Source organism: Macaca fascicularis, chromosome 1 (genome assembly GCF_037993035.2).
Source record: "Macaca fascicularis isolate 582-1 chromosome 1, T2T-MFA8v1.1".
NCBI lineage: Eukaryota > Metazoa > Chordata > Mammalia > Primates > Cercopithecidae > Macaca > Macaca fascicularis.
The window spans coordinates 79,679,520-79,805,666 of NC_088375.1; the positions used below are offsets into that span (position 1 = coordinate 79,679,520).

The 126,147-nt window shown below is 40.5% G+C and overlaps 1 protein-coding gene and 2 long non-coding RNA genes across 7 annotated transcripts; 2 read left to right on the plus strand and 1 right to left on the minus strand.

Annotated features, from left to right (window-relative positions):
* Nucleotides 1–23,943: 23,943 nt before the first annotated feature.
* Nucleotides 23,944–65,609, minus strand: DUSP10 (dual specificity phosphatase 10). Of its 5 annotated transcripts, none has more exons than XM_005540903.5 (4): nt 65,501–65,609; nt 62,459–63,312; nt 29,201–29,572; nt 23,944–26,087 (listed from the first exon to the last, which is right to left on the minus strand). In XM_005540903.5, the coding sequence occupies exons 2-4, from the start codon at nt 63,267–63,269 to the stop codon at nt 25,822–25,824; spliced, it is 1,449 nt and encodes a 482-aa protein (XP_005540960.1). In that variant the 5' UTR covers nt 63,270–63,312; nt 65,501–65,609; the 3' UTR covers nt 23,944–25,821. The 5 variants fall into 5 exon arrangements, 4 of the variants coding, with proteins under 4 accessions (XP_005540960.1, XP_073882905.1, XP_073882918.1 ...); XM_074026804.1 differs by lacking the exon at nt 65,501–65,609 and adding an exon at nt 64,484–64,969; XR_012428737.1 differs by having other exon boundaries at nt 24,824–26,087; nt 62,016–63,312.
* Nucleotides 65,610–67,012: 1,403 nt separating this feature from the next.
* On the plus strand, nt 67,013–70,106 carry LOC135970188 (uncharacterized). The gene is made up of 2 exons (XR_010585737.2): nt 67,013–67,150; nt 69,954–70,106. It is a non-coding gene; the product is annotated as an uncharacterized lncRNA (long non-coding RNA).
* Nucleotides 70,107–76,541: 6,435 nt separating this feature from the next.
* On the plus strand, nt 76,542–87,811 carry LOC102141624 (uncharacterized). The gene is made up of 3 exons (XR_010585740.2): nt 76,542–76,639; nt 82,268–82,322; nt 82,991–87,811. It is a non-coding gene; the product is annotated as an uncharacterized lncRNA (long non-coding RNA).
* The last annotated feature ends 38,336 nt before the right edge of the window (nt 87,812–126,147 follow it).

Consider the following 126,147-nt stretch of genomic DNA (forward strand, 5'->3'; position numbering starts at 1 on the left):
ATCAAGGGATTATTAAATAGGTAAGAATGGACTCCAAATGATAAAATAATTGACAACCATCCTTCCACTTCCTTGGTAAGATGTTTCTGGTATTACCTCTTATGTCTGATGCACACTTAAGTGGGAGGTAGGATGGATAGGAGACTCCGAAAAACAAAAGTAAAATCACGTTCGCCATCTTTTTCCTTTTCAGAGTAAGAATACCTAAAAACATTAAAATAAACTCAGGATCTAATTTGATGCTGAGTATGACTCAACCAAATATCCCTCCAGGGACACAGACAACTTAGTACATTTCTTTCTGATGGCTTTATTAACTCCACCTTTTGCCAATAAATGTAAGTCCATTTGAGGACAGTGGGCTCTAATTGCTCCAGGAAACATGGCTGAGGCTCTTTACTCTAACTCATCCCCCGCACAGAATCCACAAGGCCGCTCCAGCTTGAAACAAAGACTTCTCTCTGAGACAGGGCTATTGCCCTTGAAAGCCATGTTGACTGAAGTCCTGTGGGTTCATAGATGCTATGTGCACTTTTCACATTTCTATTGTATGAGGGAGACAGAGGGAGATACATTTAAAAAACAAGAAAATTAAATGTAGTAATATAAAATGAATAGTACCCTGAGTCTAATTCATAATTCATTAATACCAGTGTTACATCTCTGAGATCATCTGTCTCTGATGATCTCAGATCATCATCTGAGAATATTTCTAAAAGAACTTTAGTGGATTCTGTGACTTTTCTCCAGGACATCAGTGAAAAATATTTAGGGATTCTTCATGTTATCTGGCAGAATACTTGAAGGCCTTAGAGTCTGCATATTCTCTGACTATACCTCTTTTGAGGAAATAAGTTTTGAAATTTTAGTTTTGAAACCAGTTTTGTGAAGGTAACTCCCTGTAATTATGTTCAAATACATCTCTTAATCCTTTAAATAATGTTGCCATAGACAAGCAGTTCTCAAAATGAACCAAGGAATCTAGGGGTCTCTGAGACCATTTAAGAGTCCATATGTACGAATTCTTTTTCTAGTAACACCAAGACACTATATGCTTTTTCTACTGTATTGACATTTGCACTGATAGTACAAAATCAATGACAAGTAAAATTGTTGGTGATTTAGCACAAATTAAGGCACTAATACCAACTGTATTACAGGATAAATATCCCTTATCCAAAATATGAAGAACCAAAAGTTTCAGATTTCAACTTTGTTTTGGATTTTGTACTATTTGCATCATATTGGTTCAGCATTCCTAATCTAAAAATACAAAATGCTCCATTGAGCATTTTCTTTGAGTGTAATATTGGGGCTCAAAAAGTTTCAGATTTTGGAGCATTTTGTATTTTGGGTTTTGGAATTTGGGATATTCAACACATAGTAGTTGTTGTTTTATTCTTGCTGCACCTTCCCAGATAAGAAAAAAGTACCCGTTTCACCTAAAAATAACCTTGATGAATCAGTAAAGACTATTAATCTTATCAAATCTCAACCTTTGAGTATGCATCTTTAACATCTATGTAACAAATTGGGAAGTAAACATAAAGCAATGCTGCTATACACCAAAGTATTCTGATTGCTTCAAGGAAGAGCACTTGGAGATCATTTTAGTTGCAAGCTAAACTAGCCACTCATTTCATGGATCATTTTATTTATTTTAATGATTGTCAGACAAACTGTGGTTAGTTAAGCTTTGGTATTTGTCAGACATTTTCTCAGAAATAAAGTGATTCTATCAGTTCAATAACGCAACTGACAGTATTTGTTGTCAGTGGTGAAATTTGAGATTTCAAGTGAAAATTAGAATTTTGAAAAAATCTTATTTTGGCATATAGCTTTTTATAGTGACATTTACTTTGACAATTTCCCAATATTTAAAGCTATTTCTGATGAGATTAGCGCTAATGTTGGTGAATGTAATTTGTAATATTGTATAATTGTATAATGAAATACGTCAATATTTGCAAGGGCTGCATAAGACAATGTAACATCTAGAATTTTGACCCCATGACCTTTGACTTTTGGCTTCTGGTGCCATGGTTTTGATATTTTACATGACAAAAGAGTTGGCAGATATAATTAAGGTTACTAATCAGTTGATTTTAAGATAGAGAGATTACCCTGGATTATCTAGGTGGATTCAAACTGCGAAAGTACTTAACAGGAGAGAGAGGCAACGGAAGAGAAAGCCAGAGAAATATGAAGCATGATGAGGACTCAGCTTGCTTTAGCTGGCATGAAGACAGAGGATGCCACGTGAAAAGCACAGGAAGGAAATGAATTCTGCCAACATCCTTAACTTGAGAGTAGATTCTTCCCCAGAGCCTCCAATAAGCAATATAGCACTCCTGACACATTGATGTTTGCCTTTTGAGGCCTAAGCAGAGAACTTAATTCATTTATGGTATGTCCAGACATTTGACACATGGAATTTGGGGAAAATGTGTGTTGTTTTAAACCCCTAAGTTGTTGGAAATTTGTTGCAGCAGCAATAGAAAACTAATACATTCAGTGAACCAATAGTTTCCAAATGGCCAACTCATGATCTAACAAAATCATGCATGATTAAATGGACAAACTAAACTAATGGATTTTAATGTCACTAATTATGAAAGTTTCACAATACAGTTTCAGAATCCAGTTTGCAGCTTACCTTTAAGAAATTGTCACTTATGTAAGTTGAGTATAGTATCAAAGAAGAATGTTTACACTTTCTTTTAAAGGCCATTAAAATGTTTCTTCCTTTTGCAGCTACAGCCATCTTTCATTTGTCATTATTAATGCATTTAGCCTTCAAATCTATTTGTCTATGTTAATATGGCTGCACCAGCTTTCCTTTGGTTAGTGTTTGTATCTTCGCTCATCCTTTTACTTTCAAGCTTCCTAAATTCTTTCATTTTAGGTGTGACTTATAAGTAATACACATTTGGATTTTCTTTTCTCTATCTACAGTGTCAACTTTTGTTTGGAATATTTAGTCTATTTACATTTTGCATACAGTATAATATATTTGACTTTAAATCTAGTATGTTGCCATTTGTTTTCTATACATCCAATCTGTTCTATTTTCCTTTTTCCTTTCTTTCCTTTTCATTTTTCAATCAATCAAGTGTATTAAAAAATGGACTCTTTTTCCCTCTATTTACATATTAGATGTATTTTTTACTTAAAATTATAACATGCACACATTAAAATTTAGTTTAAATTAGTACTTTCACTTCATTCCACATAATGCTGAGACTGAGAACATTTTAATTATGCTTCTCCGAACATATATGCTAATGTTGTTGTATGATACATGTGTGTAAGCTCATATGCTATTATCATTATTCATATAGATATTTGTTTAGATTTACCCACATATTTATATTTTTATATATACATTTTTTCTTTTGTACTTTATTTTTTTCCCACTTCTTCAAGATTTCACTGAGATAATTTTTCATCTGCCTGAAAAACAACTTTTAAGTTTCCTTTAGGAAGAGTCTGATGATTAATTCTAACAGTTTTGATTACATTTAAAATGTCTTTATTTCACCTTCATTATTGAAAGCTATTTTCACTTTGTATAGAATTTTATATTGGTAGTGATTTTCTGTCAGCTTTTTTAAGTTGTTGGACTTCTGGTTTTTATTATTTCTGTTAAAAAATTAGTTGTTAGTGTTACTGGTCCTTTGGTTTTCATTATTTCTGTTAAAAAATCAACTGTCCATCTTATTCCTGCTCTTTTGAATGTAATTGTCTTTTTTGCCTCTGACAACTTAAAATTTTCTCTTCATCTTTACTTAAATATGATAAGTTTAGATGTGATTTCCTTTTTAAGTATTCTTCTTTGGATTCATAATGCTTTGTAAATCTATAGATTGAGACTTTATATCATTTTTAGAAAAATATCTAGGCAAATATTGCTTCTATCCTGTTCTGTTTCTCTCCTCTTTGAACTCTAATTACACGTAAATAAGAGCAAGTTCTGAATTATATGGATTTCCTCATATGTAGTTCATGTTATCCATAAGTATTTTTCATCTTTTTGGTTTTTAATTATTTATTCTAGAAATGTTCTTACAATTCATCTTCAAGCTCCCTAATTCTCTCTACAGCTATGTCTGTCTAATCTGTTAAATCCATCCATTGAGTCCTTAATTTCAATTACTATATTTTATCAGTGTTAGAATTTCCCTCTTGGTTCCTTTTTAAAGTTTCTTGTTCTCTTCTAAAATTCTCAGATTATCATGTCTTATGCATTAATTGAAGATACAAAGTCCAAGTCTGAAAGTCTATTCTCTAGACCACCTGTGAATCTCTTCCTATTTTCTGTCATTTTCTTGTTTTCTAGTCATGTTGTTTTCTTGTGTCCTAATTTATACATGGTTATACATGATCACATACACACCTGTACACACATAGGCATGCACATTGTATCTCTCTCTTTCTCTCATAAACACACACACACACACACACACACACACACATTTGTAGAGATAATTTGAAGCTCTGGATGATATATCTCTCATCTAGGCTGGTGCTAGGAGCATGCTGAATCCCAGACTCATCTTAATCTAATAAGTAATTGAGATTCTTAAACACTGAGTTTTAATCTCCATGTTGGTTTGTATATTCATTATACAACTTGAGTCCAAGGCTACCATCTCTTGGGACAGTAACCAAAAGCCTGGATGATTTACCAGTATCCTTCTCTCCTTGAGGGCTTCTGCAGGCCAGTGTTTTCCCTAGTCCTTTCAGACTTCCAGAAGCTTTGCTCAAGTTTACTGCTTCTCAATGGACTCTTCCACAATTGGACAATGCATTAGACGGAAAGCATCCCAAAATGCCAAGCTTATCTCTCTGAGTTTCCTTTTCCTGAATTTTGTCTTCATAATTAATTCTGAATTATGGCAGTAATCTGGTGTTTTCAAACATTTGTTGTTTACATTTTGTCCATATGTGCTGATTATTTTCAGTATGAAAATTAGTTCAATTTACTAGTCTTCCAAGTAGCTTTTAAGGTTTTTTAATTTTCCCGGTATTTTGTAGTTTGTCTGTGATGTGTATAAGAATCAATTTGTTTTTATTTATCCTGCTTGATACTCATTGTTCTTTTTGAATCTGCATCCAATATCTCCTTTCAATTCTTGAACTCTCTGCCATTGTCTTTTTGAACATTGGCTGTCCCCATTGTCTCCAATCTCCTTCTCTGGAATTTTTACTAGACATTTGTTGGAGCCTCTCCTGTCTTCTATATCTTTCAACTTCTCCTCCAAATTATTCATTTACTTATTATCATCTAGAAAATTCTAAGTGGTTTCCTTAAAATTATCTACCAATGTTTTAATCTGTCTTCTGGTAAACTACGAATTTTATTAATATTTTAATGCCTATTTTTTATTTTCAAGAATTTCTATTTTTTTCTTTTCAAATGTATCTGTTCTACTTCATATTTTTTGATTATTATGCTCTGGATTATTTTCCCTTATGATTTGAACATCTTTGATATGTTAATTTTTAAGTCTATTTTAAGGTTGAGAAGAAATAAATATTTATCAGATCTGTTTTCTGAATAGTTCCCACCCTTTCCTATAGTTAGGAATGTATCCCTAAAGCCATAGTTGTTTCTGTTGAGACCCTTTTGATATCACTGGTTCTAGACAAGCTATGTGTTAGAGTCTTGCCTCTGAATTTTCTTATTATATAGATAATATACTCATCCTTTGGTATTCATGACAGATTTGTTTAAGGACTTCCAGCAGATACCAAAATGCACAGATGCTCAAGTCTGTGATATAAAATGGTATAGTATTTGTATATAGCCTATGTACATCTTTCTCTATACTTCAAATCACCTGTAGATTACTTATGATATCTAATACAATGTAAATGCTATGTAAATAGTTGCTACACTGTATTGTTTAGGGAATAATAACAAGGGAAGAAGTCTGTAAATGTTTAATAGAGATGCAATTTTTAAAAAATATTTTTGATTTCTAGTTGGTTGAATCCTTGGATGCAAAAATCCATGGATGTGGGTGGCAACTGTCCAAGAGTTTTACCTTTGCACCAAAGCACAATGTAGGCTAGAGGTTCTGATTGGTAATGGTGAGTATGCTTTCATCATATTAGTAAGACGACCCTAAATCTGCTTTGTATCCTTGAACAGGGGCTAGAGTTTTATTAGGAAGCAGGCTTTCTTGCAAAGTATCCATTTTCATCTCCCTCCAGATACAAAGCTTGCTGCTGGGCTCCTGTTTTGTCTTTGGTATTCAAAATGTGCAGCTTTCATCTGGTTGTGTAACCTGGGCCATATGGCTTCCAATCCTACTCAATTATTTCTTGATCCTCTTTATCATCGATACCTGAAGAATTCACTTCTTGCTTTCAAAATTGGCAATGTATTTTTTAAAAAAATTTAATCCATTATCTTGTACTTTTACGTGTTTGGCAAATAGTCAGTTAATGAGGCCACTTCCAGAATTTACCTAGTCTACCGACTTGAAAGGGAGCCAGAATATTCTTTAAACTTCTAAGTGCAATCATTTTGTCAAGAAACGCTGGTGTATCTGCTGGAAATTTATCATAAAAATTCTAACTTCTTCTCCTCTTCCTGACAAAATAAATAAATCAGAGCAATTGCTTGAACCCAAGATCAAATTATATACATTATAAAAATGTATATACATATCAAAACATAATGTACACTGTAAGTAGGTATGATTTTTATTTGTCAATTATACCTTATTAAATCTGAGAAAAAACAAATATAAAAAATACATAAAAATAATAGTTATCTGTGTTAGGAGAAAAAAATATATAGCCTTTAACCTTATCCCCAACTTTATTACCAATAGATGAGAGTGCATTAATTATTAGGATTTATTTCAAGTATTTTTCTCAGCTTTGCCTTGGTTTAATACACCAATAAACCAAAAGCATCATGAAAAAAATTTAAAATGTTACGTTCATCAGCTAAGAAATTATGCATTAGATAGCATATTTACTGGTGTTGGTGGTAGAGAAATAGTCTGTCTTGGGCCTCATTTCCAAAGAGGTTTACTATAAAGTATTCAACAGACTTCATTATCAAACAGTGTTTTCTGTTTTCTCATTACTGTGGTGCTTCCAAGGACCATGGTCAGGAGGCAGAGGTCATTTGAGAGCATAATCCTACAAATATATATGTACATGTTTCATTGATGGACCTTGTAGCTGCCTATCTGAAGAAACTATACTATTTACTCAGCAGCAAAATGAGCACCACTGCTCTTTTTCCCCCAAAGTCTCAAACAATACTCAGCCCATAGTAGGATCCTGACAAAAGTTAGTTGGATAGTTAGAGAAATAAATGACTGGGGAGAAATAAGAATGCTGAGACTATAGTATTGATCACTTGCTACAACTCTCAATGTAGAACTCCTAAAGTCAGGCAGGAGAATAGTTTTAGTCCTGCAGTCCATGGGGATCTGGAATACTAAGCAGATAACCCATAGCTCTTTCCTGGACTTCTAAGGGTTTTTGTCATATGAGTAATCTAAAGCTTTAAATATTTTTAGTTCCTCGTGTAAAAGACAATCAATGCAGCAAGTATTTATTATTGCTGAATGCAAGCTTGGGAATTAATAGGCTTAGTCTTGGCTATATACCTTGAGTGAGTCACTTCTCCTTTGGGACTTCAGTTTCCTAATCTGTAATTTGAAGTTTGAAAGGCTTTGACTAGAAGGCATTTTAAGGCCCTTTCCAGTATGAACATTCTCTGATGTGTTAGTGACTTTCTAGCAGATGTAGTAACTATAAAGCAGATTTTTGATTGGGCTATTTTTTAAGCAATATGGCTATTTCCAAATAGCCAGTGGTTATTAAAAATATAAACACAATTCCTTCTTCATTCATGATATTTCTCCAAAAATCAGCAGGTTATTTACCACATATATTTTCAACAACTCAGAAGCCAGGGTTTATATTAATACCAGCCTCCCTTTACACAGTGCATTTTATTCTAAACTGCATTATCTTTAAAATTACCCTGAGACATTCTTTCACTCAGTAATGAAATGCAATTATTTCAGTAAGGAAAAAAATCACCTCTATTCAAGCACGCACCTGTGTGGCCAGATGAGAACCTAAAAACAAACCTGCTGCATTTGAGGGAGGAATTCTCAGTAGAGGAAATGAGGCAATGGAAAGCCTTTTGGTGGGGATTAGAATCCTGAGTCCCACCGCTCATTCAGCACTTCAAGCTGTGTGGCCTTGAGCATATCACTTCACCTTCAGCTTCTTTTGAATGAAATGGAAGGTTCTCTAGTGACTGTCTAACCCCGGCTGTGCCACAGGATTATCTACGGACCCTTCTACATGCACGGTATTGGGCCCCATCCAATATAAAGAAATCAGTACTTCTAGAGGTGGGGCTTTGTAATATATGTCGTTAAAAATCCAGCAAATTCTGGCTTCACACAGACTGGTATTTGGAGATAAGCAGGCTTGGAATCAAATCTCTCTCAGTCTTGATTTTTTAGGATTCTGTTAATGCATCTTTTGAATGAATCACTCCCAAATCTCCTAAGGATATGTAATACAATCTCTATTAGCAGTGACGGGTCCTTCTGAGGAGGATTAACAAACAAGCAATGACAGAAAGATACCTTTATCTTCAGAGTTATGGTAATTTAGTCTAATTATTGAATTCATTCAACAAATATTTATGGACAATCTATTATATGTATAGAAATGTGCCAGGCACTAGGGAAAAACATGAACAAGCCTCACAGATCTTATATTTGTTGGAGGATACAGACAAGTAAAGAGGCTATTGGAAAGCAGAGTAATAAGGCAAATAAAATAAGAATAGGGTACACAGGGCATGTTACAGGGGCTATAATACAGATTTCAGAAGACCAGGGAAGGCTTTCTGGAGGAAGAGACATCTAAGTTGAAGACTGAAAGGCAAGAAGAGAATGAAGAAGAGGGTTCCAACTGGGGGAAGCAGCTTGGGTAAAAGCAAGGAACTCCATGCTAGTATAGGGTAAGCACTGAAGGATATGGTTGTTGCAGGGGTTTATTAAGGAGAATTGACCACAGGATCACAAGGTGAAGTCCCACAGTAGGCCACCTGCAAGCTGAGGAGCAAGGAAGTCATTCTGAGTCCCAAAACCTCAAAACTAGGGAAACCAACAGTGCTGCCTTCAGTCTGTGGTCAAAGGCCCGAGAACCCCTGGTAAATCACTGCTGTAAGTCCAAGAGTCCAAAAACTGAAGAACCTGGAGTCTGATGTTCAAGGGCAGGAAGCATCCAGAACAGGAGAAAGATGAAGGGCCAGAAGACCCAGCAAGTCTGCTCCTTCCACCTTCTTCTGCCTGCTTTTTTTCTAGCCACCTGCCTGCTTTCCTTCTGGCTGCACTGGCAACTGATTAGACTGTGCCCTCCCAGATTGAGGGTGGGTCTGACTCTCCCAGTCCACTGACTCAAATGTTAATCTCCTTTAGCAACACCCTCATAGACACACCCAGGAACAATACGTTGCATCCTTCAATCCAATCAAGTTGACACTCAATATTAACCATCACAGGATGAGAACAGGAGATGAAGCTGGAGAGCAGGAAGGGGAATCAGGGACCAGACCATGAATGTTGGTATCAGGGTTCCAACAATGACCACCACTTTGGGAACTTGTCAAGTCCTGACCTGGACTCTGGTATGTGCCCCTGTGTTCCCAGCTGAGTTTGAAGGTGTTTCCCCAGCCTTTCCCAGGAATGCTCACCTATCGTAGAGGCAATAGGCACTAGACAAGTGTGATGAGGTAACACTACTTTTCTAAGTGCTTTGTTTCCCTGAACATGCCATTTATTACATTTTGGGTTTTAGCTAAGGTTCAAGGGAATGGACTGGAAGGATGGGGCTTCCCAGCTCAGGTTCAGAGTGAAGCAGCATGCCAAGTGAGCCTGTGTCCAGAGCCCAGTGGGAGAAGGCTCAGGCGAAAGCTGTCAACTGGGGTGTGACAAGAGGGTGGAGGTAAATAATCACCATGGCAGGGCACCACCCTCTCCAACCCCGACACTACTTTGAATTGTCAGAAAACATACAGATTTCTGCCTTACAGAAGACCCCTTTATTTTTTGTTTTTATAACTTTATTGGGATATAGTATCAAATGTACAGAAGAATCACATATACTTCCATATATTCCTTATTCAGTCTCCTTATATATTAAAATTTTGCCCGTATTTGTTGTGTTATTGCCTTGAATTATATACATACTATTTTCTGAATCATTAGAGAGTAGTTTCATATGTATATAATATAAATACATATTTTACTTTTAATTTGCCAGATATAACTTTATTTTTTTTAATTTTTCATTTTTGTGGGTACATAGTAGGTGTCCATATTGATGGGTTACCTGAGATATTTTGATACAAGGATGCAATCCATAATAATCCTGTCAGGGTACATAGGATATCCGTCACCTCAAGCATTTATCCTTTGTGTTTCAGTCAATTTAATGATAATATTTTAGTTATTTTAAAATGAAGGATTCAATTATTTTTTATTGTAGTCACCTTGTTGTACTAGCAAATACTAGGTCTTAATTATTCTTTCTAACTATTTACTGTACCCATTAACCGTCTCCCACTCCCGCCCATGATTACCCTTCCTAGCCTCTGGTCACCATCCTTCTGGGAGTGGTTGTATATATCATGCCTCTTTATTCCTGAATATTTCCATGTGTATTTCCTCAGAACATTCACACATAGTCACAGTGCAATTATCAATGTTTTTAAAAAATTAACATTATTATGAAAGTGTTAACTTATCCAGGGTCCATAATCAAATTTTGCCAACTATCTCCCAAAATGTTTTTTATTGCTATTTCTTCCTAATAAAGCATCAAATCCAGTATTACACGTTGTATTTAGTTGCCATATATCTTAGTTTGCTTTAATCACTAGCAGTTCACTATGTACATCATTTCATTTAATCCTCATAACTGAGGCTCAGAAATGTTTAAGAAACTTGCCCAAAGTCACAGAGATTGAAATCCCAGTCTATTTGATTCCAACGAGTCTTTTCTTTCCATAGTATCATCCTGACCATAATTAAAATATTATGTTCTTCTAACATGGAACCAACTCTCTCTCAGAACTATCAGAGAAAAGATTTGGTTTGCTGTCCAAGATGTATCATTTGTTAAGTGCATGATCTTGAGGTTCTCATAAAAAAAAAAAAAGAAAGAAAATGAGCGTATAAATGACTTTTGTAAATTGTAGAGCTAGAAACATAAAAACCTACCAGTGCCACATTCACACTAAGGTGTAAATGGCTGAAATCAGACCCTACACTGAGTAATGACAGAAAAAATGGAGCAAGAATTAAACAGAGTAATAAAATATTCACGTAGAAAGGTAAAAAGGCACAAGAATGGGTTGAAGATTTTGGAAGGACATGTTTCAGCTACTTCCTAACTTTTCTGAACCAATTCCTTCCCAGACCCAAGGTGGTATCCTAAACTTTTGCATATCTCTTTCCTGTGTTTATCTAAGATTCCAGAATCCATAGACTGCCCCCCTCGCCCTCCACCCATGCACACACTCACACTCACTCCCCCATCCCTGGGGAGAAGTTTCTTCCTTCTCCAAATATGTACAAAACCACCAGTCCCTAAGCCCAAGTGGGCTGGCTGAGATCAGGGCTATTCTGGGGCAGCCAGTTTGCACGCTGATAGGGGAGGATTAATGAGACAGTCTGCTCATCCATTGCAATTAGAAACAACACTGGAACTGTTCTGAGGCTATTTCTATGCAGGGAACTTGAACTGCTCATCAGCCCTCCTCACTCAGAGACCTGTGGGTAATTAGGGCCGTGTTAAATATAGGAGAATCAACCCAGAACAGCCCCATCTGTGCTGGCGCCTTGGGTTCTGAGGATACACTGTGCCCTCAGCTAGCACTCCAACAGCAGGAAAGGGGGATTTAGCTTCAACCTGGAGGATTTTGGTGTTGCTTAACTCAAGCTAAAAATGCTCTGGCCTTTTAGCCCCACATGGGCTGTCAGATAAAATTCAGGAGTGAAAACCACATCAGCCCCAGGAAAGCACCTAACATTTATGGGCCCTATTTGCCAAGCCACAGGGTTGCCACCAACTCTTAAAAAGGACAGTTTAGCTTAGGATGAAGGCATGGAGGGAGTCCAGTGTGTCTGTAAACCTTATATCTGAGGAAGAACAACTGAAAAAACAAAAACAGTGGGTAAGGAAGGATGCCATAGCATGTAATTACAACACTTTCTGACTCCAAACAGTTGTGTGGACACTGGGTCATAATGCAGCACTTTTCTGTCCTTCTGAAAAGACACTCCTAAGTAATAAGCTCATAGCACACAAGATTGGAAAATACTGCACAGTCTTTATTTTCTCATGATGTTGCTCAGGGGTAGAGGTGGTGCTGAATATATTAGCTCCACTTTACGGATTTTATTTTCTAGAAATTGTTGGGGGAGAGAATAAACTCAGACCCATAGGTAGAGCCCACAGTAAGTCCCAGAGAGAGCCATCCTGAGTTCCTGTGGCCACTAGTCTTCATGGTAATTACCTCGTTGCAAAATGCATCCTCTGGGACCTGCTACTCAAAGTGTGGTCCTTGAATTGGCAGCTTTGGCCTCCACTGAAAGTGTGGTAGAAATGCAGAATCTCAGGTCTCATGTACTCAGTCAGAACCTGCCTTTTAACAAGGTCCCTTGGTGATCCATATGAACTAAGAGAAATATTAAAGTTTAAGAAATATTCTCCAGGAGGCCCATTGCCTTGTATCTGGGAGAGGGTGTGAGGCCATTTGTTGCAATGCCCCAGGTATTTGTTGTTTGCTTGTTTATGGTTGGTTGGTTTGTGTTTCCTGATGTCTGATGATTAGAAAGTCTTACAACATCTCAGGCTTCCAGGATGGGTGCATTTGAGGGTCCTAAGGTAAAATTTTAGGCCAAGTCTTCATTCTTAAGCCTTTCCATTTCATCCATCTCATAAGGGATGAGGAGTCAAAGGTTTTAGACTGGGAGGGCCTGTCTCCTAATTGATTTAGGACATTCAGTTGTGTTTGTGGTTACCAAATGTCATAGGGGCTTGTCTTGCACTGATCTATAGCTCAGTGACTAACATCCTCAAGATGGGAAAGTGGCTTGGTGTGTTCCTGTAGCTGTATACCTTGTTTCCACGGAGCTCATTTTTTATTCACCCTAAGTTTGCCTGGCCTTACAAAACTTCTTGGGTGGTAGCAGGGGCCATTGTATCCTAAGAAGATCCACTGGAATCAATGTTTGGTGGAAGCTGGCTCCAGTAGAGGTCAACTTCCCCAGATAAAAAAGGAAATTGCTGTTTTTCCAGGTATTTGGGGGGCTTGCTGGCCAGGCAGGTTGCTGTCAGGGTTTGAAGGCACTAAGACCCAGGAAGCAGACACTTAGCCCAGTTGTTGAGACAGATCCAGACTCTCCATCTCTGACAAGCCATTTGGACTGTCTTTTTTGAGTTCTTTATGTTTTCCTAATTCATGGACTTCAGGCAATCACAGCCACCCATATGACATCCTCTTTCAGCTGCAAAGTACCATGGGGTGATGGACAGAGCACTACCCTGGAGACACTATTTCACAGGCAATTTTGCATCCACTTAGCCCCATCTGAAGTTGACTCAAGTGGACTAGTATGGGCAGCAAAGAAGCACACAGATGGTGGCATCTCTAGGAGTACTAAGCTACCCAGATGACCGAGAAGGACAGTTATGATAAGGTGACAGGCTGCATTTCTCCAATCCTGAGTAGGAAACATATTTTCATCCCACATGGTAACTCAAGTTCTATGATTGTCAGGAGCTTCTAATGTCCCCATGTTAAGAACCACATAATATATTACACCACCAGCTATTTCAAGACACATGGGAGAGAGTTTCAGAAGAATGTCGCATTGGTTCTACTTCCTTATCCCTAAGTAATTCTCCTCTTGCCCATGGAAGCAACAGAAGTGCCATTTGCAGATTACCTTCCTTTTTGATTTGTTTCTTTGACAAACTTAAATGCCCAGGCCAGACTATGTAAGTATTACAAGTATAGCAGTGAACAGGCAGATATACTTCTGCCTAATGAAACTTACTCCTTGGTGAGATACACAGACATTAAATCAGCAGAGAATTAATGAGTAATTAAAATTATAACAAGTGTGACAAAGAAAACATACAGGATGCTGTATACAGTGGTTGTTGGTAAAAGAGCTTTCAAAAGAAGTCCTGATTTGTAGCATCTGCCAATTTCTGCAGTGTAAATATATCCACAGTTAATTTCAAGCTATGGGCAGTTGCAGTTGCCAGCTCACACTATTCTAGAATATTCAACAATCAGCTCTGGTTAGCCAGCATGAGCCAACTTCAGCAGACCACTGCGTCACATCAGATATTATAGAGAAGGACTAAGCTGAGCTATCGGGGGGTCAGAGCTTTTCTGATGAAGTGAAATTTAAAGTGAGCCTTGAGGGAGCATCAGTAATTTGCTAGGGAAGAAGTGAGAGCAAAAGACTTTTCATGCATAAGGAATAACTTGTACAATGCATAAGGAATAACATGCATAAGGAATAACTTGTACAATAGCTTGTACAAAAGAGGTAAGAAGGAACATGGTGTTTTATGTAATGGGAGAAGATCAATGTGGGGAAGCTTAGTGTGCCTCCAAACCAGATGAAATAGATACTATTATAATTATCCTCATTTTTAAGGAAACTGGGCTGCAGACAGGCTGAATAACCAAATAACTAGCTCAAGGTCACACAACTGTAAAGTGGTAGGATGTGGATCTGAATCTTGGCAATCTTTCTCTAGAGGCTGCCATGCTATCACTTTGTGCTGCCTTTCAGCTGAGAATGAAAATGGTAAGCAAGGGCTCAAACCATGCAAAATCTAGTAAAATGACTATCTTCTACAGGCAATATCAAATTCATTTCTCAAGGCAGCTCTCCAGGCCAGCAGATCTTACTTAACCCATTTGGTTAGGAGACCATAGGAAAATCTGATGAAATATGTAGACACCCTCATCGTAATGAATGTGTTCAAACACATACACAAATTTACATATTTTTTTGATGGTTCACGGATACGCTAGTCCATTTATAATCTCCTTAGTAGTCCAAACATTGCAGAAAAGCAATCTCTGTGGGCTGCATTTTCCCCTCCTGCTTGCCTCCTGCCTGCTATCTTAGATACTTTTCTCAATTCAGTTCTTGCTCTCTGCCATCTTACAAGGAATTTGCAAGTTTCTCTTGCTATTCCAGGAACAGAAGATTTCATCTTTTACTGAAGACCTGGGGCCATGTCATTTAAAATACCTCCAGCAAGAGTGTTGGGCTGTGGTCAGGAAATGTTGATTTTCATCTTAACCTGCTCTCTGATAACTTTCTCCTGTTTCCCTATCCTTAACATGGAAATTTGTTAGCACCTGTATTTAGTGCTTTCCTTGAAGACCTGTATCCTGGCACTTCCTATGTTAAAATATGCCATGAAAATCCAAATGTATGTCTATAATTAAGTTTATGATAAGTCTACTTTTCACTGAATTATATTTGAGAGTAAAATTGTATTACAGTATTGAATTATATTTCAGAGTAAAATTCTAGTATAATTATGCTTTACTCTGACTTCTTCATAATTGCTTTTGAATTTATAGCCGATATTCAGAAAAGTGTTCTGAGACCTTTGGGAAAAAATCCCATGTAAATGCAGAGCATTGCAACTATAATAATAATTATTTTACTGCTATTTCCACCACTGACCCTGACATATTTTTCCCTCTACTTCCAATCAGCTATTTTCTCCCTCCCATCCAAAATAAGGAGAGACAGCTTTAAATTAGCTAAAAAACAAAACAAAACAAAAAACAGATCCTTGAGGTACCATCTGCTGTGACAGCCTTACGAGGTAGAGGAGAGCTTTTTGATACCATCCAACATACCAGCTTATGAGAGCTGATTGTTAAATATCTTGGAGTTTTATAAGCTGACAACTGTTTTAGATATCAAAAACTAATGGAATAAAAATGCTCTGATGAGTCAGTAATAAAATACTGAGCAATGGCTGGGCACGGTGGCTCACGCCTGTAATCCCAGCTCTTTGGGAGGTCGAGGCAAGCGGATCACGAGGTCAGGAAATCAAGACCATCCTGGCTAACACAGTGAAACCCTGTCTGTACTAAAAATACAAAAAGAAAAAAAAATTAGCCTGGCATGGTGGCGGGCATCTGTGGTCCCAGCTGCTCGGGAGGCTGAGGCAGGAGAATGACGTGAATCTGGGAGGCAGAGCTTGCACTGAGCGGAGATCGTGCCACTGCACTCCAGCCTAGGCGACAGAGCAAGACTCCATCCCAAAAAAAAAAAAACAAAACAAAAACTGACCAATACTACAAGCAAGACACTGACCTAAGTGTTATAGGGAAGACCAAGTACGTCTTTAACCTATAGTCTAAATAGATACATGGGAGGCTATGGGCCCCTCAAGGGTAGAGTCTTCTTAATAAACACTTGCCATAGTTTGGGCCACTGAAAGATATAAATGAAACACATGTTTGTTGAATGAACAAATAAATGGATAAATGCTAAGGTGCAGTGCTGCCTAGCGTTGGGAAGATGACTTTCAAGAGAATCCCAGAGACTCATGCCCAGATTAGGACAAAGGAAATGTCTTTCTGATGACTTTCCTGAAAGTGACATATATAAGGAATAAGAACTAATGTGTAAATACTTGTGTACTGTTCTGTTCTTTGGGCCTTTTTCTCTAACTCTCTAACTTCTCTTCCTGACTTGGTAGACCGTAATCCATTTGAAATACTGCTCAGTGGAACCCCAGTGGTTTAGTAGATCTGCGAAATTCGATATTATTTTCTTACAAAACCTCTCCTCTGGGGATAGTAACCTTAGTCAGTCTCCTAGTTTTGGCTTTGTTGCGCGAGGTGAACTATCGTGGATTAAAGATGGCCACAAGTTCTTTGCTGCTCTATGCATTGAGAAGTGAAGTCTAATTACCCAGCCCTTGGATCTAGGCTTGCATTACTGATTCATTTAATATATAGAATTTGGCAGAAGTGATCCAGAACTTCAGAATTTAAGTGATTCAGAAGACTTACAACTCTCATCCATGCCTTTTGGAATACGTGTTCTTGGAAACTAGCTGCCATGTTTTCAGGAAGCCCAAGCATTCCTATGGAGAGGTCCATGTGGAGAGGATCCAAGATACCCAGTAGATAACCCTGGATGAGTTCCAAGTCAACTATAAGAAGCACTTGCCAGTCATTTGAGCAAGCTATCTTGGAAGTAGGTTCTCCAGCCCCAGTCAAGCCTTCCCAGATGACATTTTTTATCTGCATGAGTTTATCAGAGATGAACTGTCCCTATTGAACCTGCCTAAAACAGATTAGTGAACAAAACAATTGTTATTGTTTTAAGTCCCTAAGTTGTGTAGGAGTGTATTATGCAGCAATAAGAAACATGCCAAAATAGTAAACAAAAGGAATACTGAATTCTTAAAGGAGTATGAAGATTAATTAGAGCTACCAACAGTAACTGAAACAAAATGCGAGGATGGTGATTCCTACTAAATTCCCCATTTATTTTGCTAATCTATCCCATGCAGAACACAGATGAATTTTGAAGAATGACAGTGAATTTTTAATATCTCAATCAGATGTTGGCTCCAATTGCGGCTGTTGTTCCAAATGTAGTTTGATGGAACAAATCAATAGGCCTCCTGGCACCTGGTCAGGAGCCATTGAGCTGGCAAATGCTTATTTCTCTATACCTGTTAATAAAGTCCAGAAATTAGCAAATTCTAGCTCATGGGCCAAATTCTGACTACTGGATTTTTATAAATAAAGTTTTATTAGAACACAGTTACATTCATCTATTTACATATTAGGTATGGCTGCTCTTGTGGTACAACAGCAGATTTCAGTAATTATGGCAGAGTCCATCTGTCCTCCAAATTCTAAAATATTTATTTTCTAGCTTTTTACCGAAAATGTTTGCTAACCTCTGGTAAATACCATCTGAAGCAATTTGCTTCCAGCCAACAGGGTTAGTGACATGCCTCCACTGTACTACTTCAGGGCTCTTTCAACTTTACAGCCCTGTGTTATAATGTAGTCCACAGGGACCTTAATTGTCTACCCATTCCATCAGATAACATGCAGGCACATTATATTAATGATCTTATATCATGATTACTGTACCTGATAAATAGGGTGAAGTAACTAGTTCTAGATATGACGTTAAGATACTTGCATACTAGAGAGTGATAAATTCCACAAAATTCAGTTTATATCCAACTGAATGTTATTGAAATTTGTAGTGATCTACTTGTTTCGAGCATGCCAAGATATTCCTTTCATGAACATGATGACAAGTTGCTATATCTGACCTCTCCTACTATGAAGAAAGAGGGGTAATGTCTAACGGGCCTTTGTGGATTTTGAAGAGAATATATATTTCATTGGGCATGCTACTATAATCCATTTACCAAGTAAGATGTAAGGTCATTAGTTCTGTGTGGGGTCCAGAACAAGAAAAGCCTCTCCAATAGTTCAAGACTGCCATGCAAACTGCTCTTACATCTAGATCCAGTAGATTCCATGGTGCTCAAAATGTCTCTGTTAGGCAGGAATCCTGAATGAAGTCATTAACCTGATAGATGAATCATAGAGCAGACATTTAGAATTCTGGAGTAAAACTATAACAACTTCTTCAGAAAAATTCTTCTTTTAATTCAGAAATTCCTCTTTTCAAAATTCTCCTTTAGAATACCAGTTTGAAACTGGAAGTTTGATCATGGGCCATCAAATTATAATGCAACCTGAACTGCCCATGATGAACTAAGAGTTGTTGATCCATCAAGCCTCTAAGTTGTGCATGAATGATAGCATTCAGTGATCAAATGGAAGTAGAATATATGAGATCAAGCACAAGTACATTGAATAAGCAAGTGACCCAGTTACTCATGGTGTCTATTTGTGCAACAACAGCTTCAGAATCTTACACCCATGGCCTCATGGGAAGCACTCAGTGACCAGTGGACTGAAAAATATTTGGCCTTGTTTACAGAAATTTTTGCATAATATTCTGGTATCATCCAAAACCGAATGATTACATCGTTGTGGCCCTATACTAGTGGTGTGGGGAAGAAAAATTTTCCCAGTAAGAACTTCCAGCAGTGTACCTAATTGTTCATTTTGCCTCAATGGAAAGACAGCCAGAGGTATAAATCTACATTGCTTCATGGGCAGTAGCTAACAGTTTAGATGGATAATGAGGGACTTAGAAGAAACATGACTAGAAAATTAGTGACAGGAAAATCTGGGGAAGAGGTAAATGGATAGACCTTCCTAAATGGGCCCATATGAATGCTCATCAAAGCTCAATCTCAGCTGATAAGAATTTTAATAATGGACAAGAAGACACATTCTGCAGACCTCTATCAGATTTTTCTTTCCAGTTTCTTCTGTTCTTGACCAATGAGCTCATGAACAAAATAGCCGTGATGGTAGACATGGAGGGTATGCATGAATTCGGCAACACGAACTTCTACTCACAAGGCATGAAAGGACAGTATTTTGTTCTTGCTCCATAGAAACTTACTCTTCATAGGGATTTGTCTTCCCTGCCTGTAATACCTTTGCCAAAATCAGTATCTGTGGACTTAAAGAATTCTTACGTCTTATTTCCCTTCATGTTATTCCACGATGCTTTGCTTTTGACCAAGCAACTTACTTTGCAACAAATGAAGAATAAGAGATTCATGCTTATGGAATTCATTAGTCTTAACTTGTTATCCATCACTCTAAAGCAATAGATAGGTGGAATTCTTCTTTTAACTATTTACTGTGCTAGATGGTTGGAAACACTTTGCAGGGCTAGAATAATGTCCTGAAAGATGCAGTAAATTCTCTAAACGATCAATCAAGGCATGTTGCTGTTTCTCTCTTATCCAGATTTCATAGATTCAGGAATCAAGGGAGAAAAATGGAAAGGGCTCCTCTTACTGTTACCCATAGTGATCCACAGCAAAATTTATTCTTTCTATTCTCAACTTTAGACTCTGCTGGTCTAGAAGTTCTGGTCCCCAAGGGAGAGATGCTTCTACTAGGATATACAGCAATGATTCCATTAAGATAGAAGTTGATGCTCCCTGCTGCCGACTTTGGGCTCCTCATGCTAAAGAATCAACAAACAGAATAGGTTATTGGTGTATTGGCTGGGATGACTGGGGAAATGGGATTACTACTACACTATAGAAGTAAGAAAAAGTGTGCCTGGAATTCAAGATCATATCTTATACTCTCAAGTCTTGTAATTACTTTTGTTGCTGTAACGAACAAAGTAAGTGGAAAATAACCCAATACAGGCTCAATTGCAAAAGCTTGGATCCCTCAAAAATGAAAATTGACATCACCCCAGGCAAGAAACCATGACTAGGTGATGTGCTTGCTGAGAACACAAGTATATGGAATGGGTAGTGAAAGAAGGACGTTATAAATACCAGTTATGACCACAAGATCAGTTATAGAAATTAGGATGGTAAGAATTAGGAATACTTATTTTTTGATATAAATATATTTGGTTGTATATTAACCAATTCTTTTTTCTCCCCCATCTACCATCTAATATAAAATGGGGTAATAATAGTCTTTGTATTAGTTCCCGAGGGCTGCTATAACAAAGTACCACAAATTGGGTGGCTTAGAACAACAGAAATTTATTTTACTGCAGTCTGTATGTGAAAAGTCCTAAATCAAGGTGACAGTGGGGTCACTTCCTTTTTAGAGGCTCTGAGGGATAACCTGTCCAATGAGTCTCTTGTAGGCTCTGATGGTTGCTGGTAATCTTTGGTGTTCCTTTGTCCAATCTCTGCCTCCATTGTTACATGACATTCTTTGTGTCTGTGTTCAAATTCCCCTCCTCTTATAAGTACACCAGTCACTGAATTAGAACCCACCTTAATCCAATATAACCTCTTCTTGATTATATCTGCAAAGATCCTATTTCCAAATAAGATCATCTTTACAAGGTCCAGGGGTTAGTACTTCAACATGGCTTTTTGACAGACACAATTCAACCCGTAATATCCTTGTATCTCAGTATATTTATATGACATGACATCGGAGGGAAAGTGGATCTCAGCTAAAAAAGGACTGAATATCATTCCAAAATGGACAAAGCAACCTATGAGGCTAGGTATCCTGTTTTTTTTTTTTTTTTTTTTTGGGGGGGGGGCATCGTCTCACTCTATAGCCCAGGCTGGTGCCATGGTGCCATCTCGGTTCACTGCAACCTCTGCCTCCTGGGTTCAAGAGTAGCTGGGATTACAGGCATGTAACACCATGCCTGGCTAATTTTTGTACTTTTGGTAGAGACAGGTTTCACCATGTTGGCCAGGCTGGTCTCGAACTCCTGACCTCAAGTCATCCACCCACCTCAGCCTCCTAAAGTGTTGGGATTACTGGTGTGAGCCACCGCGCCCAGTTGTCTTTTAAGTGTGTTTTCATCTGTAGAACTGATAGTTGCATCATACTAGATAGAAGCATCATTTTGCTAATGTCTTCATTTGGAAGTTATATTTAGTTAAGAGAAGTGGACATGGATGCCAAGTTGGCAAGGGATGGATTTTGGTAGCATCCTACGGTATCAACTTAGCTAAATCAGGAGCTATATTTTCCAGAATTTCCTCTCCTGATTCACACTGAGTTAAGGTTAGTCTTAAGGGAAATTTGCATGAGGTTGGAAAAGCAGAACTGAAGCAGCAAGCACATGAAGGGGGCACCAAACTCTATGATGGCAAAGCACACATTTTCCCTGATGTGGTGATTTACCTGGACTTAGCGCAGCAGCTGTAGTTGAAGCTCCCAAAGCTCTGTCTTCAGCTTTGCCAAGTCCTATGCTAGGAACATGTTCAGCTCCATGGCAGAGGGCACTAGATCCCTCCGGAAGTCACTCCCATTGAGGTTGGTAAAAGGCTGATATGGGTTCCAGTTTTTCCTCCTAATTCCTATTCTTCTTTGTTCTCTACTTCATGCCCAGCTTTTGTTACTGATGGCTGTGCTGACCCGGAGAGTTCAGCCCATTATCAGACAGATGCAACAGACTCCCATTGACTTATTCAACAGATCTCACACTTGCCTGAGGTCTAATCCCTGGAATAAACCCCTCATTCTATGTCACTGTTTCTGCTTCTTATTAAACCCCAATACATGTACCTTCTATCAACACTGACAAAGGTTGTCACGAAGGAAGAAATCAGGAACCACGGAAAGCACTGGTGTTCATATTCCACCACCTCAAAAAGGTGGGAAGTCTTCTACAGATAGGTGTGATTTGGCGCACTTCTGAATTATGACCCATCCTTCTGGGTGCCAGTGCTAAATAGTCATTTTCTACCACCCTTCATCTGACCTCCATCCATATGCCACAACTGTCTCCAATCAGAGCTTGAAACCAAACAGCAACCTATATTTCGTGAGATTGCATGTTTCATGTTTGGGGAAAAAAGCACAAAATAAAATGTGTTGTGGCCTATTTACAAGAGCCTGTCCCCAAATAAGGTGAAGGCCATCATTGATTGGTCTCTATTTAACTTGGCTCATTGGACTTCTTACCATCAGAATATCTAGCTGAGCAATTTATTAGCATTCTATCTTAGTCAGCTTCTGGAGTGTCATTCAGATCCTAGTTCTTTACTCTGACACAGGTTTTTTTTTTCATTTTAGCCTCCCAGTTTCTCCTGTTTCTCATATTACAAAAGGCCGTCTTTCCCCTTTACTGCCAGCACGTGCTTGTGGGGTTGTACACGTTTCTTCTTGCATATTTCCCCTTGTACATGTTTTTTGTCAGCTTCCTTGCCCTACCTCCCATGATGCCTTTTCTTATCCAGAAGAAACTGGCACAAACTCTTTCAAGAAATGAAAACTCCCTATCCTGGTTCACATGCATTGATTAGAAAAGTATTAACTATTGAAATAAATGTAATATATAAAGCTGAAGCTGCTGTTTTATTCAATCTAACAATGTTTGTATATTTTTAAAAATTAATTGCAGATTCATTCTACTAAGTAATTAGATTCATTTAGTATAAAACAACCCTTGCTGGATTCTGAGAATGGTTCATGCATTGGTCAGGGACTCAGCTTTCTTGGGGTGACACAATTATTTCCTAGGGCAGCCCGATAGCTCCCAGACAGCTAGTGAGGCCCAGCAACCTGTGGAGTCTGGCTTCTGGAGCTATGGCTTGGTTAATCTGTATTATTTTCATGAAGTGGTTAACATTCCTTATGAAGAAATGGAGGCTAAGTGACTCACAGCAGATTAGTAGAAAAGTCCTGAGTCCCTCTCAGAATCCTTGGTATTCTGGTTGGCAGGATTACTGTTTGCCTCAGGATAGGCTTTTCTCTCAAAATCATAAATTTCCAAAAACATAAATCACTTCCATGTGGATAAAGATGAGAAATTGTATTGATTTTTCTGTTTTGTTAGAAAGAAAAAAGAGAGGGAAAGAGGGAAAGTGGGAAAGTGGGAAAGTGGGAAAGGGAAGGGAAGGGAAAGGAGAGGGAAGGGAAGAGGGAGGGAAGAAAAGGAGGGAGGGGAACAAAGAAAAAGCAGAAGGAAAGAAGGAAGGGAGAGAGGGAGGCAATATACCTTACATGCTATCAGAAATTTAATATTTAGACTTAAAATAACAAAAGAAAAAGTCTGATAAATTACCATGTATTTTAAATCACTAATTATATATCAACCTGACTCCTTAAACCAAGGAAATTGTTAGCCTGAAGAATAGAAAGCACAGAGATTTACTTTTTACCTGATTAACACTTTATATTAAAATAATCCAAAATAGCTGTTAATTCCTGTTAAATTCAGTCTCCACTTTTCTATAAAAGAAAAATTTAAATTATTTTTGGTAGAAAAGCTATTTTTTAATGTCAAAAATATTTCCTTATAACATTTTCAAGCCAACATACACAAAATTATTTATGTCAAATATTGTCACATAGAATCCAACATGCCAGATTCTTCAACTCTTTTATTCACCCCAGGCAAATTTCAGTTTGCCATAAATCTTCCTTATGGCCAAGTCCCACTAGACTTTTAATTTAATTAAACATTGAAAATATTTGCATTGTGTTTTTCCCATACTCCCAACCCTCCATCAACAGTGAATTGGGAACCCAGCTATGCATTAACCCAGAGTTATAAGGAAGCTGTACATATGTATGGAGCTCAGTTTCAGTTTGCTGGGAAGAGTAGGCAATAGCAATTTGCTGCAATGCATTCCATGGTTAATGTCACCAAAGATGTCAAGTGAGCAAGTGACAATGGGGCAGTTGGGGCAGAAGAGGGGGAGAGGAATAGCAAGATCCCTAAGTGGAAGATTGTCCTAAGTTTTTATCAAATACCCACTAGGGAGATCACTGAATTCTCACCAATCAATCTGGCAGTGATTTGGACACCAAGGCGCAAAGGCAGATGGGATCCCCTTAAGTTCACTTTATGCAAGGCTTCCCCAATGCAAAAGGAATTATATTTGCAGGAGAGGATGACAGCATTGTGAGAATAGAAGGGATAGTGACTGGGCAGATCAATACTGGAGCTGTTTCACTTCCTTGCTAATTCTGTTTCACAGTGAGAAAACTGGATATGTTTCCTTCCTCATCTCTCTTTCCCTATATAAAAATCTGTGTTTTATTTCAACTTTTATATGCAAATTACCAGAGCTAAGAAAGGCTTGAACCTGAGTTAAGGTAAAAGAGGGGGGAAAAAAGACACATCCCAAACCAGTTTCATTTATGTAATGAAAATAAATTTTTACACAATCAACAGAAACACACCAAGATTTTTTTTGCGAAAAATATTTTTAAATAAATTTTTCTTTTTTTCTTACATTCTGATATACATATGTAACAAGGTTTATGGCACTGTAACCAGAATCAAATCAGAAAAAAAAAAAAAAAAAAGGAAAAAGGTGGGAAGGAAAGTAATTGATATATTGTTGAATTCCTTTCTATCTCCAACCTGGCAAATTTGCACTATTTGTCTACCATTCAGCTGCCAGCTCTAACTTGTTTGCACACTTAAAACATCATATTATTGCACAAGAAGCCAGTGAAGGCATATGGTATAATGGTCAGTTCCTCACTATTTCAAAAAAAATCTCTTAAACCCAGAGAAGGAAAAAAAAAAAAAAATGCAGAGCATGAAACACACAAAATCAAAGGTATCCTTTGTCTTTTTAAAGAATGCCTGAAGGATTCTTAGACCACTTAAGCTGCCCTGATCTTCTCTTTGCACCAGTGAGCACAACAGGGCTTGGTTTGGTTGGGTTTTTGTTTTCTATGTGGACAGCCCAGGCGGGTCCCAGGCCTTGGTGATTCAATGTCTTTTCTATTTACTTTTGGTTCTTTTTAATTGGTTTAAAGTGTGTAGTATTTTCGGTCTATGAACCTGCACAGACTATTTAGTCATAAACTCTACAAATAGCTTAAAAGGAAAAGGGGGAGCAACAAGTTGTATTATATTTTTATTGTTGGCTTAAAAAAATTACTTCTTTAACCTCCTGAATTTGTCAGTTTGTGGGAGGTGAATCTCAATGGCGTCAAAAGTTATAGTCTTCTCACACTTGTTAAAAATAAAGTGTTTAAACAAGTTTGTTTCCATTCACAAACTTTACTCCCAACTAAAAAAAAAAAAAAGAAGAAGAAAAAAAACCAGAATCCATCCTCCTTCCTCATTGTCTCCTAACGGAGAGCAGCAATCCTTTCCATCCAGACCATTGTCACACAACCGTCTCCACACCCATCAGCTTTGGTGTAAGGATTCTCGGTGTCACACCGTTGTTTAGGTCTTCCTCAAATTCTAGCAACTGCCCCATGAAGTTAAGGTTTGGTGAGATAATTGGTCGTTTGCCTTTGACAAATTTATAAGCATCAGTCATGGTCATCCGAGTGTGCTTCATCAAGTAAGCGATGACGATGGTGGCAGAGCGGGACACCCCAGCCTGGCAGTGGATGAGAAGCCCCTTCCCACACTGGTGAGCTTCCTCTGAAAAAAGGGAGAAAGACAAGAGATGAAGGGCAGATGGAAGGGAGAGGCACGGAGAGAGAAACTTTTATCTAAATTTTGCAATGCCTTATTTTGTAGAGAAATAATGAATTAAAACTGTTTTAAAGCCAAGTATAATCTACTAGTTCATTATATATATTTATGTCACAACTTCCAGAACTGGCTAAAGTTGATAGCAGCATGAACAAGAAGCTATACATCTACATTTAAAGAGAGGGAACAGTTTGCTTCACAGGTGACAGTGGCCTGAAGCCAGACCTATAACACAGTTAACTTTCACGCTGAACAAGCTACTGATTAAGTCAACTCTAACAGTCATTGAACCTCTCTCTTAAATGTCTTGTTCTCTTATTTTCTGGAATTATACTACTGAAAAAAAAAGAATGAAGGAAAAGGAGAGAGGGAGGGAAAAATTATACCAACACATGAAAATATACACTCACACACACATATATATATATGTATGTGTATGTGTATGTGTGTGTGTGTGTGTATATATATGTTATATATATATATATATATATAACAGTTCCTCTTTGGATTAAGGATGTTAATTCCAATTTTTGGTTGTGTGACTTAACAAACCTAAAGCTAGTAACAACAACTCTCTCACTTGTAATAGAGAAAAAAACACTTTCTTTATTCTATAGAATTGCTCTGTACAGGAACGGGAATTAAATGGATAAGAGTTTTAGTCTTACTAAACCCTGATTAAGGTTAAAGGAATAAAGCTAAACTAGAAACATGCTATGTTCAGCTTCTCCCCAGAAAATCCAGTTGTTGCAAAGTTAACTAAAGGCCAGTAGCATACAGGCCCAGGGTGTCACCTCTCAAGCGTTCAACCCCATTTGCATCCACGTATGACATTCCAATGTGGCAATAATGCAGAAGATGGAGGAATCCCAGCAATGGTTCAAAATCCAGAGCAATTGAAAGAGGAAGACTTGCTAAGTTTTCAGATATATTAAAAGCTCAGGACAATAGCGTGTGGGCACTGCCTGAACAGATTCTTAACGACATTTCTAGACTCTAACGCATCTCTAAGCAAGCTTCCTTGAAGGAACACCAATTAGATAAACAGGTAGGGAAGGAGAAGGAGTAGAGAGAATAGCGATTTCACCTAAACTACATCTACTGGCTAGCCACCAGTGGACGAAGGAAAAAAAAAACCTGATATAAATTTTCATCTTAAAAGTTTACAGATGAGGTTTACTTCTCATAGTCAACAGTATTTCAAGAAAAGTAAGCATCTCTCTTTTTCCAACCTTTTCCCTTCAGTGCACAGTATTGAGCTCCAAATCAAGACCAGAAAGCATGGTGATGAGAGAATGAGCTTCCAAGTGCCTGGCTGGACCACTGGTTCCACTACACACACTTGATTCAGGAATAAACAAACTGGCATAAACACTAAACTTAGATGCTGCTTAATTTATATTAGACTCTCAGTGAAAGCTATTATGTTTATAAAACCTGCTGTGTTTTTCCTAACGCAAGACTGTAAGATTTCAGTTTATCCAATAACATAACGATGAAAATAAAATTGCGCCTATGCAGGTTGTGATTTGGAGTTGTTCTTCGGGCTGAATGCTATTTGTTATTGGTCTCGTTTTCCTTTAAAAAAAAAAAAAAAGGCAGGTAAGCCTGAGTAATCTATAAGGAATGTGAGAGCTTTGGTTGAAATCCTCTTAGAACAAGTATATCTTACCCTAGTCATTAAATAGAAAACAATTTCCTAACTTCCTCCAACTGGAATTAAGTCAGATGGAATCTCAGTCATAACACCATGTATCAACCAGAAGTCCCTCATCTGCTTGTTGAGAAATTTTTCTTCCTCAGAGTTCCAGGTTTGGCTCAGATTTTATTAATAAAGAATCTGCAGTATCTCTGCATCCTCAGTGTTGCCAGTTGGGAATTACTTAATAGGGCATCAGAAACATCACCTTAGTATGTTGTGAAAAGGCCTCAGGCTTGGGTCAAAAACCCTGGATTCTGGCCCCTTCTTGGACACTAGAATTCTTATGACCTCAGAGAAGTCACTTTCCTTCTCTAAGTTCAGTGATCACCCTGAATTTCCTTTCAGACTCAATATTCCATGGTCCTGTGCTGACGGCATAATTAGCAAGGAAAACAGCTTGGCAACATGGCCGCAGATGTCAACACTACAGCAAATCCACCAGACCCCAGTGGCTGTTAAACCTAAGGCTGTTTTTTTTCTCTGGCGAAGGAACACCCCACTCCATTTAACTGTATTCTTCCTGGAATAACAACCTGCCGTAATATTTAGGAAAAGTACTAGACCACCCCTTTATGGTGATAAAAGTTGAAGTTACTTAAAAACAAAACAAAACAAAACAAAAACAAATGTTGAGTTTTGCTATATTGCAGGTGTTCCTAAAATGATATTTTGAGTCTTATAGCAGTTTGGGGCTATAGAAGTTGCAGAAATTAGGATTAGGATTAGGCTGATAGTTGCTTCCTTCTGGGGATTAAAGCCTGCTGTTGCTAAAACTTCCTCCTTGGGAACTACTCTGTTTACACAACCTGACCTTTCCTAGTTCAATGAGTTTGGGGCAGACTGTCAAAGGAAAGCTAGTACCATCTCCTCTTATGCTCGATGAATAAGGATTAGTAGGGTGACCGGAAGGCATGGGTGTGTTTGGAAGGGGTGTCATATTCACTAGATGTTGCTTCCAAGGTGCTGAAGGGCGCTAGTAGATCCAGTAGCAGTAGCACCAGCTCTGACCTCCAATTCCTTACTTTCCATCCATTTTTCTGGTTATAGAGCACATAAATGCTAACTCCTACCACTATTTCACTGAGAACTTGAGGGATGAGGATTTCTAGTTGAACGGATCCCAACAAATTCAATTACTGCCCTTTTATATCCATCTTGATGGCTTGGATACACTTGACAGGCTATGACTTAGGAGAATGCTTAGGCTGTTTCAGTTAGCAGAGCCCTTCGAAACTCCAGGGCAGCTTTTTTTTTTTTTTTTTTGCAACATAGGAATAAACCTTGAACTTGATATCAAAGCAAGAGCCGGAGGGAAAAGGAAGGCAGAGGATGAAAATTCCCTATGGGAGACAGTTACCAATGAACTCAAAAGCCTCTTCAAAGTACTGCCGCAGGTTCTGCTTGTTGCTGTCAGTGGCCGGCAGCCGCTTGTAGTTGAACAGGCCTTTCTCATAGTGGTAGAGGGGAAGATGAGTGGTGACATTGATGACGTAGCCGATGTTCAGCCGCTGCATGGTGTCCAGGTCCTGAGCATCCTGCTCATTGCCAAGGAACAGGAAGGGCAAGATGGGGGTGAGCTCAGCGTTCTCGATGTCAGGGGTGGTGGGGATAGGCTGAGGTAGCAAGCTCGAGGCCGCGGATGCGCCGCCCCCCACCTCCCGGCACTCTTGGAGCTGGAGGGAGTTGTCACAGAGGTTTTCATGGTTCTGCTTAAAACTACTAAGTCCACCTGGAACACAAACACAGAAAGTGAGAGTGACTGAGATTTCAGAGCTGGCAGAAAATGCTACCTCCCCATTAGAATGAGTTTGCATTGTAGCTCAAGCATATTTTAAATACACACATAAATATGTATTTAAACAAAATAAAAATAAAAATAAAACAAAAAATAAAAGTCCATTTAGAGACCCAAGACAAGCTTCGGGGAGTATCACTGCATGGAGCACTTTGGAAATGTGCTCTTTCTACAAATGAGGGCATGTTCCCCTAGAAAGAGTTCCACGCAGCGTCAGGCAATTTCCTCAGCTGCAAATGTGACCTGCCTCAAAGAGCCATATGCTCAGTGGCCTACATAGAACCCTGTGCTTTGGGAGCCAAGAAAGGCACAGATGACCTCCTCGGGTGGAATCTCAGCACCACAGGAGCACGTCTTGCACCCTTCATAGCTCACCTCACCCAGAGGGCCAAGTGTGCTCCCAATACAGCAGAGTGGTTACAAGCAAGAACGTTGGAAGAGACAGGTTACCTTGATTATACTCTGGGTACCATCATTTCCTGACACTATGACTTAAGTTCATTTACCTCTGTGCTTCAGTTCCACCATCTGTAAGCTGAGGGTGATGGCGTCTCCCTTTGAGTGCAACTGTGAGCCTCAGATAAATGAGTATGTGTAAAATACTTAACACATCTCCTGGCACACAGTAGAGCTCAGCAAGTAGTCACTATTTTAATTTATATTATTTATATGATTGCCCACAGGTGAAATCAGCAGAGAAGTACTTGGAAAAGACAAGCCAGGGTGGGGTGGGATGGATTGCTCTTATAATCTTTTTTCATATTCTCCATGTAGGTCCCTGACATTTGTCAACCCTGACTTTCAGTAGAACAGAATGTGAGAGCAGCGCAGTTGCTTACTCCTCGACTTTCCAAGGCTTATGGGCACATAAACCCATCAAGAAACCTCTTGTGGAAGTGTGAATGCATACTTTTGAGCTTACGGCTCTGCTCTGCCTCCTGAGAGTTATGCATCTAGCATAAAAAGCTTATAAACTGTGCTTGTTTCTCCATTTTTAAAATGCAAATCTTCCCCTGAACAAGTGCAATCTCATTTTGGGAATGGATCTTAGGGAAATCATCTAACCAAAGACAGTTAGCTAGATACATGGAGATGGTCACTACAATATTATCTGTTTTATATATATTTTTAAAAGGCCAAGTAAAACACAAAAACAAATTAAAAGAAAAAAAGTTATTACATTCATTCCATGGAGTATTATGTGGCCTTTAAAAGAGTAGTTGCAAAAACGATGTGAAAATAAATAAAATATTTTGGTTTAATATTAAATTTTTAAAAAGCTAAGTAAAAAACATTCAACAAAAGCTGAAGGACTGTACAAAAAATGAACAATTGTTTAAGTTAGGGAATTTATGGATCACAGTTTATTGTTTAAATTTTCTGCTAATATTTTTACACACAATGACATGCACAGATAAACCCAAAGGATTATTACAAAGCTCAAATTATATAATATACATGTAAGTGCTATAAAATCTGGATTGACATTATTAGTGCCAACTGAACTCTAATTCAAATCAAACAGAACTAGATACACTCTGGCTTTCCCTTTGAAAAGAGGGGGAAGTAGAAAACTCCTATTAGCTGAAAGCCACCGGAACACAACATCTACTACCCTCAAAGACAGATGGCTTGTGGCTGTCTTGATAGTTCCAGGAGATAAGGCAGAAAACCCAAAGCATGAACAAGAGACGGTTATGTTGCAATAAGGACAGGAAGTCTATCTGTCCACTAGCCTCTGAGCCTAGCATATGTTCTTCTCCATTTCAAGTCTCATCTTTGACAAACCACAGCGGGAAACTCCAGACCATAACCTAGACCGAGTCTCATGACTTTTCATAACCAATGGAGCCGGAGCTGGCTGCGTAAAAGAGAGAAATCATATTCTCCTTAAGGTATGGTTATGATCCAAAGAAAACTCAAAGGGCAATACTATGTTCACTTTACTCATCGAAAGTAAAAAGTCAAAACCTACCTCAGCTTTTTGAAAAGAAAAACAAGAGCTGTATACAAATTTCAGCTGATTTCTAGAATTAACCTCTGCCCTTACGTATGACAGTTCATTCTGCTAGGCAGTTATGATAATAAACTTTGAACCTGAAGAGAGAATTCTGAAGTAGAAAGAAAGAAAATATTGAAAATAACTTCACCAGTGAAGACTTAAAAAATAAATAAGATAAAAACTACCCATTGTCATCATCACAGCCTCCACAAAAGGGATTCTGAAGAGTTAAAATCTGCTCAGCTTTGCCTCCACAGAAACCCAAATTCTGTGATGGGAACCTAATTCACTTTTTTCTTCAAAGGCGGCAGTTGTTACATTTTTCCATATAAGATGAGAGGAAAGAACAACAAAACAAATTCAAAAGAAGTCTCTAAAAGCAGGGGAAAAACCTCTCTGTTCTTATTTAGGGTACTCAAGCTGTAATTTGTCTTAAAAGCAGCTAGTTTAAAAAAAAATGCTAGAAAACCCCACACACAGAAAAAAGCAGCGTCCAGCTTTTTAAAATTCTGCCTCTACACCTCCTTTCTCAATGACATCAGCTGGAGGCTCCCCACCTGCCCAGTTGCCATAGCAGTTACACAAAGACATACAATGACATCAGTTGGCATGATATCAGCTCTTTGAGTGCAAACAATACAAGAAGAACTACTTTGTTTAAGGCCTTTGGTGCAACTGTGTTCTGGGGAGCCAATGATGTAATGCTAACAGGTGGCATGGCCTTCCATTTGCCTAATGGGGGGAAAAAACCATGGGGAGTGGGGGGAGGAGGGAATTTGAGACAGACATGCAGAATGCTCCAAATCACAGAGCATGCTTATGTGCAAAAGTATGTGTGTATCGTATGTTTAAGCCATGTAGGAACTCTGTTCATATAATATTTGGAGGTGGGAGGGGTGGAGAGAAAAAGGAGATATTACAATTTAAACATATAAGGTAAACAAGGAAATTCTCCTTGAGGGGTCTGAAGAAATAGTCTCCTGTTCAACTGCCAGTATGCTAATCAGCTTGGGCATCAGTTCTCCATAAGGCTTATGCACAGCTACGTATTGCAGTTAAAAACTCTCTCTGTGGACGGTGCTTAAAGTAAAACAAAACAGTGGAAGCTCACAGTGGTGGCTTTTTCCAGAGAAGTCGGCAGGAAGGATTGTTTTCTTCTCTTGGGGAAGGGTTGAAATTGAAAGCTGGAGGGGAGGGGGAAGAGTAAAGCTAATCTGGTTTTTCTTTTCCAGTTACTTTCCCCCGACCCTACCCCATCAAATATCACCAGAGGCCAAAGTGACTGATCACTTAATGAGGAACCTTGATGATGTTATATTTATTACTATTTAAGAATATTAGAACATGATAATTAACAAACAAAGCAGGAGCAGTGTAGTATGGAGGTTAAGAGCAAAGGTCAGAGACAAACACACCTAGCTGCAGTTATGATTCTGCCTCCTAGCGGCTGTGAGACCCTGTGCAGGTCAGGTTCCCTCATTAAGCCTCAGTTTACCAATCTATTAAGTGGATGTAATATCATCTACCCAACAGGGTCATAGTTCAGGAAGGCTATGTAAAGGTTTTGATACACAACCAGGTATTCGAGAAATAATGTCTTATTACCCCCAACATTATCACCTTTGTCGTAAATTCCAACTGATCTATGCAAACATCTGGTCCATGAGAGCCCTATGTGCAGTGCAGTCATTCAGCGCAGGGGTACTGAGTCTGGACTTACTGGGTTTGAATCCCCAGCACAGCCAAACACTAGCTATGAGACCCTGGGCAGGTTTCTCACCTGTCTATTCCTCTGTTTCCCTGTATACAAAATAGGGATAATAACAGTACTTACCTCACTGTACTGTTGTAATGATTAAAGTGGTTAATACAGTATTTTAAAACAATGTCCAGCACATTGTAAGTGCTTTTTCTTTCCATCACTTTGGGAAACTACCATTTTAAAGTTCTAAAAAAAAAAAAAATCTGCTTGCTATAAATACTCTATATAAGTAAGCTAATGTTCCTGAGTTTTTACTTTTAAAATTTGATTTAACAAAAAAGAATTAGGAACCAAGGTATCTGAGCAGTTTGAAAGTCTGCATAACATCCTTTTAACATAAAGAAAGCAGCAGCTCCCTATTTTTCCTAAACAAATATATCTGATTTTACTTTGTTGGTGCTAGCTTTCCTAATAAAGACTATGTCTTTGCATTTCTGGTTTTTCCACAGGATTGGATTTTGAAAATAAAACCGTTCTTCCCTCTTTCTTCCCTTCCTCTAATTTCTACCAAGGTGGCTAACTTCTCTATGTGCACAAGAGCCTGCAGTTATTAGTGCAAACATATTGTAGCCATGAGCAACAATGCTGGGGTGGGGTGAGGCAGGGCAAGGTGGGGGTGGGCAGCAAACATTTTCAAAGCTTATCTCAAAAGTAGGTTCTCTGCCAAAATGAGTATGGTCAGTACACTGATTCTAAATGGCAGCAACAAAGAATACCTAGCATCCCTAAAGAACTGTATGTGGAAATACTGCCTGCCAGTTTCTGCTAACGCAGGCTTAGTTCAGTGACAGTCCTACTGAAGCAATGGATTCTAGTTTTAGTGGGAAACTTCTCTTGACAGATGCATTTCAGCTCCTGTTGCTGTTTTGGCTACTGCAGTCCTGGAAACAGAAGAGTCCTCTGTAATGTGATTCAGAAGCAATGCACGAGGTGGTGAGTTAAAGAAACCACATCCAAATGCAGAATCTATAAGCTAGAGATTTTTATATTCTAAAGGTGGACAGCACTTTCTGGTCTTACGCTAAGCTAGAAAGTGAGTTGTTTCCAGAAATTTAAGGAACACTGTCACTGAAGGTCAGCAAACAGAAGTAATGTCCAAAGACCAGGGCGAGGGGTGTAGGCTAAAATTGGACTCTTCCACAGTTTGCTATAAGCATATTGATCACCTCTCTCTGTTGCCTAGTTTTTCTTACTGAGTAACTAGTCTTTTAAAGTAAAACAGTACCTTGATGATAGCGGTTAAGATCATAGACTGGAGCCAGACTGCTTGAGTTAAAAATCCTGACTCCTATCACTTACCTTGTAACAAGTTATTGATGTCTCTGCATTTCAGTTTACATATCTGTGACTTGTATATAATAATATCTATCTCACAGAGTTCTCAATATGGATACAATGCTACATGAGAGTTAGGTGTTTTATTGTAAGTGGGAGAGACATTGGTGTAAGTTGGATGCTATTTTGTTTATACCAAGAACAGATGGATGCTATGATATACTCCACAGAAACAGTAGAACATCAGAGCCACTAAAGATTCTATAAGCACAAGAATCTTGTGGAAGAACAAAGCCTGGATAAACTGGAGCTGATGTCAGGCTGCCAAGGCTGAAATCTTCTTCAAAGACAGGGTCAGAGTCACTTCATAAGTTTCAGGGCAGAATATCACCTAACAGGAGAAACATGTGGCGGCAGGCGGTGGGGGGGCAGTACCAGCTCCATCCACAAAGATTATTTCTACTTCTTGTTTTCTATGAAATGTTCTTTATACTCCATAGATGTGATTGGGTATTTTACAGTAGGAATTGGGTATTTTACAGTAGGGTATTTTCAAGTTCACTTGAAATCATTGCTACTGTAAAATACCCAAGGAAGTGTTACTTAAATTGTCTTATGATCTTACCCCCAGGGAACTTGTATTTCTTTCCCAAGAAGAGTGAAGGGAGGCCCTATCAAACAGAGGCAGAGAGAGTTGAATGGGAGTGTTGTCTCACTAGGTATAAGGTATGAAACAAGAGATAAAGAAGTGTTTCTCTTACTCACGGGAAGAGAGAGATTTAGGAGGCTATGAGTCAGATAGAAGTCTTCTTATGATCACGTCATTTGACTGCTTCCCTCAAACCAGTGTGGTCTGGCTTACATGTGAAATGCCTTATGTGTGAAAAGACATAAACAAGGAGGTATCACAAGCTTAAAATACACACACATATACATAAAACTTCAGATATATACATACAACATACTGGCATCTTGAATCCCATTGAGTATCCATCCACATTATTTGGCTTGCTATATTATTAAGTCTTTTAGGAAGATATATCTAAAAATATTTTAGTCCCCCCACTCATGGGTTTTTTCCTGTGTGAAGGAAGCACAGTTATCTACAGATATATCTTAACAGCCAGCTCTAGAAAAGACAGTGGATGATATATAAAGCAGCAAAAAAAAAAAAAAAAAAAAAGAGCTTTGCCTTAGATTTAGAATAGTGGGTCTACCACATGCCAAGTGTGTGACTTTTTGAAAGCTATTGAAGTCTTCTGGTCTATCTTTCCCTAACTACAAAATAGGATACTACTACTTAGGTCTGTCGTAATGATTCAATGATTTTGTGTGCACAATAGCCATCCTGGTATTTTAAGAAGGCATTCAAACCCTGCAGCTATTTGAATGATTATCAAATGGAGCAGCAAAGCTAACTAGCACTGGAGATAGTCCGATGCAGGAAGATGACCAGAGACTACAGTGGTCAATGTCAGTGTTGCTAGAGATGAACTTTTGACGCTGGTACAGTTGCTTCAGAGCAGTGGGGAAAAGGAGACCATCCTGCAGAGGCAACCCCAAACAAAGGGCATCACCAGATAGAGAGAACAAAGCAGGAGCCATCGGGACAGCCCACTGTGGCTCTGCTCTGCTAAAAGTGTACTTAGTGTTGTTAGCCTAGTCTACACTCCATCACTGCCGGAGGAAGTGGCATGCAGAATGGGGGTTGGCGCTGGTGGTTAGTGTGGTCGCCCTTGAAAACCTCATTATATTTAGTTCTTTATGTCTCTGATTTTTAGAAGCCTTGAAAAAAAAAAAAAAGACTTTTTTTAGGCGTATCAAATAGCCAAAAATACATTTCTGGTATATTTTCTAAAAATATATGTATATTTCTAGAAATTTTAGAAATGGACATATAGAAAAGTTATCACACACACAACTTTTTCATACCTCAATTTTCTCAGTAAGTTGAGGTGTTTACAGTTTTTCTTAGTCATTCTATAAAAACTTAGTTTCAACAACTTATTATACATATACATGCAGCCTCACTCTACAACTATAATGGCATTATTAATACATATTCTTTTAAAATATACTTTTCTCTGTGTATTTCCAAATTAAGAGCTTTAATAGAATTTAGGTTCTTGGACAGCAGGACTAGTCTTATTTAAATCCCTTTGTACACAGGAATTAGCCCCAAGTCACATGAAGACAGGTGACTGCTGATGTGTTAGATACCAACAGGAGCTATAGGGAAAGAGGTGTTGAGATAGGTGGTCAATTTCTTTCTGGAAATAATTTACAAAAACTTAACAATAAAGAGATCTTCCTGGTGTTTTCCTAGTGATAAACAATAGGCTGAAATCACTTCCAGAATAGCCCTCCCAAAACAACCTTCCAATAATAAAAGTTGTTCATTTTTACTTAGTTCATCTAACCAAGTAGTATTTAGTAATGTTTTAAGAGAAAAAAAAAATCTGAAAAGTTGATACCAGAATTTGCCTGAATTTTGAGTTAATAGTAGTCTTTTCTTTGGATTGTCTGGACAAAACAGCATAATATAGAATACTGATGCTTCCATGAAATAGACATTGCTTCTGTTGTTGTCATATAATAACTTTGGTATCATAGTGATACAGGAGTTAAGAAGAAATTACTTAGGCAGATAGTGAGGGTAAAGAAGTCCTAAGGTTTTCCTTTTAATGAAGAGAAGCCCCAAATCATTTTCTAACAAAGAGTAGCCTGTAAAGTCGAGCTGCAGACACAGACAAGCAAACTGGTAGCTTGCACGGGTGGGTGCCAGCAGGAAAGAATTACCTGGGACTAGGCATGTTCAAAATGGAGGCTCCATCTTCCCTTCTCTGCCAGCCACATGTAAGGTAAGGAGCAGACAAGATGGCGCCAGGCAAGGGGAGAGTTCATTTGCATAATAAGTTTAGGGTGGGTTGACCACCCTCCCCAGAGTGCTGTGTAAACCTCACACCTGGTCAAACCAATCTGTGAGCCCTACATAAATCAGACACCGCCTCCACAAGCCAGACTATAAAATCTGGTGCATCCACCACCAGCCGGCCTTTTTCCTCTGGGAAGTCCCCTCTCTCTCACTAAAGAGTGAGCTGTTTTCCTTTCTCTTTCTTTTGCCTATTAAGCCTCTGCTCCTAAACTCCTGTGTGTCCATGTCCTAAATTTTCTTGGTGTGAGACAACAAACCCCAGTTATTTAACCCAGACAAGGTAACCACTTCAACAGTTACTGTTGTTTCTCTCAGATCATGTCCCCTCCCTCCCACCCCAACATTAAAAAATCCAGCATTCCAGAAATAAGCTAATACTTGATGATGACACTTACCAAGAACTAAAACAGTCACTTTTGCTCCTTCCTAATCTTTGTATAATTAGCAATGTGCTTTCTTCTCGATTTTTTGTTCCATATACTTCTACTTTTTCCAGTCATTAACTTGTTTATCGGAGGGGTCTTGTGGTTTTTTTTTTTTTTTTTTTTTTTTTTCGAATATACTGTTCCCTTCCTTGTTTGATAAAAACCTTTGCCATGCCCTCAATAGGAATAATTTTTAAAAAATTCTTGCACACATATTTACCTGAACTGAGTCAGAAACATCCAATGATTTAGGAATTGTGATTTATGAAAATTGAAAATAAAGTTTAATTGGAGGCCTTCCAAGAAATGCTGACCCTGGAAAGTTTTTATCAGAGCTTTAAAGATTCCCCTCTGCTGCCACCACCCTCCCCTCCTGGCTCAGAAGTTGCCTCAGGACAGAATTGGTATAGAAAAGAGCTGGGGATTATATTTCCGCAGGCTGGAGTAGCTCAGTCCACACAGAAAAGTCAGCCTCTGGTTCCTACCCCCTGAAGAAAGGTACACTTCTCTTGCCCCCCTCCTACCATTTCAATTTTAAGGCTTTAATGAATAACCAATGTTTGAGCTACCACAAGTTTAATTTGTGTGTATTTGAATAACACAGGCAGATTGTTTTGAGAGGATACCTCCAAGTATGTAAAGATTGTTTTGAGAGGATACCTCCAAGTATGTAAATACAGCCTGTTTCTTTAAATCTGTTACCTCATTTATTTACATTAGAACAGAAAGCACTGCCAGAAGCAACAGCTGATGACAGTCATGTAATTTTCCACAAAGACAACAATTAAACAGCTTTGTGTTATTTTAATGAGCAGATGACTTTTATGTGAGCCAGATGTGAACTGTTAAGATCTCAAGAGTTCCCAGAGCCAGGAACCCCCTCAGGTTTTGCAGAAGTCAGTGAGACTCTAAGACTCTGGTTTCTTCCCCACTGGGGCCTTGGGTTTGGTCTCTATCTCTATCCCTCTTGCCCACTTCTCCTCTCTTCTCTCCCTCACCTCTTCTCCCAGGCTCTTGCTCCTCTACCCTGATCCCTCCTCCCTCCCCTCCCCTCTGCCTCTTCTCCCTCCCTTCCCTGACATCTCCCTTCTTCTACCCTTCTCTCCCTCTCCCTCCACCTTCTCTGTCTCTCATAAATCCATCAGCAGTAGATGGGAAGAAAACATGAAAGAGAGGCATTCTACCTGGAATACATTTTGATGCTTGAATTTCAAACGAATCCACAGAATATTTGTTAGACCTATTTTTAAAAAGTCAAAGGTGGGCTGGGAAGAGTGATTGAGCACTCATTCCTGCCAGCCAAACACACAGTAAGGCTCTGCTAGTGCAGAGAATACCATCTTTAACTCACCCTCCCCATTCTGTCTCACAAAGGTTTCCGTAGGAACCATCTGAAGACACTGTGCTGGCATGGTTGACTTCAAGTCAGTCCCTCTGCCAGAGGGGCAGGGAAGTGCCTTCTGCTTTCCCTTAAGCCTAGTCTGGAATGGAAGGGTCAGAACAGATGTTTCTGGTGGATCCAGTTGTCCCCTCCATCCACACACCCTCCTCCCAGCCTGTGTAGTCCCTTTTTTTTTTTTTCACCAGGATTTTATCTACTTCTATTGAGCTCCATTCTCACTGACAAAAATGCCAACTAAAGAAAATAAGAGTAAGTATTTTTGCTTTCCAGGAAAGGGTTTTGGGCTTCAATCAAGTGAATGGCTAAGAAGGGTACCTACCAAGATCCAGTCTGGGGGTGAGGGGTCAGGGGCTGACAGAAAGACAGCCAAGTTCCAGCCCCCATGTTCCTGAAAACTTGCAAGTTCATTTTTTTTTCTGGTTTCTCTAACTGTACATGTCTAACACAGACATGTTAGCACAGACCAACCAGTTCCCAGGGAGAAAGGCACACCATAAACACTCATATCAAGTCTGGGATTTGTTAACAGACATGCCAGTTACATTAACACATTTTTCACTGTTATAATCTCTTGTATTTAAGATCAAACCCTCCCCAAACATTCTGGGAGTTGAGGAGGTAAGTGACATGCTGCAGAGGCCCCTTCCCCGCCCCTCCCCACTCCCTCAGGAGGAGACAGATGAAAATCATAAACACAGATTCCAGAAGGCAGTCACAAATTAGGGTAAGTCATAATGGAAGCTGCTCTCCAGTTCCTGGGTGCTATGAGAGGGGACTAATTAGATTGGGGTTCATGGACAGCCCTTCTGAGGTATGAGAGGAGACAGAATCCAGGAGAACAGAGGGAGAGGGAACACCACACTGGGAAAGGCAGAGAACTCAGGGGGTCTCTGAGTGACTCAAGGGAGCCAAATGTGGGGAGGCACAATGACTGGGCAAGAGGTGGGCGGGGGGAAGGTCTAGGAGACGGGGAGGTAGGGAGGCAGGGACCCTCCTCACAGGGCATCCTAGGCAGGTTTTATTCTGAGTTCAGTGGGAAGCTCGTGAGTGTTCCAAAGTCCACAACAGGTGATCAATATGTGTTTGAAAAGAAAAGGCGGGGGGGAGGGGAAAAGAAACAGAGAGAGAGAGAACGCACTGATTTACCAAATGGTGCAACTTACCTACACTCCAAATCCTGGGCAAAATTCATACCCTTTCCTTTTCTGAATGCATTTTTTGTGGCCGCTATGGACTGATTGTATCTCTCTTCCCCACATTCAAACACACACACAAATTCGTATGCTGAAGCCCTAATCCCCAGTGTGGGGTCATGAGGGGAGGGCTCCTGTGATGGGAGTAGTGCCTTTATAAGAGACAACACAGAGCTTGCTGTCTCTCTCTCTGCCTTGTGAGGGCACAGCAAGAAGACAGCTGTCTGCACGCCAAGAAGGAAGCCTTCACCAGAACCCAACCATGCTGGCACCCCAATCTTGAACTTGCAGCCTCTAGAACTGTAAGAAAATAACTTTCTGTTGTTTAAGCCATCCAGTCTATGGCATTTGGTTAAAGCAGCCCAAATGAATATAGTTCCACTTGTAATTCCCAGTGTAGCTTACTTTTAGAAATATAACGTATAATACTTACTTTTGAAGAGCCACACCAAAACTTGTGGGCTGCCTGAGAACAAAGCCCCTGAGAGCCAGCCCAACTTGGTATCATACCTTAAAGCCAAGCCAGAAATGGTCCAAGGTCAGAATGGGGCTGGCAGGGTGGTGGGGGCGGGGGCTGCAGGGGGTGGGGGTGTGCTGAAAGGACCAGCATGCCTATAAAAGGCAAGCCCAGTAAGCCTTGCAGAACCTTAGTTCCATGAACCAGCTGCATGCATGCACAGAAGCCCACTCTGCTCCCAAAGACACTTCCCTCCTCATTAGATATACCCCCTTTCAGATCAGCACTGGCACATGACCTCCATGTGGCATCCTTCCGGGCAGAAGAATATTTTAGCTGGAGACATTCTGCGTACTGCGGAGGCTACTCTATACCATGTTAGGGCTCCACCTTTTTTGCTCACTGGTCTCAAACTTAATACTGGTTAATCCATCAAGACGGATTAAAGGAGGGGGAAAAATCCATGAGATCATCCTGGGAGGCTGCAGAGAGAGGAATGTTAACAGGAGGAGAGTGCTATAAAACACAAAACCATATTTCTCCCAAGAGCTCAACCAGATATTCTGCATTATTGTTTAATTCTCTAAAGAGAGAGAAAACATTCTTGCCTTTCAGTGCAGAAGTTTAAATAATGGAGCACTGCTAAACAAACAAACAGAGGAAAGCCTAGTAAAGCTATTCATTAAACAAGCCCACTGTACAAAAGGAAAACTGTTGCTCAACCATCCACCCCGAGGACCAACATTTATCCTAGACCCCAAATTAAACACATCACAGCTTCACAGCAAAAGTATGTTTCCCAATGGGATTTAAGTAAAGTCCAATTAAATAAATCTTCAGAAATGTCACGCACGAGCCTCACGGGAGAGCATATTTCTACTGTGAAACATTCCCATTGGAAGTTGCATTCACAAAAGGTCCTCTAGATACATCCGTGACAGGAGGGGTGGGGGAAAGCAGGAAGCTAGCAAAGTTACACAAGTGAAGCCTGGATAGGGTTCCATTGCTAAAATCATGTATGGAAGTGCCCAGCCAAAAATGCTGCATCTGAGTTTGCTTTGAATGAAACCCCCATGTCCAACAAACGGCATTTATAACTGTGTATTTCAGTAGGATCTGGAGGTCAAGGAGTTGTGGCTTAGGGAATTCAGGAAGTGGTAGGGGAAAGGATCAAATGTCAGTATCGAAATTTGAATTGTTTTCCTGAACCCATGTTTCCACTTCACAAAAGACATAGCAACAACTTCCTCAAGTCACTGAGCTGGATTCTATATTTGGCGAATATAATGAGCAAGGTTGAGTACTAAAGGATCAACTTCCAGAAAGAAAAGGCATGGGCTTTCCTTAAACATGGATTCAGCCATGTCCAATGATCACACCATACCATGAGGGCTGAGCTTCGACAGGTCCACCCGAAGGAAGGTGAGGTCTCCATGCACTAAGAGACATACAAAGTTACATTGGGTTAAAAAAAAAAAAAAAAAAGACTAGCATGTCCTTGCCTGGGTGACTACCTTCTGAGATTAGGGGCAAAACAAAACAATTAAAAACACTGCTTGTCTCTGAGGAGGTGGGCTGGAATTACATATTGTCAATGTGGACTTGAGGCTAAGTGGAGGACCAGCCAAGTAATGGTCAGTTCAACCTGGGGCATGTGGAATGAAGTGCTGACCTGGGATGCACCCCATATCTGGCACCATCAGACTTTCGACCATTTTTCCTGAAGCCATGTCTAACTTTCGCAGGGTAACAGAAGCCCTGACTGCAAGGACTCAGAGGGCAGCCCTTCCTTCCACACTAAAGAGACACTGGGTTCTAGCTCTATGACCTCTTTTGCCACCCCTATACAATCAGGACTTAGGGTAATCTTTAAGTTTTTCCCAACTCTGCTGTTCTATAACTTCAGTATAGCCTTGATAAAGCATATGATATATGATATATATGATATGATATGGTATGATATGACATGAATGAACAATGGCAAGAACAAAATCAGCTGTCAGAGGGTGTGTAAAGTCTGGGTGCTCTGCTTCCCACTTCCAGGCCTTTGCATTTGCTGTTCCCTCTTCTGGGAACTCCCTTCCTGTAGATCCTCACTGTGACAGTGTGATATGAAAAAATATATATTTGATCTCTGCCCCTGGTTCCTGTAGCATAGCTTCTAAAACTCTTGGAATCTCTGAAGTTATGAGTGTTTTTTGAATGCCAATGAGATGACTAGTGGCTGGGGGTCCCTAAATGGCTCCAGGAAGGGAGCTGGTCACCAGAAAGAAAACAGCGTAATTAAAGGGTTGGGACATTCAGCCCCATCCCCCAAACCTCCAGGGAGGAGACAGGGACTGAAGGTTGGGTTGATCACCAATGACCAATGACGTAATTAATCTTGCCTATGTAATGAAGCCTCCATAAACCCCATCCATCTTCTTCATCTGACTATCCATCTATATTCTTTGTAATATCTTTTATAATAAATGTGTAAACACATTTCCCTGAGTTCTGTGAACTGTCCTAGAAAGTTAATGGGACCCAGGGAGGGAGCTGCAGAAATACTGACTTATAACCAGTGTTGGAAAGGTGGGGTAATCTTGTAGGACTGAGCCCTCAACCTGTGGGGTCTGAGGCTAACACCAGGTAGAGTCAAAATTAAGTTGTAAGACATTCTGCTGGTGTCTGCTAGAGAACTGCTCTGTGTGTAGGGGGGAAAAAGCCACAGAGGTGTTCTGAAAGTATGGTAGGAGAAAAATTTATTTTTCTTTAGACTCACATAGGTGATTCAGACCTCAGACCAGATGTGTTCTCAGAAAAGTCTTCCCTGACATTCAATTTACAGCCACCCTTCCAAATCTCTTTTTTCATTGACCACATTTTTTAGGCACTGTTTTGTTTGTTTGTTTTTTGTTTTTTTTTTTTGGAGACGGAGTCTTACTCTGTTCCCCAGGCTGGAGTGCGGCGCCACCTGGGCTCACTGCAAGCTTCGCCTCCCGGGTTCACGGGTTCACGCCATTCTCCTGCCTCAGCCTCCTGAGTAGCTGAGACTACAGGCGCCTGCCACCGCGCCCGGCTAATTTTTTGTGTTTTTAGTAGAGACGGGGTTTCACCGTGGTCTCGATCTCCTGACCTTGTGATCTGCCCACCTTGGCCTCCCAAAGTGCTGGGATTAAAAGCGTGAGCCACCGCGCCCGGCCCAAATCTCTTTTTTCATATCATAAAGTTTTTAAGAGTTTCATTGTCTTCAGAACACTTATCACTATCTGAAGTTACCTATTTATTTCTTCCCTGTTTATTGTTCTTATTAAAATGTCGACCCCAAGAAAATCAAGATGTTCTTTGTCTTAGAGGAAATAGAGTATAATGGTTTGGTGCACTAGGGCCAGACTGTCTCCACAACTTTCCAGTATGATCTTGACAAAGCTGTTTAACCTCTTTGTACCCTGAAATGGAGCTAATAATAGTACTAACAGGCAACAATAGTTATTGCAAGAATTAAATCAGCTACTACATTGTAGTTATTAATAGAAATTCTAAGTATTCACTGTTTAGCATCTGAATTGTATATAGTAAGTGCTCATTAAATATTTTTAGATTCAGTGAACATTGGAATGAGATGAGAGAGGACCAATTTATTGTAAAGCATCTGTTATATGCTGTTCAGCACTATGCTATGTATTTGCAAGATTTGACTGAAAAAATTATCCCCAAAGATAAATCTAATGAGGGAAAAGAGGAAAGAACATTAGGGAAATTCAGTGACAGGACTGGCAGAAGAAACATTTTCAGAACACACTGAAGATTGATCTGAACAATGCCATCCATCTGTAACTCACACAGGCAGGTGCAGGACTGGCCGGGTGAATTCAGCACAAGGATTTATAAATCCTGGCATTCCAAGGCTGGGAAGGAGGGCTGACTAGGCTTATGAGGAAGAGGCAATTTACAGGGGTGCTGGGCCTCCCTTAAATGTGATAAATGGGCACCTTCCAGGGAGGGCTCAGATCCAAGGCAAATCACACTTGGTGGCCTCTTACCCCTTCTCGTCTCTCCTCGCCCCTACTCCTTGGACATTCTATATGAGTGATGAATGGTGGAGATGGATGGAAGGTAGTCACGAGAGAAGACGACTCAGGAGGGAAACTCACCCTGAGGGATGTCACTAGGCAGTAGGAAGGGCCGTCAATTCAGTTTAATGTGCATTTATTAAGCACTAAATATGAAATGGGGGCACAGTACTCAGTATAGGGTATACACAAGCTAAGATCTAGGTGGGCCCTCCCAAGAGCTTGCTGGCCCTCTCACTTAGATGTGGTAAGCAGTAACAGATGATTCCGACAGTATCTTTCTTCACCACCCCCGGGTGGCCCTGTTTCTTCTATCTCCTTTTGAAGGGATACAACTCTGGATCTGAAATCAGTAATTTGGGGTTCCTCTTATCCCTCTTACTAACTGTGCACCTTTGGGCAAGTTACTTGACCTTAAGACCATGTGAAACCACACGATCATATCATAAGAGCTATTTCTTCAAACACAGGAGTTAGTTCTCTCTTTTCTAAAAATAAGGGCTGTTACAGCCCTAGATCTCTCCAAGAGCAATAGCACACTATAATGCTCTTGAAAGGTAGAAAAAGGGCCTTGAAGCCTCTGGTCTTCTGGAAGGTGAGATGCTCAGGGACTGTGTGAGAAGTGAATGCCTCATGTTCTGTCCCTCTTCAGTTGGTCCTGATGAATTTGCTCTCCCCCTGTCAGAAACTGGGACTGAGACTTCCACAGTCATTCAGTGGCAGAGAACACTGCCTCATAGTTATCTGGTGTGAACTGTTCATAGTCTCAAAGCTGAACACCTCTGAAGAGCAGGTCTGGTGTGGTGGCAGATGAAAAGTGCCCAGGGCTGGCCCGTGTTAGAAAAAACAAGTCATATGGATTTCTTTTCGAAAGAGGCCTGTTTTATACATTCCAAAATCTTGTTTTATTCCTGGTTTTCACTGGTGAAGGAAACTTTCCTCCCAATAACTGCAGAGTTCATGTTGGACTTTTCCTAGAAATCTGCATTCTAAGGTGGCCCCAAGAGGTACTCATAGGAGTCAACTTTCTAGGAGCTGGTGACCTAAGAGGGCCTTGCAGAACATGGGCTGGACCTGAGCAGGAAACAGAAGAGTAGTGGTTACCAGGACCACAGACAAGAGGCAGTGTCTATTTTAAGCAGGAATGAAGGAACTAAACCAAAATAAATAAAACACATGGATCTTGGCTTAAAAATTCAAACAAAAGCCCCAAAAGAAAAAGCAACAATTGAATTAAATACTTTGTTTATGAAATGTAATAGGACATACCACAAAAGAGTAATTCCAGACAAGGCAAATGATTAAAAAACACAACAAAAAAAATCAAAATATTCCTTACCCATAGTATCACCCTGTGTCAGCTTCCCATGAAGATCTCAATCCCAAAACCAACATTTAAGAATCCCTGGTATCAAAGAGGGGCCAACACATATCTCTGTTACCACCACTAACATGATGCTAACTAGGAGATGAAATAGAGAGGCCCAAGAGACTATAGCCTGAAGGGTTTTGAGTATGAAGGTCTCAGAGGCCTGCCTGCCTCCCAACTGATCCTAGTGGTCAAAAGCAGTTGCTCAAAGACTGAGTCATTTTCCAAGTCTAGAATGCAAATGGCCATTGTCACCAAGGAAATGGTGTTACAGAGATAAGCAAGTTAAGCTGCAGCACTTAGCTCTCTCAGCTGCTGTTTTCCTAATACATACATCCAAATAAAAGGCAGTCTATTCTTGCAATACTGCAATATAATTCTGAAACTGGCTAAGCAGAGTCAATGCAGACTCCACAAGTTAAGGCCACAGTCTCAGTAAGAATGCTCTCACTTCCAGACGCTAGCCACAGGTTCAGGGGTTCCCAGGCCACCTACATTTCTAACCAGCTGGTTATAAATTCTGTGGCTTCTACAATGCTTCAGGTTTGATAATTCACTAGAATGACTCACAGAACGCAAGCCCTATCCTTATGATAGCTTTATTATAAAAGCTACAAATCAGGAAGACCAGATGAAGACACATACAGGGCAGTATCTGGGAAGGTCCTGTATATGGGACTTCTAGGCCCTCTCCCTGTGGGATCAGGACACGTTACCCTGCTGACACAGCAATGTGTTCACTAACTAGGAAGTTTAATTGAGCTTTGGTGTCCAGAGTTTTTACTGGGATTCCATTACTTAGGCATAATTAATTAAATTATTGGCATTGTGATTGAACTCAATCTTCAGTCCCTCTCTCCTCTGCTGAGGAAGATGAACTAATACAAAGCCCTGACCTTCTAATCATGTGGATGTCTTTCTGATGACAAACTCTTGTCCTGAGTCATCTCATTAACATAAACACAGGTGTGATCCAAGGGGCTCATCATGCACAACAAAGACACTCCTAACATTCGGGGAGTTCCAAAGGTTTAGAAATTATTTCCCAGGAACTGAGGACAACAGCCAGACAAATTCTCTATTATACAACAGTTTCTTAATGATGAAGAGTGTGGGCTCTGGAATCAGGCAGGTCTGAATTTGGCATTCTGCTGTGAGACCTTGGGCAACTTACCTAACCTCTCTCAGCCTCAACTGCCTCATCTAAAAAGTGGGGATAATAACAGTTATTACCACATTGAGATTGGCAACATTTGATAGACAAGTGATTCAGGCTACTATAATAACAAGAATTTTTTTCCAGTAGCTGCATTCAAGAAAGTAAAAACAAACAGGTAAAATATTGCTAACATATTTTTCTTAACATGTCCAAATATTATTTCAAGAGTCAATATCAAAAAATTACTAATGAAATATTTTACATTATTTTCTATATAAAGTCTTGAAATCTACTATATATTTTACATCTACAGCACATCTCCATTTGGACTGGTCCCATTTCAAGTACTCAATGGCCACGTTTGGCTTGCGGCAAGGCTACTATATTGGACACTACAGGTAGATTTAATAATACTATTGCTATCCCCATTAAATGAGTTAATGCTCAGTGTCATAATTGTTCCCATTCTACAAATGTTAACTAAAATATGCATTTGTTTGCATGTGAATGTGTGTGCATGCATGTGGAGAGGTAGTGACCAATGACTAAAATCTAAGGTGCTATAAGCCACACTACACCAGAAGTCATGCGGTTCCCATGGAACATCATCAAATAGCCACTCTTTTCAGGAAAAGAAACACTTCAACTTGGGGAAGAGACGCTCTCTGATGGATTAACCGTAGCATGCTCTTTTATTTCAGCACTCCCACATCTCCCAGCACATGTTTTAATATGAGCCAAATCAAGTAGCCATGACAATAGCTTTGAATGAGAAAAGACACCCCAAAAGCAGTGCGTAGATACACGGGGATGCCTGAAGAAACTCAGAATGGCTTAAGGAGTGGAGGAAAGAAAAACTGCAGAGAGGAGCTTTGACTCATTGAGTCATTGAGCAATTGTTCCATGCCCTCTCAGGCTACCTCCCACAGCCACTGCCCAGCCAACAGCTAGCTGCACCCAGCCAATCACTCACGCCACTCCCTGGAAAAAGCTCCACATTGGGAAGCCAGAAGAATGTCACTAGCAAGAGATTGATTTCAAGGTAATTATTTAGGCAACTTTGTAGCATCTCATTCTCAGACCTAAAAGTATTCTCAAAGTTTGTTTTAATAAATGCATACATTAATATGAAATCTCTGTGTCTTTTAATAGTGATATCCCACATTCAGCTCCTCCCAATCTTTGTAAGAGAGGGCTTCATGGATGCCATCACCACAGCATTCATCCAGTTCTTTCTATTATCACTGGAGCAGAAATGGGGCTTTCTAGCCACCCTCAAAGTAGGAATGAAGAGATTCACCTAATAAGTGTACATGAATAGATTTTTACATAATATGCAAAATTAATTATAATAAACTCAACTAATTCATGTATTTTATCAAGGAAGACAAGCTAATTATCTGTCAAAGAATTATCTCCTATTTAAAGGGCACTTTACCTCAATTTGGCAAAAAGAACTAATGGGGACTATCTTTCCATTCTGATGTGTTTTTACTGCCTGTGTTTGCTTAAGCCCCCAGAAGACCTCAGCACTACACAAAAACCTCAGGATTTAGAAAAGTTGGGAAGGAGGGAGACACAAACACATCTACTCAACATCTCACTAAGTCTACCTCTTGCGGTTTTTATTGTCCCTTTAAGGGTATTTTATCTACAGTGTAAAACTAGGAGTGACTCATATTTGTGAAACAAGGAGCCGTTGTTAGTCTTGCCAGATCATTCACTTCCACAGTAGCTTCTGATTTTTAATGGCGCTGAGTAGTGCCTCCACATGCCCTCACTCTGCCCACCAAAGAGGTCCAAGATCTGCAATATGTGCCTTACAGGACATGTGGTAAACACACAAATTCGGGATCAGTATCAAGACCTGTAGTCAAGGATAAAGATGTCCCTACAAACTCACAACTTTGATAGGTAGTTGAATCTTACATTCAAGAAAGTAAAGCAGAAGTTAAAAAGTGAAAGAGAATTGGGAGGAAAAATAAACTCAAACCGGCACTAGCATCCAAAATGGCAGCTAGTACCCGTTTCTCTAAATGGGGAGTGCAGTTGGGTGGGAAGGTGGAGAAAAATTCCAAACAAGGGTTTCCTGCAAGAGGTTTCTCTTGTCATATCAAAACGTTGGAAACAATCTTAATTTATATTAATAGGCAAGTAAGTAAAATGTGGTAATAAGACAGGTTACAGCATTAAAGAAGAAAATCTATGATGACAACACAGGAAGCAGAAGTACATGCAATGTAAAGTGAAAATGAATTTCAGTTTCTATATGAGAAAGCCTGCAAAACATGCACATATATGGGTAAAGAACAAAAAGAAACATAAAAATGAAACTAGGCCAGTCAGGGCGGGATTAGTAATATTATGTTTTTCTTTCTAAAATGTTCTTAATATCTTAACAATAAGTATACATAAAGTGTTTCTGCTAAGACTTTTATAAGATTTCCTTACATAGAAATAGTATATAATTTTTCAGCACAGCACTATTTCGGGGGGGGGAAAAAAAAAAAAAAAAAAAACCTACGTAGTTCTCTATCCACCCCACAAGAAACATTGGGTTTTTCCAAACTTTTAAACAAAAAGATCTACCATGCATCAGAAAAGTATTTCCTACTTGTACTGCATTAGTGGTGACATCAAAGCATTTTACTGAACTATATCACTCATATGTCAGTTGAATATAAGCAGATTATGAATTATTATTGTAGATATTCAATATTATGGCTAATTTTTAATAAATGTTAGCTAGTATGCATTAGTTATTGTCTAAAGCACTTATACATATCTAATTCTCAATTGAGCACATGAGAAAAGAGCCATTACCCTCCCCATTTTATAGAAAAGCAAACGGAGGCACAGAAAAGTGAATTTGTCCAAGTTCAAAATTATAATAATTGGCAAAATCAGAATTCAAACTCAGCAGCCTGGTTCCAGAATCTGTGCTCTTAACCTCCAAACTATACTCCCTTCACTAGAAAATACATAAACTCCTTATAGGAAGGCTGAATACAAATATAAGGGAGCCTCAGCCGGCTCATTCAATCAGTCACTAAATACGCTCGTAAGAAAGGTAATGAGAAAAATTATGGAATGACCTGGCTAAATACTTGAACCCACAAGATTTGCTTATTTAACAACAACTCAGATACTAATCCGAAGAATTATATACTGGGTGGGCTTTTAAACGTTCTAAACTGAGAGTTAGGAAACATGAATCCTATGCCAGTACTGCTACTAGCTACTTAAATTCTCTTGGATAAGTAATCAGTTTCCATGTCTGTAAAATGGAATGGTTAGATCAAATGCTTGATAACATCTCTCACAATTCTGCAACACCATGTTCCTTGAAAAATGTCCTTCCTTTCTTTTTTAATTCAACATCGAGTAAGTGAATGCTTGCTGTGCAATGGACTATAATTCTGTGGTTTTTTCAACATTTCTAAAGTCATCCTGGGGTTGTTGTGGTTCAGAAAACTCACCTTGCCATGTAAATGTGAGAACTTATGATCAATGAAGTCAATCTCCTTGAATTTAAGCTTTCTTAAAATTGATTACTTTTACATTTCAGAATAAAAAATGCTCAGAATTTTATTCTCCATTCACTCATTCTATCACCTTGATCACCCATATCCCCCACCCTTCCCCTCTCACTGGAGGACCTGAACGTTTGGGGTGGCCTGACTGCTATGGTTTGAATATGTCCCCCAAAGGTCATGTATTGGAAACTTAATTGTCACTGTAGCAGTATTAAAAGATGGGGCCTTTAAGAAGTGATTAGGTCATGAGGGCTTCACTCTCAAGAGTGGATTAAGGCCATAATCACATGGCCATTCCACGGAGTGGGTTATCACAGGGGTGGGTCCTAAGAAAAAGGATGAACTCTTAGCCTCCATTTTCTCACTGTCTTGCACACTTGCTCATCATGTGATGCCTTCCACCATGGGCTGACCCTTGCCAGATGTTGGCACCCTGCTCTTGTACTTCACAGCTTCCAGAACCATAAGCCAAATAAACTTTGGTTCTTTATAAATTATTCAATCTCAGGTGTTCTGTTTTAGCAGCATAAAATGAACTTAGACAGTGACGAAACTTTATAGTTGATATCTGAGAGGACAGGCAGATACTTCCACTGTGTGAAGCTGGGTGCTCTGTCAGAAGACAGATTCTGCCTCCATGAATGCTGCCCCAATACAGGATTCCAAGGGGTCCATCCTGCTGTCCCTTAAATGTGTTCATTATTATTTTTCCCAGAGTCTGTCCTTGCCACACCTCCAGATTACCTGAGCTATATTTGTAGGCTTAGACTGTAGAAGGGAAGAACAGAGATAAGAAAGATTAGGAAAGGAGAGGAGAGAAACTAAACAGTAAATGGTTTGATAGGATCTGTTCACTTATCCCTGAGAATTAACCTTCCCAAAGGGCAATCATAACCTGCTAGAGATTATTTCTTCACACACTTGAGGGAAAACAATCTATAGTTTTCATTATCATCCACACTAATAGGACAGATAATGAATATAAAGCATGAACAATCAAACACCTTTGGCATTAGAATCTTTAGGATGTAGTCATCATACTCATCACAGATTCTTTCTTGCTCGTTATACCTAACTTTGTACCTGTACTTTTCTTTACATTCACTCATCTACTTCCTACTCTAGAAAGTGGGTTTATTAATGTGTGCAAAAGCAGGAAATATCATCCTTCTATCCACAGGCTACTAGGAGAATGAATTCTAAGGTTCCAGACATCAAAAGCACACAGAGCAGAAGTATACCAGAGCTACACCCAGGATCCACTAGGCACCAGCTGAGTGACTCTGAACAGGTGTCTGAACCTCTCTGAGTTTCAGTCCCTCATATGTAAATTGGAATGTGATCACGAGACATAACACTTGTAGCACTGAGTGTGGTATGTAAGAAATACTTCACACACGTTAGAGAGAATTATCATAGTTTTCAAAGGTTTGTTTTGCTCAAATTGTTATTCCTTAAAAAACTGTCATCACCAAAATTTAAAGTATCCAAAAACTGGGATATAATTTGAGGCAAGGTTACTGGGAAGCCAGTCTACTCTAAGGACACAGCATAGGCTACTCACCTTAGCACTGGAATTTTTATTTGAGGATATACAAGAAAAATGGGGAAAGAAAGATGGCATTATAACTAAGGCACTGCAGAGGTAAAGCACAACTAAAGCCACCATAAGGAATGAGACTTGCAAATAGATATGGCCAGCCCGAAAAGAACTTGGGCTTTGAAATCATAAGAACTGGATTTCAATTCTTATTCTCTCATTTGCTAGTAATAAGAAGGGAGAAAATATTTAATCTGTTCCTCAGATTCCTTACCTATAAAACTCAGGATATAAAATGACGTTCACAGAGCTTCTCTGAGAACTAAATAAGACACATATATATGACAGCCCAATGCTCAGCATCTAGAAAGCATTCAAGAGCTTTTAACTTTTTTTTCTTCCAGACTATCTGGAAAGTAATTTTCTAATTTGAGGGATGATAGGTTAGTCAGAGCCAGAGTAGTTCTATGTGATTAACTGATGTTCTGCTGGCAGATTAAAATACCACCTCATGAGAACCATAAGATCCGTTCCTTTAAAGTCTTATCATAAAAACACAGCATTTCAATAAGAATGTAAATTGAAAGAAAAAATTGAAAATGTCCCCTGTCTCTTCAAGGAAGGCCCTCTTAGAAGTTTGTGTCTAGTCTTATTATTGTAAGCCAGGAAGAAATACTGTAATGATTGAAGAAAATGACTCACAGTCTTCAATACTAGAGCCCAGAACTCAGGTCTGGGAGCTAGAAGACGTGCTGCTGTCACCCTGAGACCCTCTACCCTCATGTTATTCTTTTCTATCTACTCCCCCACTCCTCCTCTTTCTCCTTTCATGTTTTGCTTCTCTCTTGCCAGTAGCAACAGCTGGTAATATTTAGCTCAATGGTAGTGAAGCTTAGGGCTGTGATACAAAGAATGTGAGATTATTTATTCCATAAAATAAATATAAGATATTAAGGAACCAGATAGTGATGTTCTGATGCAAAATGGTGACTGCCTTCTTACCTCAGCACATAAAATAAGATCAGTCGAGTTCACATTGTAACACGAGAGGTTTAAACTCCTCAAAAGGAGGACAGGCCTGATGCTACCCCTTGGCTCAGGCAGTTTAATCTGTTTACTTGATATGTGCAATGGACAACAGATGCCTGACGGTGGTCCTATCTGAAGTGGTAAGCAAGAAAGCAAAATCCCGTTGTGGAAGCACTCAGGAAGAGTTGTGCTTTGTTTTGCGTTCCATGAAATTCAAGTCAGGGATCCAGGGCTGGGGACAGTGGCCTGGGTAGGCCTTTACCACACATAAAACATTAAGGGCAATGCAGGTAATTTGATGCATCCACAAATCCTTTTCTTTCTGTAAGTGATTCTCTACTTTGCCAGAGGCAGAGCGTAGGGTAATAGCCTTTATCTTATATGAAAGCACTAGGCCCGAACAGCTCATTTCCTTATCCAAAAACAGATGCTCAAGTTTTCTTTTAAGTTACATAAAATATGGGTCTTGCTTGGGTGGGGGACTGGAATGAATAAAAATTATATATATCTGTATCTCTCTATATATGTACATGTAACTCCAACTTTTAAGTAATAATAGATGATGTACACATAACCTGGAAAAAACTGATGCCAAGATCTCATTCTGGGGTTATGGATGAAAACATCTAAAGAATCGAAGACTTCATAATTAAAAGATTACATCAATTTTAACATAAAATGTACATTTTAAAATCTTTTATAATGAAATTCAGGCTACAGGTCATACTCATTTTCTCTTCCTATATTTTTCTGAATTAGTATGATTACACTCGTGAATACAGAGTCTACAGTATATATAATAGAAACATAATCAATGAAAATTTGTTGAAGAGGGATTCAAATCTTCCTCGAAGGGGATTTAGGGGAAACAGCACAGGTCTGAAATCTTGGAGATATGTTTTCATCCCACCCCTGTCCCTTATACTGGTTTTTAATTGTACTTGTAAACATTTTTTTTTTAAAGCAGGCCAAAACCTTGCCTCTGAAATATTGTTTACAATGCTTGTTTGCTTAGCACATCCTCTTTCCATAGAGAGTATGTAGTGAAAATAAACAAAGCCCTTATTCCTATCAGCAACATGTACAAAATATGGGGGGTCAAAATTACAAAGTTTCACTCTCCCACACAGAGGAGACTTGTCAGCCCTGAGTTTTTGAGGCAGAGAGGGCACATATATTTATTTTTTCATTAAAAACCAGCAAATCATTTCTTTTCAGATCAAGACATTGGAAAGAAATCCTATTGGCCCATGACGTATTTAGAAAAGGCCAGGCTATTTCTTTTTTTTTTTTTTTTTTTTTTGATATGGAGTCTCGCTCCGTTGCCAGGTTGGAGTGCAGTGGCACAATCTCGGCTCACTGCAACCTCCACCTCCCAGGTTCAAGCAATTCTCCTGCCTCAGCCTCCCAAGTAGCTGGGACTACAGGCACGCACTACCACACCCAGATAATTTTTGTATTTTTAGTACAGACAGGGTTTCACCATGTTGGCCAGGATGGTCTCGATCTCTTGACCTCGTGATCCATCTGCCTTGACCTCCCAAAGTGCTGGGATTACAGGCGTGAGCCACCACGCCCAGCTGGCTATTTCTTAAAAAAGGAAAAGGAAAAAAAAAGTACAAACATGTGCCTCACAGAACAAAATTTCCTGAAGATGAACACTCCCTAAATAAGATTGTGTGATGGAAGAGGATGAAGAATACAAACATGAACATGATTTTCAATACGGAAAGGATCTGGAAGCCTGGTCCCATCCATATATGTTGTCTTTCTTGTATTTGAATAAGCATTGTGATGCAAATTCCCCAGCCTACAGATTAGTGCCTAGCACACCAAAGGCATTCAACAATATTTATTGAACAAACAAATGAATCTCCTCTACCCACAAGTTTGTACATCTGTGGAGACCACCTACCAAAAAGTCCCTAGAAGCCTAAGATGGTTGGGCTTCTTTGATACCTGTTTCGAAATCTGTTTTGATAGCTGTTAACAGCTTAAACCACTAGATTAACAGCTTAAACCACTAGGTTCCCTAGATGAAGAGATTAAATCAACATTAATATTTGGTCCATATTATAATACCCTGGTAAATATATAGACCATGAACTGCTGGTTTTGAAAGTCCTCAGACTTCGGTCTTTTTAGTTCTGAATTGAAATCTCAAAATTCAAGAAAAAAGGCATCAGTACTAAAAAATGTTAATTATCTTATATTTTATGCTATATATTAGATTATGCTGTTATTAAATAATAATACATACAAATACATCAATCTGTTGATGTCTGTTGAATCTATTGAACCTGGCAAGACCTACTTTAACATTAAGGACCAAATCTCCAAAATTAAGGTCATGCATGTGACAGGTCATAAACTGCTCCAGGCCCCTTTCCAGTAGTGGCATAGTGAGAATACTGGACTAGATCAATGGTTCTCAAACTTTGCTGCCTGTTAGAATCACTTCGGGAGCTTTAAAAAAATCTTGATGTGCAGGCTGCACCCCAGACCAATTTAATCAGGCTTTCTGGATGCAGGAACTGGGCATCACAGGTTATAAATCACCTTCAGGTGATACCAACGAACAGCCTGCAGTGAAAACTACTGGATTAGGGGCCCTCTAAAGTTCCTTGCTCTTCTCAAAGCTGGGATTCTTTGATTCCGCAAAGGTGAGATGACCTCTCCTGGAACTAGAATTTCTCTGCTTAGTATGTAGTCTATCTTTTTCAACCAACTTGGATTAAATTGCCTAAGCACTCCGATATATCACACATTCATGCCCAAACTGCTCTTCAGCAATGCTGGGGCTTGGAGGTTCTGGCTTCTGATAATGCTGGGTTTAAGGAGCTAGATTTTGCTACTGGTCAAAAGCTCCCACCTAGTCCCTGAGGGTGTATGCACCAGGAATATGTGACGGAAAGTTTTTCTGCTCTTGTAATTTTGTCAGACCTCCAGATGGGTTTGCCCAAAGAACCAAGTAGGAAAGTGTACATATTCACCATTCTCCCTTCTGCTTTCTCCCATACACACGTTTTGAAAACAGAATTAGGCAAAGTGCTTTACCTATTCAGTTTCCTTCCCCTGCTTTGCTTTTTCTAATCTGAAATAATATCTACTATTGCCAGGAGAAGAGTTTCTTGAACTTGTCCATGACAAGCTGAATGTTCTGAATTGGTAAGGGCAAGAGTATTCATACTTAACATGCTCCCACAGTACTGTGCTTAGAATGACTTGCCCATCCTCCCCAACACCCCCGGCCCCTGAAATGTAAGCGGTTCTTACATTAGGGCATGAGAGTAGGAGAGCAGGGTCCAGAGGCTTGATTTATTGAGGGCCATCAAATGCCAGGTACTTTATGTCACCTCATTTCATCCTAGGATGCTGGAGCTGTCCCTGTTTTACAATGAAGAAAACTTGGCCCCTGAGAGATCCCCTGATTTGCCTAAAGGCATACAGTTGGTCAATGGAAATGCCTAGATTTGAACCCAGGTGTGAGTGAGCAAAATTTCACTCTGCTGAGCACATCGTGAATGAGGAACAGATGAAGCAAGAACACGGCTGGGAGAGAGAGTTCATTTCTATTATCTGTTCACCTACACTTAAATTAGGAAGCAGGAGAGTGTACCTGAAAGCTCAGAGAGAGGACAGCCAACTAACAGTGTAGCAGTTCAGAAAGAGGTTTCAGGACTTCTTGAAAGACAGGAGCAGGCCATTCAACTCCTTCCCTCCTTTTTCCTTCACATTCCAACCCTTCACAACCCCAGGCTCAGGAACCAGCTCACCCCTCCTTCTATCTACCCTTTTATAGTCAGTCCACAATCCTTATTCCAAAAATAAATCTTCCTGATGAGATGATGAGAAGTAACAAAAAGCAAAGCTAGAAAGTTTTATACTTTTGTTATGGGACTTTAGTTGGACAGATTATGTTTTTACAAATTTTCCTAAAACAAATAATTATGGGATATACCAAATTACTCCAGCCTCCTGGCCCAGTATGTTTTTGCAATTACTTTGGCACTCCAACTCTATGCTACTTAAATTAGTTAACAGTCATTAAGTTATTTTTAGGCCATAGCAACACACACTCTACTATACCTAGCTTGTTGTTTGTACTCCTTAGGAGCAAAATTTGCCTTTTTACTGGCACTATCATTTCCTTTCAATCAATATCAACAACATTTTACCATATTTATGGAGTGCTTACCATGTATGTGTGTAAAGTTCTGAACACTTTGCACACATTAATTCATTTATTTCAGAAACTAACACTTTGAGACAGCTATTGTTATAATCTCTTTTTGTTAATGAGGTAACTAAGGAACTGAGGGATTCGGCAACTTGCCCAAGGGCACATACCTAGTAAGAGGGGAGCCAAGACTAGCATTCAGACTGACTAGATCCAAAGTTCTGCCTTGATTTCCCCATCATTTGCTACAAAGCTAATGTTTGACATTTTAGTCTTGGATGTTAACCAGAGGCACAGAATAACAGCAGCACGTTTGTGAATGCAGACATGTCTTTATTTCAGATACCTTTTTAAGAATCCTTATAACATCTCTGAGAGACAAAGGGAGACTTTTATTCCCTTCCCCATCCCCCAGAAAAGGCAGAAACAGAATATTTTTCACAGGGTCTCTGATTTCTGAGCCTAGCCATCCACTTTGTCATAGAACTCTACATTGCTAACAAGAGTATATTTCAGAATCCTTTTCAACTAGGGAAAAGTGTGCAATCTATGATGCTCAATTCTAAGAAGTGAAATTTTACAGTATAAAGGCCTAACTCACTGCATGGTCAAATCCGCCCCATGGATCATCCTCTTAAACCATTTCCCTCTTCTTCTCTCATTCCCCAGTAAAGGCCTTTGGTACAGAGCAGTCCTATAAAGATTGTAGCTGTTGGTCATTATTTGTTTTACAATAGCATAGAGCAAGTACAGGCATGGGCTCTGACATAACAGGGGAGGAAGGGGGAGACACAGACCCCAAGGAGGCACCTGGAGCCCTCCCACTCCCAGGGATGGAAGCTCCTCTGTAGACCAGACTGCCGATCAGTCACAGAGGGATTCTAGGTTGAAAAGCACTTAAAAATGGGTACATGACACTCAAGTGTTTAGGAGTGAAAATGTTGTTCTTAGTATACTATATTTCTAGCTTTCTTGAATTGGAAACATTAAGTTTAAACATTAAACATACTTAAATACATTAAAACGTTATCTATATTTTTAAATATTTCAACAGAAAAGAGAAAGCAAATAGGAAAAATAAAATTGTTTAATCTGGTTGACAGGTATATGGGTGTTCATTACACACTTTTCTGCTTTTCTATATGCTTGAAAATGTTTATAATAACATTTTTGGAGGCATGTATTGTCTTTAAGAAAAAGGGGCAGTAGACTATTTTTTCCTACCTAAGTAAATGACAAATTATTTCTCTGGATCCAGCTTTACTAAAAAGAAAGGGAGCCCAAAAATCTTGATAGCAAAAACGATAGCTCTCATTATGGATGGTCTAGCTTTCTTATTTTTAAGAATTGTTTAAAATTGTTAAAAGAATTTTAAGAATAGTTTAGCTTTCTTATTCAGTTTGACTAGAAAGCAAGTTTTAGTGGATTAAAAATCAGCTTTGAGTAAAACAGAATATAATTCTTTCAAAGACCTCACAAATCCCTAAATATTTATTCATTTGGATCATTTTCACCAAGTTGAAGGGAAGCACAGGTCTGATGCCATTTATTCTTCAGAAGATGAGACTAAAACATGGATTCTAACATAGGTCACAACAGGGAGGGCACCGTAAATTAGAACAGTAACTTAATCCCAGGGGCTGCCATGCCTCTGATCGGTTTCTTCCCAGCCTGACACAGCATTACTAAAATGGCAAGTTAGCAGCCGCTCTACTTGACAGACAGCACCAAAAATGGAGAGCATGGCATGGAGACAGGGGGACAAGGAGCTTGGACAGGGAGGGTAGCAACCAGTGTTTACAAACATAAACCAGAGCATCAGATGGGCCAGTCATAAATTACCCAAGATTGTACTGAAATCTCTGAAAATAAATTAACAGGCCCTTAGAAGTTTCCTCCTTATGTTCTAACTATGCCCCCTTCCCACCAGCTTCCCTACAAAAATTACTCTTTCCAAAATGGTACCACTACCCCTGTTGCTGAAATACAATCTTATCACCAAGGGAGGGGATTACTCAAATAAATCTGAGAGGAGAAGCCAGACCAGAATTGTTGCTTGACCCACTCAAGAATTTGGGAGAAGTCTGCTGGTCATGCCTTTGGGGAATGCCCACCCCGTCTTTCACCACAATGGTGCTATGGTATTAATCACTGGTTTACCAAGTTGAAAGGATTATGAAGGACATTCTAATACTGACCCATTCCTTTCCCTTCTTTTCCATCTTGGTCCCAATTTTAGGCCGTTCTCCCAAAAGATATCAAAATGACAATGATAATTATAAAGTAGAATATAGACCCCTTCACTCCTGAACTACATATTTTCAATGAAATTCCCAGATATTTGAAGAAAAGGCCCCCAAAACTACAAATAATCTAACCTCTACCACCAGAGCGTCTTCCAAGTCGACCAACGCGGTGTCTCACCAACTCAAAAATGACGAGGCCTCGCAGTGGCTGCCCAGGGCGCCCAGTGGTGAGGTCAGCAGTGTGTCCGGCCCCGCCCCATTGAGGCAATCTTACTCTCTGACACTGAAGAACAAGCCCAGGCTGTCTGGAATCTCAGCTGCATCCACAGGAAAGGGAGAGAGGCACCCCACTTCCACCAGTAGCACCCAGGAGATTCACTTTTCAGTGACTGATGGGTCACCCCTATCCACAACTTCACCCGCTGCAAAATAGAGAGTAGAGTTTGCAACTCCTTCTAATCATCCTCATGATTAGGTCTAGGTCTAGGGTCATGATTAGGAGGTCTAGGGTCATCTTGATCCGTGTTTTTTCCTCTCCTCAAATCATGCAGACACAAAAGACTTGCTTTTAATTGTGAACACCTGCTCTGCATGAGCAAAGAGGAGATCATCAAGATCATTAGCTATCCTCCTCTTTGCTCCCCAAGACAAACTATTACAAATGGGAAATTCCCAGGTAGGATTTTCTCATTTGTAAGAGGCCAGACACACCAAGATTATAGTAAGACAATAGCAGGGTAAATATCCTGGGAATCACTCAAAGTCAACCAAACAAGAATACAGAAACAATAAAATACAGAGCTACGCAGAAGAAATCTGAACATATTTGTGACCTCAAGAAAACCCACCACCACAACCACCACCACCACCAGGAAATGCCTAGAAGCTTCTGGAACTCTCTACATACAATTCCATCATGTTCTCCTTCCCAGCAAAGCCCACCAGCTCTAAGGACAGATGTGCCTTTGTGGTAGGGGAGCCCCATGAGGACAAGTTTGAGGAGAGTGGAGGTTGGGAAAAGGAGATTGTGTCAATGGAATTCAGAACTATAGTTCCCAGAACGCTGCTTAACAAAAGGCAGAATGCCTCACTGGGAAGACAAGAAGGAGAATGGCAAAGCTGTCCCGTAGAGACAAAATAACTAACTTGCTCACCCACATGGCCTATTGCAATTTAAACATGCAATGTGTTCAAACTCAGCAACACCTTTGGTCAACACACTTTAGGAGACTGGTTGGAGATGTGACCCAGAAACTGTGTACCTTGGCTCACAACACAAAAGGAGAGAAGAAGATGATTATCTCTCACTACCACCACCAGGTAAAAGATGCCGATTGAGAGTGACGTACGGTGCCCCAAAAGTCAGTATCTGAGGGCAAAGAGGTGCAACTAGGCTGGACACAGGATGCAGGCTACTTGGGAAGGTTAGGCAACACGGTATGGACGGTGCTCCAAGAAGACTGGGTGAATACTTCCTTCTGCTGGAGCTTAGTTCCACTAATCTCAGTTATTCTGCATTCAGTATACTGGGGCAAGTGACCCACTACTCCATCTTGGTAGGAGCCATGATGCCAACTGTTGTCAGGTGAGGCCAGAAAAAAACAATGGATTTGGGGAGTGTTTCATAAAAACGTCTCTGTTCCCTTGGAGCCTTGGCAGAGGAATGGATGTAATTGGTGAACTTATACCTTATATGGAACCTTAGAATAAGAAGCTCTGCCCTTCTTCAAGGTCACTTTATAAACCATATAAAAGTCAAGCTGGTCAGAAAGGTGAAAAAGAGAAAGAATTTCCCACAAAAAGAACTGGTACCTGTAGGTTTACTTGTAGTTCACCATAGTTGCTCCTTCCTCTGTTCCATCAACATTGGTTAAGTCTGAGAGACAATAACTTTCCAACTAGTGATTGACTGGAATAGAGCTAGCAGACCAGGCATGACTTGAGATACCATCTGGTGTATATAAAGCCCCTTTTTAGAAAGATGAGAAAACAGTCCCAGAGAGGTGAAATGACTTGCACAATGCAAATTAGAAGCCGAATTAAGGGTAGAACCCAGATCTTCTGGCTTCCAGTTCAGTACTGCTGGGTTTTTCTTACTAAACCAACACAATAAAGAGCATAGAAGGGAAGACAAGAATAAAGTCTATTTTGGTCTTTGGTAGCCAGGGTAAGGAGAATGCTGTCACTTCTACGAGAAAACCCAAAGTGAACCCGGCTAATCAGGACTGTGCTTGGGAAGGGAGCAGGGGCATTACCTTTCAACACCAGAGGTTCTTTGCCTTCTCTCTTCAGGGACTCGAGGACTATGTGAAGTGGCTGGGAGGGCATCACTCGGCTTGGCTCATTGGTATTCTCATCATAAACTATAATTTCTTTGGAAAAGATCCTCTTGAAAGAGTCCTTGCCTTCCCTACAGGAAATCAAGTCTAGGACAGTGATCTTGCCCTGCTGCAGTCTCCGCCGGCTGATCTTATCGGCGCAGTTAATGTGGACAGCTCCTTGGATGTGACTCTTGTTGTACTCCATGAAGGGCCTGCAGTCAATGATGACAGGGCCCTGACTCGGCAGGTGACTCTTGTTGCATTTGGTCATCTTCTTTGCCAAGTCATTGGGGTAGATTATTTTGATGCTGGCTAGCTGCTTGGGGGTCCCTGACACAGGGCTGCCCACCCCACCTGATGGACTTAAAGAGCCTGTATTCTCATTATTGTTGACCATCTGGTTAGCAGGGCAGGTGGTAGAGGTTCCGATGGCAGTGGTGGTGGTGCCAGCAGCAATGGCTTGGGTTTGGGCCTGATTGTCCTTGTCGTAGGTTGCCACAGTGCAGCAGCTGGCACTGCTGCATCCACAATTCAGGGAGCGGGCAGAGCCGCTGGATGAGGGCATATACGTCAGATTCGCAGCCTTGAGGGACACAACGGTGGTGGCGATGACAGAAGGGTGGCTGTTACTGCCTGGGGTGGCAGAACCAAGGTAGCTAGAGTCTAAACAAAGGTTGAGATCCTGAGGTCGGACGGGCCTAGATAGTGCCACTACTACCCTGTCGTCTAAAGGAGATGGAGGCATGAGGAGGCTGAAAACTGGCAATTCAAGAAGAACTCAAGACAGTCTGTAAAGAACGGGAAGGGAGAAAGAAAGGATAAAGTCACGTGACACAAAAGGCAGTCTCATCCAATCCCTAGGAAAGGCCTTTGCATCCCTCTGAGCAGTCTTCCTAATTGCCCTCTATCATACCATAATCAAAACTTGAAACTCATTTTTATGTATTCAAAGAGGATGCAAACCTGAGGGCCCCAATCAATTTGGTTGCTAAATCTAAGGTTAAATTTGGATGTAAAGTTGTAAATGTTAATGAATATTTCCTGGACCTACATAAAAGTTCAGCTGTAGAAAAGGTATAAGCACAAATAATTAGAAAAGCTGAAGACAGAAGGGAGGCTCTTAAGAGGCATCTATTCTGAACCTCAGCTCTTGCGCAGAAGTACACTGCAAACATCTGAGAAAGACCCATTTGTCCACCCTTGCATGCTTGCCAGTTAATTCCCTCACTCGCTGCAAAGGCAAAGGGGCAACCAAGAGCACTGGCATGGTTCACAGAAATGTACAGCAGCTAAATATACATCAGAGTGGATGTCAACTTTCTGCAAATCCCCTTAAGTGAATCTCTTTAACTTGGAGCTATTCTTGCCTTCCATCCTATTGGGGTCCTTTGAAACGCACAACATAGTCATATTAAAACCTCACATGTTGTCTTTTGGCCTCTTATAAATTAATCTGCATTTCCCCTTTTCACTACTAACTGGTGTCCTAAAACGAAATCTCAAGCCATGGAGCCAGATCTGGAAACCTGGAAACCCCAACCCTGGCAGATCCATCACCCTTTGCTCTCCCACCTACCCCTACCCTCATTCCTGCCTGGAAAGGACAACTTGAGCTCACCTCCCCTCTTCATCTCCCTGGCTGGCACAGACTGTGCATCCCAGAGCTTCTCTCAATGGGAGGCAGCCACGTTGTATAAGGTTCCAATCCCATACAGATATCCCCCCTTCAAGAGTACCGACTCCATAAAGAGGACCTCCCAATTAGCCTGTACCCGCTGAAAGGGGCAGTGAATTGTTGCCCACTGGATCTATCTCTGATTTCAAATATTGTCTGCAAAAAGACGGCTCCTTCCTCTTGTAGGCACAGGGACACTCTACAACCCAGGCTTGCTAACTGTTCTTCTTCTATTAGACATGCACACAGCAAAGACACCAAACCCCACGCCAAGAGTCGCTCACCTAAACGAACTTTAAGAGCTGTCTGGAAAAATACCATCATCCGTCTACACACGACCGTCACCATTCTCATCAGTCTACACACGACCGTCACCATTCTCTGACACAGAACCAAAGTGTCACAGGCGGAATCCACACTCACGCGCGCACACGGGGGCATGCACCCATCACGTCGGCAGATCTCCAACGACTCGGGTTTCTCTCACCCACCTTTGGATGGGAGCGAAGAAGCCAACCCCCTTCCCTTGCGTAGTATTTTTTTCTGAAGAGCGAGTACTATTCCAGAAGCTATAACTGTTTCCCGGTTGGACCAAGCGCTGAAAAAGTCTTCGCTATGGTGTTACCTGGTAGGACACGTCCAGGATCAACAGACCATTTATTTTGAGAGGGACGCATAAGCGTGTTCACAGAGACACACGCTGGGACCCACACCTCCACACACAGTGCGCGGCTCACACACGCACGCACGGAGTGTATAGAGAGATCTGCATCCCTGCAGCAGAGGGTCGGGCGTATATACTGCCCGTGAAACCATTCAGTCTGGCCCAGAAAATCTCCCGGAGAAATACTGAGCTATCCCCTCTCCTTCCACCACTAGGCAAGAGCTGGAGAGAAAATTAAGTGGTTAGAGAATGCTTCTTCCCCACTCCTGGAGCACTTAACATCCCCCCGTCCCTCCGCCACCCCCCTTCACTCCTCGGCACACAGCGCACTAATGAACCCCGGGCATTTAAAACTGCCGCAAAGCATCCCAACAAACCTCATTTTTTCTTCGCCCCAAATCCAAGTAGACTGCAGAGAGAGTAAATGCACAGGGTAGCAGGAGCCAACAGCCGGAACCTTATAACCCTACCTGCTGTAGCTCCTCCGTCAGCATCGCTTCTCTCTTTTTCTGTCTCTGTTTCTCACACACATACACACACACACACAAACACACACACTCACACTCACGCAAGCACCGCCTTACAATCCTCCACCTCCAGTCTCGGGCTCTCAGTAGTCGCGGTGACTTCCACTTACTTCATAAATAAGTGTAGTCCTCCACCATCTGGCGCTCCGCTTCAGCTATGGACTCTCACATTCAACCCCCATTCACTTGGCTTCATTGATCTCCAGCAGCAACATAGTTACTTTCTCTTTTGCTACACTGTAAATGTAAGGTTCTGAGGGGGCGGACTCGTCACCGACCGACGGCGCGTTGGACCAATAAGAATCCGGACAAAGCCGACCGCTACCTCACAAAGCCCCGCGACCAATGGGCAGCCTAGGGGGCGGGGAAGAAGGCGTGGCCTCATCTCTCTAAGGAGGGTTTATCCGACGCTGCTCTGGGTCCTCGGTGTTATAACACGGGCGGTGATGTCATTGGCAACCAATCAAAAACTTAAAAAGAGCCAGCCGGGGCCGCGCTGAGCAGCTGCTCTCTATTTACTTGTAAACCGAACCGGCAGGATGCAGTTAACCCTTTAACAGGCTGAAGCGTCAGCGGACTGGACGCGCCGCCCCGCTAAAACTGGCTCTTCCCACTGGACGGGATCCTCCAACACTCCCTCACCCGGGGGCAAACCACGCTGTTTTTCCTCCTTAATATGGACGGATGATCAAAAGTGTCGGAGTAACTTTCTAAAGGAAAGAGACTGCGATCACCGTCCCTAGTGGGAAAGCCAGGTTCTCTCCGCGTCGCTCGAGGTGACTTGACAAACCCTAAGCCAAAACTCGCGGACCTCGCCGGGTCTTCTGCGCTAGGACCAACGTGAGCGCGCAGGCAGGGGCGACGCTTCCGCTCCGCGCCGAGGTCCGGGGCCACGCGCTTGGGGCCAGAGCTTGGCAGCTGACAGTACCGGACAGGGAGGCCCTTCAGCCTCGACGCGGCCCGCGTCCTCCGGACAGCCCTGCTCCGCCCGGGAAGCGTCCGCCTCCCGCCGGCCCGCAGATGTCGCTGCCCCTCCGGCTGTCCCGGCCTGACCGCCGCGCGCCGCCCTCCTGCTCACCTACTTCCGCGCCCTGGTCACGCCCCTGTCGTCCCCAGACTAGCTCTCCCGGGGCTCGACCCGGAGCACTAAGGCGGCGCCACTGAGGGCTGCTAGGAGGAAGAGGCCTGAGTCGACGCCAGAGGCAAGGGACGCGCCCTGAGCAGCGGTGCAGAGGCCAATCCCCTGGCCGGGCGTCCTGGGGCCCGCTACGCGCCCGCGGCCCCTCCAGGGCTTGGTCCCCCCCGCCACCTCCCCCTTTCCCACCTGGCGCGCTGGGTCCCCGCGCCGTGCCAGCCGCGCGCAGCCCACCCGCCCCACATGCCTCGGCCGACCCTCCCCCCCAGTCCCTTACGGCCCCTGCCGAGGCCAGGACTGCCAGCCCGGCGCTTCTGTAACAGCCGCAGCTGGGCGGAAAAGAGCCAGAGCCGAGTGCAAATAGCTAGATTGAATGGGGCCGGAGGAGCGTGGAGGAGGCGACGCCGCCTCTCCTGGCTCCCCTAACTTTGGCCGGCACCAGGTAGCTGGCCATAGCGCGCATCCCGGGAGACGACTGGGGGGCGGGGCAAGCCGCCCCGCGCCTAGTCCGGAGAATATTCGTGTTAGGGAAACTGCAGGAAAGTTGCCTTGGGATACAAAAAGAAGTGGAGATGAACAACCCCAGATGAACTGTGGAGAGTCTACGTCCAAGAACCCTAAAGAAGTAGAGCTTTTTCTTTTCTTATCTGTGAGAGGAGAGATAAAAAGTGAAATAATTATAATGGAATAATACATTATGAGCACTAGGGAATGTTGGGCTATCATTTTTCTCCCTTACCTGATTGAATGGGGTTTGGAGGTCTACTTCAGACTCCAGGCCTAATAGTATACTAAGTAGCAGGGGCATATTCATGTAATTGTTTTCAGGGCAGATCTGAAATCACCAGGTGTCAGACCCTAGCTGGCAGGTCAGCTATGCTCAATGAGCTGTGAAGAGAAATATCTTTGGGCGCTTCCACTTACATGCAGGCACATACCCCCCCCCCCAGTCCAGCTTTTCACACCAGTGTTACAACTGGCATCACGTACATCTGATAGTCTTATATAGGAGAGGATTTTCTGTAACATCTGTCGATGGAAAGAGTCAAACTCTGTAAAATATTTGAAGAGATTTATTCTGAGCCAAATATGAGTGACTACGGCCTGTGACACAGCCCTCAGGAGGTCCTCAGAACGTGCTCAAGGTGGTTGGCGTCCAGCTTGGTTTTATACATTTTAGGGAAGCATGAGACATCAATCAAATACATTTAAGAAATACATTGGTTTGGTCCAGAAAGGCTGGATAACTCTAAGGAGGGGGTGGGCTTTCTGGCTATATGTAAATTTTAAACATTTTCTGGTTGACGGTTGAGTTTGTCTAAAGACTTGATATTAAAGAAAGGAATGACTGGGTTAAGATAAGAGCTTGTGGGGACCAAAGTTTTATTATGCGGATGAAGTCTCCAGGCAGCAGGTTCAGAGAGAATAGGTTGTAAAATGTTTCTTTCAGACTTAAAGTCCATGTTGATATATAATGGGGCGCATCCCACCCTCACTTCCCCTCATGGCCTGGACCAGTCTTTCAGAATAAATTTTCCAAGAGTCCTGGTTCAGAAATTAGTCCATTCAGATGGTTGCCTGGGAAGGGGGGTGAGGAGCTTAGAATTTTATTTTTGGTTTACACCTCTCTTCATCCACACACCAACACACACATCCATTCACCCTCCTGATAACAGCAGAATGCTTAGGGCACACCATTTGGTTCTTAAATGTTTGAAGATCAACAGGTTATGGTCAGGAAACTTGAGTGCTGGGTAATTTCTATACAAATCAGAAAAGAACTTCCCAGAGGTTCTACCCTTGATATATCTGGAGCTGAAAGGCTGCAAGCTTACCTTTCCCTAATCGTAGACAATTATTGGAAAATTTTTCATTAACTCAGAGTTTGAGAGTTCTACGTTCTGATTCTGACTCTATCTGTTATATCTGTTCATCCAGTCTCTGTCTTCATTTATCCATAAAATGGTAATACCCCAACTTAGAAGAAAAAGGGAACTCATTCAAGTGCTTAGGGGGAAAAAAGATCCCTTGCTGATAAAAGGTATTCAGTGGAAAAAAAATTAATTTACTTGCTTTAGGAAATAAGGTGCCTATCTTTAAAGGTATGTGTAATCTATAAATGATGAAGTAATTGCTACTGCCTTGATATCTAAGCCCAAAGTATAGATTTATATAATTGCAGAAGAGCTCTTAACAGCTTTTCCCACAAGGCCCTAAAAAGAAAAGTAATTTCAAAAAGAAAGGTAACTCTTGTAATGAGATGATTGTTTTATTACAGTTTCAAACTAGTAGATTATTATAATTTAGTTGACTAAGAATCTAAGCCATCCAGGCTGAAACATTGGGAAAGATGGCAAAATTCCATATCATGTATCACACCTGAAACATGAATAATTACTGAAACATGGAATAATTAACAGATTGTGAATATAAGCAAAGCTGTAGTTATTTTTTAAGTTAGGCATCTCTAAGCTTATATTCAAGTCATAAGACTGGTGAACAAAATCAGATTATAGATGGAATTTTTTTCCATTCACTACTCTTCAAAACATCTTTTGGACAAGAAGAGGTGATTTTGTTCCTGTTTTTGAGTCATAAATGTGAAAATACTACACCGAAATATACTGCCCTGAGACTTAAATTCATAATGCTAGTCAGCCAATGGCTACAAACCTGATCTGTATGTCAATAACCAGCAGCAGAGCCTTAATGTTAGTTTCAGTCCCAAAGAAACAGTGAAGCATCTTCGTTCAATTTGGATGTTGTAACGTGATTGTATTGAGTCATATCTTTGTTCCCACAAACATCATAAGAAAAATATTGACTGTTTCAGTGCAAAGTGCTGTGTATTAAAGACAAAAACTGAAGATAACTTAGGCCAACATGTAAGATATAATATGGATAGTATTAAGCAAATGTATTAATTAAATTACTTCTTTTTTGTGCACTCAAATGGTTAAGTGTGTGGGGTAATGACAGAAGGTGTGGCCTTCAAAATAATCCTCAAGGTCAAGGTAGATTTCTGGAGGTACTAGAATTAAGGCAAAGAATGGCTTGGAGAAAACTTAAAAAATAATCCAGGCTAAAGATGATATCATACTAGAAGGAGTAGGGAATAAGCTGAAGAATAGGAAAGTGGCATGGTAAGTGTTTGAGGTCATTGAGGCCAGTCTGGCAAAACATCCAACAATACTCTCCAGTCCTAGGGAAGGGCTGATTAAAAGGAGTCCCTGAAGGAAGGAGCTTCTGTGGTTTGAATATGTTCCCCGAAAATTATATGTTGAAACCTAATTGCCAGTGTGACAGTATTAAGAGGTGAGGCCTTTAGGAGGTGGTTAAGTCGTGAGGGCAGAGGCCTCATGGAAGGGATTAGGGCCATTACACAAGGGCTTCAGGGAGTGAGTGAGTTTTCTTCCATTCCCCTGTAGGGACACAACTTTCATCCTCTCTGGAGGACACAGCAACAAGGTGCTATCTTGAAAGCAGAGACTGGACCCTCACCAGGCAGTGAACCTGCAGGTGGCACCTTGATCTTGGACTTCCCAGCCTCCAGAACTCATAAATTTCTGTTCCTTACAACTTCCCCAGTCTCAGCTATTTTGTTATAGCAGCACAACTGGACTAAGACAGTGGCTACTGCAATGATGGAAACAGAGGCAGGGCCATGTGCTTGTCCCACTTTCCACATGTTTGGACACAAGAGGCCTGCAGTTCTTTCCTACAAAATTCATGGGCAGGTGTGTTTGTGACTCAGGAAAAGACTCTGAGGCATTTAAGGCTCTATATCTGTATTTTCCAGTGTGGTGGTCATTTGACACATGTGTTGGCCACTCGAAGTGTGCCTAGTCTGAATTGAGGTGTGCCATAAGCTTAAAATACAAGTGGGGGCAATAGAAATGGGGGCAGAGGTGAACTGGTAGAGCCACTGTGACCACAATCTTGTTCTCCACACCTCCACACTTGACAGATGTAGATATAGGTATGGATAGATGTATGTCTTATTTGTGGGGTTCTGAAGTAAAATTTCAGTTAAAGGAAGGATCCTGGTTGGGATTTTTTTGTTGTGGTGGTTCTGGTTTTTTTGTTTGTTTGATTTTTGTTTTTGTGTTTTTGAGATGGAGTCTTGCTCTGCCACCCAGGCTGGAGTGCAGTGGCACAGTCTTGGCTCACTGCAACCCACGCCTCCCGAGATCAAGCGATTCTCCTGCTTCAGCCTCCTGAGTAGCTGGGACTACAGGCACACACTACCATGCCTGGCTAATTTTTGTACTTTTAGTAGGGATGGGGTTTCACCATGTTGGTCAGGCTAGTCTCAAACTCCTGACCCCATGATCCACCCACCTCCACCTCAGCCTCCCAAAGTGCTGGGATTATAGGCGTGAACCACCACGCCCATCCTCTGTTTTGTTTTTTAATCCTGTTCCTTTTTTTTTTTTTTTTTTTTTTGTAAAGTAATTTCACGGGATGGCATGGCCAAAGCATGGGTGACCTCAGACCCCTTTTCAAGGTTCATCCTGGCCTCTACTGATCACACAGAGGTGACTGGCTGGTTAGGAGAATTAATATGCTCCCTATCTTCATTTAGGCAAGTGGATCCCTTTCAGTTTTCTCTTCCGCTTCACTGGTCCCCTATTTGTAACCCCACAAACATCTGCTGCTCTTTCTCAGAAGAGGATTCTGCCTCAGCCCAAGTGTGTGGACCATGGATGTAAACTTATTTTCTTTATAACACACATAAAACATTCACTGGCCTTGGGTCTCCAACAATGCCCTCCTCAGTGGCGGATGGCCTGTTATTATTATGTGTTGCTACATCAAAGTCTGTTAACATTTTCCTCCTCACTAAACTGAGCCATCATGTTTTATCATTACGATATGCTGTCAGCGCCAGTTTCTCAACCCCAGGAGGCTGGGTCTGACTGTGTTACTGAGGGATGAAAAGTTATAAGGTAAACATGCACGCAAAGCATTTCTAAACCCCTTCAAGACTTGTTTCAGGTCTAACACTAAGGAATTAATCTAACGTTCTCAGCATCTCCTAGTAGGTTCACACTGTACCACTTCTACATGTAAGAAGTTCCTTTAGATGACAAAGTGCATCATAATGTACTTTATCTTTATAATTGAATGTTAACTGAACTGATTTTAAAGATCTAGAATTTGGGGAAAAATAATCATAGGTAACATTTACTAAGTGTTTTGCTGTGTGCTAAGCATTGCTGTAAGTGGTTTACATGCATTAACTCACTTAAATCTTCACAGTCACATCGATCTGTAAGTAAGTACATTTTTATTAGCTTAATTTAAAGATGAGAAAACAGAAATACAGATGGGGTAAGTAATTTGCCCAAGGTCACAAAACTAGAAAGCAGCAGAGTCAACATTTAAACCCAGACAATCTGGCACCAGAGCATCTGCTTTTAACCATTGTGTGTTGTTTCATTCACTCTTGTTGTGATTTTATAAGCTTCTATCGTGTCCCCCTCAGTCTCCAGACTGCAGTATATTTTTAATTGCCTCTTCATAAGAATTTGCTGTTTTTTCTTTTGTTTTCTTCCAAACTTTTCTAAGTCCATTATGATGTGTATCTCTATGTGATCTCAATCTTACAACTGTAGCCTCCACGTTGGGAAATGGATCCAAACCTCCACTTTATTTCCAGAACAGTCTCAAATATTGCCCTAAATCGTGTCAAAGGCATGGTTGCTACTGCAGATTGGACTGGTAAATTCAAGGAAGAGTCTATGACACCTCTATTAGCAAAACCATGTCTTATTTGCCATCCCATCCCTAGCAGGTGGCCCAGGAGCTAGCACATAGTTTGAACTCATTAAGCTTTGGTTCAGTGAGTGAGTGACTGAATGAATGAATGAACTGAGAATGTTTTTTAAACATACTGTCTTTGTCCATTCAGGCTGCTATAACAAAATATCACAAACTGAATGGCTTACAAACAACAGAAATTTATTTCTCACAGTTTGGAGGCTGAAAGTCCAAGATCAAGGTGCCAGCATGATCGGGTTCTGGTAAGGACTCTCTTGCAGGTTACAGACTATTAACTTCTGGCTGTGTCCTTGCATGGTGGAAGGTGTGAGGGGTCTCTCTAGGGCCTCTTACAAATCCCATTTGTAAGGGTTCTGCCCCCATTATCACCTTGGGCCTTAGGATTTCAACATATGAATTCGGGGGGGACACAAATATTCAGGCTGTAGCACGAACGTATCTTTGAATTATTCTTTTTTCTAGAGGCATACCCTAGTCCATCTGATGATAGCTTTCCAGCTACTGATTTGGCCTTCTGTAATAGCTGGAAACTTAGAAACCTCCAAACTCCCTAAATTCAATCCTCTTTTGAATAATTTATGCAGATATTAGCCAAGTGTCTATCTCTGGGGAGCTACACTGATTACACATCACTCGTTTTGTTGTGACCATATTTCCCTCTTTATAGTTTAACTCCATTTTTCCCCCATAGAATTTAGAAAATATCAACATCTTTCTCGTTATAATCCTTCTCATTATACTCCATACCATACCTGATTTTTGTTAGGTCAGTGCTCTTTGCAGTTATAATTGTCTTTAATGCTTAGAAAAAAATTCCTCTTCTTGTTCACTGAATTTCAGCAGGATGATGGTATCTTCCTTTTCTCGTTCAACACCTTCCTTCTTGTAATTCTCAAAAGCATGCATTTTCCATTTCCCAGTTTTATCTCCCTGACAGACGGATTGTCCAGCATGTGACTGATGCCAATAAATAGCTTTCTTCAGAAAGGCATTTAATCAAGGACCTGAGCCTGGACATCAATGAGTTCGTGTTCCTCATGGATGTGCTCTGAAAGGAAATGACACTATTGATTCTGGGTTAGGTGGGGAGCAGCACCCCGAGAAGTCCTGTTTCTAATGCTCTGTGAACAGGCCCAGGTCCACCTGGATTTCCCACCCAGAGGAGGGTTCAGTGTTTTCCCTGGTTTACGTGGTAAATAAAGCAAACACTTTGTAATTATACTTACGACCAGCAAGGGCCACGAATGTATGAACATGGTGGATGAAGTCCTTTTTGGGTGAATGTAAGCATCTATGCTATGCTAAGTACTGAGCCCACAGTACCACTCAGACAAATTAATCCAAATCAGGTCAGGTCTAGTCAATTCAAGTTATTCAACAGGTAAGAGAAAAATCCCTATTGGAATTGGCTAAAATTTTAGTTCAGTTGGAAATGTTAGAAAAGAAGGAAGTGTTATTTTTGCCATTAACTTGCAGCTCACAAAAATTTAGAATGTAAGGAAGATAAATAGATTGGATCAGAAAGTAGCTAAACAGAGAGCTGGCACTGTGCTTCATTCATCTACCAGCGCTCACCATCACAGGTACGGTGACAGAAAAACTGTCATTTTTCTACAGTAGTAAACTAAGATGTATAACTACAAGGATTCTTAGCCCCCTTCATGCTTCAGTTTGCAATTCCTATTCCCAGTAACTAGGAAAACTGATGTAACTCTATGAACCACCATTCTAAACCTTAAATTGGATTAATAATAGCAAACAGTCCAATGAAGTGTCTTTTCTATAATCTACAGAATAGAAATGCCAATAGATTTGGACTCCCTTTTCAACACAGTCCTAATCTTCATGTAATACATGAGTCCTCCCGAATATGGATTAGAGGAGTTAAAGACTTAGACGTTTTAACTCATCAAGATTGCCCAGCATATTAAAGGAGGACTGAAAGAAGTAAGGTAGGCAGGCAAAAAGAACAGTGGGCTGGTTGGGTTTTTTGTTTTGTTTTGTTTTGTTTTTGCTTTTGTTTTAAAATTTAGTTTGTATTTTGACTCCAGGATTGGGAAGGGTGACTCTGGGCAGAGAGAAGACAAGGAGTGGACAAGTAGAGGGAATTTTGCTATTTCCAGAAATTTACAATTTCACAAGCTATTAAATAGAACAGGATCTGGTTACAGATGGGTTGTTGAATGTTTGCTGGCAAAAAAAAAAAATTGATATTACTAAAACTCATTCTGATTGACTTCAGCAGACACTGGGCCCCACCACCCAGGATAAGAAAGAACGAATAGGGCTGTCCCTTTTGGTGCATGTTAAGGAACGCTGCACTAGCTTAGACAGGAGCCAACTGCTTTTGTACAGTTGAGGGATGTCAAGCACACACCTGGGGCCTCTCTCTTTAAACCCAGGAGAACCTCAAAGACAAGTTCCGCAAGTCCCATGGTATGAGGAGTAGTTTGTGCCTCTCTCTGTGTGGATGCAGAACTTTTCCCTTTGTATGTTTAAGCTAGTGCAGTCTTCCTTTCTGATGGTTGATTCTGTGGCCAACTTGAATGGATCATGGCATATGTGGTCAAGTGTTATTCTGCTTATTTCTGTGAAGGTGTTTGTTTCTGTTAGGGTGTTTTTGAATGAGATTAACATGTAAAGGGGTGGACTTTGAGTAAAGCAGATTACCCTCCATAATTTGGGTGGGCCTCATCTAGTCAGTGAAAGGCCTGAATGGAACAAACAACTGACTTCTCCTGAGCAAGGGGAATTCTGCCAGTTGGCCTTCAGACTTGAACTGCAACGTTTGTTCTTTCCTGGCTCACCAGTGCATTTGCCTACTCTGCAGATTTTGAACTTGCCAGCCTCCATATTGCATGAGCCAATTCCTTAGAATAAATCTCCATATATACACATACACATCCTATTGGTTCTGTTTCTCTAGAGAATCCTAATACACCCTTCTTCCTCTTTGGCGGACAGAGCAAAGCATAGCCTAGAAGATGAGCATTGTACCAAGTGTCCTGCAATCCTTTCCTGTATTACTAAAAATGTACTGAATTGAGTTCATCTTCATCTTTGAGTAACATAATTGCCATGAGTTTAAAACTACCCTAAAAAGGTGATGAGGATACACTTAATAGATCTAAGATAGAATTATTGATGCCAAAGAAAAACAAATTTCCCCCCTACAATTTATTAAGGAAAAATAGAAAATCCCAGTTGAAATTTCTGGCTTTGGGATTCTAAAGAAATCTAGAGATTGGAATGATAAAAATAAACCTAAGATACAGTTTCTAGACCTCTGATTTGTGTCCACTCAGCCTGAAGGAAGAAATATATGAATATTTTTACTTTCTCTCAATGCATATTTAATCTTTTTCTAAACATCCTGAATTTTGAGACTGTCAGGAGTTTTCATAGTAAGAATAGATTGCTTTCCCAATTTTATAGCCTGTATTAAGAAAACCATTTTAAATCTCAGTATCAATGTTGACATCTTGTTGAGGTTATTTATTTGTTACTTCTGCTTTCCCAAGTTAATTGACATATAGTTGAATTATAAAATCTCGGCTAAGAGCCTAAGGAGTGGATTTCTCAAGAAGGGTTCACAGTTCACAAAAGCAAATCAGAGATAAAAATGCATGCCATTTTTGCAGCTGCCTTATGTTTTTGGTTTCCCTGGCTCTTTATCAGAGATATGTAGAGTGCTTGACTGTGAATATGTGGTTCTACATGTCATTCTCCCTCATTTCTAATAGACTGAAAACTCCCTGCCTGTTAGCCAGACCAGCATTGCTCCAACTCTAAAGGCACACAGATCCCTGGGGGCTTGGTTCAGTAGATTTGGGATTGGACTGGAAATTCTACATTTCCTTGCATGCTTTCCATCAATTCTGAAGCAACTGGACCACGTACCACACTATGCTTGTCTAAATCCACACCCTCCAATATAGTAGCCACTAGCCACATGTGGCTCTTTGAGTCCTTGAATTGTGGCTTGTCTGAATTAAGATCTAATCTAAGTATAAAATGCATACCAGATTTCCAAGATTCAGTAGGAAAAAATGAACAAAATATTTCATTGATAACTTTTTATTGATCACATGCTGAAATAACATTTTAGATATATTAGGTTAAATAAAACATATTACTAAAATTTATTTCACCTGTTTCTTGTTATGTTTAAACATGTAGTTACTAGAAGATTTCAAATTACTTATGTTGTTTGCAATTGCTGGTTACATTATATTTCTTTTGGATAGTGCTCCTCTAGATCAACAGAGCTGGACTTGGAGAGACTGTGAGGGAGAGTAACTTCTCTGCTCCTTTGGTCACTTTTCACCAGGTACTCGATCCATCTCTTAATCTATCTCCTCCGCTCCTTGGAGCTGCTGTGGAACTATTTATTTCTGCATTCCTCCTCTAGGCCCCTTCATGGTTGTTCCCAACACTACTTGGCCATCTAGGATGCTATCTGACAGGATATACACCTTCTAGCAAGATATAGCCAAAAATGACATGAAAGATCTCTCAAAAATTCATTAATGGGGCTCTCCTTTGTGTTCCCAAAAAACTTTGTGACACAAACGTTGCATTTATAAAGGACCAAGTCTCCTAGGAAACAGGGCATGGGCTTTAGAATCAAGAGACCCTGGAGTTTAATTTGATCAACTGATTGATTAGATTGTTCAGTAGCCTACTCTGTACCTACCTCTTAAGTGCTAGCGATTCAGTAACGAACAAAGTGAACACTTTCTCTGCTTTAAAGAACCTACTGTTTAAAAGAGAAAGTAGACATTAAACCAGAAGGCACATTAATAAATATGTAATTAAAAAACACAACCCCAACTTACCTTTTTTCTTGTATAAAAATTCCTTACTGTTTCTGAGCCTCAGTTTATTTTTTGGTAAAATGGGAATAATAACACTGCCTACCTGAGTATTGTGAGGATTAGAAATAATGATTCTATTTGTGTACTTAGCATCATGTCTGACACAGAGAGTAGGTGCTCAATGAATGGTTTTTGGATGGCTAAAACAACGAAGCACCCTAACCGTATTTAGTTTTTTATTTACATGCTGCCTCATTCTACAAAGTGTTTTCAGTAGCTGGTTAGGTTATTGTTGCATGGCAGATTGTAGGTGAATTTTGACTCCTGATGTAACTCACACTTCTTGAGTATATTTTCTAAATCTATTCTTGGCACATATAAAACATGCAATAAGTGTTTCTTGAATCAAACTATACCTGGAATAGACTTTGGAAGTGTCACAACACAACCCTGCTCATTTTGTGGAAGAAAAAAGGCAAAGTTGGAGTGACTTACCCAGAAACATACTTTCAATAGTAGTTTCAGAAAAGAAACTATTTTCAAAAGAAACTATACCAGGAACTTACTTTCATTAAAAGTTTCTATGTTCATAAGAAACTTATGCAGGAATGTACTTTCAATAATAGTTTCAGAAAAGAAACTCTTCAAAAGAAACTATTTTCGAACTACTTTCAAAAACTATTTTTGGTAGTTTTGAAAACTATTTCAGAAATTAGTCATATCTGCTAGGCATTTGTGGAAGGAGAAGAATTTGTGGCCAAGTGGTCAGAGAATTGAGGGAAAAACTGGGAGAATGAGGACCTTAGAAATGAGCAAGTTTCAAGAAGAGTAACTGATGTTTGACTAACATTGTAGAGAATTTTAGTAGGTAGAAGATGGAAAAAGACGTGGCCATAACAACTGAGAATCTCACCAAAAACAGGTTGCAGAGAGGGAGGGAGTTGTCCCCTGAGGGACAGTGGAGGTGAGGACGTAGAGACAGACAGACAAAAACTCCTCTTTCAAGACAGTGTGTGATAAAGGAGAAGAGAGAGCTAAGGAGCTAGACGCAGTAGCCAGGGGTACCCAGGAGATTTCCTGTTTATTTTTTTTCGGAATGGAGGACTTGAGTGTATTGGAGACTGTGTTGAGGAGTTCATGGAAATGAACTCCTTTCAATACATGGAAAGTACAAGGGGGAGATCATTGTCAGCACCATGTCCTGAATGAAGGAGAATGAATGAATAGGTCAGCAGGATCGGGGGCAATTATTGTATTTTTTATTTTTATTTTTTTGAGATGGAGTCTTGCTCTGTCACCCAGACTGGAGTGCAGTGACTCAATCTCAGCTCACTGCAACCTTTGCCTCCCGGGTTCAAGTGATTCTCCTGCCTCAGTCTCCCAAGTAGTTGGGATTACAGGTGCATGCCACTACACCTGGCTAATTGTGTATTTTCAGTAGATATGGGTTTCACCGTGTTGGCCAGGCTGGTCTCAAACTCCTGATCTCAAGTGATCCACCTGCTTTGGCTTCTCAAAGTGCTGGGATTAGAGGCATAAGCCACCACACCCGGCCAGGGGCATTTGATAGCCTTCAAAAGTGAGGAGGCACCTTTGCTTCTGAGATGAAATGGAAATATGGATAAACATTTAGCTATATGTTGAGAGGAGAGAAGGGCAGTTGAAGAGGTGAAGAAGGAGAAAAGACCAGCTATGGAGAGTGAAGACAGCATCATATGTGGATGGTCTACCTGAATATCTAGTCCCCACTCTCCTGAACTCCTAACCTAGACCTGAGCTTCTCAAAGTCGGGGTCCCTTGGGCCAGTGTGGGACTACAGATTGTTTGTTTCTGGCTCAAATTCAAAGAAGCTTGTGTTGGAATGCAAGTAAACGACTGATTTTCTTCTTCTCTTTGAAAGAAGCACAGCATTAATTTAACTTCTGGCAGCACTCTGTTTCTTATCACAGTGTCCAGAGCAGGTACTTTTGGGAAACACTGATCCACACAATTTCCTACTGACATATCAATTTCAATACTTCAGAGATGTCTCTAACCAACCTGAACTCATCACCTTACTTCCTATACTTTCTTCTGTTTGTTTACTCTTCCTCGTGAGTTGGTGCCTTCCATCGCCAAGGCATCAAGCCAGAAATATGGAGGAGTATTCCTCTTTACCTGCCTTGACTAATCATTCACCAGCCTAGTTGATATTCTCCCCTACATAGCTCTCAAATCCACCCTCTTCTCTCTATCCTTATTACCACCAATCTAGCCTAGGCCACCTTGAAATTTTGCTTGGATATTGCCAGGCAAATCCAAGCAAGGCTTTCTGTACACTGCTGCTCCAGTGAGCTGTCAAAAGTCCAAATCTTAACACTTTATTCCACTGGTTGACCCTCCGCTGCTTCCTTATAGCCCATGTAAACACCAGGCATGGCTCAGTTAACTCTCCATAAGCCTGGCATTTCAAAATACTGGAATCTGTCCTTTCCTTGATCTCTGAGTTTTTATGCACGTTGTTTCCTTCACGTAAGATTTTTGGCCTATATTTCTGTTGCCTCTTAGTTCCTTAACACTAAGAATAGACATTTGGTTATTCCAAACACCCAGAACAGTGCCTGGAAAATAGTAGGCATACAGTACATGTTTGTTGAATGAATAAATGAAGCCAAGGAATAACAATTGATTTCATACTGAGCAGAGCTCAGTGGTGTCATTAAATGCTTCTTGATTATGGTCAAGCTGGTTTCAGATCCCAGAGCCGATAGAGAAAGTCATAGAACCCCAACAATGGATGTGGAGTGCTGTGGAGGCTGAAAGATAGGAAAGCCACTACTGAAATGCATCTATTGGTTGTGGCTTCCTTCACTGAATCTGGTACATTCATGAAAGCGTTCCTGGATTACATCAAAATCAGCTGTGCCTGAGATCATCTTTCAAAATGAGAATCTTACCATCCATGCACTTTGTCTGCTACTCTTCATTTCTAGGTTTCCCTGGCTTCTCTCTCTTCCAACCCTAATATTACCATTCCCCTTCCCCATCACCACAGACACCATCACCATTTTGGCTTCTGTCCTTGACTTACCATTTAATTTTTGTCTTTGCATTCCTATAAGATACAACTTGCAAAATTTGGCCACAGACACCAATGTAGCAAAGATAGTAAAACAGCCCCAGTTCTGACATTCTATCCTGGTCTTTAGGACTTCACCTGCTAGATTGTCACTTTATGCCAAAAGAATGGTAGGTAGGACAGAGAGGGAGTGGGGGTGGGGAAACTAGCACAACCATTTGGAGCTAAATAATAGATTATGGCTGGAAACTCCCGTCTTGATTTGGCCCAAGGGCCACAGCTATATTCGGCTGGCCCCTGATTGACATAATTATTATTGCCAGAAAGTAATTTTAGAAAGAACTTAAAAGGAGGACATGGGTGATTAAACTTCTAATAATAACATTTTCTAAAAGTCTGGGTTAATGAATCTGTAACTTAGGTAAAAGAAAAGAGGCTTCAAGTGTTCAGGGACTAGTACCTGGAACTAAGCTTTGGGAAAAAAAATATTCTGTTGGGGAGTCAAGTAGGGCAAGAATAGATCACATGCCCCTAAGAAATCTTGGGGAAATATAGAGAGACGTAGCTCATTTTATGCTGGAAGTTCTTCTAAAAATGTTGTGAGCAAAATAAAGTTTCACAAAGCAGACAATGTTTTGAATTAATTCACTGAGCATACCTTATATGCAAGGCACTGTACTAGTCCCTTTGGAATATTCCCATGGGCATGTGCAGGGCTGTTGTGAGCATGGGCTTAGGCATTCTGGCTGTCCATAGCCAGTGTCTGCTTTGATTAGGCCAATGTCCAGTCTGATTGGTTGATGCTCTACCAGTTGTTAAATATTTTGAATATAATAATTTTGAATATCACCTGGGTAAGGCAAACTTCTTGTTTTGAAATAGCTTATAGTTTAGATGATGAGATATGCTTACAAATAACTATAATGCAATGCTATGTCATAACAATTGTCTTTGCAAAGTACTTTTATACATTTTATCTCATTTGAACTCCACAGTAACTCTGTGGTGCATGTTCCTATTCTCATTTTGCAGATTAAAAAAACATGAAGTTCAAGGAGAGAGGCAGTCTTTCACATTTCATAGAGCAAGAACTTGCCCTGATTTCTCAACATTTTATTTCCCCTTTAGTGCTCACCCCACAGTGCCCATGGCTTTCCCTATTTAAAACAGCAGATTTATTAATGCAAATAATTATTTTATGAATTAATTATTGATTTCTAAAAACAGACTTTCATACCCAAATAACCCTATGAAGATTAGCCTTTTAACCCCATCATCCTGGTAGGAAGTTTAACAAGCCTCATTTTGAGAAACAAAGAGTCACAGAGCTCAGTTGATATACATTTGGGAAAGCATTGAGTTGCCTTTAAGCCCTCTTCTAGGCAGTGAGGTATAAAACAAAAAAGTACAAAATAAAACAAAAAGGCAAGGGCAATAAGAGAGTTGACTGCAGAGGAAAGAACAAAGACAAAAAATAAGCAAGGAAACAAACAACAAATAAAACTTTAAAAATAAAAAGTGCTCCATTATCTGGGTTCAGATCTACACACCTGAACAAGCTGTAGCAAGTCACAGTAGCTCAGCACAGAACAATGTTGGTGCTCCTCATACTGGCTCTGAGTAAAATAGGTTAGAAGCTGCTGAAAGGAGTGCTAATGTTTCCAGAAATAAGCCCAGATTTTCTGGGAATTTACTCATGTAGAGCACCATGTTCTCTAAAGGGCCACATATACATATGGCTGCTTTTAAAACACCTCAAGTCTTTATGTACAGGGCCACATACAACATGTAGATAGGGCACAGGGAAGAAAACAAAATATCTCCCAAGAGAATGATACCTAGTGTTTATATAATAATTTGTCCAGTGCTTCTGATACAGGAGGATACCCAGATCTAGGTTTTAAGAGCTGGGATCCCTGGTTAATTTGACAGCTTTTCCTCTGTATCTAGCATGCATTTAGCCATGTTCCATCCATTCTACTCCCCCAGAAAGATTTCTTCCATGGAAGCATGTAGAAAGACTATGTCATAATGGAAAGAGAATTTACAAATTGTTTAATGCACCTTCTCCCTCTTTTTCCAGGAAACACAAATGAAACTTACAAAAGTGAACTGACTTGTTCAAGGTGACAAGAGAGGTTAGTTATGAAATCAATACTAGCAACTCTAATTTATGGTTATTGTTACGAGGCCTTTCTTATTTCATGTGATTTCCATGTTTGAAATAATCTTACTATGAAAAGACTTGTGGAACTAGGAACTCCACTAGGTATTACAGTGTCAGTCACAGAATTAGGCCACCTTATTAGTACCTGCTCACTAGAACATCCTGCCCTCTATATGAGGAGGATTTCTGAAAAGTTTGGCATAAATTCACTTTTGATTATTTAGATTCTGTTTTGCACGTATTCAGGGATCTCTCTGGTGCATCTCTGAAAAGACTCCAGAATAAACTTTTTTGTGTGTGTGAAGCAAAGAAGCTTGTTACAGGAAATATTTGCTGCCTGATTAATTCCTTTGACAGCTCTATCTGTGCTTATCTTCAGGCTGGCATACCCATATCGCATCGTCATCTGATTTGGTTTGGTCGCTGATTAATTCACTTTGCTGCAAGAAGTGCACAAATTAAACCTCCATAAGGGTAGGGATATTTGCCTATTTTGTTCAACCCTGAATGTCTGATACTTAGACGAGGGCTTGGAACACAGGAGGTGCACAATAAGTATTTACTGGCTGAATAAATAAATTGATGCTTAAGAAGAGAACTCCTGACCTTGTCTCACCTCACTTGTGTCCACCTTCACAGATGCTCCTCTTGCTTGGGGCTGCTTCCTGTGAAGAGCATGGCTGCACAGCTGCAAACTACCCTTTCCCTGCTGCACTGGCACAGGTGGCCGCTGCCACCTAGGAACGCCTGAATTTTGCCATCTCCTTCTTGTGGAGTATGAACAAGCAGGCCTCCAGTACGATGCGTCAGATCCCTCCTATTATGGCTCTCCATCTTCCATCATTCTTCATGCGACTATCTTCTAAGCTTCCTCAGACTATGTTTTGTCCTCATGCTAGAAGCTGCCCAACTTAGGTCTACCCACTGTTGGAGTTTCCTTGATCACTCATCTTGGAAAGTACATCCTCATCCAATACTGGGTGGAGACTACAGTGGAGACCTTACGGCCCTACTCCTGCTAGAAACCCAGCACCCTCCTTCCCATTAAGCGACAGAGCTGCTGCCACTGCCGCCACTGTTGCTGCCCACTTTATAGACAGGTGCAGCTTAGTTTCCACACCATTGTTGAGTTGTAAATGCTCTCCGTGTAAAGGGCATCCACAGTTGTGAAGTGTATCAACATCATCTGGAGACAGGATGGCATCACGGTTAATGGTATGAGCTTTAGAATCAACTGACTGGAGGTTAAGTCTGGCAACTTCTACTTCTTGTATAACCTTGGGCAAGTAATTTAATTTTTCTACAACTCAGTTTTCTTATTTGTGGATTTGGGAAAATAGCAGAACCTTTCTTGGAGGGTAAAAGTGAACATTAAATGTGAAAAGTTGCTCACAGCCTGGTACCTATTACAAATGCTCAATAAATCTTTTATATGTATGAGAAGAGAAAAACAAATGATTATTTTCAGAGGATGGCAATTCAAATAAAAGTCAAGAGAAGGCCAGATATCAGAAGAAAACAGGTTCCAAGGGAGAGATTAGGGATGGGGTTGGACTAGAGGAAATATAGGCAAAGAAAGGATAAAGAATGTTGAAACAGGCTTGTAGGGAGGGAGAATCAGGAATTGAAGACAAAGGAAGAGTAAGAGGAAGAAGGTATATTCTAAGCTTTTGAGGAAAGATAATTTTAGGGAAAGAATTTGCCAACCAGTTCTCCTCACCCCCACAGTAGCGTATGCTCCCCAAGAACTTACAGTCTTTCTTTTCATTTATAATTTTATGAGTTCTTACCACTAGATTGTAATTTCTGAACAGTAACAACTCCTCCAGTTTTACTCACTCATGTATCCCAGTGTCTAGCTTAATCTCTGGACCAGATATCTGACAGCATAGAAAGCAGCCCAGGTCTCTTCCTGTCTTTTCAGAAAACATGGGCTTCAAATTCATTTGATTTTAAAATAATGATTGAAGAGACAGAAGTCATTAGTCCCCTTCCTGCCTGCTCTTACTATGAACACAACACAAAGATAAATCAATAAAAGCTAAGTGTTTATTCTCCTTAACTTCAGTTCATTTTGAGATTTAGCCTCCTGTTCATGTATTTACTCTATAATGTGCTTTGCTCAATAAGAGAGAACAGTTATGGATGATTGGGACCCTGATCTATTTCACAAGTTTCAGCTGCTTTTTTATACTTGTAGGTGGTCTGGGTCTCATCAGGGAGCCTCTCAGGGCAGATAAATGGCAGGTGGGTGGAGACGCCCAGCTTTCTGTTCCACCCCAGCTCAGCTTCTGAGCTCTGCCCCTAGGTTCCAGCACAATTCTGACCATAGGTGAGAGAGACTGCATCCCAGTGCCCATGCCCCAGGTCCTCTGTGCTGCTTAGAATGTGGTTCCAGGTTTCATTCTCCAGCCCTTTCCCCAAAGAGGCTACAATCTTCAAACTGGACTTTGGTCACTTATCTCTGAGTCCTTGCTCTAACTCTCCCTTCTCTCTTAAGATAACACGTTGCTTTGGTCCTAACAATAGTAACAACAGTAATAATAGCTAACATGTTTTGAGCATTAGCAGTGTGCCAGACAATGTGGGAAACACTTTATTTGCATAGCCTCATTCAACCTTCCCAATCACCCTGTGAAGTATCAGAACTATTTATTTCATTTTACAGATCAGGACACTAAAAGAGGTTATGTAACTTACTCAAGGCCACATAGCCTGAAAATGTCAAAGCTAGCCCTCAATCCAGATAATTGGTCTTTCTGCTTCTTTATTACGTCTGTCTAATCTGTTCCTCTTACAGAATAATTCTTTAAAAGAGGAAAATCTGAATCCATCAGTCCTCTGCTTGAAACACTTCACTGTTATTTCTCCGCTTTTAGAATAAAATCACTTTGTATTGGGAGACCCTGGAGGGTCTGGCCTCTACTTCTATCCCCAGTTTCATCTCATATCCTTTCTTCTTCCCTCATTAAATTCCAGCCCCTCTCAGTTCCTGGAGTAAATGGACTCCTTTCCAGCCTTAACATATATGAGTATGCCATTTCCCCTCCGGAAGGCTCTTATCTCAGCTCTTTGCGTATCTGGCTCCATTTTTTCCTTCAGTTCTGAGCTTAAATGCCATCTCCCTAAGAATTTTTCTAAATTGAGTCCTCTTCTTATTCTGTATCATAGCACCCTGTTTATTTTCATCATAGCAGATAACATTTTGAAATTACTTGTTTACTGGCTGATAATCTGTATTTTTTCTTTCTGTTAGAATGAGTTTTGGGTGAGGGCATGAAGGCAGGGACTTCATCTCACTTATCATTGAACACTTAGTCCTTTGCATATGTAGGTGCTCAGTACATTTTTGTTGAAAAAATGATCTCTCTGACTCAGGAGTAGATTTGCCATGAAGCTAACAAACTTAAGCTTAAGAGTCTATTACTTACTTGAGCTTAACAGTAACTTAAGCTTAAGAGTCTATTACTTGAACCTCTGCCTCCCATGTTCAATGATTCTCCTGCCTCAGCCTCCCATGTAGCTGGGATTGCAGGTGTGCACCATCATGCCTGGCTGATTTTGTATTTTTAATAGAGATAGGGTTTCACCATGTTGGCCGGGCTGGTCTTGGACTCCTGACCTCAGGTGATCCACCTGCCTCAGCCTCCCAAAGTGCTGGGATTACAGGCGTGAGCCACCACACCCGGCCTGGTCCCATCTCTTAATGCCATCAAGATGGGGATTAAGTTTTGGCATGAATTTTGGAGGACACATTCAAACCATAGCACCACATATACTGAAATTAAACAATTAAGTGAATAGATGGTAGATGGTGAGAACCAGGTTTCTTGCTATTGGAGTAGGAGGTTACAGAAAAGCAAAAGGAAGAAGCTAGAATGAGCCATAAGATAATGGATTGGAATTAGAGACATCAGGGTGAACTGATGTTTAGCTTCATATAGATATGGATGGTTACATATGGAAATATTTATTGATATGTATATGTACATAGGTTAGCATATACACCTATTTTTCCTTGGTTTGTTAGTGGCAAGGGCCCACAAGCAATAACACTGTAGTAGCAATGAGCACACCTAGTACTTACAACTTGGTTTCTAATACCATTCTCCAATAAAAGAAAATAGAGCACTTTCGAGAAATAATTGATTCTAAATTGGGAGAGGAAACATACAAGATGAATCTGGAGCATCCTATAGTGTCAGAAAGTAATAAAGGATTTAAAAAAGTACAGGGGTATGTTAAAGGGGCACAAGATCCAACTGAAAGAACTCCCGATGGTTAAAGCAGAAATAATTTAAGCAAAAAATAAATAGAATAATATTTCATTATAACCCAACATGTAACATAAATATCCAAGAGTCCACAGTGATATACATAAGTGATTGAAGACATAGATAAGTGGGTGAGAAGAGACAAATTTCCCATGCTGAGGCATTCCAAGTAATTTATGTAGAATTTCTTTCTCAAGGAGGTGGAATATAACTCACCACTCCTTGAGTATAGTTTGTGCAGAATGACTTCCTTTGAAGGAGTACAGCATGCAAAGGGAGCAGGGGAAAGGTGCAGAGAATAACTGTTCAGTAGAGAAACCTGAGAAGCACCACTTCAGCCAGGTGACCAAGGTCAACACTAATATTAATAATAAGTCACGTTGACAACATAGACCCTTGATAAGATATGATGAAAATGGTATTTTACTTCTGTGTTTTCTCCCTCCCCAAGACTCTAACTTCAGTCTAATCATGAAAAAAATCAGACAAACACTGATTGAAAGACTTTCTACAGAATACCTGACCAATATTCCTCAAAACTGGTCCTCAAAAACAAGGAAAGTCTGAGAAACTACCACAGCCAAGAGGGGACTAAGAAGACACTATAACTCAATGTAATGTGGTATCTTTTATGAATCCTGGAGTGGAAAAAAAAGACATTGGTTTACAACTAAGAAAATCTACCTAAAGTATGAACTTTTCTTGATAGTAAAATATCAATATTGCTTTATTAATTGTAATCAATGTATCATGCTAATGTGAGAATCTACAGGAAATTCTAGGTGTGGGGTATATGGGGCCTCTTTTGACTAACTTTACAATTTTTTTTTTTTTTTTGGTAAATCTAAAGTTATTCTAAAAAATAAAGTTTGTTTAAAAACTTTCAATAACATTTGTTGGAGAAAAGACAATTTATCTTTCTACTCTCTGTATAGAAAATGATATTGCAAAACCAGTTATATATGAAATGGTGGTCAAGGAATATGTGGTGAGTATATACAAGAAAAGAATACTTTAGAGGTGAGTCATGCAGTTATGTTCTGGAGGCCATAAATTAAGTTGAGCAATTAAGTTGTGTTGTTATACTGTTTTTCTGTATTTTGTAGAATTTGTGAACCATTAGCTTTGCCACATGTGTAATTTTTTGTGACTTCTCATTCTAAATGAATATCACTTTTGGATCAAATTTGGTATATGTAATTTGGTACTGTTTTCCTTACATTGGACTCCCCCAAATTGTATAAGCTTCAAGCCCCACAAAACCCCCTCCAACTCCAGAGCTGACCTCGATGTTACGTCAATGACCATACCTTGAGCTCCAGACCAGATGCTTGGGGCCTTTATGAAACCCCTCATTTGCCAATTGCCTCCCTGTCTTCTAGAACTTCCTCATCTCTGCCCACTGACATCTCTAACTTACTACCTCTTGACCATCATTTACTCCTACTATAGTATTTCTCATACCATTTGGGTATTTTTCTTTTATACCAGACAGTATGATTCTTAAAAATCTGCAGCAATGTGAGCTCCCCAGTTTCTCTGTGGGCCCTGGTCTCACCTCCATCCAGGCACATCATGATCTCACTGCACTACCACTATTTTTGCCAGGTAACTGGCCATGCTCCTGGCTATGCTTAGGAGCAGTTTGTTCCTATAAATACTTTGCACTTGTTCTTCCTCCTCATGATTCTACCACATTGTCAGAAACAAAGTCTACAACCCTGATGATTTTTCTCTTAATTTCTCTGGCAGTAAAATAAAAATTGTCTTTCTCTGAATTTCTTGAAACTTGATTTCCAAAAATCAAGGATTGGTATGTGGCTAGCTCTTCTCAGAATTTCCTTTAAGGGCCATTACAAAGTTAGGATGACATGGTTTTATCCCCCCACATATTCTTCCTCTTTGTGCAGGATTAGTATCTTCATAGTAGGTTTTTCATGTCATTTTTCTCATCCTCCCAAGAGATTCAAATAAGTAAATAAGTAAGTGACATCAACTCTTCTTCTAATAGAATATGATTTCAGCCACTTTTTGACCATCTAGATGATGTCCGCATCACCACAGTTTCCTTCTGCAGCTTTAGACGATTTAATATTATCCATTATCCATAGCTTTCATCGGGATAGGTGGTATGTAGTATATTACCATAAAAATGTTACCTTACTGTTTATTTTTACTCATATGATATCCTCCACACTTCAAAACTCACATTTTGAGGTTTTCATAGGCTTTATTTTTTTTAACCCATAGTATTTCTCCCCAGTCTTGGTAGGAGTGTGTGTCTGTGTTTGTGTGGGTGTCTGTGTGTGTGTGTATATATATATATATATATATACATATAACACTTTTAGCAGCCTTGTTGAAAAAGAAATGTCCACTTCCATTTTCTGCACTTCTCAAGAGGATAAAAAATAAAATTGCACTGGGAGGATAGTGGAAACATTATTTAAGGTGTAAACTAGGATATTGTTCTAGTTTTGGTTGTTTTATTTCAGATGGAAGCATTTGTTGCAGACTCTGACCTTAGAACAGTTGTCAAACAGATGTTTTCATTTGAGGAAGGTAGGATGGATATCCAATTACCAAACATCCTGTTAAAATTCATGTGTGTGTGTGTGTGTGTGTGTGTGTGTACATGTGTGTGAAATAATTGCTACCTGTGTGATTCTCAAGATATTGCTGGTCCCAAAAGATAAAAAAAAATTAGATGATTAATTAAACCTAACTGTAGAAAAATTATTAGCTATAACTGAAAACAATAAGTCAAACCATTCATTTTAGTCAGTTATTTACTCCAGAATTGTTGCAAGAATGCGTGAGATACTGTCTGTGAGGTGCTCTGCACAGTGTCTGGCACAGTCTACAGTCCAGGAGTTGTGGCCTCCTCATGCACTGTACTGTAGTCTTTCTGCTCCCTCTAGCCCCATTGGTCCCTCCATGCATCAAATGGGCCTTTGCACATTCCTTGCTCTCTTTGAAGCCCTCTTCTCCCCACCTTGTGTCAGGTTCCCTTTTAGATGCTGTCATAGATTTATAACCTTTCCTTCACATCACTAATCTCAAAGTGATTACCTGATTAATATGTTTCCCCTACCAGGTGATAAACTTCACGAAAGCAGGGACAGTGGCTGTTTTTGTCACTGTTGTTTTTCTCCTGCAGAGTGCTTAGCATGTACTAAAGTGTCAACAGTATTTGTTGAATGAATAGATGTTTATTACCACTAACAAATGATTATATGTTGGATTTCACTGATTTTATGCTTATTTTGGGCCAGGTCTTCTCCCCTTGTCTCTGCATTTCCTTCACCTCCTGCCTCTCCTACTCCCGTTTCACCACTCACAGCCCTCCTCTTCCCCTTATATTTCTTCCTTCTCTTCTTCTTTTTCCATCATCATCATCATCACCATCATCATCACCATCATCATCATGCTATATTTATGGAATATTTACTAGACATTCTTCAAAGGGCTTTTCATAAGTTAACTCAATGAATTCTCATAAAATCTTATAACAACAACAATGGCGGTTTATTACTATTTCCGTTTTTCACATGAGGAAAACTGAGTTACAGAAAGTTATTGACTTGCCCATGATCATACATTAGGTACTAGTTAAGCCAAACTTTAGTCTTTTGGAATTTACTGAGATTTATTTTATGACCCAGCATGTGGTCTGTCTTGGTAAGTGCTCCATGTGCACGCAAAAATAATGTGTACTCTGGCCAGGCACTCATGCCTGTAATCCCAGCACTTTGGGAGGCTGAGGCGGGCGGATCACAAGGTCAAGAGATCGAGACCCTCCTCGCCAACATGGTGAAACCCTGTCTCTACTAAAAATACCAAAATTAGCTGGGTGTGGTGATGCACGCCTGTAGTCCCAGCTACTCAAGAGGCTGAGACAGGAGAATCGCTTGAACCTGGAAGGTAGAGGTTGCAGTGAGCTGAGATCGCGCCACTGCACTTCAGCCTGGTGACAGAACAAGACTTTGTCTCAAAATAATAATAATAATAAAAATAATGTGTATTCTGAAGTTATTTGCTGTAGTTTCTACAGATGTCAATTAGGTCAAGTTGATTGACGGTGTCTTTACATCTTCTATATCTTCACTGAATGTTATATATATGTTCTAGCAGTTACTGAGAGTGGTTAGTTTTATGTGTCAACTTGCATAGCCTTTAGTATCCAGTTTTTTGTTTGTTTGTTTGTTTTAATTTTAGATTCAGGGGGCACATGTTCAGATTTCTTACATGGGTATATTGTGTGATTCTGAAGTTTGGGCTTCTAATGATTCTGTCACCAAATGGTGAACATAGTACCCAATAGACAGGTTTTCAACCCTTGCCCCCTTTCTTCCCTCTTCACTTTTGGCATCCCCAGTGTCTGTTGTTCGCATCTTTATGTCCATGTGTACCCACTGTTTAGCTCCCACTTGTAACTGGGAACACATGGTATTTGGTATTTGGTTTTCTATTTCTGCATTAATTCACTTTGCATCTATGTTGCTCCAGAAAATAGGATTTTATTATTTGTTATGGCTGCATAGTATTCCAAGGTGCATATGTACCACATTTTCCTTATTCAATCCACTTTTCATGGGCATCTAGATTGATTCCATGTCTTTGCTCTTGGAAATAGAGCTGTGATAGATACACAAGTACAGCTGACTTTCTGGTAGAATTATTTATTTTCCTTTGGGCATTTACCTAGTAATGGGATTGCTGGGTTGAATGGTAGTTCTGTTTTCAGTTCTTTGAGAAATGTTCAAACTGCTTTCCACACTGGCTGAACTAATTCACATTCCCACCAATAGTGTATAAGCATTCCCTTTTCTCTGCAATCTCTCTAACATCTGATGTATTCAAATACTTAAACAAACACTAATCTAGGTGTTACTGTGAAGGTATTTATTTTGTAAAAGTGGTTAACATCAACAATCAGTTGACCATTAGTGAAAGAAATTCACCTTAATTACGTGGGTGGGCCTCATTCAATCAGTTTAAAGACCAAAGAGAAAGACTGCAACATCAATTCATGTCTGAGTTTTCCTTTTGTTACTTCCTTTCATGCTGGCCTGCCCTAAAGATTTCAGACTTGACAGTCCCACAATAGCATGAGCCAATTTTTTGAAATAACTCTCCCTCTATGTGTATATCTGGATCTATTATGGTTTTTTTTTATATATATATCCTAGAGATTACATATATGATATGTAGTTATCTATAAATATATGTATATATAACATACTTAATATGTAATCTGTAGATTATATATAAAATATATATTCTGTTTCTTTGGAGATTCCTGACAGACATGGGGTGTTAAAATCTCCTTTATGATGGATTTGTCTATATTCTTCAGTTCTGTCAGTTTCTGCTTCACATATCTTTAAACTCTGTTATTAATTACATTCACATTTAGATTGTTTTATCTTTCTAATGATTTTCCCTTTTATTATTATGCAATATTTCTCTTTGTTGCTAATACTTAAGTCTACTTTGTCTGATTAATATAAATACACAATTTTTAAAATGCATATTGTTCACACTGTATACTTCTTTCCGTCTTTTACTTTCTATTAATATTGTGCCCCTTTTAGACAGCATAATTGGGTATTGCTTTATTTATTCAGTCTGATAATTACTTCCTTTTAATTGTAGTGTTCAGTTCATTTACATATAATGATATTATTGATGTCATTGAATTTTACCTACCCTCTTGCTGTCTTACATTTGTCCCTCATGTTTTTGTTCCTCTGTTGCTCTTTTTTAAAACCTATTTTGAGTTAATTGAATAATACTAGTATTGTATTTTAATGCTTATATTGTATTCTTAGTTACATCTCTCAGCTTTTGTTCACTGAAAAGGTATTTATTTTATCTTCATTGTAGAAGGACATTTTTCCTTGGGATGTAGAAAGCTTGGTTGGCAGGTTTTTTTGTCCCTTTTATCACTTTAAAGGCATTGCTTCAGTGTCTTCTGGCCTCCATTGTTTTCAGTGAGAAGTAGTCAAAATTTCTTGTCATTTCCTCCTGTATATATCCTTTTAAAAAAGATAGATAAATAATTGATAGAGTATTCTTTAGAACAGTTTTAGATTTACAGAAAATTGAATAGGTAGCACAGAGAGCTTCCATATTCCCCACCTCACCCCCACTAAGTTTCCCCTAAACATCTTGCATTGGTGTGATACATTTATTAGAATTGATGAATCAATATTGATACATTATTACCAGCTAAGTCCATAATGTACATTAAGTTTCATTCTTTGTGTTGTTCAGTTCTATAAATACACTATCATGTCATTTATCCACCATTATAGTATCATAGAGAATCGTTTTACTGCCCTTAAAACCCCTGTGTTTTGCCTATTTATTTCTCTCCTTCTCCCCTCAAACCCCTGGCAACCACTGATCATTTTACTGTCTCTGTAGTTTTGTCTTTTCCAGAATGTCATATAGTTTAAGTCATATAACTTGTACCCTTTTCACAATGGCTACTTTCTCAAAGCAATATGCATTTAAGATTCCTCCATGTGTTTTATGGCTTGATAGCTATTTATTTTATTTTATGTTATTCCCCTCTTCTTTTTAAAGATTTTTCTGTTTAGTTCTGGCTTGCAACAGTTTGACCATGATGTGGCTGGTGTGGTTTTCATTCTATTAATTTTGCTTAAGATTTCCCAAAATTCTTAGATTTGTAAGTGATGTTTTCCTTCAAATTTGGAAAAATGTCAGCCACTATTTCTTTGTGTTTTTTTTGTTTTGTTTTGGTTTGGTTTGGTTTTGGTTTTTTCAGACAGTCTCATTCTGACACTCAGGTTGGAGGGCAGTGATGTAATCTCAGCTCACTGCAACTTCTGTCTCCTGGGCTCAAGCGATTCTCATGCCTCAGCCCTCTGAGTGATTGGGATTACAGGTGTGTGCCACCATGCTCAGCTAATTTATGTATTTTTTATGGAGATAGGGTTTCACCACGTTGCCCAGGCTGGTCTTGAACTCCTGGACTCAAGCCATTCTCACACTTCAGCCTCTCAGTGTTTGGACTACAGGCATGAGCCATGATACCTGGCCCACCATGCTTTCTGAACACATTTTTTTTTTTCTTCTCCATTCTCACACTCCTCTCCTGAAAATCCAATTAAATGCATGTAATTACTCTACGGGTTTCTGAGACTCCCTATTTATTTTTCTTTCACCTTTTTCCCCTTTGTTCTGTTAATTGGATAATTTGTATCTATATTTCTTTAAGCCCCTTTAAATCTCATTAAGTCCTTTTATTCTTCTATCTCAAATTTTCTGTTAAGACCTCCTGGTAAATTTTTCACTTTAATTATTTTACCTTTTAGTTCTAAAATGGCCATTTGGTTCTATTTTACAGTTTTGTTTCCTCTGCTAATATTTTCTATGTTAAAATATGTTGACCATTAAAATATGTTCATTAAGATCTTATTTTCTTTAATTCTTGGATATATTTTAGGTAGATGCCTTAAAGTATTCGTCAGTGCAATTCAACATCTGGGCCACCTTGAGGTCAAATTCTATTGACTTCTTTTTCTTGACCATAAATTATATTTTCATGTGTGTGTTTGTGTGTGTGTGATTAGTATTTTCTATTGTATACTGTATACTGTAAATTATACATTGTAGAGACATTGGACTTTGTTATCAGTCTCTTAAGTGCATTGGGCTATATTCTAGTAGACAGTTCAATTACTGGCCAATCACTTTGAACTTGTTTAGACTTTATGTTAGGTTTAGTCAGGGAAGATTTGCAAAAAGCCCAAGATGTTGCCCAAGCCTTTTTATTTTGGTGAGTTTCAAATTCCTAACTCTGTTTTCCATGCAGATCTTGTCAAAGCTTGGTATGAGGGTTTGATAAGGTGATTATAGAATAGATCTTACTCTAGGGCATGCCTCTTACCTCTAGTATATGACTTTCCTCAGATATCAGGATTTGGGAGCACTAACAAGACCCTACACTGGTTCTCCAACATCCCCAGAACTGCTAGACCTCAAGTATCTCTGTTCCACTTGTAACCCCATAGCAGCTGCTACTTAATAAGACTCCTTTTGTCTCTCTCTGCACACACAGACCATGTCCCATTCAAGAACTCTTGGAGAATCCCTAAATAGATTTGTGGCCCTCTCTTCACATCTCCCTTCTTTCCTGTGTCCTACCCCACAGATTCCAGCCCCTTTAACAGCCTCGATGCTAATCCTTGGCTAAGGGACACCCCTGTGCTCTGCTTTTGCTCCATCAATTCTCTCTGCTATAATGTGGATACATTTTCCATGAGAAGAGAGCTGGAGCAAATGTGAGTTTCATCTTGTGTGTTTTCCTTCTCTCAAGGATCATAGTCAGGTGCAATCTGTTGTTCAATAACTAAAAAAGTGTCTCATGTATGTTGTAGCAGTTTTACATTTGTTTATGGCAGGAAGGCTAGTCCAGTAATAGTTGCTTCATCATGGCCAGAGATAGACATCTTGATGAAGCAAGGATTTAAATCCTGTCCATCTGAAACCAGAATTAGTCATCTTACTCACTATGCTATCAGGCCTCTCAGTATAAAGAAAACAAAGTTGCAACCATAAATAAATTAGAAGCAAGGCAAAGTGCGTGGTTAAATCTAGATTGGGGCTGCTGACCAAGGTATATCAATTTTCAGATTGGATGGGATGGATAGAAGCTGTTCATGTGAATAGCAGTAATAATAACACCATTCTAACCTTATGAAACTTTCAATATCTTCAAAGAACTGTTGTGCTCATTATTTTACTCTCACAACAAACAAATCTTTTTATACCCAGTGGATGAGATGCTATCATTCCAGTATGACAAATAAAGAATGCAGAGACCACAAATAGTGAATTTGCTTGACAAAAGTCACACAGCTAGTTAGAAAGGGAGCGGGCCCAGAACCTAGGCCCTCTCACTGCTGAACCTTTGTTATCTGCCTTCTCCCAATACAACTAAAGACATCCTCAAAGAAAATAAGGGGTTGGGGGAGTAGTTGCAGCTTTATGGCAAGAAAGAGGACTTTGGTCACGACTACACAGTGAAAACTTAGCCTTTGCCTATTCTATCTGTTCCGTGGATATTTGGCCAGAGACACAAAGGGAGAAGTGGCTGGACACAGTGGTCTGCTTCTTCAGAGGGAGGATCTGGGTTCCCCCAGGGCATCTACCATAAAAGATGGCAAAGACATCTTTCTGGACCTTTATACCAGCCCATTCTTCATTCCCTGCTCTTACTTATCCAGAGAGAAAACTGTTCAATGTAAAATAATTATGTAATAAATAACTGCAAGTCACTTTGCAAATATCAAACACTAAAGAAGTAATTATTAATATCTCATTCTCCAGAGTTTGGATTTGTGCCCTGCATCCATCAAGTGAGCCTTGGAAAGAACTTACCTAGTATATGTGTGTGTGTGTGTGCATATATATGTGCATATATATATATGCACACACACACATATGCATGTATATTGTATAATGCGTGTTATCTTACCTTCTGGAGGTAAGAATTTCTGTTGCAAGTTTGGGATGGAATCAATTATGGTTGAGTTTTAAAAAAAATCCTCTTCAACAGTAGTTCTGATAGAAACTACTTTCTGATAGAAATCTTCACCAGCCTTTATCAGTAAAGATCCTGCTGGCTCAGTTATTATTTTATCAATCATATTTAAAAGTAATATTCTTCCTATAAGAGTTTGTTCCATGTTTGGCTTATCACTTAGATGGATATAACAGGAATTAGGAAATCTGCAGTTGATTAGCTTGTGAAGCTCCAAAGCTGGAGCTGATAAGTGGCTCCTGCTCTCCTTAGGAAGGGTTGGGAGGCCTGTAGGTGGTTCAGGCTCCCAAGCCTAGTGGGAATGACAAGAAAGGGGTGGTGGCTAATTCAGCAGATTTATTGTAGTGTTTCCCTTCTTCTAAGTTCCCAGCTTGTGGAAAATAAGGGCTTAGACTCAAAAACCTAGGGAAGAAAAAGACTGAACTATAAGCTTTTTTCTTCATATGGGAGACAGATACAGGGCACCAATATAAAGCATACCTGCTTATAGGGCAGGCATTTCTATAACGGAATTTCAAAATGTAGTCAGTGACTTTATTTTACAGCTGAAGACACTGAGTCCCAGAGAATCACTGAGGACTTGGACCGAAGTTTCCTTCTGATCACAATCACAATGTATTCTCTTTAGGAAGACCCCACATCTACTTAGTTCATCAAGCAGGGCCCTGAAATAGCACTGGAGCCATGGCTAGTCGACAGGTGGGGTTTGCCAGACCTGAGGGCAGGAGAAGGACAGCCGAGGCCTGAAGCACATGGGCTAGGAAAAATAGTCATTACCTCTTACATCTGTAGAGTGCTGGGCAGTTCATGAAACTTTCTCCATACATTCGCTCATTTCCTGCTCATGTCATCCCTTTGAAGAAATTAGTATAATCATCTTTATATTGCAGTTGAAAAAATAAGCCCCAGCATGTTTAAAAAGCACGGATCATCGTCTATCTAAACTTGGGCACAGCAGGAATTTGAATCTGAACCTGATTTTTTTGTACCATATCCAGAATTCTTCTGAGGTTCTGAACTCAGTTGTTTTGTGTTCAAAGCCTGTAGGCCCTGTTACTGCAGGTACAAGCCTGAGAACAATGAAGGGGCGCTTTCCCAAACTGCTGTGTGAGCTTAACACTATCTCTGCCATTTCCTTGTACTCCTTTAGCAAATCCTGTGTAAATAGAAGTTTTATTTGAACAAAGGAGAGTGTCCAGGATTCTTCAGCTTTGCCACAACATCAGCAAAATCTGTGGAGATAAAATTTAAGCCAATCAAACAGCAAGAACAAGCCAAAAGTTCTCTCCTTCTCCCTTTTATTTCTTGCTTTTCTTGGTGAGCTTGTTTCTTTCCCTGACTAGGAATAAAGGCCTCTCTTTGGGCACAGACAGCATCTTATTCATCTTTATATATCTCTTCCTGAGATAGAGGCATCGTGTACTTTATGTTACAGACACACACCACATGCTTATTAAACAAAAATTAAGTTGTATACATAAATCTTATCACAATCCACAGATGTTATACAACTAAGTTAAGTTCACCATCCAGGCTGGGCATGGTGGCTCACACCTGTAATCCCAGAACTTTGGGAGGCCGAGGTGGGAAGATTGCTTGAGGTCAGGAGTTCAAGACCAGCCTGGGCAACATAGTGAGACCCCCCCATCTCTACAATAAAATAAAACAAAACAAAATAAAATAAAAGTTTCACCATCTCTTGGCTTTTATCTCCTTTTAAGGAGGCCCTCTGAACCTCCTGCCTACTCCTCAAAATGACAACATGTTTGGTGTTTGGAACACAGAAATTAATATTACGCTTTTAAAATATACAGTTATGATTAAGGAAGCTCAGACTTAGCACAACTGAGGGTTTTCCCTATGATGCAAACCAAATGGCCAATTCAGTTAGCTCAAAGAAAAAATACTCCACCAAGTTGTTAGGTGCTTTCCATAAAGATTAGTGTGTACCAAAGGATTTCACCACGTTGGTAACCGTGTGTAACAATCTTCCATTATAAATGCACCTAATAATTGGATAGAGAGTGGGAAAAAAGACATTTGACTGACTATGTTTTGAAAATCCTGATATTTGATTGAATTGTATAGGTGGCATTGAGGAGTCAAGGGCTGCATCTTCTGGGTCTGTGGTCGACACCTCGGCTTCGCAAAATGAAGACAGTAGCAACACTGACATTGCTTGGGAGCTTCTTAGAATACAGAATCTCAGTCTGTGTCTCAGACCCAAAGGATCAGAATCTGCATTTTAGCAAGATCTCCAGGGCATCAGAATGTACACTGACATTTGAGAAGTACAGAACTTAACCTCTAGTGCTTTGTATTTGGGAATATGGAGGCACCTGATTTCACCCCACACATTTGAGCAGGCAGAGTTGGAGAAATGTCTCCCCGTAAAACAAAGTTAGAGGAGACAGTATTGGGCACTGCTCAGCTTTGGAGCTCTGGGGAAAGCCATGGCCAAAGAAGATTATGAAAGCCACAGCCCAGAGTCAGCCTTAAAAAAAAAAAAAAAAAGCTTTATTTAGATATAGTTTACATATGATATGATTCACTCTTTTAAATTATACAATCCAGTGAGATTTTGTATATTCACAGAGTTGTGCCACCATCACCACAATCAATTTTAAAACATTATTATCATCCCTAAAAGAAATCTGTACCCATTAGCTGTCAGTTTCCAATACCCTCATCCACTCCCCAGCCCTGGGCAACCACTAATCTACTTTGCACCTATATACATTTGCCTAATCTGGTTTTTCGTCTGAATGGAATAATACATAATGTGGGCTTTTGTGGCTGGTTTCTTTCACTTAACATAATGTTTTCAGGGTTTAGCCATGCTGCAGCATGTGTCAGCTCTTCACACCTTTTGACAGCCCAATAATATTCCATTGCACAGATTATACATTTTGCTTATCCACTCATCTATTGATGGATATTTGGATTGTTTCCAGTTTTTAACTATCATGAATAAAGATGCTATGCACACTGGTTTACAAATTTTAGGTGTGAACATAAATTTTTACTAGAGACAGGAGTTTTTTTTTTTTTTAAGTGAAAGCAAGTTTATCAAGAAAGCAAAGCAATAAACAATGGCTACTTCATAGGCAGGGCAATCCCTAGGGCTGCTGGTTGCCCATTTTTATGGTTATTTCTTGATTATAGGCTAAACAGGGAATGGATTATTCACGAGTCTTCCATGAAAGAGGTGGACAATTCCCAGGACTGAGGGTTCCTCCCCATTTTAGATCATACAGGGTAACTTCCTGATGTTGCCAAGGTATCTGTAAATTGTCATGGCGCTAATGGGAGTGTAGTAGTGAGAATGACCTGAAACAATTTTGACCCTTAAACAAAGTGGGTGATATGGCTGTCAGCAAGAGAAAGGCAAGTAGGCAGGACTCCTGGGAAGAACAGCAACCTGCTCAGGAAGAAACCCTTCCACCTCAGCTCTTCCACTACCTGTGCAACCACCAGCAAATCACCAGATATCTCAGATCCATGTCTGCAAAATGGACATAAATCTTAGCCACATTGACCTCACACTTTCTTTTTGTGTATTTCAAATGGGATAATTAGCATAAAGCTGCTTTTAAAGGAAAAATACTACACAAAGACCCAACAGGATAGTTGTTCTTATCACATCACTGTCATTTTGGCAATTCTTGAAATTGCCAGTAGCTAGTGTTAATGACCTTTTCACTCAGAACCGGGGAAGGAGAATCACGGCCAGACCTTTCTCTCTGGTGCCTGAAAAGATTTTCAGTACAGTAGAGATGTGATCTCATTGTGACTCTCAGAAGCTGTGCTTAGGCTTTCAGTCAATAGGCAACCTCTTTGGGGATAAAAGAACCATCTTATTCATGGCCGGGCACGGTGGCTGAAGCCTATAGTCCCAGCACTTTGGGCGGCCGAGACGGGCGGATCATGAGGTCAGGAGATGGAGACCATCCTGGCTAACACGGTGAAACCCGTCTCTGTTTAAAAAAAACACAAAAAACTAGCCGAGCGAGGTAGCGGGCGCCTGTAGTCCCAGTTACTCGGGAGGCTGAGGCAGGAGAATGGCGTGAACCCAGGAGGCAGAGCTTGCAGTGAGCTGAGATCTGGCCACTGCACTCTAGCCTGGGCGACAGAGCCAGACTCTGTCTCAAAAAAAAAAAAAAAAAAAAAAGAACCATCTTATTCATCTTATTCACAATGGCTTACTATAGAAAAAATTAGAATAAAAGAATTACTTAATTCATTGATTCCTTCACTATTTTTTAGCATTTATGATATGCCCAGCAGTGATTTGTGTGCTTATAGAGGGTGGTGGAATGAAGGGGGAGTAATATAAGAAAGTACTTGAAATTTGATGCTGCTTTTAGGGGAAGCCAATGTGGCCACTTCTGCTTTCTTATTGACTATTGGAAATGTAACACAGTACTAGTAATTGTACTCTGGAATAGCCCAGTGGAAGCCCTGTCAGAAAAAGCAGTCCAAGGAAAACTATAATGCTCTGAAGGAGAAGGGAAAAATGACAGAGGAAAAGAAGAGAAAAGATGGAAAGAGAGAGACGAGAGAAAACAAGAAATTAGAACCTCTTCCACCTTTAAGGAAGTGATGAGCCCACATATAGCCCGGGTGATTTTGAGCTAAATATGAAGCTTGTGAATTCCCCCAATGCCCGATTTGGCCCCTAGAGGTAGAGAGGAGTTCAGAGGCCACAAACCCAGAGACTCTAAGTTCGTAGAAGGGAGGAGAGAATGGTAGGTGTGTGGGAGGAGGGAATTTACCCGCTTCCTGTTTCGGCCCCTTTTGCTAAAGTGAAATGCTGTGGTTTTGCTGGTTACACTTGTTAATACAACTCCCTCCCCTTGCAGGATATATGTGTGGTAATGGCACCATCTGGGTTAGCGAAATAGATACTCCAAGGTATAACACACTAAACACAGCAGGATGTTCATAAAATTCTTAATCTGGGCCCTTTGGACCACCAAGAGTAGGCATAGAGGTTATATAAGCAAATTACTAAGTCAGGCTGAAACCAGACATATAAGCATTTTCATAAATACTTAAAAATTTACCTATACCACAAGAGGCCAACTCTCCGACCACTCTCTGAGAAATGCTAGACCACCCTGAGAGTCTGGTACCTTAAGCAAACATTGTCTCTTCATGTTGTGTGGTCATCACCACCAGGACATCCACCCCTCTCCTGCCCTGAACATCTAGAGCAATTTGGCTGGGCAAAGTGTTCTTTCCAGAACATTTGATTGCTATACTTACATAAGGAGAAAACTCCATTTTCATTTGAAGACTTCAGACCTCCTTCCCAAAGTGATACTGCAGTGAGGAGAAAATGCAAACTGAGGAGCCGCCAAAGCTTCCATCCAAACCCCAGTTCCAGCAGCTGAAACAGTGGGGTCTTAGACAAATGACTTTGCCTCCTCATCTGTACCACAATGATAAGAAAGTTCATCCGACAGAAGTATTTCAAAAGAGCATCTGCTTTCACATCTGGCACATTGTAGACATTCCAAGAAGGCTAGTAGCTCTTACCCAGGCCCTTTTGAGGTGATTTTCTCTTACAACCAAGCCAGAAGGAAGTCATAAAGCTCACAGACCTTGCATAGAGAGGAAGCATCAGAGAGTTCTCACTCTCGGCCCTCACTGCTCAGTGCAGGAGCCGCCCCAGCTGACAGGACTCACTTCCTCTGTCTATACTCCCAAAATTTCTTTGCTCAGCAGTGTGTGCAGGTCTGTCTACACTGAGCTCTAACCAGAGTGTCTGGTTGGGGTCATGACCTGGCTCATTCAGCAGCATGGGCTGGAAAGGACTTTGGCTAGTAGGACACCTGGTATCCAACAAATTCCCCACCCTGTATTTGTGACTGCTAAAAAGCCAAGTATGGATGATAAGCAATTCATTTTGATGGTAAAGAGTGGCCCATTCAGGGGATAAAAAGGGCAGCCCCCTAAAGAGACCCTGAGTGCTCCATGCCAGGAGCAGAGTGAGCTTGTGTGTGGGATGTGTGCTAAGGATGTGTATAGCATGGTGAGTTACATTTTTTAAAAATCACAAAATATGTACAGGTCTAGGGCTGAAAGTCCTTATAGCTGCCTCACAAGAATTAAGGTCCTTTCCTGTTGTTTGCAATCTCAGATTGGTTCGTCTTCCCAGGGGCATGTGGCACACCGCATTTTGGTGATGGGGACTGCTTTGCTGATGTCAGGGTCAAGGGGTGCATGGACCATGGGCAGAGTCCTGGGCTTAGCCAAATGGTTGTGGGTAGGTCTTGCCTCTTGTAGCCTCAGTTTTCTCTTTTGTCTTGTGAAGTTATTATGAAAACTCATCTCTAGCCTTGGCTTATGGAGACAATGTTCTTGATAGGACTTTGGAAATTTGAGATTTTGATAGAAGTGTAAGGGAGCAATTTTTGAGATTGGTTCTACGTACTAAGGGGGAGAGGGCAAACAAAGGCAAACTGGGGTGCTGGTTATGAGCTTGCTTGCACACTCGCAGTGTTTTCTTCTCTGGTCTGGGGCGTGGTGTCTGTTCACACAGTTGAAAACCAAAGGTGGTCGTGGAAAGCCCAGGACTTCCTAGGGACACAAGGCGGAACCAACCACCTAGCCACAAAACAGACTCAAGCAGAGCCTAGCTAGCTCTCCAGCCTCTAGGCTCTCCCTGCATGGACGGCCACTCTACCTACCTTTAAGACCTATCTGGGCTTGGAAAAGAAAGCTCCTGAGGAGCCTCAGCCCTGACGGTGAACTCAGCATCAAGCCACAGCTTCAATAAGTCAGCCTGGAGAAAGTAGGCCCAGAGATGCACATTAGGATCCTGCCTGGCTCACAAATTCCTCCACAGTGAAGTGACAGGGGTCAAGCTAGTACTGAAGCCTGAGTCATGTCACCTCGCTTGTAGGTTCCCTTAAGGTCATGAGTCTCCTGTGCGTGGATTCATAATCCATGATCCAGTTTGAGTAAGTTGGCCCTTGGCTTAGGCTTTGGTCCCCAAGCTTCTGTTTTGATATCTGTCTGCGGTCCCTTGTCCTTCCTCCCAACAATCCCACCTTCAAATCGAGTCTTCCTGCATTTCCAAATAGCACGTTTCCCCCTGTGGTAGACAGCTTCAAGGTAGTCCCCACTTATCCTCACCTTGCAGTCACACCCTTGAGCAGTTTGCTCTCACATTCACTCAGGGGTGACCTGTGTGACCACAGTAGCATGCAGCTGACATGACAATGTACAACCTCTGAGGTGAGGTCATGGAGGATGTCGCAGCTTGTCTTGTGCCCTTGGACCCATCCCCGTTGAGAAGTCAGCCACCTTGCCATCAGCCCCAGCAGCCTTGTAGGAGGTTCCCTGGGGAGGAACCAGAGCTGTCCACCAAGAGTCAGGAGCCACCTTGGAAGCAGATCCCAGCATCCAGGCAAGCCTTCATAAGACTGTATCTGGCCGACATCTGATTGTGACCTCATGTAAGACCTTGGGCCAGAATCGCCAACAAAGCTGCTCCTGAATTCCCAATTCACAGAAATCGTGAGAGAATAATTGAGTTACTAAATTTAGGGGCTACTTGTTAAATAGATAACAGAACGGGAGAATAGATAACCAATATATCCGCTTCTCTAGTTTCCTTAAGGCAGTGCTCCACCTACCCGTTGAATACCCCATTATACTCAGGGAGGATGATCCCCAAACCCTATCACCTCCCACTCGATCATGTGCGAGTGATCACTGTGCTAGTACTTGCTAATTCTATTCCATTCCTATTACTCTGTCCTGCTGTGAGTACAAAAGCCAGGCTTTTCTATGAGTTCTGAAGTAACACTGTAACTAGGCAAATCCAAACTAGTACTAAGAGGATACTTAGAAGGGTAAAGTTCCCAGGACACAGACAACCCTATAGACTAGGCTTGCTCTAATTGTTAATCCCTTTGCAGATACATTCTATGGGTAAGAAGGCAAATGCCTTTTCCAAAAGGACCTGTGTCCATTTTACAGATGAGAAAACTGGTACTTATGCAGAGCCTTTCTAGGCTTGGTGTATATGAGGGCTCAGCACACTGGTTGACCAGCCTGCCATGGGGTCTCTGTCTTGCCCGTGAGTCACGTTTTCTGCTTCCAGGGATGCAGTCTGGTATTGAGCCACTTATGGCCTTTTTGCCTCAATACACTTGACCCAGTTCACTTTGGGGAAACTGAAGTGAAACTGCATGATGTCATCTGGCCGCTGCCCAACTGCAGACTGCCCTGTCCCTCCAGGTTGCACAGTCGCAGAGGGATTGTCACCTGATGCAGCTGGACCCTGTGGGAAAGGAGGAGAAGCCAGGGGTAAAGGCGAGCAAGGCAGAGGCATTGAAACCAGAGCCAAGCACCAGTGTGTGCAGCCTTGATACAGGCCCCGCCATTAGCTGCCAAATTGGAATAAATAAATATGATAAATCATCTCCCCAGCCATCTTGTGAAAGGGCTTCAGAAACGCAGTGTCATCATCAGTTCCTTTACTGGTGTTCTCGCAGATACATTTTAAAATGTCAACCTGAAATGGAAGCTCCAAGCCCCAAACGTTACAGAAAAATGGATTTTGTAGCAAGACATTTTCTCATCTGGGCTCCTTCTCTCTCCCTCCTGCAAAAATGTTCTCTTGAGCTGACTGAAATCTGTAGTTAAATAATAGCAAGGCAAGAGGTAAACTGAAGCAGAGAACGGTCTAGATACAGCCTGCTGTTGCAAAAAGATGGCAAGTCACAGAAAGGAAGTAAGATGACCATTCAAGATGGACATGGGCAAGCCTAGGAGAACTGTGTGTGGCAGTGGCTGTCCTGGAGGGTGGAAGTCGGGGAAAGTGGTGGAAGAACCATGAGTACTCACCAACCTGCCCCACCTCTAGCCTCTTCTCCAGAACTGGTTTTCCTTTCTCCCGCTGAATTTGAATGAGAAACGTGAGGTGTCAAGTATATCCATGAAACCTCAAGAAGAATATATGACACATCATTTTTGAGTTCAGAGTTGGAAGCTGCCCTGAGGACGATGTGGTCCTCAATATCGTGCTAGGCATGAAGGCCATTCCACTTTGCAGGAAAAAAGCTTTGGGGACACTTTCTCTGGTGGGGGCCAGCATTTGTTGAGGTCCTGAAGCATTGTCCAGAGGTAAAACATACCTTGGCCACAACATTGATTCATTGGTGTTTTTTTTTTTTTTTTTTTTTTTTGAGACGGGGTCTCGCTCTGTCACCCAGGCTGGAGTGCAGTGGCCAGATCTCAGCTCACTGCAAGCTCCGCCTCCCGGGTTCATGCCATTCTCCTGCCTCAGCCTCCCGAGTAGCTGGGACTACAGGCGCCCACCGCCTCGCGTGGCTAGTTTTTTGTATTTTTTAGTAGAGACGGGGTTTCACCGGGTTCGCCAGGATGGTCTCGATCTCCTGACCTTGTGATCCACCCGTCTCGGCCTCCCAAAGTGCTGGGATTACAGGCTTGAGCCACCGCGTCCGGCCCATTGGTGTTTTTGAAAGAGACGTATCTTGTCTACAAGAGAGGGCATCTGTGATCTCTAACCACCTGAGAGCATGATAAACAATGTTAATAGTAGCAGCTAATACTTAGATAGCACTAATGGTACAAGCAATGTTCTAAGTAAAGTACAATTATTATCTCATTTAGTTCTCACAACAAATTGATGATGGAAGAATGACTGATATCCTCATTTACAAGCAAGGAAACTGAGGCTCCAAGAGTTTCAGTAACTGACCTAGATTCACCTGGCTAGTAAGCAACAGAGTGGATGTTCAGCCCAGCTCCTCCTTTCCAGTGCCTATGTTCTCTCCGTTACTCAGGATTTCCAGCAGCACAGGCTCACCAGAAATGTGGAGCTACATTCCAGGAAACCTCTGAGAGGCCACACAAACCATTCCTCTTTGGAAAACAGTGAACTTGTCATTATCCCTGCAAAAGGAAGGGAGCAAAGTCAGGTGGCCGCCAAACCATTGAGGACCCAATGGCATTGTCCTTTTGCTTGTGGCTTTTTTTTTTTTTCTTCAGCACAGATTTTCCTTTCCTCTTTTTTTTTTTTTTGTCTCTGGCACCATGATAGGAAACTAGCCTGCTTTCTAGACCCATTATGGTTAAGCGACCCAGAAACCCAGGATGCTAACATGAAAATTGCTGGCTGGTGAGGAATCATGGGAAGACCTCGAGCTTGAGAAACCAATGGGCTTAGGTGTGGCTCCCGACTTTGCTGCTTAGGAGTTACATGTTCTTGGTGAAATACAGAAATGTACCCGGGCTTAAACTCCTCATCTGTAAAATGGGGATTAACAAAAGCCTGCTGTGTAGGGTTTTTGTGCTATCAGGGACACAATGAAACCACACGTGTGGTTCTAGCTGGATGATAAGTGCTTGATGAATAGGAGCAACTGTTAGGTGTGAAATGAGGAAGATTCTACTTCTGTGGGGAAGTGTACTTTTTTTTCCCTTCCATTTCATTTTTAGAAATGTGGATTTTGGTTGTTCACCACAATTTAGTTTCCCTCTGTCTATTTTATGCAGAGGCGTGGGGAGGTCACACTGATTGATTTAAGAGGGCTTTGCCTGCATTGATAACAGAGTGGAATCATTTTGCAGCAGACAGAATGTGGAGTGCTATTTTTTCCCAGCCCTGTGCTAGAGTACATTTTTTTTCTAACAATCTACCAGACCCATAAGCAGAGGAATTGACCCCTGTAGTCAATTGCCTGGGAGCTCTGGTGAGGAGAGGAGAGCTCTAGTTATGTTCTCCCCACCCCCAGGTCCTGCAGACTTCACATCTCTCTACACAGCTGGGGTGGGAAATTTTGACATTAGACTCCAAAGAGGCTTCTGTGCTTTTCATAGCCCACATCCTGCTTCTCTGTAATTGGGTCTCCGGAAATGATTTCTGCAGACAGAGGGATTCTCTAAAATGTGCAGAATGAATGAGTGAATGATGAATGAATTATCCAATCTGGGATGAAAAGTGGACTCAGGAGAGATAGATGCAAAAACTTTATAAGTTCACACAGTTGAATTGGCCATTGATCCCTGGACTGAATTAGAGCTGCTATCCAACATCACCTGCATATTCTGTGCAAAGCTACTTAAAAGGGAGAGTGGTGAACAGCATGGGGCAGGGATCAAGTCTAGGTAGGTAGCTTTCCAGGGTACCTGGAGGAGCCAGGGTCCAATCAGGAGAAGAGAATTCACTCTAAATATTTAAAACAGAAGGAATTTAATTCGAGAACTTGGTCACCCAGGTTTAAACAAGGAAAGACAGAGGGATGAGTCTGAGAGGGATGTGGTTTTATTCAACATTTAAAACCAAGAACTGCCTGTATAGTCCCATCTGGGCCACATAGAAAGACCTGGGAAGCAAGGAGCTTGACCTTTATTATGGTAGCAACTGTGGCAAAGCCAGGCTTGTTTTCCCTTGGACTGCGGTGACCTAAGCTGAATAGAGGCTTCCTTGTGGATGTGGTAGGGTTGCAATGATCACAAACCAGGCTCAGAAGTGTAGTGGCATCATCAACCATGCAGAAGCCCAGACCCAGAATCCACCCATAGCACCCTCACAAGTCCCAGTGTCCTCCAGCATGCAGTAATGACTAGTTATTCTACAAGCCAGATATACATGGATTGCCCCAATCAACCAACTTGTAGGCTTTGCCAGCCCTGAATCTTGACAAAAATGGGTGAGCTGAAAAGCCCATTCAAACTTCACGACTGCCATCTTGCAAGCCAAATCATTAAGCAGAAATAAGTGGAGCTATTTTGATTAAATTGGCCAGAAAAAGTAGAAGCCAAGCTCTCATTTGCAAGGAAGCTTTGATAATCCAGTGAACTGAGTATTCAGAATGTTCTTGTTTTTTGAGTATTCTCATTCAGCATCAGGGCTGCCTTTATGGTCAGGCACAGAAGTATTGCTTGACAAGCAGGCTTATCTCAGAGAAAACTCCAGGGAAGAAAGCGACCCAGAACCCATTCTGTCCTCTCTTCCAGGCTACAGTTTGGGCAGGCTTTGCATGTGCACAGAGCGACCTGCCTCTCATTCCAGCCTCATCTCTGCGTGGTAACCACTCCTAATGAGCACAGTAATAAAGCCTCAGGTGTTATCTAGATTCAAAGGGGAAAGCAATTTAAATGCAAATAAATATGAACATCTTTGTCTCTTACAGACTAATGAATGTCGTGGGAAGAAAACATATGACAATTATGAGCAGAAACAGTCCCAGAGAGCAAAAAATGTTTTGAGAAGGTCATAAAAGACTTTCCCTCGACTTCTGCCAGGGCATCAACCAAGACAGCTTGTGTAGCTATTACTTAATGTATCCTTCAAGCTCTGATGAATGAGTCAAATAGCCCTTGGTCATCTGTCCCAAAGCTTAACAGCTAGAACAGTCTTCCTGGTATCTACCTGCATTCTCCTTTTCAATAGCTGGGATAGATTTTCTTGCTGTATTTACAGTGCAGGTGACAGCATAGTGGATCACGACCATTGTTGATTTCTGAACACTTAGTCACATATCTGCCTTTTTGTGATAGTTGGTGAACCATCTGATATACAAAAAGGATAGGCTTGGGGGCAGTAATATTAGAATTCATTCTTTTACTCATATTGTCATTTTAAAATCCACAATGCTCTGTAAGTAAATGAGTAGCATTTCAGCTAGTAAGGCTTTTGCAGAGGGAAGCCTCAATACCTGTAACCAAGGTGTTCTCAATACCTTTAACCAGGATTTCTAAACTTTGATTTATCCTGAGGCTTCAGGAAAATGCTAGGAAGCTCCCTGTGTCTGTCTACAGAAGCCAAAAGTGAGCTAGAGGCTAGGACTTACCATACTGTGAACATCTGGGGAGTAATTGCGGAAATCTGTCAAATGTCAGTATTCCCTGAGCTTTCCAATGTTGGGTACCAAGGCTTGTTGCCACATTTTCCTTTGGCAGAACAAAGTTTGGGGATGGTAAAATGTAGACCTAGCCCCAATATCAGAGAGCTTCCTTTTCATTTTCTGTGATATGAAAATTAGAGCAACATCAATCTCATTCAGAGATACCCATAGGCCAGGACTCTCATAAAAGAATACAATTGTGCATCTGAGCTCTGGAGTCTTTTCTTTCTTTCTTTCTTTCTTTCTTTCTTTCTTTCTTTCTTTCTTTCTTTCTTTCTTTCTTTCTTTCTTTCTTTCTTTCTCTCTCTCTTTCTTTCTCTCTCTCTCCCTTTCTTTCTCTTTCTTTCTTTCTCTCTTTCTTTCTCTCCCTTCCTTCCTTCCTTCCATCCTTTCTTTCTTTCTCTTTCTTTCTTTCTTTCTTTCTTTCTTTCTTTCTTTCTTTCTTTCTTTCTTTCTTTCTTTCTTTCTTTCTTTCTTTCTTTCTTTCTTTCTTTCTTTCTTTCTTTCTTTCTGCCTTTCTTTCTTTCTGCCTTTCTTCTTTCTTTTTTTTCACAAGTCTCACTCTGTCTCCCAGACTGGAGTGCAGTGGTGCAACCTTGGCTCACTACAACCTCCGTCTCCTGAATTCAGGCAATTCTCCTGCCTCAGCCTTCCTAGTAGCTGTGACTATAGGTATGCACCACCGTGCCCACTCATGCCTGTAATCCCAGCACTTTGGGAGGCTGAGGCAGACAGACAGCAAGATGAGGAGATTGAGACCATCCTGGCTAACACGATGTAACCCCAGCCCTGGCGTCTTTTCTCTGAAGTTCTGCAAAGTTGGAGCAGTAGGTAGATGTGAACTGTTTTACTGAGCTAGTCTCTGGGTTATATCAAGTGTTTGAGGATAGTCATCAGAGTAGACCCTTAAAGATACATCTCCCACCTCTGGCCATGTTGCTCCTTTCATCAAGGGGTGGAATCGATTTCCCCTCCCTTTGAATCTGTGCTGGCCTTGTGCCTTGTTTGGCTGATAAAGTGGGATGCAAGCAATTCAACTTTTAGCCTCTTGGAACCCATCCTTGGTGCTCGTAGGAAGTCAGTCTAGACTACTAGAGGAAGGAAGGCCATGTGAGGGGAATGAAAACATCTAAGTTAATGGCCAGCATCAAGTTAATAGTCGCATGAATGAGGCCATCTTGGATGTTCCAGCCCCAACCAAGCTCCCAGCTAAGTATAGCCACATGAGTGCCCCAGCCAGCACCATGCAGAGCAGCACTACGCAGCTGAGCCAAGAAACCCACAGAATCAATAAAAATAATACATTATTATCATGTGAGGCCATGGAGTTTGGGGGGGGGGTTAATTATGCAGCCATAAATAGTCATGTAGTCCGGATGCTTAGTGATGCAAAACATGCAGGATTTGCCTTATACACAAGTGACGGGGAAGCACCCTTCCACCTCAACTGACAAACGATCAGGAGACAAGAATTTCCTCAGAGACTCTTAACCAGATTGTCACTGTGCTTAATAGGCAGCATCAGGGACTCATTCCGTTGGGCACACCATTATCTTTTCCCTTTTGTCTTCTTTTAAAATGCAAATGTAACCCACGATGTAACGTGGGTTACATCGATGGATGTAACGAAAAGAAAAAAAATAGAGGCGTTGAAATTTCTAAAGAGAGCGTTTTTCCTAGAGTGGCAGTAATCTAAACATAGGCCACAGCTTTGGATATTAAGGATGATACTTGTCCTGACATAAGGAGAGAGGAAGAAATATTTAAAAGGAAAACTTGGAAAACAATAAAGAGAATGGAACTGGGAGAGTTTTCCCCAAGTGTGTTATCTTTCCAACCCAAACCAGTGTGATAAAGAGCATCTCCCAGCATTCTGAGAGTGGCAGTTACAGGAATCCTGAGACCCCAGTGCCCAGCTATGATAACATGTGCAGGGTGAAGCCAGGTCTATCATCTGAGAGCCTGGGTGGGTTGTAAGGAAAGGAAGATGATATCAGGGATTGACATGATCCAGTCATTGATTTTTAGCCAACAGCCAGTGTATTATCTTTTGAAGATGGGAATATAACCAATGTGGCCATGTCTGAATCGTTCTAAAACATATATATATATATATTTTTAGATGGAGCCTTACTCTGTCACTCAGGCTGGAATGCAATGGTGCTATCTTGGCTCACTGAAACCTTTGCCTCCTGGGTTCAAGCAATTCTCTTCCCTCAGCCTCCCAAGTAGCTGGGATTACAGGCACCTGCCACCACACTGGGCTAATTTTTGTATTTTTAGTAGAGATGGGGTTTCACCATGTTGGCCAGGCTAGTCTCGAACTCCTGGCCTCGTGATCTGCCCGCCTTGGTCTCCCAAAGTGCTGGGATTACAGACATGAGCCACCGCACCTGGCCTAAAATGAATTTTTAAAGAATTATGGCCAAGATAAGAGATGTAAAGACCCATAAAAAATAGATTGCTATGAAAACATCATTTCTCAAAGGATAGCCTATGAAACACTAGTCCTAGAAGTATCTTCCTCTTAAAAACAGCCTACAGTCCAGCACATTTGGGAAACCTCCCCAGCGCACACTGTCACCCCCTTGCAGAATGATAGCACACATCAGTATACAAGGGCTCTGAGCTGGTCTAGAGCAAGGAAGCCTTCTCAGTTTTGTTAAACACATGATTTCACAGACATTTTGTTGATTATGAGAGTTACTCCCCACTTACCTGCCACCGACTGTCAAGCAGAAAGGAAAAATTGCTTTTGAATGGAAGGAACTGTCATTTTAAAAGCCCCATTCGTGAAAAGAATTAGTCTTTCATAATTATTCTCAGGGCTATCTCTCTGCAAAACATCCAGTAGTGACCAGCCCATCTATCCACCTGCATAGGTCATTTAGGCAGGACTAGAAGATTAATAAAGAAGACAGTGTAAATTCAGCATCCTGGTCTACATGGAATCCCCACATCATCTCTATTAGAGACTCGTATCTAGCTAAATAAATGTCACACTGGGATTATTTCCTCTGTTCTGCTCAGTAGTCCTGAAGATAAGGAAACATTCTTCCCGACATAATAAGCCACCAAAATACATTTATAACAAATCCCAGGTACACCAAAGTTATCTGTGTTGCCGACAATGGGCTTTCTTCACGCCTGTCTCTCTCATTATGTTCCCAACAAAGGAGGTTTGCTATTACTCTTGCCCTGGCAAAAGACAGTACTTCGGCCCTTGGAGCTCTGACAATTGTATTCAACCCATTTAATTACTTCCAGTACAGGCACACGCTTTATTAACAGAGCCAGGATCAGCAGGGGCTTCCTTGGGTCACAGAAAAGAGAGTTAATTGAGACTTATTTATAAGGATCTATGCACACACAAAGGGGACAGCAGCAGTGGCTATATTTTCTTCCTTGTGTATGAGGTCTAGGAACCAAAACCCAGTCTACACAACAGCCTCCAGAAGAGTTAACAAGGTAAAAAACAAACAAACAACAACAACACAGAAATGAGAGTGAAATGAGCTGCTGCTCATTGTTTACAGGTTGAGAAAATTAAAAATTCCTCCAGACCTAGATACACAACCACCTTGTGCCTTCCAAACCCACAACTGCCCTCTCCAGCTCCTGCCTTGCACCCCAACCGAGCCCTCAGCACTACTCTCAGAAAACAACAAATGAACAAACAAAAGCCCAACTTTCCTCATGTTAAAATGTTAACTGGCCAGGCACGGTGGCTCATGTCTGCCTGCAATCCTAGTATTTTGTGAGGTGGAGGCTGGAGGATTGCTTAAGCCCAGAAGTTTGAGATCAGCCTGGGCAATATAGTGAGACCTCATCTCTACAAAAAAAAATTTTTTTTAATAGCCAGGCATGGTGATGCATGCCTGCGGTCCCAGCTAACCTATGGTCCCAGCTACTCAGAAGGTTGAAGCAGGAGGATCTCTTGAGCCTGGGAGGGTGAGGCTGCAGTGAGCAATGATTGTGCTACTGTGTTCCAGCCTGGGTGACAGAGTGAGACCCTGTCTCAAAAATAAAAAATGTTAACTGTTGTAGTGAAAATTGTCCTCATATCTGTGTTTTGCAGAAGAGTATCTTCTGTATTCTGCATTCTGTAAGTCAGTACTTAGGCATTGTCTTCAAAGTCCCTGAAAATACCCTGTGTATCTCCTATGTTGCGGAGGGGCTGTCACCACAGACTCAGATAAACTATAAGGTGAATCATTTGGGGTCCATTCATCTTTGAGCTTTTGAGCTCTGTCCAGGACACTTGGATGGTAGCTGAGCCAATATGACCAGAGGAAAGGTGGGGAGGAGGGTAAGGAGGTTGAATCTGGACATGGTTTCCTTGCTATTCAAGCACAGATAGTTTAAAAATAGAAGGATGAGCTCAGGGAGGTCACAGTCACCTAATTCAAATTTATTTTTTAAGTTAAAATAGCTTTCTTATACATTCTTATATCGCTTTTTTCATTGTAAGTTGCAATGAGAAAAGATCCAATAGTTCAGTGGTCTGGATAGACATACAAAAAAGTTCAGAGCTTGTCCAAATTGTATCTGACAGCCTAATTAGGACAGCACGTGACTGGGTTGGGGGTTGTCTCATGAAGAACAGGGCATCAGACACTCATGGCTACAAATACTATTTTTCTTCTGTGATAGCTATTCACCCACTTTGTGTCAGGTCAGGGAATTAGAGCAAAAGGAATTCTGGTAATTCCAGAAAGCCTTTCTCCCAATTAGTAAAGCAAATTATGCTGGGTACCAGGACATTACTCCCCCAGCCTAGGAGAATGCAGGGGCAGAGACTGAGGCCTGGATGTGAGTCCTCACTCCTCTGCCTCCCCACCATGCAGGGGCCCCTCCCCCTACCTTTATGGACTTGTGGAGGCTCTAGCTGCCATGCCTCAGCAGACCTTGCTGTGGGCCCCTCAGGGATCCCATAGCTGGGGGAAGATCATGTGTGGAGGGAGGAAGAGTCTAAGAAGAAATGGGTGTGATGCAAATTTATTCATTCAAAAAATATAGGAATCTCCACCATGTGCAAGGCACTGTATCAGCTATCATAAGAGATACAGAATGATTACAAGGTTGCTGCCCACAAGGAACTTACAATCTATTGGAAGTAGCTCAATACCAATAGGAGGTAGTGGTATTAAGTCATATACATAATAAGTAAGCACACCTGCATAATGTGGCAGAAAGAATGAACTTGTTCTGTGTCAACCCAGGTTTGAGTCCTAGGCTAGCTTTGATGAGCCGTGTCTCTGTGGGAGAGTTTTCCAAACTTTCTCAACCTTGGTTTCCCCTAAGTAGAAATTAAGAGAAAAAAAACTCATTTTTTCCAGATTTTGTTGCATATTAAATGATATGGAAAGCACCTGGTTCCTGCACTAACCCAATCAGGTAGTTTCCTGATGTTGATATTGGGCCATAGGAACTATGCAGTGTCTCTCTGAAATCATTTATGGTCCTTGAAAGGGAAAAAAGAAAAAAACAATTCTATCTTCATGGCCCAAGGATCTCTTAAATGAGGTATGGAAGTAAAAAAAAAAAAAAGGAATGCAAATTACTTATTTAACATTTATTAAACATTTAATATATGCAAAATTCTATGTTAAACGCCTTTCGGATATGATCTCATTTAATCTTTACACCATATAAGGAAGGCACTTTAAAAAATTCTCAATCTACAGATGAGGTACCTGAAGACCAGAGGGGTTAACTAACTCTCATTAAGCCCACACTGGATCCAAACAAGCACCCTTTTGACCCAGGAGCCTGTGCTATCTATTTGCTGCCTACTTATTTCTCTGAAGTCTCAACCACAGAAGGATCTAGCTGGACAGCAATAGGTCTCAGAAATCTGTCCCCACCAGCAGTAGGGCTGGCCTCACTCAGACAGCCCCGGGAATATCAACATCCCTGAAAGTCCCAGGACTTGGATTGGCAAAGGGATGCTCTGGTGACCTGGGATTGTTGCTACAGTGAAAAGCTATGACTAGCTACAAGGCACACGTAAGATATTGCCCTGCCTCCAGTTTCCTCTACACTGTGAGATGTGCTTTTCAGGCTGGGTGAGGGGGCTCATGCCTGTAATCCCATCGCTTTGGAAGGCTGAGGAGGGTGGAATGCTTGAGCCCAGGAGTTTGAGACCAACCTGGGCAACATGACGAAACCCTATTCTATCATAAAGACAAAAAATTATTTAACAAAAAAGATGCTTTTCAGAAACCATGGCTGTATAGAAATATCATCCTGAATGCTTGCAAGAGACCCAGTCATTGAGTGGCAGCCTTAATTCTCTTCTTCATAAACTCAGTTTTTCATTTGAGTTTGTTTCTTTCTGTGGGCAGACCATGTTGCTGGTCCCGTTGTTTCGGTTGATGAGTTCAATTATTTCCTGAATCGACTCTGGCCCATTGTTTTCAGCCTGCTTCATGGTCATGGAACTTTGATCGTAACACTAGTAAATGCATTCCTTTTGCCCTGGCAAGGCAGGCTTATATATGAGATGATAGCATAACCTCACATCCTAGTGCAGGGGAGAACTTCAAACACCGTACAGCCATCTTCACAAGCACAGGGAAACACCTGTAAGTCTTTTTTTTTTTTTTTTTTTTTCTATTCTGAAACATTCTTCTAACTCAGGAGCCGGCAAACTATGGTCTTCGAATCAAATCCAGCCTGCACTCTGCTTTTGTAAATAAAGTTTTATTGGAACACAACCATGCTCACTTTTTAAAAATGTCTTACTTTTGGCTGCCTTCATGCTACAATGGCAGAGATGAATAATCATAACAGGGAACAAATGGTCCAAGAAGCCTAGAATATTTACTATCTGACTTTTTACAGAAAAAGATCACCAACTCATGCTCTAATTTATTTTATTTTCTATTTCCATTGCTTGAACTGTTGTGATTTCCAGATTTGAGATTTCTTATGTGATCATCTAATATTTCATAATTCTCCAGTGACACCCATTGTCTCCAGTACAAATCCCAACTGAATTCAGCATACAAGGCCTTTCATAACTTGGCTTCTATCTAGATTTCTATCCTCTTCTCCTGTTCGTTTTCCATCAACCACACAGATACCCTTGTGATAGAACCACAATGAGTTTGACCTTCACGTGTAAATAGCTCAGGCTCTTGTATCTTCTGGTATGTTTTAGGTTATGTTCTCTGCCTGGAGTCTACTTTCTTTATGCTAGGCAATAAGCCACTCTTTCTCTAAGATCTTACCTGTCATATAGCTTTCATAATTTGTCGCTTTTCTTCTCCACTTTGTTTTAATAATTTGTTTTCACATCTGCCTATCCTATAAAACTATGTATTTCCTGAAGGCGGGGCACTCTGTCAATTGATATTTATATTCAGTGTGTCTGACACATATTTTGGTACATGGTAAATACTCAGTAGATGTTTAACAAATGAATGGGCCAATAGAGAAATGCATGCTATGCATATATTTGTGCTTCCATTAGTAAAGCATATGCTGTCCTTGGGATGACCCTCCCTATCTCCCACTCCCATTAACATTATCTGACAAGAGTCCTTTTTAGGTGGGACAAACATGGGCTTAGCAATGAACGTGAAATTGATGAACACGCTCTGCCTGCAAGTCTGCTGCTCACTAGCCCAGGCATCACCAACTGAGGCATGTAACTTCTGCCCACTGGCCTGATCCATGAAGGTGGCAGAAGAATTTATTTTTCCTGAAAGACTGTGAGCATTAGTCCCTATATCAGAAGAAGGTATAAAAATAAGGGAGACTATATTGGAATGTCTAAGGGAAAAGCCATGCTTAGGGCTGCCTAGACTTCAGAGGCAGGTGAGAGTGTACCTGTATACACTTGGTAAGGTCAAGGCAGCTCTGCTGACAGGAAGGTTACCTCTGAGCCACGTGACTCAAACTGCACAGAGCAGAGCCAGTCTTTGGAGAAGGTCAACGTGGTGAGGAGGGAGGCAGACGAGGACTTGGAGGTTTCTTTGGGCTCAGTCATTGGCTCAGTGTTCAGCAGCAATTTTAGCCCAAACCTCAAGTCATAGACCAAGCAGAAAGAGCCTGGATTTCCTAGGACTAAATCATGGGTAAGGAGGAAGACAAGACAAGAAAAATGCATGGGAAAAGAGGGAGAAATAAGAAGAGACCAAAGCAGTCAGGATGAAGTAATGAAAATAAAAGCAAGGGGGTGAGATCACATGAGCACAGGTGGTAGACTATGACCACTTGTCATTCATAAGGTCTCAGGCATTTCCTGGGCAGCTTCTCTCCACTTCAAGCCCGTTATCAGTTCCTCTATTGATCAAGCTGGCATTTTCTGCCTTTGCCACCTCTGCACTCTCTCCCTCTTCTGTCTTTCCTTTCCTCTCTCCCTCTGTAGTTCTCTATTCCTCCTCCTGCCTGTCTCAGCCTCTATTCTCCTCCTTTTTTCCTCTCTCTGACTACTCTTGTTGCCCTATTTCCAGTGCCTCCTTTCCAGTGTTAACTTGATCCAGAAAGGATCTTACCTCTTGGGGAGGGAGCTCAAAAGCAGTGAGAAGAGGCTGCTTTCTATTGGAATTGTCATGGAACCATACCTGAAAGTACCAGGCTGGAGCACTGGCTCTATCCTGCCCCTGAGAAAAGTGACCAAACTTTCCTTTACATACCCACGCACACACACACACACACACACACACACACACACCCCAACAACATGCCCATCAATTCAAACACTCTCCTGCACCAGAGACTGTAATCTCCTGCCTCAAGGGAACAATGCAATTGTTCAGAATGTTTAACCTGATTCCTCTGTGGGGAGTTCCAAACTATCATAACAAAATTCTGATGTCATGCTGGTGGCAGGGAAATAACCCATCTGCTCTGGGCTAACCATGTTACATCAAGTTTCTATTACATGCAATTATATTGGTGGAGAGAGAAGGGGATGACTTGAATTGAGGCCCTGTCAGTAATCACAGGCTAGGCTAAAGGGACTTTTGCTGGGAAAGTAAATGGGTGCCCTTACACGGAATATACAAATACATGCTCTACAAAATGAATCAGTTGCCAAGTTCTGTTGGTTCATCCTGCGTGATGTCTGGAATTCTCCATCCATTCATTTCCTTTCCATTTCACCACTAGTGCCCCAGTTCAGCTCCTGTTGCCTTAATCTCAGACTATTAGTGTAGTCTTCCAAATACTTTCCACCCCTCCTGGAGCTTTCCTTTTCAACCCAAATTGCCTGCTAAGAGTAAATTGATTGTTGTAAAGAAAAATCTCATCGTAAAAGCTTTCCACTCACCTATAGAAAACAGCTCATTCTCTTGCCACATTCATGGCTCCTAGCATTCTGCACTCGGCCCACCTTTTCAGCCACATCTCCCACTACCCTTGTACATAGATCCTAGATTCTGGCCATAGTTGAATATTCTCTAAACATGTCTCATGTTAATTATCATTGAAACTTAAAAAAAAATTCAACTGCAATATCTGATACCCCTGTTTACCTAATCTTCCAGACCCACTCATCTATGGTCTAGACTCTGAAGCCTCTTTATGATTAATGGTTCAGAAAAGATGTCTCCCTTCTCTGAATCTTTAGAGCATTCAGATAGGCTTTATCCCTGTAAGGCAGTCCAATGAGGACACAATGGTCTATACTAATAGCTCTTTGAAGGCAGAGTTAGTTTCTATTTAATTCATCTTTTATCTCCCACAGTATCTTACACAGAGTAAAAACTGAATAAATAAATGATTTTTGTCTATTGAAAAAGTTTAAATACAATGGGGCCTATAAGTTGAACTGGATGACAAGGAAATAAAACACAAGTACAGAAAAATGTATAAATTATATATACAACCAATCTGATAGTCCATTGTGAGACTAAACCAACACCAAGAAGTTGTTAGAAACTTGTGAATGGAAGCAAAAGGGTAGAGAGACAGTGTGGGCATAGTCTTTGAGACCAGAGGAAGATTTTGATTTGGGAACTTTTCTGTGCTAAGTGCTGTGCTGGTTGCCTTACCACACATCTCTTTCAATCCTCAGAACCACCCCATGTTACATGTGAGGAACCTGCCTAGGGCCACACAACTGGAAAGGCAGAGTCAGGACCCAAACCCAGGCTCCCAGATCCCCAGCCCATATTCTCTGCACAGTACTATCCTTCCCCTAGCATATTGTCCCTGGTGTAAGACGTCTGTCATATCAAAACTACTCTCATTGTTATAGAAGTTAAAGTAGAAAGAAATTCATTTTTAGAATAAAGTTATACAAACTATATTTTTGTTCTTCGTACTTCCTTGAAAAGAAATCATGTTTTGTTAAGTTGCCTTTTGCCTTATTAAAATATTATTAAGATACTTCAGACTCCCATCTCTCTCCTGTGCTCCCTTCCCTGCCACTGACTGTATGACCCCTAACTGTCTTCCTAAAAGCCTTGTCAACTGCACTCTGTTCACCTGATTGTTATGCCTTTATTCTTATAAGTATGGCTTTTTGCTTATATTTTAATAGAATAGTCATACATACATACATATATAAAGTTATATATATGTGTACACACATATACATACATATGAAAGAACTTGAAAAAATTCATGGAAAATGGAATTAAAAGATAAATATAAAATACATAATCTTTGTTTCTCAACATAAACTCTATCAAATTCAAAACACAATTGTAACTGATGATACCAGCCATTTAGTCCACCCCTAGAGAACTGAGGGCCCTGGGAATTTAACCATGTCAATGCAGTAATTTTTACATTATTAACTAGAGAAAAATGGGTGCCCTTTAAAGATTTTTTAAGATTAGGAAACAAAAAGAAGTCAGAAGGAGCCAAATCAGAACTGTAAGTTGGATGCCTAATGATTTTCCATTGAAGCTTTCACAAAATTGCCCTTGTTTGATGAGCGAAACAAGCAGGGGTATTGTTGTGGTGAAGAAAGACACTCTAGTAAACTTTCCTGGGCATTTTTCTGCTAAAACTTTGGCTGGCTTCTCAAAACACTCTCATAATAAGCAGATGTTGTCATTCTTTGTCCCACCAGAAAATCAACCAGCAAAATGCCCTGAGCATCCCTCAAAACTTTTGCTATAAGTTTTACTCTTGACTGGTCAGCTTTTGACTGGACCACTTCCACCTCTTGGTAGCCATTGCTTTGATTGTGCATTCTCATCTGGATCGTACTGATAAAGCCATGTTCTATCTCCAGTTACAATTCTTCAAAGAAATGCTTCAGGATATTGGTCCCACTTGTTTAAAATTGGCATCCAAAGCTCTGCTCTTGTCTGCAGCTCATCTTGGTGCAACAGCTTTGCCACCCATCAAGTAAAATGTTTGCTCAGCTTTAATTTTTCAATCAAAGTTCTGTGAGCTGAACCAATTGAGATATCTATGGTGTTGTGTATTTGTGCTATTAATAATTGGTCCATTTCAATTAGGGGACAAACAAGATTAATGTTTTTCTCACAAATTGATGTGGATGGTCTGCTGCTATGGGCTTTATCTTCAACATTGTCTCATCCCTTATTAAAACAAGTTATTTATTTGTAAACTACTTATGTCTCTGTAAGCATTTTGTAAAGCATCAGTGATTTTACTATTTTTCCACCCAAGGTTTTTTTCTTTTTTTTGAGACAGAGTCTCGCTCTGTTGCCCAGGCTGGAGTACAGTGGTGCAATCTTGGCTCACTGCAAGCTCCACCTCCCGGGTTCACGCCATTCTCCTGCCTCAGCTTCCCGAGTAGCTGGGACTACAGGTGCCCACCACCATGCCTGGCTACTTTTTTGTATTTTTAGTAGAGAAAGGGTTTCACTGTGTTAGCCAGAATGGTCTTGATCTGCTGACCTCATGATCCTCCCGCTTCAGCCTCCCAAAGTGCTGGGATTACAGGCGTGAGTCACTGTGCCCGGCTTTCCACCCAAGTTTTAACACCAATTTGATGGGGTTTTTTTCCTTGCTTACATTTTAGCAGAATTCATGCTGCTCTGTTAGGGGCTCTTTTCAAATTGAAGTTTTATTCTTCTTAGTGCCTCAAACTGGATTCTATTCAGACATGTTAAAACAAGTTAGTACAGGTTCACTTTGGTACAAAAAAATCTTAAAATTCATACACAGTTTCCTCAAAATACACATTTCCCATGGACATTTTGAAGACCCCTTGTGCATATAGAAATACGTATATATTTAAAAAGCAGGAACCCAATATCACAATTTACCATTGTTGTGCACCACCTATGGGTAGACATGAACTAAGGAAATGTAGGTACCCTGAGAACAAGGGACTCATCTTCCTGTATACACAGTGTGTTTGCTTTGTTGTTGCCAAAATCCATCACTGTGTCTGGCATAGCAGACCTTAACTAAATGGCTGTTTACTAATGATTGAAGAGATGGAGGATGGAGTAGGGGAAGGAGGAAGGGCCATGTAGTTTTTGATGTGTGCTTTTCAGGAGCCAATGAATTTATCTTTTAATGTGGTGTTACTCTGCCACCATTAAGGAAACTCTAGCTTCTGCTACTTCCATACCAGTCCAAATCTTTGGGTAGGACTCGCAGAGACCAAATTAATGGATTGAAATCAAGAAAATTCATGTACGTGGCACTTTGTTCATGAATTCTCCCAACCATTGGTTACATTAAATGTCATTTCATCAGTCACCAGTTTTAACATTTTTTTTCAAACCCAAGCCAGTTTCCAAATCTAAAAACCTGATTGTGTTCCACCAAAATAACAGGTTACATGGAAAACACCTAAGTATAAATTTTGTTTAAATGTAGTTATCTAAACAGAATAAAGCAAAACAACATTAAAAGTGGCTTGGTTGAATTGGATTTTTCAAAAAAGCATGAGACGTACATATAAAGAGAGCCTTGGTCAACAGTATTTGCTGAGGACCATCTGCTCGCATAAGCTTGCAGTGGTTGTTTGGGAACGATGTTACCCAAAGAGAAGATATATTTCTGCAAAACACAGCTATACAATAAGGCAAAAATGCACACCTTAAATGATATCTTATGTTTTTATTGTATAATATTCTGTACAGAGGCCATAAGAGAAAGAATGAAAAGAACTAGGGTAGAAACAAGAGAAAAAACAGACTTGAGGAACTGAGGTTTATGTAATCCATCCCAGACCTTTAAATTATATTTAGAGCATTTCATGGAGTTCAGACACATCATAAGAGTGGGGAAAACATGACGTTGGTCACAAAGCTATTAAGAGACTGGCATTCCAACCATGCCTCTGCCTCTTAATGGCTTTATGACCTTAGGCCAGACATTTAAACTCTTCAAGGTTCAATTTTCTCATCTGTGGAGAATTGCCTTGGAATTGGTCATCTTGGTGTTTCCTTCAGTACTGATATTCCAAGATGGTGGTCAATCTTGTTTTAAAATATTTTCTGTGACCTCCCCAGGTACTCAGTTTCACAATTTAATAACATACTTGTATACATGTATTTAATTGGAATCTCCCCTCCTGCACTTTAAACTAATTTCTTTAGTTTGGTCCTTGGCAGAATTATAGAAGAAGAGGCATTTACTTGATGATGAAACACCATGTGCTTAAAACAAATAATTAACTCTTTTTTTTCATAAAAGTAATATACACTTAACTGTATAAAAACTTAGAAATATAGAAAAGTATAGAAAATAAAATAATAACCACTTGTAATTCCACCCCAAGAGCTACTAACTGTTTATATATGCATTTCTTTCTGTTTTTTTTTTAACATAGGATTATGTGCCAAATAAATTTTGTGCATCCTTTTTAAAAATTTATATTCTCATGAGGATGTTTCTTGTCATTAAAAATGATTTAAACACTGATTTTTTTTAAACGATGATTTAATATCCTATTGTATTCAAAGAGATAAAGTTCATTGTTAGACTTCTTTGTTTGTTTGGAATTCTAGTTGATTTTAAACTATCATTTATTTTAACCAAACTAATACTAGTACATATTTTAAAAGTTAAAAGATAGCTACAAAACTCTTAAGACAGGAGATGCTTCCCCTTCCTTCTTTTCTTCAGGGCCCAACTTCTAATGACAGATATTTTTTAACTCTTTGTTTATCTCTTTGCTTCCATATTTCAAAATTATGTGCTTATATACTTCCTCTCATTTTTGTCAGTTTTGTCACCAAGGTTAGTGACTTCATATGATGAGGGATGAGGATTTAGCATGCCTATCCCAACGACTACCATATCCCCTCTTACAATTCTCTCACCAGAATACAATTATAATTTTTGGTTAAATCAACATTGACACCATGATTATAAATATATTCTTTACTGCTGAGACAAGTAGTATGCTATGATTAAATTTAATTTTTTGCATATGCAACATTTTACTTTACTAAAGACATCTTTCTTGGAGCCCTTTTATTGTCCTCTTCTAGTTTCACTGGTTGCTTTCTGGACCAGGTCACATCTGTTGTCCAGATACTTATGATTGCAATAATCTTGGATAGTCTCCTCACCTCTCTTGTGTTCTGTGTCCCCTATTTTTCCAGTTGTCATGTCCTGCTCTCTTTTGGTTCACCCTTTCATTAAATGAAGCACATTCTTCAAAAGCTTCATGAAGAAAGGAGAATGGGAAGTAGAATTTTGAGGCTTGGCACATTTAAAAAATGTCTTCGTTTTTCCATCACCATCACAGTTGATGTATAGTTTGGCTGGGTATAGTATTTTAGGTTGAAATCCTTTAGAACTTTGAAGACATTGCTGCACTGTCTTTTAACTTCTAGTGTTGCTTTAAGTAGTTCAATGCCATTTTAATTCCAGGTCTCACATGTGTCATCCTTTTCTTTTTCTCTCTCTGAAAGCTTTTAGAATCTTCCCTTTATTGGTTGTGTTAATTTGCAATTTCATCATGATCTGCCTTCAAGAATTTATTTATTTGTTTATTCATTCAAGCTAGGTACTTGGAAATTTTTATTATAAAAACTCACGTTCAGTTACGGACTTTTAAAAAAAAATTGTTTCTTTGATAATGTATTTCCTTCTGTTTGAAAATGTTTTGCCAATTTTCACAATAAAACAGCATCTATTTTAATTAACTTTTTGATAACTAATAACAGTATGACTTAATTCACTGCTGATATTTTATTTTACAAATAATACATTTATTGATCTTGTGCATGATTCAAACACACAGTGAACAGGTTGTATTTCTTTTCTCTCCCTATATTTCTACTCCCTTCCTAAGATAGCCATACTTAAAAATGTGCTGTGCATCTTTCCAGTTACCTTTTTTAACATATATGTAGACTAGCATTTGTAAAGTATGATAATAAAATCATACTACACTTTTTATTTTGCAATTAGATTTTTTCCACTTGTCAATAATTCCTGGATAATTTTTTGTGTCTGCACATATACATTTCCTAGTATATAGCACCACACTGATTTATCCAATTATATATCTATTAAGATGGTTTCATTTTTCTTAATGATACTTAAAAGCAGATTATAGATTAAAAATATTAAACTTTTAAAATAACATTTTACCATAAACTATCATATACTTTGATGGCACTCAGCCCTCAAGCTGATGAATTACTCTAGACTATGGATCAAATTCACTGGCCCTCCCATAGCTAAGTAAGAGACAGAAGAGAAAATCAAAGATGCAAGAGACAAAAGATAAGTATTGTGGTTTACATCAGGGGTTCCCAACCACCAGGTTAGTGGACTGGTACCCGTCCATAGTCTATTAGGAACCCAGATGCACACCAGGAGGTGGACGGGTGGCTAGCGAGAGTATTACTGCCTGAGCTCTGCCTCTTGTCAGATCAGCAGCGGCATTAGATTCTCATAGGAGCATGGACCCTATTGTGAACTGCACATGTGAGGGATCTAGGGTGAACATTCCTTAAGAGAGTCTAACTAGTGACTGATGATCTGAGGTGAAACAGTTTCATCTGAAACCATCCCTCACCCGCCCCACCAGGGAAAAACTGTCTTCCACAAAACCGGTTCCTGGTGCCAAAAAGGTTGAGGACCACTGGTTTACACAAAGCTCACACTTACCTTCAAGAAATTGTACTGTGTACTGGGGGGTGTATCTCTGTTCTGCTGAGAGGTGGCTCACCACAACCTTAACTGTGCTTCACTGGGGACTGGTGATTCAGAATAGTCATCTATTCTATATTGTGTGCAGTCTCACCCCCAGCAAAGCAGGTAATAAATATAACCATAATAATGGTAATAACATTTGTAGAGTACTTTATATTTGCACAGCTCTCTCAAATGCATTACCTCATTTATTGTGCACAATGCATAATAATAGCCATGCAATTTGTCCTCGTGGCTCCCATCAGCCACGTATTTGTTAAAGCTCAGAGTCTGGGATTGTGTCGGCCAGCTTTTCAGGCAGGCAGACCTGGATTCACAATTTCCTTCTCAGTCACCAGTTGGCTTTGTGACTTTGGGCCACAACTCAACCTACCTTAGTCTCAGTTTTCCAGGCCAGCATTCATGCTATGAAGTATGGTTGTTTTAATTAAATATATTGTAAAAGCATCTAGCACAGAGTTCAAATATTTTAAATTTGCAATAACTTAGAACTTTGCTTCCCTTTTACTCAATCCTAATGTCTAAAGAAAATAGACATACCCCTTTATTTCTTCTTGTTTTCAGGATTTGCCTCTTAAAGGAATGCTAACAATGTCTAGAGACCTATGCTCCCTTCAACAGGCCAGATAGAGGGCAGGAAGAGAAGATAGAAGTCATCAGGAGGTAGGAGTAGGGTGGGGCTGGGGAAAAGGTGTTGGCACGGGGAAAGTAAAAGGGGTCCATTTGAATTCAGAATAAAGTGTGTTCAGGTGGTAGGGCTGCCTCGTATCAAACCTGACTCAGCTATTAGAGAACTTAGACTCATAACATCTTCCAAATTGATGAGTTCCAAATTTTAACCACAGACACCTGTAATTAGGAGATTGGGTGACACAGGTTTCAACATAGCCTCAGTTAGTATTTGTCTGACTGTAAATCCTCTCTGGGTTCTGGAGCCAGGAACTCACAGAGCCTCATCCCAGAAGGGAGAAGTGATTCAGGAGAGATGAC

Coding starts and splice junctions, on each gene's coding strand:
- DUSP10 (XM_005540903.5), bottom strand. CDS start 63,269: ATGCCTCCATCTCCTTTAGACGACAGGGTAGTAGTGGCACTATCTAGG. Junction 29,573..62,458: donor AGAACCTCTGGTGTTGAAAG/GTAATGCCCCTG, acceptor TTTGTGTTCCAG/GTGGACTTAGTAGTTTTAAG. Junction 26,088..29,200: donor AGAGGCTTTTGAGTTCATTG/GTAACTGTCTCC, acceptor CCCTTTTTTCAG/AGGAAGCTCACCAGTGTGGG.